This window comes from Battus philenor, unplaced genomic scaffold (genome assembly GCF_028537555.1).
Source record: "Battus philenor isolate CCGP_79_NKW_IND1 unplaced genomic scaffold, ilBatPhil1.0.hap1 SCAF_1, whole genome shotgun sequence".
Classification (NCBI taxonomy): domain Eukaryota; kingdom Metazoa; phylum Arthropoda; class Insecta; order Lepidoptera; family Papilionidae; genus Battus; species Battus philenor.
Window position 1 is genome coordinate 6,516,354 of NW_027181661.1, and position 144,179 is coordinate 6,660,532.

General features: G+C 32.3%; 1 protein-coding gene across 1 annotated transcript; it reads right to left on the bottom strand.

The window, feature by feature from the left end:
- Nucleotides 1-9,853: 9,853 nt before the first annotated feature.
- Nucleotides 9,854-73,192, bottom strand: Nep2 (Neprilysin 2). Its single transcript, XM_068768846.1, has 16 exons — nucleotides 73,074-73,192; nucleotides 52,307-52,351; nucleotides 30,535-30,662; nucleotides 20,601-20,708; nucleotides 20,006-20,251; nucleotides 17,218-17,429; nucleotides 16,654-16,830; nucleotides 15,406-15,491; nucleotides 14,931-15,036; nucleotides 14,541-14,725; nucleotides 14,090-14,330; nucleotides 13,392-13,560; nucleotides 12,501-12,619; nucleotides 11,356-11,487; nucleotides 10,729-10,869; nucleotides 9,854-10,610 (listed from the first exon to the last, which is right to left on the bottom strand). Exons 1-16 carry the CDS (start codon nucleotides 73,076-73,078, stop codon nucleotides 10,410-10,412), a joined length of 2,301 nt encoding a protein of 766 aa, XP_068624947.1. The 5' UTR covers nucleotides 73,079-73,192; the 3' UTR covers nucleotides 9,854-10,409.
- Between the last annotated feature and the right edge of the window lie 70,987 nt (nucleotides 73,193-144,179).

Consider the following 144,179-nt stretch of genomic DNA (forward strand, 5'->3'; position numbering starts at 1 on the left):
CAGACATTACAGTATATTAATAATTAACGATCTTAAATGTTCGGGAGGTGTGCAGAGTCTATATAATATCTTTAAAGTAGTTATTTAATCAAAAAACATACGATTCTTGTTAATGCATAATATTACACACTAATATATGTAATCGTTTGTAGTAGAAAAAACCAGCCCGATTTGAATACAAATATGAATTTAATACTAAGCTTGTGAGTAGCGAAAAGTCGGTGAAAGTTGTTGCCATGGTAACATAATATCAGATTAGTTGCTATGGTAACGTGGTAACAAAGCTGTTGTTGTGGTAACATAGCTGTTGTTGAGGTAACATAGCAACAGGTCTGTTGCTATGGTAACATGTTTCTTAGACACACTATCTCTTTCTTGGTCGTTTATGTTAATTGCTGAAGACTAAGCCCTTCCTTAAAAGCCTAGGTCGAGGATTCGACGAGTTGCCTCCGCTGATCTCCATGACCTGCTTTTCTGAGTGCTTCCGACCCTCTAGGTCGCGAATTATGTTGTGATGTAAATTAAAAATCTAGTCATGTTATACTTGATTCGTCTAACATTGGCAGCGTGGACTGTATACCAGGCAGAGTTGCTGGCAATAGCGGAAGGAATAAGGTATGCAACCGGAGGGTTGTCTCAGGCATATGCAGTGATGAGCGACTCGCAACCCTTCCAAACTGTTGCAAGACGCCCTCCATCCCCTAGCGTTGAGAGTTAAGGAGAAGAATTTGAAAGCGAGAGAGAAATGGAAGGTTATCAGTTTGTACTGGGTGAAAGCGAAAGCAAAGTTGGAGGACATGAGAGAGCGGACTAGCTGACCCATAACGCGGCCCTAAAGATAAAAAGAAGACCGAAATACGAGAAATACTCCATTTCATTCGTCAAATTTGTAACGAAATTACAACGAAACGAAATTTGTAACAAATTGATCTTTCCGCTTCACTTCTTTACTTCAAATGTAATTACAATAACTTACAATATACCGATATCATGATCACTTCTAAACACATCTTTTATACAGTAGTTTGTGTAATTAATTCAAAATCTCTAATAATCTTTCTTAATACTTCTAATCTCTGTTTAACTATCTTTTTAAATTTAATATATTCGAAGGCATTCGTCGTTTCCAGTCCATAGACTACCGCTGCAAAGCAAAGGCCTCCTCAAAAATGTCTATCGAAGATAAAAAATTAATCTTTGTATGTATCATAATGCAGTTGCCTGTTAAATAAGTTACTAATATCGTTGACCCTAAAGCAAAGTATAATATAATGTTTGTTGCTATTTTAGTTGAATAATTATTTAAACGCTGGAAGGAGAGATTAAACAAGATTAATCTGAAACAAGGTTAATTTACTTCAGGTTTTTTAGGTTGCTTATAATGGACAACGGTTTCCTAGCCAACAAGTTTAATGTAAATCGACACTTTCAGACCTATTAGCAAAATCGAATCAAATAGCCGTAACAGACTCAGAAATATTAGACAGAATTTCATCGCAAAGATAACCGCAAGGATCTTTTGGCTACGAACACGTTTCCGACCAGGTTGCAGCCCAGCGACTGCTAAAGTTACTTGAATAGGGGCCCAAAGAGCATAAGTTTGTACAACTTGTTAATTAAAGCTATCCAAGTGTATTTCACTTATAATGGATAGGTGGACAAGAAGTAAGTTTTCAGTAAATACTAGATTTCCAGATATATTTACACATATTGAACTTCATATAGGCCTTAAAAGTGTTATTAATTACTATGGTCGAGAGACACTTATCAACATATGGGTCTATTCAAAGTCCGATTCTTTTTCTCATTTATGTTGCTGATTTACCTTAGATGATCAAAATATATGATTTAGTATTGTTCACTGATAACACGTAGTTGATTTTTAAAATGAAACAATTGTCTAACAACGATGACGTATACAATACTCTATCAACGGGAGTTAATTAGGTTAAAGGTAATCATTTTCTTATAAAAATATATTAAATTTAAACCACCAAATTTTATTTAGAGTGATAAATATTATTTCTGGAACCGGTATAGCACACGAAGATCCTATGTATAAGAAAAGATTTAAATACCTGGGCTGGCTATGTTACGGGTTGCCGAACAGACTTAACTAGGGAGAAGTCGCGGTAAATAATAAAATCGGTTGCGGATGTTCAAACAAGACTACTTTCTTAGTATTGTCTTTATAGTGCTGTATGTTAATGCTGCAGCAATAGTCAGTTTTATTCTGCGTAAAAAGAACCATCCCTGCTACTTATGGTTTATGACATGGTTGCACAGACTTATTAAGACTAAGGGCCTCTCGGGCGGATGAACTGATGGCGGTCCGGCCGCCAGAAGTATAAGTAATTAAATTTTTTTGGTTTTATTCTGGAATAGAATTCAATATTTTTCAAATGTACGAGAGTATTATTTTTGCTATCGGCGGGCCACCAGTATTCGACAGGAGGGTCGCATACGGCCCGCGGGCCGCGGTCTGTGCATCCATGGTTTATGTCGTAAATTGTATTTAAGAGAAATAAATTTATTAGCTTCTGTGTTATTGAGTGTATGAAAAATTACTTATCATTGCGTACATTTCATTTCATTACTTACATTCCGTACATTTTATAGTTTACATAACTTATTAAAATAAGTTATTTCTATACACATACACCTTTAGTTAAATTGGTTGTCTTTCTCTTTATTAACACGTTTTTTATTGCTCAAACTGTAAAATATCGTTGACGCCTTAATGACAAAAAAAATGGATTGAGATTAATAAGCAGACATTAAAATTTTACATTATTTTAGATACAGTAAAACATAATATACATTTAGCATAATAAATATTTAGACATTTATCTTGAGATCGTAAACTTTTCACAGCATTCAAAAAATACACATGAAATATTTTCATTCTCTTCTTCTTGGATGTTTATCTTCACTGAAGATTGGATCTTTCCAGGTAAGCCTTGGACGAGGATTCGACAAGAAGCCTCTGAATGCTTCTGTTATTATGAAGCCCGTCACTACCCGCACAGAATCAACCCATCGGTAATGCTCTTCTTTTTTTTTATCTACTTTTCCTGCTACAACCAGCTTATAGAGACTGTCTAATTGCCTCCTTGCTATATAATGGAAGTAGTCCAATATCCGCTTGTAGCAGATGCGAAGTTGATCAAGAACAGACTTTGTATAAATCTTATTTAAAATTGGTAACAAAAAACAAAAGGAAACGATAACTTTACTCTGCTTTTACATCAATTAAATATTTAATTACACGTGAAAATTAAATATTTTTGCACCGGTGTCTGTTTATTTTTGTTGTTCATTTTATTACACAAGCTTTAAAAATAATTATTAAATTATTCATTTACGGCTCAACACACCGATGAATTCGAAGTGCAATCCAATGGCAAATGATTTTTTTATTTTTGACTGTACTTTTTATATGTCTATTATTATATTTAATAATTACTCAATATCTTTATAATTATGATATTTAATATATCTATTAATTTGATAATATGTTGATTTAATTGTGACTAAAACCGAAGCTATTCTTTAGCATGCACGGGCATAATCATATCAGTACTTGGTAATTAGCATGTACCCTCCGTCCATAACTTCGGATTAAGACTTTAAATCAGGCTATGGGCTATGGTTATGTTACAACTTTTAAAAGTAGATTTTTATCCATCATTTTATTCATCTAGCTAACACCATTGCTCGCGCAATCGGCGATCGTTGGACCCGAAAGGTTCTCTACTGGATTCCACAAGCCGGAAGACGCAGCTTAGGTGGGCCCTTCACCATGTGGAACGAAGAAATGGTCAAGGTCGCGGGAAGTTACTAGATGTGGGTAGCGAAAGAGCGTCCATCGTGGTGATATTTGGAAGAGGCCAGTATCGTGCAACAAGTGTCTATCTTTTTTAAATATCCTGTTTTTTTGGGGGCCTCTCGTTCCTCCACTATCATGTATGGACAAGGACAAGTATAACAAATTTTTTTCACATGTTATATGCATTCTCGCGCTCTTTATTATCATTCCTAATATCTTACTCATTACTCTGTTGTCCGTCACAATATTTTACACTCCTTTTCATACGTAACTTCCATCACCCTCTCTTCTGGATCTAATATTTATCTTTGATTTTGTAAAGTAATATATTTCTTTAACATTTTTTCCTTTTATTTATACTATCCTTTCCATTCGGTCTATATCACCTTTAAATTGTTCAAGTTGAAAACTTTCACACAGTATTTCTTATTATTTCTTCCTTTTCTGTTTTATTTACTCTCTTTTTTTCTTCTTTTGTGGGTTCTATCACATATCTACAATAATCTAGGAAGGTCTGGCGATTCTCTTTGCTGTTCAACAGCGAGGTGATGTTCCCCACCTCCTGCTATCGGAGCTGGTAATACGAACGTTCCGCTCCAAGTTACGAGACAGCCGGTGATTAGGTGCACCTCAACTCCCGGGGCACAGATACACGAGGGGTTCTATTAAGCTTGAAACCTATAAAAGTACTCGAAGAATACCCCATGATCCGTGGACTTCTGTAACAGAATCGTGTCCAGTTCAACCTGATGAGGCACGTGGTACATCGAGACAGTGTCCAGGAAAAATTTACGGGTTTGCGTTTACGCTTCCATATACCTCATATTCCATTGGCGAACTATGTCCAGCCTTACCTCTTCCTTGACAAGTGGATTAGTACATCACCCATCATTGGACAACTGGTCAATATTATTGCGATCTTTTATTTCATGGTAAGTATTAATATCGTTCCTGAAAATAGTTAACTAAAAATGATGACTTAATTAACGTAAAGATATATCAGTTCTAAATATAGAATCAGAAAGGCGTCGTCTACGTCTTAAAATTATACAAAAAATATTATATCAAATATGAATTATAAATATAGGTAAAATGTCCGTTAAAAACTACGTTGAATAATTTTGGAAGAAAAAATTACTTATTTATAACTTGAGGTTACCTCAAAAGGCAGTGACAGTTTGTACAAAGTTCTAGAAGACGGAGTGGCTATTAATGTGTATCAAAGTGTACTGGTCGTAATTAATATGCATAGGAAATATCACTTTGAAACTGGTTCATTTGGGCACAAAATTAATTGAAAGTTACCAGTCATTTATCAACTAATAATTAAATTTCTAGGAAATATCATCAAATTTGTTTTTATTGCAATAAACGTTAATGGTCCAATTATCGGTAGTTGTCATTATATGTATTAACGGCTAGAAGACTTAAATGTTGTATGAATAATAATCTTTGGTCTTTAGCTCTTTTACGCAGAAAAATTGATATTCATATCAATTATCATATTGGAATTGATGAAACGGCTGTTATTTTGAATTTTGAATTTTTACACTGAGCTTGTATTAAATTGTCAATTTTCTGTTTTAAACTACGAACTAAAGTTTTTTTGTTACTTTCTTTTATTCGATTGTTCATATTAACGATTAACTCTTGCTTAATATTAACGAGAAATGTATATATGTAACATCAATAATCTGTGTACGATTTTTAAAACTAGTTCTTTTGTATTACACTGCTTCGATAGTAGAAGCGCAAATGTTGCTAAATCAATACGCAATACTCTTTCAACTAACTTATCATTTTTAATTTTTAATCAACTTGACTCACCCTATTTATATAAAAAAGCTAAAATTTTAAACTGTGTCGATGTGGTGGAAATCGCGTATATATCGTAAAATAATCAGATTAGTCGAGTTGCGTTATTACAATAATTATAACACCAATTTTAGGGATAATTAATGTGGTAATCATTAAACCATTTTATTGCTGTTACACATATCAATGAGCAGTGGTGGTGTAGCGGTAGAGGACTGAGACTTGCGATTGTAGGCTACGGGTTCATTTCCTAAGATAAAGTGCTATATAATTCATACTTTATGTATTAATTATATAGTATTACCACTGCTCAAAATCAAGATTTAAGAGGATGAGCAGCAGCGTCCTCTGCGTTCCATAATACCACAATGCGATTATAATTAAATATAGTCATAGAAATATGTGGAGTGCAACATTGTCATAAAACGTAAGCAGACATGTAAAATGTGTTTATAGTAAAATTTGTGGGATTGAAGGTCATTCACTTACATCTGATGATACAACGACAATAAAACTGAAGTTGGTGATATTAACATGTCACAGCGTTGTCTGCAACCAACGTTTTTTTACCTATTTCTTATATAAAATTCCAATTATAAATACAATTTGGTAACTGTTGGCAATAGAAGATGATTAAGAAAATGAACAATATTTAGCCACTTCCGCACATGCAGTGGTAGTCGTGCAAAATATAGTGCACCGCCCGCCAGCCCGCTGATAAATGCGTATACGACAAACAATGCGAATCACACAAACGCCACCGCCAAATTACTCAACACGTGTTTTACCCCTCCACGGGGCATCTTCAGGAGTTATGTTACACCGATTAGTGCAGGTTGACTGTGTTTGGCACAGACACAGAGTCAACTACGCATTTTGGGCTGGCGGGCGGTGCATTTGTTGCACGACTACCACTGCATGTGCGGAAGTGGCTAAATATTGGTCATTTTCTTACTTAGGATGGACTTCCGCAAGGTAACGCCTGATTCCATTAAATAATGGAACATAAATTCAAAATACTATTTGACAAAACTTAAATGCAAAACCAAACTGCTATATCTATGGATATTATCACATAGAGTAGACAAAATATAATAAGAAGCTAATTCCCTTAGTTAAGGAAAACAAAAACCTTAAAATCAAAGAGGTAAAATTAGAAAAGAAATAGATTTCTTCAAAAGCGAGGAGAAGACAAATAATATTATATTTGGCCTGGAAGAAAAGAAAAGCTCGACTTTCTGAACAACCACCGGAACTGAAGGAAAACGTATAAAATAGTTTCAGGACATTAACAAAATTCAACGCTTAGAAATCAAATAAAGAGTACACAACAATGCGAAGCCAGTTCTACGTTCATTCATAAGTAATTAATAAATAAAATACTAAAAAATAAGATATGCGTATAGAAAATTGGTATTAGTGAACATTACTCAAAAGAATGTTAGAGAAAAGAGAGAAAAAATAGCTAGCAAAAGAGAAGAAAATAAGCTAAATACCATATGTGAAATATATGACTTATAGTTAGGGAAATAGGAAGCCAAAAATCATCGCCATCCCTCTTACTTAAAATCACCAGTCTTAATAACAAATTGTACCTTTAACTAGGTCAAACAGAATAAAATGCTTTAGTTAGGTGATACGATTCAGATCCAGCTCTCTTTTTATTATGAGTCTACTGCCGAAAAACATTAACAATTTCGAACCGTCGAATGGAAAAAAAACCTAACCGAAGAAAGTTTTAACGACGAGAAAAGTTATCATCAGTCTCCTAAGCCACGCCTAAGTGGATTGTCGTCGAAAGGGTAGGGGTGATGACCATAATCCTCCAACGGTAGCAACAAAAATCATAGCCAACGAAAATGTTAAATTTACATAGCAGTCCTCAATGTATTTACCTCAAGATCGGATAAAATCTTGCTGAACTTATGTATGCGTTAAAACAAATTAAGTGATTCATTGTCAGCCTTACTTAAATAAGAGTTGGAGAAGGCCTTCGCCGATTAGCAAACAGATATAGGAGAAGTAAATATAAACAACATTTTTTTTATTTATTATTTATTAATATACTATTAGGCAACGATGATCTGAATTAAGACTATATTTATAATTAAAATTTACAAGAGCGGTTCCAATACTTACATCACATTTGGTTGTGGACAACAAATGTGATCATCCTTAAAGAAACTCATTGCGCTTATATATTTACATTAAAGCATTTTTTTTTATTTTATAAGTCAGACTAGAACACTCGTTCGTATTATCGATTGAACGTTTGTCTCGCCTGCCACTTATATATAAAATGCTACGTCAGTTTATTCGTTAATATTTAAAATTGGAACATTAATCTAAGCTTTTATACCCCCGCCATCTTAACCATCCAAAGCCGTCCATTTGTCTATTCACTCACACAACTTCATCCATTCATTGGTTCATACGCTCCTCTCTCACTGTCCTTTTGTTCATCCACTCATCAATCATAAACTTACAAATAAGTTTTATTATTAATTCTTGATTTAGTAAAACGAGAAACTTCATTAACGGCTGTGACAGCCTAACTAAAGTTTTCGAAAAAAAGTTTTTCACCATCCATATATGTTTATCCATCTTATCTATTATTCTCCTGTTCATTCATCTTTCCATTCATTCAACCTTTCATCCACCCCCCCCACCCCATTCAATCATTTATCCATACCCACTTCTCTTACTTCCCTTATTTTCAGAAATTTATCTAAGATCAAATTACATACATATTTAGTCGTCACTTTTTCGTGTTTAGCTAAATCAAAACTCAAAACAAAAAAAAATTTGAGAGTGCGTGAAAGTCCTAAGTTCTTAAAAAGATTCTTTTTACCATTCGTATGTGTTTCTCCGTCTATTATTTCATTATTTATTCATCTATTCATTCAATCTTTCATCCTTAGCTATAACCATGAAGAATGCCAAAACTCATTAATTTATTTAATATTTTCCCATAGATACTACTACATTTGTACTCACCCACATAGCATTTTATACACTGAAGTATAGTTCTAATTCAAAATATAGTTTAGTAAGTATAGTTCTAAGTCAAAATATTCCTTGTATTAAAATTTGTAGTAAAAGCAAAGTCAAACGCAAAATATGCAAATAATTATAATCAATATCTCTAACGGCAGTGCCTGTCAGTTTAAAGTTTTAACAGACGGACGAGCAATTAAGTTGCATCAGATTGTACCGAAAGTAATGAATAACTCAAGAGAAATTTTCATAGCATTTGTGGTTGACTTTTTCTGCTTTACTACAAATTTACTTTAGTTTCTATATATTATTTCTTATTTTTGACATAATTTGACTCTTAGTAACAATTTAGTCGTCGCGTTCATCTAAAAATGGCAGTGTTAGTTATTACATACAGACTCTTTTTGGCAGTTTTATATTCCTTGAACACAAATAATATCATATGTTGTTTAAAACTAATGACGCGATTTTGATATACACATAGAATTTTGGTGTGTTGAATAGTTCTAAAAATTTTGTTATATCTTCACATTCCTTATACGGCTGATTCGACAGAGAGATTATAAAATAAAACGATATCGTGTAAAAGTAAATAAAGGTAAAAAAAAAACCAATTTGATCAAAAAAAGGAAAAAAGGAGAAAAAAAGAAGTCTATTTTTATACTTTTAGAAAATTTAATGCTTATACTAATACAATTTATAGAAAAATCATGTGAAATGAAAATTTAACAACAATTATAGCTCGGGCACAAAAAATATTCTCAAAGGAATTACAGGATTTTCTTTAAATTTTTTGAAACGTTACAGATTCTCGATACATTTTTAAATAAGACTTTAACAAAAAAAATAACTAACTGAAAAAATAATACAATAAAAAAACATGGAAAGGGATAATTGTTTCATACCGTACTATTCTATTTCTTAGAATTAAAAGTGGTTGCTAACCATAATTCTATTTTCTACTCGCTTATTCTTTAAGCATTATCCTGTCATGTATAACTATTTAATATGATTTTTAAAACTAGTTGTATCGTGCTAAGTGTTGCAGACAACAAACGCACTACTGTTATAACTAACTTACAACTATTACACATTTACATTTAAGCATTTTTTTAGGCAGACTGAACTCATGTCCTTCATGTTTTACAGCTAAAATATGTATATAGATACATATTTTAGCTGTAAAACATGAAGGACATGAGTTCATATTATACAATTTAGTAAAAGGGCGTCTTTTTATCTATTTTAACAAATTTTGTGGCGTTTTAACTAACTTTATATCTTACGTTAAACACTTAATCCGTCATTGTTCCGTGAAAATTGTAAAAGCACTAACATTACACTATTTCACGTGACGGCAATCGTAAAACACTATCTAACAAGTCTCAGAGTATGTAGATATAGAAACTGTGATTTAGATGAAGAATTAATGACGTTCCTAGGAAGGTCAGCAACCATGGACGGTCGAGGATGTCGTAGCTTCGGGTTCCGGGGTGCTGGATCATCTTTGTAACGTTCAAGTAATCTTTACGGGAGTCTTTCTGGTACCACCGGTTTTTTGGTCATTCGGGTAGTGAGAATGACAGTTGTTGACGCGAGAGTATTAATGACAGCTATTGAAGGGTGGGTGGTAACGCCTTTAGTTGATGGTGGTGGGGGGGTGTAGCTGAGATAATTCGAATAGTAGTTGGAGGACGGGTTGGAGCTTCAGCCTTCGGACAGTGAGGAGTTTGGGGGATGAGCCCTCAGAATGAGGGCGTAGTCGATCCTACCAAACCTTGCATTTATTTTTGGGGTTCATAGGGCTGCCGACGGGGCATTGGAAGTCACGCGCGAACTCTTCCATGTTGGAAAGTGGTCCTCGTACGCGGAAGCGGCCTGGTGCGTGGAATCCGGTCGTGATGCGGAGCTTGATGGCCTCATTACGGTACACCGAACACCACGTGCTTGCCGCGCTCAGCCAGAACAACTGTCACAATATATTTTACATTAACATACAAATTAATATATACATGTATTTTTTTAAAACAATATAGTATCCAGGTGCAACTCCTAGCATTTGTTTTTTGGAAAATGTAAAATCGAACCTGCTTAGGCGTGAACTTCTCGAGTCCGGGCAGACGGCCTTCGGTTCCGTGTCGTTCGGTCCAGGCCTCGTACGCGTAGTAGGCTTCTTTGATGCCTCCGTTGTCAGCGATGTTCTCGCCCTGCGTGTTTACGCCGTTCAACTGGAATGGGTAATCATTTTAATTGTTATTAATATGAAATACCAAACATAAGGATTTTCAATCAAGGAATACCGCAAAGTTGGTGTATTTTTAATATACTATTCAAGTATTAACGACTGACAAAAATGCAAAACTAATATAGTAAATCTACTATTTACAATATTTACACCTAATTCAAAAGTTCATATGTTATGTGATTAGAACAATAAACTAAATCACCTGATATGTGGTTAAATACTAAAATATCATTAAGCTAAGGAAGATATAACAATCGAGGCGACATAGGCCATAACTGCGAAGTAAAGTAATAACTCTGCACCAAAAGTCCTAATCTTCATAAATTAACATTGAATTTCCTCATTAATTTTGAGACACATTAAATAAAATATGGGTAATAATATCCTAGGCATACATTCTTTGATACAGTGAAAATAAATTTATCATTTGATTCCACTTATAGCAATCGAAATTTATCATACAGCTTACCTTCATGTTAACCTCCTTTACGGTGTAGTTGGAGTACTGGTCAATGATGCATTTGGCTTTCTCCAAATATTTTTGCTTTGTCTCCTCCTGCCACCAGTCCACCAGGTTGCCATTCTTGTCAAATTGACGACCCTGCCCATCAAATCGTTATTTTAAAATACGTGGTTTTGTGGTTACCCGTACGTTTTGTGTTGTCATACTGAAAGTACTGACTAGTAGAAGGGTATTTAACTAAGTTAATAAAATACTTTTACAAAAACAACTACTGCGTTTCATGTGATGGGTGAAAATAACCACACAGAAACAACATAATCTGGTTATCTTTTGATCTTTTTAGAGGTTTCATCTGATTCAGTGGGTGTTGGAGGAGGGAGAATAATAATGTTAGGGATGGGAACGACAGTGGTTGGATTAGATGTATGAATTGCAGGCGAGTTGGAGACTGCTCCTTTGGTTTTAGATGTTCAGTTTACATATTGTTTTCTCTCTTTTGTTAAATTAACTGAATATTTGCTTATCGTTTTTTTGTCCGCCGATTATTACGATTTGTTTCCAAATGAAAAAAAAAGTGAGGTTTAATCAGGCTTGTAAATTACTCAAAAAGATTACTTGGAATGTATATATCTCAATTTATGTGACTAAAGGCGGTATTACAATGATAGTGTTTCGTAATATACATATAAATGAAACCCTGTTTGGTTTCATTTATATGTACATTATGAAACACGGAAAAATTTTGTGGAATATAATTTAAATCATTAAAAACAAAAGAACAGAATTCGGAAAATAGCACAAAGGCAAAAAAGGAATTTCCGTTTAATTTATGGACTGACTATCTAGATACAATACCTCGTTACACGGAACTATTTCCGAAGATATGAATAATATTTTTAATTAAACAATTCCGTTGAAATCACGAATTAAAATTAATTAAGGTATTTTCACATCATGTAAAATGTAATCATTATAAAATTGTGTAATTGAAAATATGAGCTCCGATAACAACTTTTATCAGATATCGGTATAATAAAAGAGATGCAAAAAGAAAATTGTACAAACATAGGCAATACTAACGTTGTACCAATAAATTAAGAGAATTTAATCGACATTTAGTTAACATAATAAAGAATAGTGTGATGGGAGACCTGATCATCGAAGCCGTGGGTGATTTCGTGGCCAATGACGAAGCCGATGGCGCCATAGTTCATGTAGGCAGGACGGTCAGACGAGAAGAACGCTCCTTGGAGAATGCCAGCCGGGAACTCTGCGTGGACAATAACAAAAACTTCACAAAATGTTCTAGTCCTTTCTGCCTTAAATAATTACTGTAATGGCATCTATTATTGACTTTCTTCTTTAACAATTCGAACAGCTTCGTGAATATTAGTAATTTCTAAAACGCAATTATTTTCTAATCATATACACCAATCCCGCGCTTTGCTTCGTTACGTTATGCGTTTTTACGAAGTTGCGTCGCTGTATAATTATATACTAATTTTTACTGTTTTTCGTTAGATTTTCGTCGTCTCTCGTTGTCTTGGATTCGAGTCTTTAATTATTTTTTTAATTTTCTAATTGCGCCATTCCATTAAAACTCGGGGATTCTTAGAATTAAAAATCAACTCAATGTTAATGCAGGTTTATTTTCACTTTCTTTAGCTAATTTTTAAGTTGAGTTTCTACTAAGTAATATGCTGTATTTTTTTCAAAAGAGAATAATAAATTTATAATTTTTTTTTGTTTTTGTTTACAAAAAATGTAAATAAATTTCCAATTTATTTATTGGCAAAGTTATATTATGTTCGTTTTTTTATCGGTAACTTTGTTCAATTTTCTTTTTAAAAAGTAATATTTTCGTAACCCTGGAACCTATCTTTGATCTTTACATGGTTTGTTATAGAAAAACTTAATTCTGTTTGCGTCGCAACGTGAGGTATAGGTGTATAAGCAAAACGATATTATCGACAATACGAATTACATGTAAACTTTCCGAGTCAAAACATTAAAGTGTAAAAAGATGGAGTGAATGGACTTACGAATGCTGTTTTCTATGGAAGAGTAAAAAGCGTTGACGATTGCAGGACGGCCGTGTGTGACCCAGTCGGTCTTATTGACTGGCTCGCGTAGCTTCTTGAATAGGTAATCAGTTCCGAACAGAGTCAGGTTGAGGACCGACTCCATCAGCATGTCCGATGACATTTCCAACTGAATGAATAAACAACTGATTGATGAGTATGATGAAATATGAAAATATATTATAGGTCGATTTGTCATAGAGATGGAACTCTGTAATAGATTATTTCTTTTATAATTGATTGTCAAACCAACTTAAAATTAATATTTTACATTGACTCGTAGATAAGGCAATTATTGATTGTAATATTGAATTTTGAACTTAGGAATAATAAACTACGATTTCTTTGATTCACAATTCGTATTAATATTTTTTATATAACTAAAAAACTATAGAAATTATGATAGACTTACGTTGATGATAATCAAACAAGATATATTTAACATACATAAACGTTTTTAATAGGATGTAAATAAAGAAAAAGGAGGTTAAGGCAGCGCGATATACTCAAGTACACACTTATACCCAGAAAGCGTTATATGAAATTTCTTAAAATGGAAATTGTATCTTTTTTATAATATTATTTCATAAACTTTTATTTTTAAATACGGACCTTCAACTAAGCATTAAATATTAATGAAAAGAAGATTATTTACTCACCCCAGAATAAAATTTAGTGAGCGTGTCGTCGTTCAACATCTCATTTGGATAGGCAATGTGAGATGTCATGGCTTTTGCCTTATCAAGGGCAGCGGACCGAGTGATATCGTCCATCCATTCAACTTCCTCCAAAGTATGCTGGAATTGCTGTCGGATGTCGTTTACCATTTCCACTGCTTTGGCCTTTGAGGCCTCATTGAAATACTTTCGAATATACAGCGCCCCCACCGCTATCGAAAGGCTGTAATATGGGTTATGTTATGTGATTTATGCTTGTCCACTTGACTCTGACAATATTACTGCTTTAAAGCCTATGGTATATTCGTTATTAATTGCAAAACAATTTCAAACAAAAAACATATTAAGCAAAGGACCTTTAGATGTTTGGAAAACTAATATATTTTAAGAAATATAATGTATATTTTCGTAATGAAATAAAAGTGGGACGAACCTCATACTGGTGGTATCGACGCACTCCTTCCAGCGGCTCTCGCGTTCGGTTTTACCGGACAGAGCGGTCACGTAGGCAAGCTGCCGCCTCCTTAGCTCGTCAGTAAGATAAGATACTGAAGCACCAGCCACCCGCCACATCACGTAATTCGACTGAACCCGCTTCGGTGTTTTCTCCAACAACACCTACGGATTGACATGATTATAGATAGCTTAACATGACACGGAATCGAAATTCATACGCTAAGTGTTGTATTAGATGTGTATTTTTTACATTTTATAATTAAATAATTAAGCGGAGCGTAATAAATTTTTACATTCATTTTCGGAAATGTACAAAGAAGAAAGGTTGATTGAAGATTTGAATGAAGTTATTCGTAAACAAAGATACCTCGAGATCCGAAAGATAGCTAGGCACGTTGACGACGGTTATCTCTTCCAATCCAACGGTGATGTGGGGGGCAAGCAGACGATTGATGTACTTCAACCAGGGAATCCTGTTGATAAAGACGCTTATTCATTTCTAATAATAAATTGATTTAAGACTGATTGAATATTTTTTTGGACTGGGTAAGTACATATACTTATGATAAAGATATAATATTTTTTTATTGTTTTATTAAATACTTGTAAAACGTTTAAATAGCCTTCTCATTTTTAAGTCTCTTATTATTGGCTTTAAGCTTATATAAAACTGACATTATGTATTAAAATATAATAATAAGGATATGTGAAAAAATGAATGATTAAATGTATATATATTTTATAATATATACTACTGAAGGTTTTATAACCATGTTACGAAATAAATATGGGCCAAGATAATTTAAATAGCTTTCACTAGTTAGTCATTTCCACATGCTTACTTGGGGAAACGTTGTTGCAATTCACCGATCGTCATCGGGTTGTAGAGACTGGTCGCGTTGCGTCGTTTTTCCAGCGGCAAGGAAATCTGAAACGGATATCGGCTTAACAAAGTGTTCGAATTACTAAACTTAAAAATTACATTCGAATTCCTGTTACGGCCCTCTGTGTTTCGCATAATCTTTTTAATGCTGTAGAAAAAAAAAATGAAAAAATATATTATATATATTATAGTAATCTAAATATTATAATAAAATCTATTCAACAGCAATTCAAAGAAAATTGTCTAAGAATATTATTCATAATAAACTGTAACTCGTGGGAAACGACAATGTTGCACTCAAACGTATGGATAATGTAATCTTTGCCAATCATTACATAATTAGAATTATTCTTCAAGTACTTTTTTTTTTCAATTAGAACAAAATCTTTAAAATTTTCTTTAAAAAATAAAGCGTCTACTTCACTAAATTTTAACTATACATGTGGTACAATTGTACGATGATATATCATGGAAACTTCCCGGACCATTTATTCCGATAGCTTCATAATTTGTATAGTAATGTTTCTGGGATATACCATATATTTGATACCGCTGTTCTGCCAAATTTACAAGCAATGTATATATTTGTCAAAGTAACAAATATAGTTGGATCTCGCTGGGCCTCGTGATTTGTTGAACGACATGTAACATTGCTGACATATTTAATAGCGTTCAGTAGCAAAATTAAACGATACAAACTGAATGTTTACTAAATGTGAATACATATATACTATCCGTAGTACATTGCAAAGCATTAGTGATCGATATGTTATACAGTGTGTAGTTATCAGTGGGGTCTATGTCAATTTACGCGTTTGATAAACAGATCCGATGTTTGTAAGTTCGGGAGTATGTCGGTATTTATCGACGTCGTAAGCCAACAATTCAAAACACAATCCAATATAATTAGATCACTACTCCATGAGCGGGCTTTTACTGTCGCCTATGAGCGCCTTTTTTAATTGAAACCCGTCAAGAATCGTAGTGTAAATTGATTTAATAGATCCAGAAGTTCATTAAAATTTTTTGTCATCGTGTACTTCGTGAGGCGGCGCTTGTTTATTGCGCCAAATTACTTGATATTTATAACAGCGGCTACGTTAAAAATATTATTTATCACCATCATATGTGTGACTCTGACTTTTGATGTAATTTCATTTTTGGTTTGCTGAAAGGTAACATAACTTTTAGTTAAAACTATACTTACATTGGCAAGCTTCATTTCGAATTCAAGTGACTCCTTCAATTCGGTTGTGGCACGCTCTTTGTCGGCTCCGAGCAGAACAGATATGTCGACCATGTATTGATAGTATGCTTGAACAAGATGATCCTCGAAGCCACGGTTCAAGTACTCCCGACTGAGGCCTAGAGAAGCCTGGTCCAGCTGTTTACAACAACAATCATGATATTCTTGATTATTAAATTTGATAATAAATTACATTTAAATAAGCTTCCAATTACAATATTAAAAATATATAAAAATCACTCGTAAGATACAAAAATATGTCGCGACATACAGAAAACTTTCGCAAATTAGTAAAATACATTCGCAAAGAGAAATATGTTCATTGCACATTTAATAATTCATAAATATTTAATTAACACATCGGAGATTTATGAAATCCATCAATTTGATACGCAAATTCGCATAGCGTTATAAATAATATAGAGTTGTTACAGAGATCCGTTTTAAGGAAAACTTGCATCAATCAACATCATGATAAAACGATTAATCTTAAAAAAAAATTAAATCAAGAAAGACGTGTCTTACATCAATGATCCTTTTAGTAGAGTTCTTCACGTCGACACTGATAGAGAAATCGAAGAAATAGTCAACAGAGTAGCCAGCATCGCGAAATCGGTAAACAGATTCGTCCCAGGAGAAACTTTGAGGTATCCATGAATCTCCCTCGAGCACAGGCCAGCCGCCCAAACGTTTCAACATTTTAAGTAAAGGCTCAACTCCTCTCGCCTCTATTGCCTCTGTAAATATTTAAATTATGAACTTAAAACTATTTACTACTTTAATCCAAAACTTTTAGAACACATAACATAATTATTAAGGATACAGTTAACATTTCATAGTTTTTAATTGATTAAAGTGTCTATTAAAGCCGCGATTAGGAACGTTGTCGTATCTAATTATTTACGCTTAAATTCTGGCATTCTTTTCAATTTGTTAAAGCTAACAATGACGGGTTGTACGAAAGGTCGGCGCTAGACGTCATTGTACAAGAAAACATAATGATAAAGGCGAGAGAACGTTCAAAAGGCTATAAGATTTTATGTTCCATTGTTTCTATGGTTTTTAAACTTTGCAATAATCGCATACATGTGCATTCTGATATATTATTTCAGATTAAAAATAACACAGTACCGTTTCAAAATATATTTTAACTCTTATTAGTTGTAATTTTTTTATCTTATCAGGGTGTATAAAAATAACCATGTAATTATCATATAATGTAAAATATATATTGCGAAACGTAATATCTTATTTTACATGTTACGGAACGAGTGACCGCGGTTGCTTTAAGGTTATGGATTAGAAATACGGACCGGCAAGTGCAGTCTAACACCAAACACCACAAAATGGACAAATGCCTGTATTAAAGTCGTCGGAAAACGGATGCACGCGATTTCCGTTTTTTTCAACTTGAAATTCGTGGGAAAGGCCTGTTTCCAACAGTGGACATCCTGCGGCAAAAAAACGACGGTGATTCCTTAAAAAAAGTTGTAATTGATATTGTAGTTGTTTTAATATAGAGTATTGTAAGAATTACAACTTTTATACTAGTATTGCACAATGATAAATGAAATGTATCGTGATTGGGTTAAATAAAGTAAATAATACTATAAATTAGGTTAAAAGGAATTAATTATGGACTGCGCCGTGTCGGATTCAATTCCCGCGTGTCTAGTTTGCGTCGTGCACTTTAAACGGAGTTGTGCAAATAGCGGAAGCTACTACGCCGCTCACTTTCACCGGTAACTAGTTCGCGCAATAAATGTGTAATTGTAAACTAAATGCAAAGTGAACCTCATCTTACAAAACATTATATATATATATATATATATATATATATATATATATATATATATATATATATATATATATATAATATTAATACTTCAATGTATCATTGAATTGTCATTAACATTTAACAGAATCTGAAATTTTGGTGCTAAAATAATCCAGGCAGAAAAAAGAATCAGAACCAAGTGGTAAATGCCTAAACATTAACAGCCCATATCACTGAAACTAATAAAAGATTCGGATTACGACTACACACATTACATAAGTTACGAAAATGGATAATTTCATTATATGATTTCGGTCAAATCGGATTTTTTTTTACTCGTTACGTAATATTAAAATCCATTTATATCGTAACAAACATCAAAATCATATTATTTATCGAAGCACCGAACGAAGGTACGCCTCCAGTCAAATCGGTGTTATACAAAAGACCTTGTTTTGTTAACCGGCACTGATGTTGATTGACTTTTGGACATTGCGTATCCAATACAATTGATTTGCCATTTAAATGAATTTAACAAAAATGTTATGTACCTATTTTAAATTTTAACTTTGACGTCAATACATATATTTTTTTGTTTTTAGTCAATTATAATTTTATTTAAATGTACAAACTGTCACTTTATTGTTTAAATTTTACATTAGCTAAACTAAAATTTTTGATTATATGGATTATTACATTGAGAATAAATTTAGTTTTACATGCAAAGTTCATATAAACACTGTTTAGATAAAAGCCAGAAATATTTTCAATATTGTTAGGATAATGTGAAACGAGTCATGGTAAACATAGTCCAATGAGTTGCAAACTGATTTCATAAACATATAAGATGGAACTAGAAGAGATGATAGAGTTATATTGAAAAATAACGAATTGAAAACTCGTAATACTTGTGAAACGCTTCGAATGCCCGACTAGTACTGACACACGTTTTGCATCAATCATGGAAATCTCTACTCATCTCTTGCTGTTTAGGCAACATTTTAGATGCTGATATGAAGATATCCAGACCACGAAAGTATCAATGCATACGAAGACAACGTAATGCCATTTTCAGAACACCAATTTTCAATTTTCTTTTACTTAGATAATTACGTTGAACTTCTAGAATCAAAGTACTTTGATACGTATTTAAATATACCGTATCTCTGTAGTTTCTTCTTGATTATATAACTATAATCGTACCACGCGAACTACAATATCCGGAATAAATGAAATGAAATTTATAATCAGAACCCAGGATTGTAGAACGTACTAAAATTTAAAAGACTTTAGGGTGAAATTTTTACCACTGTTAACTACAGTGTAAGATTTACTGTTTAAATATATTACAATACTCGTCCTGTAACAGCTATTTGTTCGTCTACCCATGTTACTATCCATATAGTAACATTTAAGTGATCACTCATAAAAAGAATGCCAGAAGACCCTAATTTAATATAAACTGAAAGAGGTCTTGTAACATTAAGCAACAGCAATAATAAAAACAAACAGTTATTATAAAAAGCTTATACTTACTTCTGTTCATGCACGCCTGGTACAAGGTCTTAGCGAGAACAAATGGGCGTGCTTCGCCTTCTTTTATAGGATCGTCGAGAAGCGTTCGAATCTGCTCTTGTAGTTGATCAGTAATAATCGAGAATGTGTTCACTGATGTTTTATCATCAGGTATTCTAGTGGATTTGACAAAAGAACCACACGCGTAGTCGTAAAATTCATCGCATGGGTCTATTGTCAAATCCATATTTTTAAGAAGTTTAGAAGCTAAAACAAAACAAAGGTAACATATACTTTTTTGCTTTATAATACACGTAAATATTTTATTAATCCACTTGTCTGGTCAACCGAGCGTAAAATTAACCATTGTTATAGCTTAATCGAATGATATTTTACACGATAATTGTTTTTAAGCATGTTTAATTGTAGCTCGTAGAAAATATCATTAATAATACAAATATGTTTTAAATACAATGATAATTTTCATTGGAGAAACCATATAATTTAAACGTCCAAACTATTAACGGATTAGACTCTCCCTGATGAAAATTTTAATGAAAGTTAAAGTGAATATCATAGAATGGTTATTAAAGGCTTCAATGATAAGAATTCTTACCTGTATGAACACATCCAGGGGTATTGCAGATTTCGTTACTCTTGAGGGTTTTAGTCAGAACGGCTGGCGGCATCGATGATGTAATCTTCAGCTGACTACTCTCGGGGACTATTTTTAGAAAAGAAAAAAATAACAAAAAAAAAGAAAAAAAAATTCAAATAGTCAGTTGAAGCAATCGTAGAGTCAGCCATAAGAAGAGAATGAGATCTACACGACACAATAATGATGTAAATTATTTATGAACTGAATTCAGTACACAGTCATAATTAATTAATTAAATTTTTAATGTAAATTAATTAATCAATTTACATTAAAATGATAAGTGTTTTAAGGTATACATACTATGTTTCTATGATTAATCTTTTGCGTGGTTGGTCAATTTTGAGTATTGTAATAAAAGTTCATACTGGTTACGGTTTGTAGTAGTCCATTAAAATATAAAATTATACTATAAATTTAATAATGACTTACAACATAATTGACTAATGAAATTGTTGTTTAAATAACTTAGAATGCTTTAACGTATTATCAAGGTCTGCACATTATTGTTCATTCTAATTGAAAATATGCAAAATTGAGGTTGATTTTAAATTGTCGAAAATATCGCTTGTTCTTAGGTTTTGGTAACTATTCTTATTACCACCGTTATAAGTAGGCCTTTTACCACTTCTAAATAGTCCAAAATGTTTGTATCCCCTGCCTGCTTCTTTTCGATGTTTTTTAAGGATAAAATAGTTTTTTTTTTAAAAAACATGTTTTTCTAGTAATTAAGTTAAAAATAATTTGACCTGATTATATTCCATATACCAACAAACAAACTTTGTGTTACCTATTTTAAATAAATACGTTAACAATGAATAAAAATAAATAAAAATGGAACTAAATTTGTTTCAACCACTTAAATTTTTCTGTTTCCGTAGCAATTTTATAATTATCCAGTAACAAAAAAAGTATGTGAAATTTTAAAGGTAAATGAACTTGACATCGGTAATACGTTTTATTTCTTAATTAAATTTAAAATACAATAAATGACGCACTGTGACGAATCTAATTAGCTGTTATCGTATAAAGTCATTTTGTACTGTAAAATAAAAAAAATGCCTTTTTTCTTTAACTACAAAACAATATTCAAGTTGGTCGATTGAAAGTTTGAGCATTTGAAAGCCATTTGATATATTTACGTCCGTCCATCGATCGTGTTAAAAATTCGTATTCAAAGCTAGAACGCGGTGACGATGGGGACTTGTTATGGGACATGTGCCCTGGTTTAATAATGACAGCATCCTTCGGTGTATGTTCAACTATGCAAATTACGAGGCCCTCTCGAATAAATACGGTTTTGTTCTTTACAATGTTTATTTTTCCAAACGTTAAGATTTTATTATACATATATTCTATTAGCGAAGGGAAATTTCGTGTTCTTTTAAATATTAAACAAATTCAAATAATTATAGGTGTAAATTTTTTTTATTGGTATGGAACAGGCCCTTAACGTGACAATACACAATCTGCAGGGATAGATAATAAACAATAATTAATTTTAATATCTAGTACTCCTGTTAAAAAAACGCTTTATACAAATTAATTTATTTACCCTTTCTGAAATTATTCTTGGATAGAAAGTACGATAGATTAATTTGCATCAATAAGCTATGTATTCGCCCCTTTAAAGCATTTAGGAGTAAAGTAAGTAATACCAATCGCCCCGTATAAGACGAGATAAGATTTATTATATTATATGATAAATCAAAACGAAGGTCTAAATTATCAGTCTTCCGCGTCTGTTTACCAAATTCAATTTTGATTACCGTCTTCTTATATTTACAAAGTGATGACGTATGCCCTTGTCATAGAGACGTTTAGGTTTGTTATTGCTCCGGATGATATACAAATGCGTGACATAACGAACGGTTAGCGTGTTTAACACTTCCAGTGCAAACAAACGAAGACAATCTATCGTTTTATTATAAGGAGACAGAACAGAAAAAAATATCGCAAAAAAGTGTCAAGATCAGGACATGGAGGTCGAATATAAATAATGCTTTTATGAACTTTGAGTGGGCGAGTGATATTGAAAAAACCATATTGCAATTGTATCGCTGTATTAAACAATTAATATTAAAAGATCGAGAAGCAAAAGAATGACGTAAGAAATTATAAAGTTCTCCCATATATATAATATCTGCAAAATGATTTGAATTTCTTCGTCCTATGCATTTATGAGATATTGGAATAAAGTAATATTTCTTTTTAGTTGTACTATTTAGCGTTTGGAGACGATTTATTTTAATTTACATAAAAGTTTTTTCGTACCTATCGGAACATGTTTACTATTTTTTTCATTATTCACTTTCTAACTTTCATTTTAAATTTATTTTTTTATTTTCTATAGTTATGTTTTCAATCGGATGTTTCTCTACAGTATTTATATTCGTATATTGACCATACAATTGTTTAACATTATTATAAGCGTCATATTATTAAGATGTAACTAGACCTTGCTTTGTCCACCTATATAATTTATATTTGACATGTATTTGTGTGAAATATCTGTTTCGGCAAAAAATCAGAATTATTAAAATATACACAAAATGAATACATTTATCGTTATTTCTAATCATGCGCACACTTCGCAAGAGTAAGAAATATTTTTGATCAGAGTTATTTATTCAAGAATTTCTAATAATTTTATTATTTATTAAACAACATTTTTAAGCGTGTCATAAATCAACATAAAACTGAAACCAGAGGTTAAAACAGGAATCCCGAAAACTAATTTGAAAAATGTATTTTAATAATAATTGTCATTCCATTTCCTTTTCAATTTCATGTTAGAGTGAGTAAAATTTCAACAAACGACTGAAAAAAAAATAATAGTATGCATTAATCCAATCACCAGATTTGAAAATAAAATTCCTTCGTTTGTTAAATTACCTATTGAAAATTGTTAGTTATTACATCCAACACTAAGTGGTCGGCCATGTTAAAAAATGTATTGTGAAAAATATAGGCAAGAGACTTTGAAAACGTACAGTATTTTTGTTATATTATGGATCTATTTAATTAACCTACTCTAGCCACTCCTGCCAGCCTGCATTAATCGATTTCAGCTTGATGTTGATTTGTGAAACATTACGTACAATTTTGTTTGCTTGAAAGGATTCAGTAAGCGATTATGTATTTTTATAAAATCAATACAGACACTTTAACATTATCATTTTATCCCATAGACATTTACTGCAAGGCACAGACCTCCGTCAAAGACATCTATGGGGGAGGGGACGGGGGGAGATATACCATCATCGCCCCGATAAGCAGTGAACGCTGCTGTCCATCCTTTGGACTTTTTTTTCATTGTTTGTGAGCAGTGGTGTAATTAATGCACAGTGTTTTTTTTAAGAATTCCAGGAATCGAATCCGTGACTTACGATTGCAAGTCTCAGCCTTCTACCTCTGGGATACCATGTTCAATATTTTTACTTTTACAATTCAAACTATAAAATGATTGCATTTTGTTATATCGAGATATGATTACAAGTAAATAAATTGAAAGTGGAATTGAAGTTATTTTTCCAATATCAAATGTTTTCATAATAATTTCGTTATTAAACTAAAAAATATACTGTGTTATTTGAGAAGGTTTGCTTCAATGGAAAAAGCTTGAGTTATTGTTGAATAATTAAATTTCATCATTTTTTTTACATTGAACTTTCTGTGTTAACTCTAATAATTTTAGTGAAAAAAAAAATAAATAAAGCGATACAATTACAGTATAGGTATGACTTTTAATTTATTGATTGATTACATCTTTTTTTACGGTGCGGTCTGTTCTGAACGCAGTTTAGTAACAGAAAATTAGTTCGCATCTCGTAAAGTATTGAACGTGATCTGGCGAAATCATCCGGTAATTAATGATAGGTTTTGCAACCAATTATCACGAAAGGTATGATCTACTTCAAGTCAATTACGGTTCGCATTATTTTACGGCATTAGCGTTAGCTTGCAGTGATTATAGTTGCCTGAACGTGGCTTGTAATCTAAAGGCTGTATCGCTGCCGGCTCAGCAACCTAGTGATTATAAGAGCCATCAGAGTAACTGTATAACATAATCAAACTCAGATCAATGTTTTATCTACATATTTACTTCATGAAATTTGAATCAATCTATTTTTATCATACGACCCTAGTAGTTTTACAAAAATATTATATATTTTATAGACTCATTGCTATGTTGCAATAAACGACACTTTAATCGAGCTAACAACGAACAATGGCCAGTGGGATTGCAAAGAAAAACTCGTTCTGAAAAGATTGGCTATTTCATTCTCGATTTTTTAGCTCTATTTATTTCTCAATGTCTTACCTAATTGTAGTGAAACTGCGCGTTGCTCGCTATCATTCATACATGCCGTGGCCACCGACTGTGCCGATTTACTTTTTTATACACCGATTAACTATATTCAATATTTCCGTTTCATATTTAAATCCTCTTTTAATGTTAACATTTAAACTAATAAACGCGATTTCAAAGATTTCTACAAATTAACATCTGAGAATTTAGACAGAAGTTCCAAATTTCAATAAATATTTTAATGATATAATCATTAGACGCAGACTTAGATACGACGTACCATAAGTGATAGCATTTTACGATACTAATTCGCTTTTAAAGTAAATCGATGTAAAAAGTAATAAAGGAATATGAAATAAGGCTTCATCCGCAGAAGACGGCCATCCTATTGCGTGTACTTGATAATTAACCTACTATAAAAATTTAAGTAAAGTATTAAATGCACACTTAATACGAAAATGTTGTTATAATACATTAAATATTGGCTCGCAAATTTATAGACGTGTTTAAAATCAATATTTCCTTTTACGGCATTCATTTTGCACAAAAAAAATAATAACGATGCATAGCTGTTTATTTTTAAACATGTGCAAACTTTTATTTTTAATAATACGCAAGTATTCCTTAATGGTGTTTATTCCTACGAAAGATAGGTGCACATTCAACGGCCTTGAATAGAACATGTTTAATTTATTCCTACGCTCCCATGCCTCGACCAACCTTGCCAGAACGTGACTTAGCACAATGACCCAAGATGTTGAGCAAACGTGCATGGTTCGCAAAAATTTCAAAGGTTAGTTTTCTCAAAAATTTTGAAGAACTCTTGAAGTACGGTGGTGTTATATTCTTGCATTCCTAGACATCAATGCAGTCCGTTGATACTGACATAAAGAAATTAAAATGATTTTTGCACTTAAAAAATACTTTTAGTGACACATTTTTTAAAACCTGTAATCACTCGCCAACCCATGATTCAATGTTTTCCATACCGATATATTTGTTTTTTTATAATTTTTTTTCGAATTCTTTATATAAATAAGGTAGCAATAATATCCTGGTTCGTCACAGTGCAGTGGCATTTGAACAAGTCTATGGCTATTTAAAAATAATTTCCATGGTTAAAAATAAACTTGTATTGAATGACATTTTATTTGCGCAAAGTAACCAAACTCGAATCTGACATGGAGTTTAGATAGAATGACTGCAAAACGAAGTTGGTATAAACACATGCGTTCATATTCGCTGTGTATATGTTCCTTGTGCGGAAAGGTTGTGTTTGACTTACAAAGTCCGGTGGCTTTTTCATTTTGAACATGAAATGACAAGAAGTTGGAATAGTCATATTACATTAAGATATAGTACATATATGTAAAGGGACACTTACAGATATATTAAATCGCTAAAGTATATGTAGTTATTTTTATGATATATAGTTTTGCATTATCATGTTAAACAATGTGTAATGTATATGTACATCCATTTTCACTACAATAGTTGTCTGGAAGAATCAAAGTTTTGCGACAAGATCGCCTTTTGTATTTTATCTTTTTTTAAGCCAATTACTTTGTTAATTCATTTTGAATTTTCGTTGCTTGGTCAGAAAACATCGGCTTGCATAAACGCGTGTCTGAATTTTGTAATGAAGTAGATGAAAAAAATGTGTAATACAAATAATTATGTTTATTTGTATCGATGTGTGTAAATTAAATGCTACAGTTGCGTGAAAGTACCTGCATAATCTGTTTATATGTGGGCCGTGATGGCTCTAAATTAATTTTGTTTAGATTATGTGAGGTCAGTACAGGTTACTTCAGGACAACGACCGGTGTACTTAATAAATGATTTACTATGTTTTACCTTAGTTTAAGTTTACAGGAAAGTTAACAGAAAATGGGATGCATATTATCGGGCGAAAATCACTTTATCCGGTCGCTGTTTATTATCATTCATGTATTTAAATAAAATAATTACTAAAAAATAACATGTTTACACAACATGTTTGCCTAAAGACAAAATTATTTAATAAAATCAATTAATTTACTTGAGTCAAATAATTAAAAGACTATCAACTGTTAACATTTCTATACTAGTCATCGATTTTACACATTGGATTTTTTTTAATTCCTTAAAAATAGATTGGATAATCGTTAAAGCATTCCTGTATTGAAATCTAGATATTCCTAATTAAAAAGAAAAAAATTACAATGAAAATAATATGTCAAATAAAATGAAACGTTTCTGATCGAAATAGCGCCAGAAGCATTATATTTATTAATTCTAATTAAATTCTTTTACGTCATGTGAACCGTACCAGAATCTGTGAGGCAAATTTTTTAAATTTGTCCTTGTACTTTGATCAAGCATAGTATCATATAATTTGAAGGACGTTAATTTTTGTACGCAAATCTCAACACGTTTGGAGGAGGGCAGGCATATGTATGTCCCCTAAACATTCTCCTTTTGTCGTTCCGACACATGGATTGCGTGTTTTTTTAATTCACATCATGTCTTGGCACATGTTTTGGATTTACATAGTATGTTTACCTTATCCACTACTATAGCTATTATTATTTCGATAGGTCAATCTAAATCTACGTGAATGTGATATAGTACAAAAAAAAGAGTAAATGAATAAATTGTAATAATACATAATAAAAAATAAACAAATAAACTTAAGAAAAAAATAACATGCATAGATGTTTGCAGTTTGCGTTACATGCGTTTGAAATAAATAAGTTTTTATATGATATAAATATTTTTAAAGAAAGCATTACTGATGAAATCGACCCCGTACTTATGTTTGTCGCATATGTTGTGTATTCTCCATTTAAAAATAAATTGTAGTTCTTTATATATTTATTCGAACTCCTAGTATAAAGAACTACTAATTTGTACTAAGTAGATTTTAAAATTAATAAAATATTCAGAATAAAAGAATCGCTGACCTTCGACCGGAATGGACACTTTCAACTTAAACACAACAACTTAAGAAGTAAAGAATAAGTGGTCAATGTTTTTCATTTGCCATGACCTCCTTTACTTCGATCACAATGGATGAATCACGCCGAAATTTTCACTAATTGCGTATTCCGTTAACGAATTACGTTTAAGACTAGTAGACTAATATGTAATCAGCTTATGCTATTAGTTGCAATTATGTAAAGACGCATCTCGAAATCACCACAAAATATTGGCGATTTATTTTAAAAAAAATGTGACCGAACACAGGTAAGGGGTTTATACCTACTTTCTATATCTACTGCTATTTACAAGCGATATACCTTGAGGAAACCGGCTGAATTTAGAATGATGAGTGTCATCTATTACGACCGGTAACCTCTCTCTAAAGGACATCATTGATATAAGGAATCATAAATATTGGAACCGCAAATAAAATTTATTCAACATTATATACATTTATACAATAATGCATTTAATAAATATTTATAATTTTACATATAATGCATATAAATAATATATTTTAAACTTCAATCTTTTTAGTTTTTGATTTTCGAATAACTAATATTCCTTTACTATATAACTAAATTGGCACGGCATATTTATGTAAGTCACGTTGATTAAAGGTGCCACATTCAAATAGGATTTGAATTAAAAATACATAATTGTATGAAAAAATTATAAAGCGTTTTACTTAAAGGCTTATTACATAAACTAATGCATCTCAACTTATAGAAATGAATGAGAGAAGGCACAGGTAATACATAATTTTGAAGATTAAATAAGAATAAGAATCGCATCATTTTGTTTGCAAATAGAAGACACGTAGGCGACACAAAGCTTTCAGAATACCAAAAATAAAAATATGTATTAACATAAATTATTTAAAGCTTTTAAAATAGTCCCCTAACTTCCTAAAACTTCTTCCTAGGCCTCATTCCATGATTAATCTGAATGCGAAAGGCAGCCTCATTGTGTATGGACGTAAAGAATTAATTTTAGTTGACGGTTTTATGAACGCTGTGGAATTTTTGGCGTTTGAGGAACTATAGTCGGTTTTCAGAATTATTTTGTGGCACGAATTGATGTGCCGGCGTTTTTGAGCTTGGGTGTTAAATCCAAGATGAAGTTTTAATTTTTAGGTCGCCTCTAATTAGTTAAAATAAATGACAGAATTACGTAATGTACTTGTAAATAGAAACAATTCGGTTGTTGATATTAATTTTTTTATGATATCTTTTAATTGGCCAGTTCTAAAAACTTTCAATGTCACCAACGTATAGGCTTCATAAAAACTATTAATAAAGCAGACTTTCTTTGTGCAATATTTTCAATTGTATATTTATATCAAATCATTTTAAAATCACAGCGTTAATCTACATATTTTATTAAATTAAATAGTGATACTAATTAATGCAGGTAATTCTAACTTTAATTTTAAGTACTATTCATTTGCAACTAATAGTTTTGGGAAAAAGTTTCTTCGCGTTTTTTTTGATAATTTGAGACTCATTTTTTAAAAGTTTATTTACATATAACTACAGTTAAATGTAAATAAACTATGCTCTAATATATTGGCCATTTTGTTCAGTGACTTTTTGTCTGTAAAAATTTTTGGAGCTTCTGTTTAAAAAAAACCTAACAAGTGTTTTTGTCAATCCTTTCTTGATGTTAACCTGACGCGGCTTTAAGAATTTCTAAGAAGTGGATTCATCACCTCCCAGCCAACCTATCTTAATTTTTGCCATGTGCCAAAATAAGTGTAGTAAAGCGTTAATATGATGAAAAAAAAACACTCCTTCTGTTGATTAATTAGGGTCATTTTCTCATAACTTCCTGCTTTAATCACATTAGTTGATGACAATTGAAATCCGAATCTATGTTTCCGAAGCTAATAATATTCCTCTAAAAACATAGCATCACCTTTTCGCGAGCTAACCGAGGTTTGGCCACAATCTGCGAAGACTGACCAATATTCAACCATGACCTTTTTCGCACTTTTTATCGTACGTTATTTACTTTTTATATAAATTTATCAGTCTTCAAAAACGGTTTGGTTTCCTGAGTCTTTCAGAAAACCATGGACTCGGTTCATTAGATTTCTTTTAATGAGATCGTGTGGTGTCCAAATTTCTTTAAAAGTGTGTTTTGTAGTCAATTTTAATTGGCTCATTAGCTATATCGTTACTATTTATATACCGATTATGATATATTTTTTCTAAGAAGGCGTTCATTTTATCCATTATCTGGTGCATCTTTGTCATTAAAACTGTTTCTTACTCTGAAACTGTGTTAGGTCAATAACGTTTTTTATTTTGACATGTATTGCATTTATTTTCTGATGACGAATTTTAAAATGTAAAAAATTCCTTACTCAGTGTTACTAATTATAACACAGAAAAACTAATGAAAATAAATCGGAACAAACTTTACTAACTTGTTTCTTTTCCTTTAACATAAAAGATTGTGTTGTCATCAAAACCAGCCAGTGATAAATAGTAACCATAAATATTTAATTACAAGTATTTACATACTATTGACGAAAAGACTTTTTCCACTCCTTAATATGAGTATAATTCTTTTCGTTCGATTATTGAACTTATTATGCTCAACGGTTTTACTTACTTGTAGAAGGCACATTGTTTGTGGCCTTAGCAAATCCATAACCAATACCGATGATGATGATAATCAGTATAAAGCAAATCAGGAGCAGCATCCTCTCTAGTACGGTCCGTCGCGACCAGCATGATTGCCTGCGAAAACAAACTTATATTAATCACTTCTGTAAATTCTCTCAGTAATTTTATTTAAGTGAAAAAACTTGCATAACATTTAGTGAGTTACAATTTAGAGCAAAAACACATGCAGTTAATGAACTTTGACTGAATGAAACTATTCCTTTCGGCTAATAGAGCTACGAATAATAGTTTAGTTAAAAATATGCTTATTTTCAACTAAAACCTCTTCTATTCATAAAAAATTTTCAAAACATATTGTACGATATGTTAAGAATAATAAAGAATGGATTTTATGAAATAGCACCCACAAAAGGCAGTGAGGGCCACGCGAAGCGGGCGGGGATATTATACAATTACAAGTATATTATACAATTTTGCAAGCTCCAATCGCGTTTATTATCAGATAAAAAGTTTTATTAGCTGCCATTGTCTTGAAAATCGCAATTAAATATTATATTCGCCCCAATCGCGTTACTTTCGTGTTAACTTTAACTAATTATTATCAAAAAGTGATAACATAATCATTTAAAATGATTCACAGCGCCTCTGTTTACTTATGTATGAAAATTGTTTGTTACCTTGTTCTGAATTATTTGTTTCTTTAAGTTAGTATGGGTCTACTTTTAAAACACGCCTCGAACGTATAACAGGGTAACGTGTAATAATGAAACGTGGTTAATCGAATAGTTAGTAATATAAAACTATGTTACCAAACATATAGAAAAAACAGTAAACATTCATAGAATCAATCATGCATGTAGATATATTCTACGCCATTACAATATATGTCATACGAAACTACTTTACTAAAGTCATTTCTTAAAAAATCTACCAATATATACACTTATAACATGCAAAAAGACCTGTCGATGTAATGTGATAGAGTAAAAGGAAGAGTGATAAGACAAAATAAAACATTTAATATATAATTCTTTTTTAAAAGAAAATTTCCTGAATTTTTTTATTAAAAAAAATTAAACATTCTTAAAATAAACATAGTTAAGTTCATAGTGAGAAAACTCGTTAGGTGTTTTGTTTTACAAACATTTGTTTGAGGGAGATAGATTCCTAATATACTTTATACATATGTCTGTATAGGAATACTCTATATCTTAAATATTTCTTTAACATTTAATTTCTGCCTTTCACAAACAGTATTTTATTGTTATCAAAAATACAAATACACCATATTGTTACTATGTGTATCTAACGGAAGTTACTTAGAATATGAAAGAGTTCAGTGTTAAGTGTTGGTACTGAATTATGATGTGTGTGCATCGACGTCGTTGTTCAGCTCCTAGACGGCCGTGTATTGCATAGGCCCTCCCTCCCCCTAAAGATCTCCCTTTGCAGGCGGGTTGGCGACCGCAATGTGTTAATATGGTACACAGAGGACGCCGCTGCCCATTCCTCTGGAAACTTGTTTATGATTAGTGGTAACCCTTTATGATTTAGGCACAAAGTGTTAATTATACCAGATTGCATCCCGGGAATCGAATCCGCGACCAATAATCACAAATCACAGTTCTCTATGCTCACAGAATATTTGTTATTGTCAATGTAAAAGAAATCAATATTTTATAAAATAAATATATATTTTGATTACTTTTAAAAAGTTTGGAAATTACTTTCCAAAAATATTTTATCGTTATTCAATACGACGAATAAAAGTAAATTACATATTGAGGAATCACTCATATTCAACTGATACGCTCAAATTCAAAATTGACTTTTTTTTAAATATAATTTAATGTAAAATAAACTTTTCGAATATACCTTGTTTAAAATATATTACGCATAAACTACAAAGTAGCTATTGCCTAGATATTATAAATAATTGTTAATGAATTAAAAATTCAATGTAATTTTAATGACACGCTACTATAATAATGATAAATAATGGACTAGTGACAACTACTATCTTTCTAACGGTTTTTAGTGTTCATAAAGTTTTCAAACCTTACAAAGAAAAAGTACGGTTTTATTTTGTGTGATCAAATAATTTTATGTTTACATTTCATGAAAATAAATATCAACGTGAACGTACAAAATTGATCTAGTTTGTTTTACGTCACTGATACACATTTCCATGTTCTAGAGCCTTATTAACTATTTCTTAAACAGGAATGTAAGCATTTTTTTAAATAAAAAGATTTTTAGCAAATAATTAGTCCAAATTTATTTCGTTTACCCCATGTGACAAAAGTTTTAAATATTATTGAAAACAAACTATTTTTTGATTCGTAAATACTTTAAAAACTACTTTGAAATTTGGGGCTGTGTTAGCGCGAAGCGTTAGAAATAGCCCTTTGTGATATTTTTAATACACAAGGAGCACATTTCACTTTTCTTTACAATTTAAGTGAAAAAAAAATTTAGTCTATCCGTAAGCTGCTTGTACCTCCTAATTTCTTCTGGCGTACGTTGTAGAGAGCTGAGCTCCAATCCGGTGACGGAGTAACTTAGTGTACCATACTAGTTTGGTTCTCGTGTTCTTTCTCGAGTCCCGGTAGATCTATTTCTAGAGATTCCTTCAAGGGCGGCCATGCGGTGAAAACGTAATGCTGTATTAAGTCGATTTTTGATGAGATTTCTCCTAAAAGTTACGTCTCAAATATTGAAAGCATACAATAAAAACCGCATCCAAACTCCTCCGCAGCGATTTTCTTTCTGAGTTTGTATTGATAAACAAAAATCTTTCGCATTCAGCACTGTAACTCTTAACTTATATGCTTTACATTGCAACTAATTTACCATAACTAGTAATTAATGTTGTCGCATAGCGTTATTGTAATTACACTATTTTCTTCAGATTTTACTCTTAAAAATTGTTTGTACTTGTAGGTGAACAAATAAAAGTTAATGTACACAAATATTTAAAAAAAATTGATCTAAATTCCTTAATAAGATGAAATAAAAATAACACTTATATATATTATAATAAAAAATTGATGTAATTTTATTAAATAGCCAAAAACATACAATGTCGGAGTAAGTTTAATTCTTAGTTAGATTTTTTTCCACAAAAAGTATTTTGAAAGATATTAAATACTTATTTAATTATATTTCAAAATTTAACGCATATTTAAACAAATAATCTTGAAAATTTTTAATTTACGTAATTTTTTGTTAAGATTTTTTAGCGTGGTGAGGGTGTGGTTTGTAAGTGTTATAAATTTGTAAGAAGGGAAAGAAATCGTCCGATAGCTGTGTTAATTCGTTTTTGTTACTACGGTAATTTTCAAAACTGTCCTGAAATTATACATCGATGTACTGCAAGCCATCACGCATCGGGTCTAGTCTAGGTCTCTGTAACTTTAGGCAAAAAGGATTTTATAAAAAACCTTTTTTTAAGCCTTTAGTTGCATTTTTTAAAAATGTTTGCCATTTTGAAGTAGTTTTAATAACAAAATAATACGTCATAAAGCTTAAAAAGGTCTTCCTCAAAGTATTACGAACCTTCAAAACTGTAAGAAAATAAAAATAACCACAGTTGAAAGGAATAGTCATGGGCAGGCACTGCTTTAATTTGGATCTTAGACAGTTACGAAAACGGAAACTCCTTCGCACACTATCGCAAACAAATTACAAGTAATTTTACAACATTGAAGTTCTCGTTTTCGCTCAGCAAAAAATACATTACATCGAGACTTGTATGAACATACATCCATGAATAACAAGGATCATAAAAGCAAAAAACTTTCCAACCAAAGTAAAACTTAAATGTAAAGAAAAACTGAGCCTTTTAAATATTACCTCAACTTTACCAGACACAATACGAAGAAAATTTTACGGCAAAGTGACATGTTCAGGCAAGCACAAAAACAAACTGCATCGAAAATTTCACAAGTTTAATACAACTGTAAACGTTCACCAAAAGTGAAAACTGGAAAATTGCAAAAGAAAATCATATCGAGAAGATATGCATAGAAGAGATAGAAAATGAAAAATAAACTTCACAAACTAACGTACGACAACAATTATAAACATCAATTAATATATGATCTTATTAACCTTGTGTTTTTCTGCGTACCGTTGAGACCATTACCATTACGAAAACTGGGTAACACCCTTTTGACCAAATTTGTTGGTAAGCATGGGAAAATAAAAATGTACATTAAAAATATGTAATTATTGAATCAATAAAATATATGATGTAGGTAATATCAGAAGAAGGTCATGTCATCAGTTATTTATCTAACCAACCTTGACTGTGACTGTATTCTTATTACCTTAATTTTTGTAAAATAATAAAACGTGTCGCGGGCTTTCTTATCGACAAATCCAAGGATTTAAACAATTTATTCCAAAGCACCTCTTCCGTTATTAACTACACTCTTTACAGAATTTTATTTTTAATTTTGTTTTGTTATAATTTGTTTTTTTTTTTAATTTTGAATAACTTATGACCGTCCCATAAACCAACGCCAAGCCAAAACCCAATGATCACAAAATGATAAAAAAAAAACAGAAATCAGTATTTTGATTTATAGCCATTATGCACGCCGCATAATATTATTTTAAAACATTTACTGTTAGCCACTACTTACCCTTCCACCCGATTTTGGTTTGACGGTGATTCATAGAATATCTCGCATATTGCGAACGACAGTAGTAGACAGCCAATCGGTGTAGGAAAAATTCACATTATTAATTTTTTTAGTAATTTTTCTTGTTCAATACCTCGCATCTTCTACGCCCGTTGAGCTTTGCTCCCCAACAGAGTACCCATTTTTAGTTATATTTGTTGACGCTTTGGAGAGGTTCCGGCGGCTCCTTATGTAAGCGTGTAGTGAAACAGAAATTTTTATTCACACCCACACTTTACAAAATTTAAGTTAAATTATGCTTATAACATGTGATATGGTCGCTATTAAACTTTCGATCGCTTTACCAAAAGGATTAAGTTAATTTACTTAATAACTTTGATTTTCTTTCTTTTCTTGTTGTTACTTAATTCTAAAGATAGAAAGTAAAAGTAAGCACAAATGCTATAATAATTACAACAAGGAGTACAACAAAAGAATATTACATTATTTTTAGTGGTTCGTTTTCGCAGATAAACTTGTAGTGGTCATTCAATTTTTACAAATATTCGAACAAAGAAACAATGTACTCGAGTACAAAAATATTTTACAATTTCCCACCGTGCATTGGAGAATTATTTTATTAAATTTGAGTGGAAACAAAAATTCTAAATTTGATTGTGCTCATGTTTATAGGTTATATGAGTAAAAGCTTTAAAAGTGTAAATGTGTAGCTCATAAACCTTAATAAAATGATAATTATGATGAAACAAATTATTCTTAATGCGATGGGACAATAACTTCTGGCAGTACACTGAGACGGGGTAAACTACAATTTTATTTTGATATGTAATATTCCGAATTTTGAGAACTCTTTCTTTACTATATTATTATCACATTATTTATAAATGCTGTTACCATTGATTTTTGGATAGGATTCTACTGCGCATTAAATTAATGGCAAATGACCTGTATATACCCTTTCAAAGCTTTTACTCATATAACCAATAACGCTATGTAAAAAAAATAAAATAATGAGTAATACAATGAGTACACATAGATGAAGACATTGTGAAAAGACGTGACAAATGTATTATGGCGAAATTAAATAGTTTATCTAAAAATAGTAAACTTTATATATGTTTAGTACCTCCTGAGCTCTGGTCTAGGCACCGGTTTTTTTTCGGCGATTACTCTATTCAAGGTGTTGGCTCGTCGCAGTACAGATGGTTTATCGTTTTTGTGTACCTTACAAAACTTGTTCACCAGCTGTAGGCTACATAGACGAGAAGTAATGAAAAATAATATTTTAATTTACTTAAAATAATCGTCAAAAACAGCATCAGGTTAATTTAGCTAAAATTGCTTGCAATGAAAGTTTTGGCAATTGTGTACTTTTATACATTAAATTATTGTATTAACGATTGTATTAAATTATTACACTTCAACGCTGAGGAAAACTTTCATATATTATTCATCGACAAAGATCGTGAGAAATTTAATTTATACAAAATGCTTTCCTTCTATTGCAACGTAATCTTCATAACTATGTATTCTCATGTAAAGGAAAAGTACAAAATTTTAAGTGTAACTGAATATAGCATGCATGTACGCAATAGTTAATAACATCAAAATTTTCTTTTTATTAAAAATTTTCAATATAAAAAATTTAAAAATAAACGAAATCAATGAGATAAGACGAATCAAGGGCCTTACAAAAAAAAAACAGTAAGGTCCCGTGTCAATAGTGATTTGTTTTTACTTATATGCAATACCTGGTATTGCTTCTACGCAGGTTATCTCCGTCTTCGCTAGAGGTGGAATAGCTTGCTGCACTACGCCATTCAATTTCTGGATAATATAGTCCACGTTCGGCGTCATAACTCCTCTTACGGCTTCATAAGTGTGCGTTTTTAAAAAATAATAATATTTTAAGTAATTAGCTATTTGCATTAAGCGAAAGATAGTTTCATTCCTGAAAATTTTTCAAAAAGAGGCCACAACCAATGGGCGATTGTCTTCCAAATGTTTGCGATTAAAATAATAATTTAAATATCACATAAACATTTCTATATATATTAAAAAACTAGAAAACGAACTTTTGTAGCAAAACAAATTAAATTCTGCCATCTAAGATCACTTAACTTTTCAAGATGGTAAATTTAAAATGTTAATATAATTGTGCAAGGTACACTACATATAGACTGAAATTTAAAATAACGAAATGTAAATATGTGTACACCGATGCAGTTTTTCCATAATAATAATTATAGAAAAATTTCATTTTGAAAAACAAAACTCTATTTCTAAACAGTTACAATATTGATAGCTTTTAACATACAATTAAAAAGAAACCTTTAGCATATTACATAATTATAAGTAACTAATCAAAATAAGATAAGCAAAATAAAAAAGAATTAAGATCATTAGTAAATAAATTTTTGATAAAATATTTAATTTTCAACCAACACTGACGAAATGAAAAATCATAGTGACGGCCTTTACACGAATAGCGGTTTGTTATATTAAGCCGATCATTTTCAAATATATATACGAGTATGATGAGAAAAATGATACGGTTTAAAATAAAACATTCTGCTTGTAATTAATAACATAATAGATCTGCCGAGTCATTATAGCATTCAGTATTAAGAATAACTCAAGCAGTGCTGATTAAAAACAAATTGATATTAAACCGGAAAAATTCTTTAAACGGTTTATTTATATAACATATTTATTTACGTCACTTAATTAATTGCTGCCTTTTTATCCCACTATAAGTTACACCTAAATATATTTATAATATATAATAAAATAAGTTTTTAAATACTCTATACTAACAAGATAATCTCGCTTTTGGTCTAGCAGTCGATGTGTATGTTTTAGAAAGACACATTTTTGCGACATTCTCCACTATGAATGAATATAAAAGTTGTTAAGTTTCTTAAATAAAATATAACACCATATATCTTGAAGCAATCTTTCCCAAACTTTACCGAGCCTTTAAAAGCATATAAAAATAAAATACATACAGTTGATACCAATTATTAAGCATATTCATTCATATTGAGATTAATCATGGTCAGATATTGCTTAAATCCCAGACGAAGATGCAAAAGAAAATTTAAATCTTAGACATACAATGGCGTAACCAGAAACTCCTTCGCTTTGTAATTTAGATAAATTATATTATCTTATGACATTGAAGTTTTAATCTTCACCCGGCAACATATTCACATAAAAATACATAAGAGGCTTATTACAAAAAAAAAAGAATAAAGATCCCTGAAAGGAAAAGAAAACGCCTTACAACCAACCACTATATTTTTTGGGCATTTTCTAAGAAATCTTAAAAAATAAACTATAGTGGTTCAGTTTAAACAAAAACGAAAGCTCAAAAATAACAAATTACAAAGATTAATTCGGAAAAAAATAAATGTAATATCGTTACACAAAATTCCACTAAGTGAAATCAAGGGAACTACAAAAGTAATCAGATCGAAAATATATGCGTGGAACAGATAGAGGATACACAGTGAAATTAATGTGTAATTGCATTAAACTTTATACTTTCATATTTTGTTATTGCTAATTGCACATATATTTCAATGCATTATAAGCTGTACCGTACACCGTAAATACAGACTCATAAAAAAGGATAAGAGGAAGAAAACGTAATTCTCTTTAGGAGTAATAAACATTTAGTATAGTATTCATGCATGAATATTCACCTCAGATTATGGGTATAGCCAACAGCGCTATTTGTAGTATATATGGGGTAGTTCGGTCTACCTTCACGGAAGTACGGCGTTATGGTTTCAGGCAGATTTATTGGATCATCATATAAGTCGTCCCATGCACTTTGGGTTAGCATGTCAAACAACAATTTATGTATAAATAAAAGATAACTTCAATTATTAAATTAGCGAAAAATAAGTCATATCAGAAGCATGCTATTTCATCAGTTATGTGCTTAACCGAATTTGTATGAAAGAGTTTTATAATCATATTTTTTGTTAAACAAATATAAAAAAAAAATTGTAGTATTTCTTTCTACGCCATGAAAATTAGACATCAATTATTTTATAGACTTCATAAAAATATGATTTAATAACATTGAAACTTCTTAACTATTGACATTGAACTTCTTAAACGCGACAAAAACCAAAGAGCCGGTAAGCTAAGGATTGGTAAACCGTGACGGGTCCTTGACAACTCGGTTAACTCACACAAATGTGTAGAGGGTGATATAATTTTCTTAAGTTGACTTTAAAAGACAAATATATGTATTTTACCGACACGTCTATATTGAAATTTAAAGTGGTATGGGTCTATTGATATTTTTGTATAAAAATTGACTTTATATATTTTCATAAGATTTATGTGGTGGCCCTTCAATGAAAATGAGATATTCAAATCATTTCCTAAAAATCTCTTTTTTCCAAAAGCTTGAACATTCTGTAAAGTACAAATAAATGATTCTACAGAATATTTAATGTAAAATAATGCAGAATGTTGACAATTGAATATTGTTGCAGTTGAAGACAACACAATACCAATGATAGAAAGAAATATGTCACGAAGAAATTATAGTAAAAAAAACCAGCACAAATAAATAGATATGCCTGCTTTAAAAATTAATTTTAAAATGTTTTGATGATCACCTCGTATTCCATCCTCGCCTTGAGATTGCGGCTATTTCATCTCTCTTAGGCGAAAATCGGCTCTTCCTACATATGCTTTTTATCTCAGGACTCATTTCGACGATGGTATCAAAATCCTCCTGCTGGCTACATGGTGGAGCATTTAAAAAATAAAGTTCGTTAGTAATCTTTATAAATTTAAATGTCTACTAATAAAAGTGATATGAGATAAAACAATGAAATAGTAATGGAAATAATCCAACTGTATGATGCAAAGAAAATAATAAGCCTTTAGAAATTTATGCACAAAAAAGAAAAAAAGAACGTGTGCAACGCAGGTAATCCTTTGATATAATTAAGGACTTAAACTGTTTTGAACTTTCTTATAGTTTATAAAATGGAAAATGCAAAGTATCAATATGATAAAACCATTCAATGTAACAATCCAAAAAAAGATAAAATAATAATATCACACATTTTGCACTAGTTTAGCTATTATAGAAAAGAACGATGAGATGTCAAAAGTAAAACAAATAAGACTAAAAATGCTGTAAAGTAATGAAGAACAAACAATGTAAACTAATTTAAATCACCTTTAAGGAATCTCAGCAATTTTTTACAAAATAAAAAGAGAGAAGGCACTATAAAAATGCAAAAGACGGGTGGTACAAGGAATTTAAAAATACAAAATTAAGAGCGCATTCAACAGACATATGGAGGACCAAATCATAAATGAACATTTATATTTTCATGCTTATGATGCAATACCTCGATCCCGCCCTGCACGCGAAAGCTGTCTCAATTTCATCAATAGGTGACGGATAGTTCGATTTTTTGGACGGTACACGTCTGGGTGGATGTAGTTGATACGACACATCGACCTCTTCCGCATCGCTTCAGGGAGAGCATGGGATGAAAACAAATTTTATTGACATAAACAGACACTAATAATCAGAAAAATCGAATCTAAAATCCTTTAATTTCAATCGAGTGCTTTCAACTTTTCATGGCTTAGTAAAGTTAATAGTTTTGCTAAAGATATTAACGTTCGCTATTTTACTTATAATACAGCTTCAAATAACTTGTTGCTCGTTTATAATTCCAATAACGATAACAAGTAACGATCTATTGTTAAAATCGTTGCGTGTGATACGTCATACTTCACATATTTTCTTCATTAGCTTATGATATTAAAGACCACATGGTAATATAAAGAAGAAAAAGATAAGTAAAAGAAAGGTATTTTAAAACTATTTTACACCTTTGGATATGCTTCAAATCTTTAGAACACCAATTGATAAAGGTGCTTAGGACCAGGCTGTAATCAAAATCATTTTAAATTATCTTGCCCGTGTCAGATTTTCTAACCAGGTAAACAATTATTGCATAGAATAAACGAACTATTGATATTACAATTAACACGTCTAAAATAGTTATTAAGTAATTTTTAATCGTACGATTATTTAAAACATGTAAAACAAAATATTTATAAATCACGCCATCTGCCTACACTTTAAAAATTGCGACGCAAGTCGGAGTAAATGAGCGGAACAAAGCTATTGTGAAAACTATTAACAATCAGTTATTATGTCGAATGTATGTATTAGACTTCACAATGCACTTTACATTAATATAAACTAACTTATCTCAAGTATTGACATTATGTTGCAAAAAAAAATAATGAGGATGAGCGTAGGTTAGTGTAGTCATCAATTTTTTAAACTAATAAAAGACGAATAAGGTGTACATCTGATAATAAACAATACATCTATTCAGTCGCCCGTAACAATACGAAATGTAGTTTTGTCATGTAACCTACTGCGCACGATATCTACACTTACATAATGCATAAAACTAAAATGATTTTGTATTTCGTTTGTTATGGAAACATCAATATTTTTGAAAAATTCTGTAATATTAATCTTTATTGATTATAATTATTTATATTTAGAGATTTGGACACAATCCGTTGGTTATGCAACGGCTGGTATTTTTTCGGGCACATCGGACCGGTGTGACCCAAGTTCATTGTCTCCAAGGTCAATAAACTCCACCCGAGGCTAAGTAAGGAAGGGCTACCCTGGACGCTTGATAAACGAATGTCACTTTCTTCGATGCCACAAACTGACTGAACTTGCAATTATGCACAATTTAACTTCTTGCTCGATAAATCAATGCTGCGTTTAATAGACTATTGCAAGTGAATTAGATTTAGTATGTAAAATTAACAACGGTTTTTGAGCAATTTTTAATGCTTTACGCTAGTTATTGTTAAATAAATAACATTGAAGTCATTTCTCGTGTATAACATTTTTTAAACACAGCTAAAAGAAATGATATTTTAGGACGATAGGTTTTAAAAGTATTACATTATTTTTTATTTTCAATAATATTAGATTGTTACTTTAATCTCAAAGGGTAATTGCAAAGTTAAAAGTGTACGGCTTTATAACACCGTTTATGGACCCGCGGATACTGGAATGAACACTTTCGATGTGTCGTAACTAACAAATTGCCTGGAAACATTAAAACAAGATCGTGTACTTTTTAATGTCATTGTTGCGAAATACTTTTATTTATAATTTTTATTCGTTATTTATTTCGCTGCCGTTTTTTTTTTTGATTATCACATACTTCAAAATCGCTTTAGAGTTTTGCCTCAATTTAGTATTTTTTGTTATTGATGCATACATCGATAAAAAACGAAGTTTTTAGTTAGATCGATTGCGTAGGCAATTATAGTTAATTCAACCAAGTTAATATGTAAGAAATAAAAACATTACCGTTTTGAATATCAATCAACTTCAATGAACACAATTATTTTATTAAGTCAACCAGTCCAAAGACATCTCGCCAGGAAGGAATAGCTTAGTATTAGAACATTCAATATTTACAAATACAGCATGTTTCACACAGTACAACTTTAACAATGCATTGCTCATCGTCTTTCTTTCAATCTTTGCTTAACGTTTCCGCGCGAAACCTGGTCATATAACTTTCTCAGACGTTAAAACTTTATGATGGCAACACTGACCTGGACCAACGGAACTGGTACCGAGCGATGACCCTTAATCCGGAGCAGTAAACGGGCAGTGTTACAAATTATGATATAACTTTATTACCTCAGTTCATAAAAGTTTTCGGAGCAAATTACGTAATTCTCAACGTTACAAATGTTAAAGGTTTTTGTTCGAGAAGTGGTTACGTTGTTCTTAAAAAAATAACTTTACTTCGTTGTTAAGGCATCTGTGACGCTTTCTTTTATCTCTTGTGTATTCATTTATTTACTCATACAATTATTAAAATAGAATCATACTATATAATATATAGACCATTTGTGCACGACACGAGAAGAAGAAGGCCAGAAGAGTCCAATTTCCGCTTATTTTTTTAATTCAATTTAGTGAAAAATAAACGATACCCAAGAATAAATATATCGTCATCGTTTCCGTCAAGACATTTCAAGACGGACACGACCCTTAGTAATGAACAAACATTCAAGAAGAACCCAAGAGCAATATTTTAATAAATATTACAACGGCATTGTAATGGTCAGATTAGCCAATGAATTTAATTCGTCGACTTAAAGAGTGTTATAACTATTAAATGCATATGTTTATCAAGTTGCGAATATTTATAATTATTTTAGAATTTCATCTCTGTTTCTAATAAACACACTTAAATTGATTGTAATAGTTAAAGATAACAATGGCAAAAGATTTCTTTCTTACTAGACTGTAGTAATCTAATAGTATAAATAACGAAACAAAACGTACTTCTAGGTAATCATTTTAGGTATTTTAGTAATATACAACGATTACCTTAAATATTTTGTATTAATTGTTTTCTAATTCATATGCCGCAAAACTTAACATAGTAATTTGATCATTTATTTTAAATTTCTGGTTTGATTACATCTTTACAAGAGTTTTTTACATTACATTGACCTAAAATGTAAAATTTTATCATAGTATTCTTTGTGGTTTTTGCAGCGAAAACTGTGTTGTTTTTATTATTATGAAAGCGTATTATCATTACCCTTTTTTTCTTATAACCACAAACTTCCTTGTGTCTTAAGGAAAAAATTTAAAAAATTACACTATCGGCGAAACCGTCCAAGAGTTTCATATTTACAAACATATATTAAATACATACATTAAAGAAATTGCCATTGAAAATCTAAATCTACCCATGTATTTCAGATAATTACTGCAGTGAAATTAAATAGCATATTTAGCTGTTTGAATATGATTTGACGATATCACGTTTCCGTTTTCACTATTATAATACAAAAATAGGAGCATTTTTAATCACAGTTGAGAATTACATTTGGAAGCTGTCAAAGGGAGTTACAAAGGAGGCAAACAAAGTTGGTACTGAACATGATTTAAAAACTTAGTAATATCGCTACTCGAGGAAGTTGAGATGTTTGATGCCGAGAGTGCAGTCGTCACACTAACATATTATTTGTCCATATGTGTGTCTACGCCATGGCAGTTAACGGTATGTCAAGTGCGACTTGATTCAGGATGTTGCCACCATCACTGGGGTCAATGACATTTAGATGTTTGTTATCTCTTTATGATGCGTCCTGTTAAACTATTCTTTACGATTAAGAAAAACCGGTCAGACCCGTTAGATATTCCGGTCCTCATAAAATCAAAGATTATTTTAGAAAACTTTCACACCATAGTGGCTTTTTAAATACTATTTCTTCCGCCAGTGATACTAATAATACGTATTGCAGAACAATTTTATATATATTTTTTTTAATAACAAACAATCATTACGTAACATAAATATTATCTTGCTTACACTGCAAGACTTGTATAATTTCTTTATAATGCTTTTTTCTTTATAATTTTTTTTTGGGTTTAATTACCTCTAATATTTGACAGCTAGAAAGTTGTTTTAATTTACTCTTTGGATTGTATTTAAAAATAAAAATGTTCATTTTATTACTTTCTGCCCGTTTTTTCTCTTCCATTATCGTGTCTAGACGAAAAAAAAATAGCCGAATTAATCAAGCCATTCTCGAGCTTTTCAAAATTTTGTAATAATGTTTTTTATTTACATAAGTATGTATCGGATATTTAAAGTAAAAGTTGTAATCATTTTAAATTATACGGGATGATTGGTTATAGGAGCAAAAGCTTTAAAGCTTCTGAACTTATTTCCGTTCACCGTGTGATCATTGTGAAACTTTATTGGAATTTGACAAGCCTAACTTTTTTGTACAAAATATGCAGGAACAGATTATAAATAATATAACTAATGTGATATATGTAATAATCCGAATTTTAAAACGCTTTTTCTTATAGCATTCCGTTATTTATTCTATATCAAACCATTGCTTTCTGATAAGACCTTCCCTTTTTTAGTTCATAGTAAATGTGGTAAGTTATTTCTATTAAAGCTGTTACAACTATAAACAATCTATTTATAAAATACATTACAAAAAATTATAAAAAAAAATATAGTAGCGTATTGAACTGTAGAGTATGGATTATAAATAGCTCACATCTAATGAAAGTGTATGTAAATGTTAGAAGACAAAATAGTACCGTATGAGGCAACCTTTGTTTTTGCTCATTCGGTTGTTCTATTGCGGCCGCTATAGGCCACGGTTCTCGTCATCACTGTACGGTTATTTGTTCAAACCGTCTTGAATATAAAACGCGCCAAGACCGCAACCGGTTTCACTTTGTTCGTTAACTACATACGACTATTTGAAAGTCGATTGTTTTTGTCAATGGAGCCAGTTGAGTGGAGAATTCATTTGTTTATAGAAATAATTCAAAAATAGAACGAGCATAAAAGCGTGTTGTCAGTAAAACACTTTATCTCATTTCTTTAAGATGATATAGTTATTATTAATTTTCACTCCGTCGTATCCCTTTTAGAAAGATTGTCACGTACTATGTTACTCCAACCGTACCGATCTTCAGAAGAGAGTATTTACGCCGATCTTTTGGACTACTGTGACAGCGAGCGTGATTTGAATCTAATCGGACCAGCGCATGAGTTACAGCCCCGCCGTCGCCATACATCCACTTTTTCGATGCCCAAAAATTTAGTATTATTAATTACATATTAAATAATTACATTTTATTTACAATATAACTATGTGTATATGATTGATAATTTAATTTAATATGGACTGAAAAAAAATCCCGATCCCTATTTGCATTTTTACTGTGCTTCTTTTTCTTCTTTATATATTATATATACAATATTACCAGTATACATACATATATATACAGTATTACCTCTATATACTGTATATATTCTATATACAGTATATAGAGGCCACAACAAAAACACAACCTTAACCAAGTCGTCGGTGCAACTGGTAGGGTGCTTACCCACGCCAACGTCGCTGCTGAAGCGCTTTGCACCTACTGCCACCTCAGCTTAGAGCTATGTTGGTGAACTTGATTCTTCTGCAGATCTCTTAATTTCTAATTCTTTTGAAACTCCGAGCATTGCTCTCTGGGGTGACCTTGATCCTTCTTATAAGGCCCACCATAAGTGACAACTTTTCACGGTTATTTAAAAAAATAATCGTTTTAATTTAGTTCTTTGATAATTGTCTATTCACTTTATTTGTTTTTCATAAAAAGGTTGAATATCAAGAAAATTGAAGTCGCTAATGTTAGCTACCATATAAAAACGTACCTATGCGCGCATTGTCATTAAGATTGCACGTATTATTATTTATTTGTTATGATGAGGAATAATAAAGTGGTTATTGACAATCCCTCTGTTTAAACAAAGTGATACGGCTTGATGTTTATGATTGTATTGTGAAAAGAATTGGAAATTAAGAATTGTCTCTGCAATGTTAAAATATAAACAACAGCTGAAATAATCTCATCAAAGGGATCCCTGCTTCTGATTTTAATTAAAATTATGTTTATCCCGCTTATAATTAAATATATAGTCTCCAGTACCAAAAAAGACTTCTCCGTTGAAATAAATAATGTAAATATATGAATGCTTTAACTTACATTATTGTCATCCTAACCTCCTTCATCGCTCTGACTTAAACACGAAGGACATGTGAACGAACAAGCAAACATTGCCATGGAATGATTGAAAAAGTTAAAAACGCATTCTTGAACTTGAACCTAACCCTTTTAGCGGTTACTATTTAAAAATCCTATTTGGAATAATTTACGGATATTGGTACATGAAAATAGTTAAAATATATTCTAATAATCTGTTCGATGATATTAAATAACGTGAACATCAACATCAACATCATCATCTCGTCAATTTAGTCGCAGGTCGTCAATTGCCATACATGTCCGAAAGATTTTCAATTTATTTGAAGCGGCTTTTATTCAGCGTCTTCCGACGACCTTCATTGGGACGTCGTAAGTTACACTTGTATAAATAAATTGTAAAAATAAATAAACAAATAAAAACAGATGTATGTATAAACTATATACTATATATAACCGTTATAAACTGTTTCCAATGTAAAGTCTCGTGTCTTATTATTACAGTATTTACTCAGTTCTAATTTATTATTAATTCCTCTGATTTATTGAATAAGTTAATCACTTGAATTGTAAGTATAGAAGAAGAATAATATGGGGATTTCCTGCCGGCCGAGTGACGTAGTTAGATTTTTAATTAATTTAGGAAATTCTCGAGTGAGGAAAACTACGAATGTACGACCGCAGAACGTGACGCGATTTGTTTGCCTTAACAATAAGCCTTGTTAGGAATCTGTCTGCTCACCTGTACACACGCTCACATTCAATTATAATGAGTTGGTATGCAAATGTGGGTAAGTGCGGTGACATTGCCTGTATTTATCACCACTGGAACCTTTTAATAATGCTTTGAATTAAATGAAACAAAGTGTAAGGTAAAAATATAATAAACATATTTTATCCATCTATATACATATAAGAGATATATAGAGAGCCATAATATTAACTTGAAAATTGACGGGAATGTTCCCTTTGCCTAGTGAAAGTTTGAGAATGCCGTTCCGTGGCCTCTTTTAGCGTCTATCTCTTCTGCGCAACAGGTGGCTTGCCCCTTGCGCTTCAACTTGTTAATCTGTTGGGTTAAGTCGGTTACTTTAGTTCGGATACAGATCTCTTCACTTCTGATATTTATGTAAATGTCAAATAATATAATTAAAAATTCATTTACTAAAATTGTAATTATTATCATAATACAATTAACGTTATTTAAAACAAAATTGAAGATGTCAAATTCCTGTATAATATACTGAGGTTTTTTTTTAATTTATAATTATCTGATATCGCTGCTGAGAGTCATTTAGCCCCACAATATGTATATAATTTGTATAGGACCCCATGAATTCATCATTTGTTAGTCTTAATTTTCAAAATTACAGAGTCTTATTCTTTAATTTTATTCACTTGTGCAGTTTTATCTTTTATTTCTGATATTGTTCTAAATTTGAAAAAAATTGCCTAACTCTTCTGAACGCAGGTACCGCAAAATATTAAGTACATTAGTTTGTGTAGTAGTGTAATTAATTTATATGAATAATTATCTTCGTTACGTAAGTTTGTTAAAAACAATTATTTTATACACTACTGTATTTCATTGTTAGGTTATTTTGTACTGTCCGGTAGTTAAATTGAAAATGTACGTTGATTAAATAAAATTTATTGAACAAAATTATGAAATGCTGTTACTGAATAACAAAATAATTATGATACATACATTGTAATAAATATAATTTCATTGTTTGAATTTTTAATACTTAGTAATGGGTTCACTTTAAAATATATTGCCTTTGTTTGTGTGTTTTGTATATTTAAAAATTCTCCGGTTCGTGTGCCGATAATAAAAATTTGATTTCCGAAACAAAAGTTGTTACTTTTGTTTTTTTTTAATAATCTAACACATGGATGCACAGACCGGTCGAATACTGATGGCCCGTCGACAGCAAAAATTACACTCTTGTACATTCGAAAAATATTGAATTCTATTCCAGAATAAAAAAATTTAATTACCAATACTTCTGGCGGCCGACCCGCCATCAGTTCATGATTTGCCCTAGTGGCCTCTACTCTTAATAAGTCTGTGCAACCATTAACTAACACTTCACATTTAATAATATAAGAGAATCATAATCAACACGATAATGTGGTATAAACTGAGATCTACTACTTGATGATAATATATAGGCACTTATGCAAAAGAATGTCATTTATAAAACTTATTTCTCTTCGCTGTTTACTTGTACTATTAAAGATTTTAAAGCTTGAATAAATATAAAAATAGAAGATGTATTTATACTAGTGATTTTTATCTTTGTATGCACTGACTCATCAAGCTATATCTGGCACGATAAGGGTCAGAGACATGAAATTTGGTAGAGATATCCGTTTCAAAGTCTCCGGATGCAGGCAACGCAATATCGATTATTGTACCGATCTTTTGGTTTTAAAGTTTGGAAATACTGGTTAACCCAAAGAAGTTGGTTTTCACACAGAAAGGGGAGTCACACACTAACCGTTAGCGATAAGTAAAGGTATTAGTATAATACTAAAATTTCAATTGCAAAATAAGGATATTATACGGGCCACGCGAAGCGTATATAGAAACTTGTTTATTTATAATGAATAAGTAAACAAGTTACTATACACTATATAACTTTTTCATAAACAAGTTGCTACATACTCTTTTCTTGCTATGTCCATTTTAAACTTTCTAATAGATCTTCACGCCTCACCGGCGCAGTGAACCATGTGACTTGCACAACTTATTACAACGTATTACACAATCCATGAAAGCAAACTTACATTAAAATCATTAAACTCAGTTCATTTAACAATCGCAAGGTTCCAAGTTTCCATTGTTATATGTGAATTTATTTCTTAAAATAATATACCATAAATGACATTATATTACTTTATTTTATAAATTAATGTCCTGTATTTGATTTATGATCTGACAAGAAAAAAGTTTCATGAACACTCACTTTAAAATCAATTATTGTTCGGTATTTACATTGAAATTTTTTATATAAATATTATAAGAACATATTACAAATCTAAATATTTGCATGGGAAATATTTCAAAGCAATGCTTTAATAAATTTAAATACGCCTGTAAATGTATCAAAACTCTTTTTTTATTTCATTAATGAGTCAATAAACAGCGATTTCTATTAAGGCAATACTATAAAATCTATGTGAAGGAAGCAACCGTTCGTTTATAGTTTTGATTTGATTAGATTTAAATATTTTTTCTTTCAGTTCACTGGGTTTATATGACAAACTATGAAAGTAGAATGCAAAATGGTTAATTGAACTCAAGGTGTTAGCAAAGATTAGCTTGTAACATAAACTAGTATATTGTTAGCTTATATATATAGCCTTCCATAATGTTGTTTAATACGATTAGTTAGTTAATTAATTGCCGATTGTCCATGAAATGAGCGACGGCCCAGATAATAAGACAAGTCAATACCATGAACGTATACATAATCACTCTACAGTTACGGAATGATATATATTTATGTTTGGTATATGGTAAATGTATATGGTACATTTACAATTTGAGACCTTCCGGATAGTTTCATATTTTATCGTTTTTATGTTTGTCAATAGCCGGAATAGGATAGTGAGTATAAAAAAGATTGATATTCAGCAGTTAATATAATTTTATCAATGTGAAAAATTAACTTTATTGACTGTTAATCCAAACGAACTTGTCCGGATCAATTAGTGTATATTAACATATAAATTAATATGTCATTTATATAGAAAGTCCAATCGTGGGAATCACGTTTCTCAACTGTGATAAACTAAATTAAAAGAAGAAGAAATATATAATTTGTGTAACCAATAGATATAAATATATCAATCTGTCCAATTGTTTTTGAAAGACTGTATAGATTGGTTATAAATTAAAATCTTTCAAAAGAAAAGGATGTTTTGTCTTTTAATTATTATAATGAATGAGCGATAGTGTAGTAAGAGTCCGTGAGTTCTATTTTTTTTATTATTTTGACCTGCATCCCAAGAAAACAATCTACAAACACTCCATTCACCTGCTCTATATAAATAGTCGCGGTTAATACCTATCGTGTGGCATTCCGAATTTTCGTCAGTAATTTATAGTCTGGCACGATCTTGAAAATATAAAAATAACTCGATAATGTTACGTTATTTCAGAAATTAAACCCTACTTAAACAATTTCAAGTAGTACTGGTAATTTCAATAGTAATATTTTTGTATGTGAAATATTTTAGTTACTTCCAGACAAGCTTTCAAGTTATGCATCGGCAGTAGCTCAAGCTTTTGATCTTTTGATTTGAAATAAAATAAATTCTATCTCTGAATCGTGAGCATGTCACCGGTGCTCTAGGTATTGTTATTAAATATATTTTCAATATAAAATCAATTGAGAAGGATTAATGATATCTGAGATCAAAATATAAATAAAATTATATATTCAAATAGATGACGCGGTGGCTAGCAATAGCTCAGTTGAAACTCTGCCAGAGTTTTATTGTTGCGAGGGAAAAATTAAAAAAAAAACTGAAAACATGATACGCGTCAATTACTACATTTTAAGTGAGCGCCATTCAACGTTACTACTACATATTACATTTAATGTATTTGTTTCTAAATTTAAATTAATATACCTCGATCAAAATTACAACATTTTTTTTTACCACTAACTTTTAAGGTGGTTTTTACTTCTGCTCCGATTGTATACAAAATACTGACGCAGGCAAGTATCTTAAACTTCTAATAGTAAATGCATTAAATAATTATCATGTACATTGTAAGAACCGTCTTAGACGAGATTGATTCTCTGAACCCTTTACCTATTGGTGTGCACTAAAGCATATCTTATTATCTTTTGTTTCTAGGTTTGTATGCATTATTCGTAATATACAAAATACATTTGAAATAAAACTGCGCACTTTCCGTACGGTTCCGTATACTCTGTAGGTTTTATCTTAATTCCCATTACAAAGGATTAAAAATCAATCGATAATAATTATGGGATAATAAACGAATCGCGATGATATTGAGTTCATGTTGCAGTATTTTCGATTTGTTGCCGTATTCACTGAATCTGCTACTTTTTAATAATTCACATAATTGATGTTTTTTTTTATTTAAAACAAAGCAATGAATATTCTTTACTAATTTATTTTGTAAATGTTGGTTATTATCATTGGCTGTGCATCAAATTTTAAAAGATAAAACTTATAAAGAAATATTTATACTCTGTAACACATTCTAAAATAAAAGTCAGTCATATATAATTAAATACGATTATGTTACGATGTTGTGATTTTCCTTCAAGCTTATCTGAAAATAAAACAATGTTAGTAGTGTTAGATATAAGCATTATTTTTAGTTCGCTAACGAAATGAGCAAACGTCTGATGGCTATTGTCTACGCTCCTCCTAATACATCTTGTTATTTGTGAAATCGCATTGCAATTACATTGAAATAAAAATTCACTCACTTATCGCGCATGTTGTAATTCCTTGCTACGTATTCCGGATCCCCGCTGTAACAAAAATAAAAAAAAATATTCATCAAGTATTCAATCAAAAAAATGCGTTTAGTACTGTGATTTACAATAATTCAAAAATAGAAAGTTGCAAAATATTAAATCTTTTTATAAACGAAAACGTATATGTAGAATAAAACATATTTTCTCACTGTAATTTTCAATTGCACGCTTACAATCGCTCAACCACCTAAGGCAAAGGCTGTGCTCGGTACTGATATTTATGACAAACTCTCTCTCTCTCTCTTTTATGTGAAACCATCACTATTACTTTACGAAATATTCATTTAGTCATTCGCGATACGTTCTGATAATTTTGACAATTGGATATTGTCGGGAGATTTAATGAAAAAAAGCCATACTACAAACTCAGACAATGGTACTAATCCCACAAGGCAACAGTGATGAAATGATTTTAATTAAATTTTATTAAATTTGTTAATTTAATATTATATTTCGTCGAATAAAGTTTACAATGAGAAAAATTTTTCATTATGCTCTTTAAAAAGATAAATTATGGTTCCTCAGTCGACTGATATTTTCTCTGAGTATTTATGTATATTTTCAAGAGTTAATGCCACCAAATTAGGATACTGTCCGTATTAAGATGTCATAACAGTTCAATGAATCTCACTCAGCATTGCTATCAAATGTACATTTTGTGTTGAAAAAGAAGAAGCTAATAAAAACGTCGAGGAGATTAAATTTTCTAATGAAGCCTCTCAGAATAATACGGAGGCAATGGAAAATATTTATTTCAAGTACGAATAATTGAGAAAAACACAGCACGTTATAGAGTTTTTAGCAAGAAAATTAAATAAAACATTCTTAAGCAGTCATTACGGCTCCTCAACGTCTTCAAAAATACAAATTGAGATATAAATACTTTTTTACTAATGAATACTTTAGAGTATAATAATGAGAAAAATACATTATATATAAATAATGAGATATAAATACTTTCAAACTTTCCTACTCAAAATTTATAAACACAGAAATTAATTGTGTTCAAAAATCGAAGTTTCGCTTTAAAAATAATAATTAAAAGCATGTAATTGAAAATAATTTTAAAATAAATATTAAAGAATGTATTCGTAGTTTAATATAACTAAAACATTAAAATATCGAATAGAAACCCAAATGTTATTTACAATTTAAATTTCAGTACAAACAAATATAATCCTTAATTAATGCAAAACATCATATTAGCTTCAATAACATTAATTAAATTATACAGTTCAAGTATGAGTCTACTAAAATATATCATAATTAACCATTGTGCAACCGGCAACCAAATTCTGACTGCGTTAACGAGAGATTTATATGAAGTTACCCATTTCCCTCTAAAACAAAGAACATTTCCAACTTTCGACGTTTTTGCAACCAATATTGCTAACAGATACATTGAATTTTATTTATAATTACGTAATTTTTGTTTCTGTTTTAATTAAATTTTGTTGTAAATATAACTTTCCGAATTTTTAATGTTATTGTGTAGATCAGCAATTATTTTTCCTGAAGATATTGACGAGACTTGATATAAAAATCGACGGACTGAAAACCTATTATACTTATGGCTTACTACTCTGCCCGAGGAACTTGTTGAAAAGAGCGTTTGTATTAAGATTCGTTAAACTACCTCTGTCGGTCTTATTGTAAATCTAAGGTGAAGGCCTATTTTGAACAGCGGACATCCTACAGCTGAAATGTTGATGACGATGATGATGAAACATTGCTAATGAGTGGAAATAAATTCAAAGCTGCCATTGTTAGCACTCTATTGAAAGGTGTCCGACGTGGCGCCAGATAACGTCTCCGTGAATTATGAGGATTCAGAACGGTAACAAGGCGTTTCCTACTTTGGACGCATAATTCGTTTCCGTGATTAAAGTTAGTTAGTACGTGTACACGTAACTGTGCAACAACTTTTTTTTTTATTTTAATGCAAGTTTTTAACCCGGTTGTATAAAAGGCAAGCACAATTTAGATAGAGCCAGGTGCACGGAGGAGAATCACGCTAAACTAATCAGGTGAAACAGAAATATATCGACCTGGAGTCACAAAGCTTCTGCATCCAGTGCTCTGGTATCTCATACCTTATAAAGCGGTAAATACCAAAGGCCTAACAACACTAGCTAATGATAAAAAATAAGATTCAAAGTATCAAAGATAATCGCTATAAAATAGTAGCTAATCAATTGTCACTGCTCACAAACAAGTTTCCAGAGGATAGACAGCACTGATCTCTGCGTACTGCATTGTGATCCTCAACTCGCCTGCCAGGCGTGCGGATAACGGTATATCCCCCCAATTTATATCCCTGGAGTAGGCCTGTGCCTTGTAGTGAGTGTTTACGAAAATGACGATGACAGCGACAAAGCATCATCATTCATCTTCACATACATTTAATAGTCGTAGCACATCAACCGCTGGACAGAAGCCTCTTCATTAAATATCCAACAGGACTGGTTGAAAAAGGCCTGCCTCCAGGGTCTTGCGCGAAAGTTTAATTAAAAGAAATTTATAAAGTTAGTGTGTATGCATGTTAAACATATTTATAAATAGCTAAATTTCTTCAAATCATCATTTTCTTAAAATAATAATTCCTTGAGCCTCTTTGTTGAAGATTAAGTCTTAAGTTTCTAATTTCGAATCCCAATGATAAAATGTGTGTTTTATATAGCGAAGTATTTTCCCCGTCTAATAGCAAAAATCCAACGATTCACACCGGGGGGGGGCCAAGTGTGGGATTACGTCCCCTTTCCCTGTCTAAGAAGAGGATTATGAATCAATAGAGGGAACATTACAGGTAAAATAGTACGACAATATAAACTTACTTAATTCTTACAATTTTTTCCTTCTTCTTTTCAGAATTCTTCTTTCAAGAATTTTCCTTTTTTCATTCCATTCGTTTATATCGTAGAATAGATCTTACATAAGCAATGTGTAGACCACAATAATAACGGAGTTCAAATAATTATATAAATAAAATATGTTTTTAAAGTTATCACCTATTTATTCATCAAAGTAGCGGTGTAATTAAGAACGATTACTCCTAATACTTAATTTTCAATTTCACAGCAGCACTTTATTAATAACGTGATTATATTTTCATAGTAAAAGTGCTTAATATCAATAGTGCGCTATTTGTGTTTGAATACTGTTATATTATTGTTATAGTACTATTTTTTTTATTTTCTTCTCAATTTCTGTGATTTTTCTCACGATAAGAAATGTCTACTAGCGTTCACGAAATTTAAAAAAAAATGCAACCGTGGTCAAGTTCTTTTCGATTTACTCTTAACAACACCCTTGGTAACCCAGTTTTATTTATTTTAAAAAAATTTAGTCCATCAGTGGTTGTAAACATAAACTTTTATTATTGTAGTGATACAATCTAAAGAAATGTTTTATTAGTAACCCGTCATTTAAAGACGATTTGCTTTTCTTACAAGCGCTTGCCAAGTCGTGACCGGGTTCTCAAGTATGGGAGTTCTACTTTCTATGTAATTGTAGAGAAACAGCGGTAATGCCTATGTTGCCTACTTCTTTATATCTCCAACGAATCTGTATCACCCTTTTAGGAGAAAATGTTAAGTATGATTTTTAAAAATAATATTATTCAAAGCTTATAAAGTGGAAAATTGTGAAGTGAGAAAGCTCCATTCGAACATTTTACGAACATGTAATGTATATATAAAGAATTCTGTGATGTAATATTGTTTAAAAAAAATCGTACCCAACATTTTCCCTAAAAAGATTCAAGATGCGTATTTAAAACATATTGGGCTATGCAATATATTTAAGGTACAAAACATTTTAATAAAAGTGTAAAATAAGATTATTTTGTACAATAATCCAAAATCAATAATAATGCCGTCTGCCGTCCACGTATTTTACAAATTTAAAAAAAAATTATAGTTGTTATAAGTTAGCTTCATCTATGATGAACGCTCCAAGATTTCGATGCGCGCTTGCTATAAGTTATTTTCTCTGAGAAATTATCGAAGTGCCTCCAAAGAGTTATTAATAGGCAAGTAAACAAAAGCAACAATGTTGGAAGTCTATAGTTTCGCATGAGCTGGTGTAGAGTGTCGTCTAACTTTACCAGCTTGTATAGTTATCAGTCAAATAACTTTTAATACTTTACAGAAGTGTCTACTTCTTAACATAAACACGGCAAACTTTTATGAATTGCAAGATGAGAAGACTTACGTAATAATATAAAACCTACATTTTACGTCTGCTATTTTATCCAAATAGCAATTAAATATTTCTTACTTCAACTCGTTAAGAGTCTTGGCATCTTTTAACTGCCAAAATAAACCTTGACACAACCTTTAAATTATGCTATCGCTTGTACATCTATTAAAAGAATGGGCTGAGAAACTTTTAGTTTTTATTAAATAAAAAATGTCGACGTCTCATGTGATCTCAGGCCATTGCTACCGTCGTAATTCTAAAATAAAAAACAAAACAATGTTATCGCACATAAGTGAAAAATTAATAAAGCCCGCATAACAGTGTATCGATTTGCATTATTTTCTTCTAACAAAGCCGTTGAAAGCTTTTTTATTAAATTTTTTTAGTCTTCTAATGTGTAATAAAAATTGGAATTAAAATTATATGTCTTTATTAGTTGTCTCGGCGTGTTTCACTTGGTTTACGATCTTGTAACTTTTAAAATAATTCCTTTGGAGTGTTTTAACAAAGTACAATTGAGGTTCATCATAATTTCAGGCGCAAGACGCCCACAAATGGACACAAGTCACCTCTATGGGTATCTAATAAGACTGGTTGAATGCGGATTGCGTTCAGCGTTTCCAAGGTGATATTATGAGCTATTAAGATCAAAATCTCATTATTTGATTCAACATATTTTTTTCCTAGTCACATTACTGATAAACTTTATCCTTATTAGTACATAATTTGCCCGTAATTGTTATTGGTCTTGTAATATTTCCACTCGTGGAACATAAGTTTCTTCTGAGAATCAGAGAATCACGCAATGATTAACCCCGCGTTAGATATCATAAAAATTATTCCAAACTATCCGCCCCAACAAGCTTCGCTCCACCAAAAGCTATTGGCGTGTTAAAGTTTTATATAGAATATTACATAATTAGTAAGAATAACCAAAGAGTTATCATTTACTGATTACTATACAAATAAATAAAATTCTAGTGTCTGTTTATAACGTTTAAATAACAGATTTTTACGTAAATTTTATGTAATACCTAATACCAAGATTACATTTTTTTAAATTTTGTGTGTTTGTCTGTTTGTTCCGGCTAATCTTTGAAATATATCTGGACCGATTTTGGCGGGACTTATAATGGCAAGTAGCTGATGTACTGGAGCAACTTAGACTTCTTATATTTCAGAAAAATAGATAAACAAAAAAAAAACTAAATAGTTTAAATTTTTTTGTTAAATCCATCCATTAATGAACGACGTCGCGGGCATTACTAGTGTTTTAATAAAAACGACAACTTAACATATTAAAACTAATTTTTCTGCTTTGTGTGCTTGGTTAGTAATAATGTGATTATAAGTATTGACAATAAGGAAGTTCATATACACGATATTTCTTATGTCATTTAATCGTCCATTTTTTTTGTTTTGATTGAAGTCTAGCGTTTGGCAGTTAGAAATATGTTTTTAATTAACTCTTTGGTTTTTATGACAAAAGAAAAGTTTGGTTTTCGTTAATTTCCCAACTTCATTTATTCTTTCCGTAGATCTTCCCTTTAACCTAAAGGAAAATGTAAGAAAAGATAAATTGAACGAATATTCGATATTCTTTCGAGATTCTTTTAAATAATATAGCTTTTAAATTGTGCCTTTAAATATTATACCAAAAAGTCTTCAGGGGATTAAAGATTATGTATATAACATTATTTATATAAGATCATTTTTAAGCAATATGAAATAAAGTATATTTAAAATAAATTTCAAAAGTCTTAGTCGCCCTGTATGTATCACTTGTTGAGCTAAGTTGCGGCGGAATTATAGTACTAATCAAACATCAGGTCACCTGTGCTTATTTTTTATTATACTCGCATGAACAAGCATTTAAAGTACCCGAGGACTTTTATTTATATTATCTCGGTATCGACTTATAGTACGGAAAATTTGATAAAACGCATGAAAAAGTTATTTCTTGTTTCATGATCAAAATTACTCAAAATTAACTCTTGTCTTTTGTAATTTATTCTTTAAGGTATGAAGAAAGACGTTTACATGAATATATCGATACGCACCAGCTTCTTAACTATAAAATCTTGAATATAAAATCGTACTTTGCATTGGCCCAGTAATTACCCTAGTTACAAGTTATTCGTTTAAGATAAACACAGATATAAATTACATATGAAACGACTGGCCCGACACATTGTAAGCGAGTTGGAATAAGCACTGATTGAACAAGCAGATTTAATTAAAGTAATTGTTAACAGGAAAACATCTGGACTATAAGGTTACACGTGCCTGCTCTTAAGATGGATTTACACTGGGGATGTTTTGTTAATGTTTAAAAACGTTCAACAGGAAGCAATATAACATTTATGACAATCAACGTTTACAGTAACCATTTACATATTATCACTAAAAATTTTCTCCTGTAATGAAATGCAACTGTCGTACTATTGATAAAATTTAGATGTAGTATTTACATTTTTCCTTGCATTTATATTTATATCATTATTTATTTTTATTTCACAAAATAATTGTTTCATTTGGATGAGACCACCGCCCACAAGGTGGACAGATGACCTTGTAAAGGTCGTTAGATGACGCTCCATATAGGCCACATACAACTTGTCTCGTTACAAATCTATGGCAAGGTGTCAAGCAGTAGACAACCTATGGCTGAAATGATGCTCATGGCGATGATATACTCCTAACAACTTTTCGCATAATACAATTACAGAATCTTTTGCAATCGAATGTGAACATAACAATATAAAAACTATCACAACGTTTACTGTTAATTTAAATAAAATAAATTTTGTAAGTAGGTGAAACACTTCCTTACATTAAATGCAATAATATACATTACATAATTACGTTTACTTGTTCAGCGGAAAGAAAATATATATGCTGGAACGGCATATTAAAAAAATATTATTGAATAGTCTCGTATTAATAATATAAATAATTAATATAAAAGTCACGACTAATAAAATTTTACTTAATAGTAGTTTTTATCCATGGGATAGATATTATCCATAAAATGAATAATTTACTAAAATAATTAATTATGTTACGAGGGTATAAATGTTGGCTCGGCAATAATTTTTTCGTATTAAATAATGTCATATTTTTAATAGACAAATGAAGTTTAGTTCCGAATAAATTTAAAATAATATTTCCCATTGTTCTTTCAATGCAATAAGAAGATAAGTTATCAACAATGCAAACGAGTATTCTCTCTATTGTCGCACACAATAATTTGCAAATATTTTCATGCAAATGCAATACACGTGAACCTTACCTTACCTTTAAAAGAGAAACAGAGTGGAAAATCTGATAATATTATATTAAATGAAACAGAATACAAGCTCAGCATATTTTATGGGAGGATAATGCATATGTTGGAAATATTATTTGAACCGCTCTCTTCACTCATGCGGTACCATGGCTAATAGCTTGTAGTGGATTTAAACCACAGCAAAATGTTGATTTACAATTTGATAAATAAATATACACAAACGTGCATTTTGGTGTTGACGATGATAAGTTTTTTTTTTTCATTTTTTTAACGAAAATATTGCTTTAAATGGATTAAACACAATTTATTTTTTCATTATCGAAATATTTTATTTACATTTACAATCAATATTAACCATGTACCAATTCGAAATACGTATGAACTTTTTCCTACCGTAAATTTCTAAATATTAATATAAAAAAAAATCACAAGATAGTATTATGAAATTAATGTTTTGCTGCATTACTAATATTATATATTATACATAAACTTTAGATAACTCCATTGAAAAATCCATAAGTATTGAAAAATAATATATCTAACAGTAATATTTTGGTAAATAATATCAGTGCGGAAAAAATTCCAATCACAGAAATACCAGACCGCTAATCTTTCCTAAAGGATCCAACAAATAGTACTGGTGTTGTTGTGAAAGTGTTTTCGGAATGATCTAACTTTTAGAACGGATAGAATAAACAGCACAATTGGCCTACATAAAAAAAATCAGGATCATGATCGTAGGATAAAACAATTAGACCTTAGCATGAGTTTACGTCTACCTTACCTCAATAATCATCAGTACTTCCTTTTGGTAGGCACATGTATGCAAAGACATGTTAGAAAGAAAAATCTGATCGTTACGCTCACGTGATTTCAATTTTCCTTTATGATTCTAAAACATGGACACTAAAGATGGTAGATTCTTTTCCGCATTGCATTGATGCTTTTCAGATGTGCCAAACTAATGACTCTACGGGTAAGTTACTGCAGATCACTACTAAACTCTACCATTCGCCTCAGTTAGAGCTTGACAGTTTTGGACCTCTTGACAGTTAAACCAAGACGTTGTAACCGGCTCCAGCAAAATAAAAGGCAAAGGATTACATGGACGCAGCCTAATACGATGGTCTAACCAAATCGCATTTGATGCAACTGTATATCATCGCAACATTGATGGCTAACAGACAGGATGGTGACGTGATTTTCACTACTCCAACAGAATTGAGGAAAACAAAGCAAGGAGGAGTTATTTAACAACCGCAAATTCGGTCGCAAATTTAATAATACTACAAGGTATTATTGTGTGTTTAACAAAGTATACGTAAGATTTCTATCGTCATCATTATTTCAGTCGCAGGTCGCCTCTTGCAAGACATAAGTCTCCCCATAGATTTCCCATAACCACCGGTAACGATAGGTTTGCATTTAGAGTATTTGGACAACTTTAACAAAGCCCGTATGTCCATTTTGTGGATGTCCTGTGCTGCGTTAGTTGGTTTGTAGGTTCTACTCTAGAACCTTAGGTAGTCCCTATAATGGCGATCAGTTCTGCGTATAATGTGGCCCACCAACTACCATTTTAGCCCGCCATCCACTGAGTGATGTTGATCTGCCTCATACCTGATTTGATCTTGTAGAGTAATTACGAATATAGGCCACTGCTTGGCTCTAAGGTATGATTTTAATCATTCAAAGTATTTTCTACTTGTGTTTTTTATTATAAATTGTTACAGCCGATCTGTTAATTACATATATCAAAAGGAAACATTCAAAAAGTAAACCATATCTCTAATTAACAAGCTGGACTTTGCTTTCTATTCCACTATTCCATTAAACAACTTTCGATGTGGTCGCTTTTTAACGGGTAACTCCTACTAATGCAACCAACACCACCTCGATGTTTTGAGATAATCGTGATATATATATTGTAACTAGTAACACTAAACATTCTTACTTTAAAATTTCGTTCCCTTTTACTACATACAAAAAAGCTGACATGAATATCCTTAAATATTTAAATGTATATAATTATTAATCTACTACTAATATCTTTTTCGAATAATGCTAATAACTGGTTAAAAATTTAAAAAAAAATCAAAAACTCATAACTTGATTATGTTTACGAATATATCGTGTTAATATAAAGGAAGTAAATATAATTAAAGCTAGAAATATGCATTTTGATTAAAAATAAACAAGACATTGCAAATAAAATACAAGAGAAAATATAATAGATAACATTACTGGATATGTAAAACTCTTGTACTTTACTATCAAAGAAGTTAGGCAGAAAATTTTTGCAAAATTCATAATTGAGAAAGAAAAGGAATGAAAGGGCACTGGGTATTTAAAGCAATGGGAATTGATTAATAAAAACAATAACTGTTATTAATATATAACAAACTATCAAAGCGAGAGTGTACTGAGTGTTTTCAAAACCGAAATTAAAGTGCTTTGAAGAGCGTATAATTGAATTTTGAACATGTTTAAAGTAATATAGAATAATTTATCAAAGGTACAATTTACTGTAATCTTTTTTAACGGTGTTGTAGAAGAAATATCATAAAATGCCGGTTTTGCTTAAAAATTGAATTGAAAATGCGAGGAGAAATAAGTATTATAAAGAAAAATAAAATGTATTCGACTTTTTTGCCTCTTGATCAAGAAAAAACGAAGCTTTAAAAATCAATAGCTTTTCTTATTTTCATTCATTTAATGAAAAAACATTGAGTAAACAAACATTTTAATCATTGTTTTCTAAAATAAATAAAAACAAAGTAATTTTCTTTATAAATTCGTTATAGAAACAGGAGTGACGACGTAAAGACTAATGCGTTCTTAATTTAAGTTTATTTCAATTCGTATTACTAATAACATTCAACGCAAATTGCATCCACATACGTATCTCCTTTGCAAGCTCTACAAATATTTGATATAGAACTTTTAGCAACTGCGTACACATCTTTGTAATTATCCTACCCGCCACTTGATAACATAGGGGTTCAAGTCAATGACTGTTAAAAACGATTGAATAATTCGCAATATTTCACATGCGTGCAGTTGAGTCAACAGGGACCGGTTTCAAATGCGCTTAAACTCGGCCAGCGTAGACACGTGCGATATTATGGATAATTACATTGTACCCAGTCGTGTCATGGCACCGACTTATATAACTTATCAATTCGGTGTATCCATTAGAACTGCAAATTTAATAGTTTTTTTTTTCTAATCATTGTTAGTCTTGAGAATTTAATCAAAACTTGCGACATCGACTATACAATCTTCGTGATGATTATGAAAATGTAAACGTTATCAAGATCGAGATGAATCATGTGATATCTATAAAGTGTAACTCATTCATATTACAAACATTTACGCTTCAGTATTTACATATTTTTAACATCTTGCTTTATTTTTATTACATACAGGTGACTTAAGCTAATTGATGCCGCACTAAACTAGGTTTATACACTTAACAACAAATTGAAATCTACGTAGTAAAAGTACATAAGCGATCGGGGGCATGTAAAAGAATAAAAGTGAAATAAATTTTTATATATAAAGGAATAACAAATCATTCAAATAAACAAAACTGTCAAAAATTCTACTAACGTTATTTGGTTTCGTTCACTCGTTCAGTCGTTAATTCGTTGTTATTTGTTTTATAAAACTAGTATAAACTGTTGTGTATGTTTTACATGGACAAATAATTCGGTCGACTGCGCTTTTTTTACGCTCACTCATTTTATATTTAATCTGTGTAAATAGTTTGATCACTGGAAAATTAAATCTGAATATTATTTGTGGTTCGAGATTGATTTAATTAATCACAGTCATCGTTTCTGCTTATTGACGCACATTTCAAGGTATAAGCCTTCCCCAAATATATCTATGGGGGATGTAACACAATCCACACGCTTAGCAGGCGGCCTGGCGTTTGCAGTGTGGTATTACCTATGTTACTACACTGCGATTTGTGTACCAACGCAGAGGGTGCTGCTGCCCATCACCTGGAAACTAGTTCGTAAGCAGTTGCAATAAAGTGCATAATGTGTCAATCTACGCGACCTTCGATCTTTTTGGTTACATATTTAATTAATTAATTCAAAACATTACATTTTTAACCCCTTAACATGTTAATTTATAATTTTTAATAAAATATAATCCGGCTTGGGTCAGTTCTAACGGTTGGTTGTATTTGTCGAAAGAATAATGCCAAAATACTCCGATCGTATAAAAATTAGAAACGATTTTAGTTCCCCAGGAATGACCAAGAGTGTTACAAACGTCAGTCGGGTTCAGTTGGGTCATTTTTTGATCGCTTATAAAGAAAAAATAATAAAGGATTTAAACTGACTTTTGAAATTTATTATGAGATAATGCAGAAGCATTACACTAATGTTGATCCTAAAATAATTTAAATTTCTCTACAAATGAGTTATAACGCGGTACTCTGATATATTCGGAAATACTAAGTCCCGTGTTGCACGCGATTTGCACTAATAACCCTTAAATAATACGCTCTTATACTTTGTGGTTTTAATCACAGTTCAAACTTCAGTATGACTTTAGTATATATGCGTTCTGCAAATCTTGTATTCAATTCTTGCTCGTTCACTTAACTTCATCCTATTAGTGATACGCAGACAACTTTGTTCAGGTATGCATCACAAAAGAAGCCTGTGCTTTCTGTACAATAAACGTACAATGGAAATCGCGAATATAACTTCATTGTAGATACCTTGTGCTCGAGTTTTCTCTTAAAGCCTTTGCAATGCGATGTAACGTAGATAACATATTGTATTGTTGTTTAATATTGTTACCTTTTAATACTTAAGTGCGTACAAAGGTTGTGAGTATTATTATTACTCCGATACAATACGATATATCACAATGATCTTTTTACAGCTTTGTTAACATACTAACTTATAGATATCAAGAGATAAAAAGAATACTATTGTTTTTTTTTTTTTTATCGACTATGTTATTAATACGTTTAATAAATAGTGTATAAGAAATAAAACTTATTGTGTTGTAAAACTGGAGTAATAGATTCTGTTCTGGTGTATATATTCTAAGTCGCAATCAGAACTGGTAACTATGAACGCGTGGCGTCGTAAATGGACATGAGGGCTCATTACTGTCGCCACGGAGCGAACACTTAGGCGCTCCCCACAACGGATATGCGCGATATGTTACGGAATAATGTTCCAGAACACCAAAACGTTTTAAATGGACCGTTTTATTGTAACAAAATTTACGTGACTTTTTTCCCTAGGCGGCTGTGATACATCCTACTTATTACCATGCAACTATGCAATATTTTAAATTACCTTCATTAGTTTAAACAATTTATTATAAACATATTATTAAGTATCGACGGGAAAAGGTCAATGAACTCATAAATAAATAATTTTTAGTTAAAATATTCAAATGCAAATAGTCATTTCTGTGTAGTAATTATAGTGTAAAACGGACCAGTATATATATACATGTGTATACATACATTTTTTTTTTCACTAAGTCGTCGCGTTAGTACGCGGATAGGCTATTATTAAGACTCATTTCTTTTGTTTGCGATGACATACGTTATTCAATCTGTCCTTAAATATCTCGTGTGAGTCTCGTCAAGCGCGCTATCTCTCGTCTAACCTGCCCCGACATATCTTGGGTGATGGTTAGCAATTCCACATTATTTTAAACGTATCGAATGCAATGTTGAAGGATATTAAAATTTTACAAATTAAAACTAATATTGGTAAAACGAAAAATTCTTAACCACTGTACTCCACGTTTCAATAACCTTCATCGGTCATTCGTTTGAATCGGGCGCAAAAACGCATCGTTTCAAAGAAAACCTAACTAACAAAAACTAACTTAATCTCAACTAATAACAACATTCGCTAACAAAGTAATTAACTTGAAACCTGTCTGCGGTTGCGATTACAACGAGTTCAAGAATATATTTTTAATAAAAAAAATTTCCGTCCGTCTTTCGAAATAGTACTGGAAAATATCTTCCACTAAAAATTACATTTACGGCACAAATATGTACCGAGCTCGGAAGTTACTTAAGACGTGGTTTTCTATTTTATGATATTCTACAAAACATGTTAAAGCCAAATATTCAAAATATTAATATTTTACGTTATAGCAGCTATTTACAAGGAAAAATTTTTAAGACTGATATCATCTAACGAATAAAAAAATCCACACAAGCGGATACAGGTTTAGACAAAAATTCTTAAGCGCATATTAATGAATTTTCTTTTAAATAAATTTAAATAACTTGAAATATAAAATAACAATCTTTACAAAATTTAAATAACATTTATTACAGATTACCATTTTTGTATATTTATGCCATTTTAAAATTTATGGAAGATTGTTGTGTATTGTCTCATTTTTTTACTCTGTGGATAGTCCAAGACGTAGTTGGTAGACGTGAGATATGCGGGGCGTTCATCTTATTAACGTGCCGCGAAGAGAGTCAATACCGACGTTTAGCTATTGGGATCTACAATTGCTTTTGATACCCACGTTTTATCTGTTAAGGCTCAAACGCGACGCCTTTCAAACAATTGCGACGCATTAAATCGAATACAGAGCGGTGGTTGCCCAGCGGTAAATGTGTGAGACTTGCGAACGTAGATCGCAGGTCTGATTCTCGGAATACAAACTTACATAATATAGACTACCACTGCTCACAAAAAAGTTTCCATAAATTGAGCAGCAGCGTCCTTTGTGTACCATAATACCACACTACAATCGACAACTCGCCTGCCGCCGGCATTGCAGTGGGCATCTATGGGTTTAAACGTCGTACGACGAAATCCAATATTTTGTAAAATCCGGCAAGAAAAAAAACAATTCGGCTTTTCGTAAATTGAATGAAAACCATTCGACCGAGAACAAAGTCTGTTTGGAAGCAGTAGATGATCATACAACTATCCCTTTTTTTCCTACCTACGTGATGCTAAGTCAAATTTTTAAATTCAAAACTTTCGTTTTGATTTTAATTTGATGAACGACCGACTTAATCATTATTATCGTATCAAAATACTGGATATCTTTGAGCTCCAAAATACTGAAATAGGTATTCCTAAGTAGGTATACTGAAAGTATTTAAGAAAAAAAAAAAAAAACGACGGTATCGAACCAAAGTTACTGGGTGACTTTGTTTCTTCTTCTGTATACAAATATAAATACTCTATGTAAAATATTGAACGGCTAGCGTTCAATTGAATGTATATCTATAAAAATAGCTCATAAATTAGATGTAAATTGTTTTCTTACATTAGCGGCTGCCACATTACAGGTTAGTAAATTGCACGAACAATCAAAAGAGTGTATTCATAAAAGCTGTTTTAAAAATACACAAGAAATATTTTAGCGAAGATTTAAAAAATATCTACGTCTTATAAGATCAAATTTTAAAATTGACTTTGATAATAATGCTTTGAGTAAAATTACTTTAAGAGCGTTTTTAATTTGATTCTATAAAACCATTTTAAGTTTAGATATATAAGAACAATATTCAAAATGTTGATAGGGCATACTAATAACATTTATATGTATGTACGTTTACAATCCCGATATCGACCTTCTGTTAGCATTTTTTTGATAGCAAAAATCTATTCTATATAAATATCTATTTGAATCGTTGATTGATTTTTTTCCTTAAATCAACGCCTGCCACTTTTCAGGTAAAAAAAATATGATGTCGCTAACAAATCGAACGCTGTAATGCCACTTGATTTAAACCCATAATTTCTGATGCCTGAAGGTCAATTAAAGTCAAGAAGTTAGTTGAAGCTCACATGAAATTGATAAAAACTAAAATAAATATAGTAGATACTATTTTATTACCAGCCGCTATTTTATGGTGATGGAATGGATTGCTTTCAGATATACAATTCAATGTTCAAACGGGAGTCCTGTTGAGTTAACACTTGAATGCAAATAGAGAACATTTAGTTGAATACAAATGCAAACTATTGAACAATTTCTAGATTTGCAGATCTGAATGATGGTAGTTGAAAGCGTTGCTTTGATGTTTAGCAAAATTACTACCGAGCAGATGTATTACACAGCTGCAGCCTCCATTATTTCCAATATCAGTAAAACGTTTTAAATGTTATTAATTTCCAAATAATTTGATATCGATTTCATTTCTAATCTTCGTATTTACAAGTTTGGTTACAACGTTAAATTCTTTACTTTTTAAAGATGGTATATATGGTATATCAATCGATAAGTCATATCACATCGTCTCAAATATAAAAAAAAACCTAGCATTGAAATACATAAGTTATGGGTCAGTTAAACACATCTTTTATTCTATACATATTTATGGAAGAATTCAATGAAGGTAGATGTCTAAAGATATCAAATTACAATCTTTTGTCGTTTTTAAATAAAGTGCGCATGCGCATTTTACTTAGTTTTTTTTTTTAGAAACTAATATAGATATTAAAAAAGCATTTTTTATATCTTTAAGTACTATAATAAACAAATCGCGATGTCCGCCCAAATATTATTGCACGCACTTCGAACCCAGAAGTGAAACAATTGAGACATTGGACAACCTTGTGTTTATTGGTCATTGCTAAAAATGATACGGTCATTTTAACTCGGATTTATACTGTTGTAATATATGCTTAGTTAAATTTGATTATAGCCAAATTTTTAAAGAGTTGACGTAAAAATATATTTAAACTATATTTCCCTTAAAGATCAGAATATGACATTTCGTTAATTCAAACAAACCCGTTAACACATTAATGTGTGATATACTCGTATATTGTCGTATAAACAAGAAATAATAAACTGTAATAATTTTTGTGTTTTTTGATTGAAAAACTGATTTCGCGCTTTCCAAAAAACAAATCATTGTCTATATTTTTTATTTCCAACTAAAGAAATGAACATGAGAGACGCTGTGAGCTTCGTGACAAATTCTAACTAGAAATGTTGCAACCTATTCATAATCAACTACAGGCAACAAAGGCACGAAAGTAACTTTTTACATAGAGACAAAAAAAAAAACGGAAAACCAAAATAATAGCGGATTGGTCAATAAAAGTGACAGTGCGCAGGTCATATCCGGCGCAGAATTGATGGTCGCCAGAGCCTTAAAGACCTAAACTTCCAACCGCGAATCTACCTCATGACAAGTTGACCTGGTTAAGGTCGAAGAAGACGCTGGATCCTGGCCGCTTTCAAACCGTTTTATTAGAAATCTTTGAGGTGGCTACTGTCCTTATGTCCAGCTGTGGACCTCTTACGGTTGAATTGATGATGAAATATTATCAGTGCTTATTGGCTGTCATCGGTATATTTAATTAGACCGTCATCGTGTGGATAAATCCTTAGCCATATATATTTTTTTTTTTAATTAAAATATTTATATAGAAAAGATTCAAGGGAAAAGGTGAATGTTTTATTTCAAATCGAATATAGTAAACGGTATTTATTGTAGGAAAAATATACGTATATATATATTCAGGTACCCTGCTACCGTTATATTTGGATAGACGTAATACCGGTTCAGATTTTCACAATTCTACCGTATAGCGAGTGAATAATACATCGAAATACAAGACATTCGAGCGCGCTGCACATTGTATTGTTGTACAAAGCTCTTGGAGATATAGATGTATCACGATGTCTCGTTAACACTAATTGTTATTTGACCCTTTGATTATTATGACCCTTCGACGATGACAGTGTCCAAAATACGGGAAACTTAAATTAATATACTATAAAATTATAATCGATGAGACCATCTAGGTTATTTAGACATCCTATCATTGTCTATCTCAAATAAATTATATAACAGTACATACTTTTTTAAATCTTTTTTTGAGAAGTACTTTTTTTGTTAATTTAATATTTTATGCTCTCTTCCGTTGTATTTTTTAAAGAGCGTTTTTATGAAATAAAATGCATTAAAATGTACAATTTTTCGCGGTGCCATATTTGATAATAAAGAAATAACCGATTATATCTAGTCAGATTGCTGTTACGGTACCAATCATTGTTAAAATATATATAATAGATGATAAGAATACATATAAGGTTTCCTATTAAATAAAATAAGTTTCGTCTAAAATGTTGTCAATGATTAAAAAAGAATATGTACACATTTTGAGTTGGCATTGCAACTGTTTACAAAGCATATTATGTAGTATTTCAGAATTTGTTCCGAGTACTTTTATGGGCACAAACCTGCATATCAAAGAAGTGTCATGAGTTATGAATATATTAGTTCTTTACGCAAATGGTTAACAAATAGCTTTAGAATACCGTCGCTTGCGCATATTGTTTTATACAGTCTAAGCCTAAGTAATATTTATTACATTTTTTCTTAAAAATTATGTAGATGCATTTTAGTAATAAGGTGTCATTATAATCAATAAGTAAATACCCAAAGAATAGCAGCTTTGAAAATTCTAGTAGAATGAAACCGGTAAGGCAAGCTTGTTTTTATTGAAGTTCTTTCATTTATTAGCTAATATTAAATTCTTAAAGCTAGTTAAACGAGTAGAGAAGAAACTCAAGACTTCTCAAACATGCTATAAACTTATTAAAGGTTTTAGTTACCTAACTGCATTGTTAGTTGGCGTAAAAAGATTTTGATGTTAATTTTATTTTGAACAGGTGAAAATTAATCATTTTTTGTCAATAACGCACATATTATCAATAAAAAAAAATCAAAAAGACACAAAACATAATTTGTATAAGTTATTACAATTTACTGAATTGATTTAAAATATTTTTACCTAAAATTACCCTAACCTAACCAAATTACCCTAGTATAAAAAAGTTATCAATTGAAAAACCTCTTTCGAATTGCTTTCAATTATAATTAACAAGTGATGGATGAATAATTAATGAACCGTAAATAACGGCAATTAATTAATATATTTCATATTAATTCGTAATTGACAACTCCAACATTAAATCCGTATGATAGTGTACAGAATTTGAGACCCCCGACATTATTTTTGTTAAAACAAATTGCATTGTAATTTAAAGTAACTTTATCACATACAAATTATTAAATTATTCTATTATTTACAGAAATTTTTAACAATATGTTCTACATATCGAGATTGCGGATTATAAGATTTTATTATATAAAACAACTGATAAATTAAATCATGACCTAATCTTAAGATTTAAAAACGACTCAAAGATTATTAAAAGTCTACTGCCTACTTTAAAAGTCGATTAAAGAAAAAAAAAGTTTTTTTTGTCATATTAATGGTAATAAAACCAATCTTATTAGTTCAGGTCTGAATTGTATGAAGTTGGGCGCAACAAGTAGTATATTTATTTGTAAATGTGCATATTTATACATTTTCGTCAAAAAAAAACCACATATAATTTATGTAAGAAAACCATTGGTTTTAAATTAATAAATTTATACAAGGCCTAAAATAGTACATCACATTAAATTACAGGTCTTTTGTATTTGCTAACAATGAAATCATATATTGCCAGATTCCTAAAACAGCGTTGATTGAAAACGTGTTACATTACATTTCATAATAATTTTAACAGTGTTTAAGTGGAATCAACTATTAATTTCCTTTATTCATTTAAAATGTTTCGTTGCAACAAATTACAACACATCAATTTTAATATATATAACGCTACAATGAAGGAAATTGTTTATATTAAACAATGTTAATAATTTGTGCCGTGCGAAATAAACATATATATTTTCACTTTACAGTTTGCATTAACAATATTTGAATCAAGACCATGTCATTTTGTGATTGATAAACATGTATATTAAGTAAAGCATTAAAAACAATTTGATTTTATTTTAAACATTTTATCAAGTTTGAACCTTATCGATTTCGTTAACTGCGTTGAATGAAAAATTTGTTAGTATTTCTCAATAATCGACATAATTACGGTAATCATTTGCCGGAAAAATAATTTTAAAGAGAAGTGATCGGAGTAATTCTCCGATTAATATTATTGTCGTTCGTGCTCTCTTTAATATTTATTTCGTGGTATCTTTTATAAAATTAATGATCGGAGTAAATCTCTCTTTAATATTTAAGTCGTGATATCTTTTATAAAATTAGTAATCCGAGGTAATATTCAATTAATGTTTTTGTCGTGAATACTTTTATAAAATTAGTCGTCAGAGTAAATCTGTGATTGATATTTTTGTCGTGATATCTTTGATAAAATTAGTGATTGGATTAAATCTCCTTTTTTCGTGATATCTTTTACAAAATTAAGACAATTATTGTTCGAACATAATTCAATTTAACAAATCATCTTTTCATTCAAAACAGTTTTATTAAATGCGTGAGAAGCTCATTGAGCGAGTTATCGACACCTACGCTGACATAAAACAAACGGAAAATGTTATAATATAGATTCAAATTAAATATCGCTATGAAGATTTTTGGCAGCATATATTTCCTATTAGTATTTTACATGGAAGGCCAATCTTGTTTTATTTGTTATTTGAATTGTATTTTTAAAGTATAATTTGAGAGATTTTTTTTTAAAAAAATATTTAATTCTTCTTTATTTTTTTTTAATTCTTCGATAAATTTTTTTCCTAATAAAAGCAAACTCTTTTAATTTTATTAAAATCGCTATAAAAACTTAGTGCTTTAGTCACGTCAAAAAGTTTTTTAACATACAAGTTTTAGATAATATAAATACACATTTAAATTAACAACACTGCTCTGAAAAAAAGTAACGTGTAAATTAAAAAGAAAAATTAAACAGTAAGAAATTAATGTATTCAATTTAAAACTAGAATATTTATCAAAAATCATTAAAATTTAATATAATGTAAGATGTAAATGTTATACCGAAAAATTAACTAAAACATGGAAAATACTGCAAACTTCGCGCGGAGAAATTAAATAACGCGCGGGAAAAACTTTTTCAACACTTTTTGTAATCGGTACTAAATCTTGTGTGACTATGTGCAATTGAAAGTTGTAAAATGTACATAACAAAAGTTAAAAGCTTCTTATAAAAACTTTCACTTTCTGTACTTATTTCGTATAAACTATTAAAATTCTCTGTTATTTTATCTATTTATTATTAAAATCGCCTCAAAAGTTTAATAAAACTTGTAAAAGTTTAATAAATGCGTAAAAAAGAAAATTAAAAAAATATATGTATAAAATTAACATAAAATAATTAAAAACAATAATAAATCGCATCGCATTAGTGACTTACCTCATCTGGACGTCTGTCACCGCTGCTTGGCTACTTTTGAATTGGTCGTAGACACACGCGAGCGACCGGACCGTGCGGTGGTACAACAGACTATAAGGCAGATGTCGCCGTTCCGTCGGGCGCCGTTCAACTGAGTCTCGCGCCCTCCCTGCGGACTCTTTTATAGCCCGACCTGGGGCTGCTTTCCTTCTCCCCGTTAACCCAGGGCAACCTGCCTCGCTTCCACTGCGAGGTGAAAAATTGGAACAGCGCTTTACTACACACTATATGTACTATATATTAAGAAGTTTTCTCTTATTTTACATATATTTTAGCTAGTTAATTTTAAATACTATTTCTTAGTTTCATATTAACATTTTATGTATGTATATGAGTACGTTTTATTTCAATTGCATTATTGTAGAAACTATTTAATGGATTTGACGTCATATTGTTTTTATTTTAAATTTGGTAAGAAGAAATATCAAAAGCATTGTTTAATTTGTACGGTCATTTTTTAATAATTTTTTTTAATAATTTTCTTATAATTCTCTTTGTTTTGAAATCGTGAAATATATGTAATAATTGCATTGTAGTCAGTGTCATTTAGGGTAACATAAAGATTTTTTTGTGTTGATTATCTACCATAAGATGCCTTAATGGTTGTCATTGTGGCAAAACACTTTCCAAAGGATGTAATGATGGTTTATCGCTCTCATCTTAAGAGACTTCGTAGAAAGTAAAAAAAGTCACTAAACTTGAGACTATTAATTTTTTTCGATAACTGCATTATTTAAAATAATGTACAAATATTTTTATTGATCAAAAGTGTGATTTTTCCGGTTGTTGGTAATGTTATTGGGGCAGGTCTTAGTTTTTTGTGTCTGTAAGCTCTTTGTTTTTAGGGTGCGGCGAAGTTGCATTTCAAATTCGGAGTTTTACTGACCGATGCATGAACAAAACACTAGAGACTCATAGATATTAAATATGTTATAAAGGAATATAAATTTCCTTATTTATATTAGTTTGATAAATATTTCATTTTCTTTTTAGTTTTAACTAAATATGTATATCATTATTTAGAGGGTGTGCAGGTGCCAATATTAGCCACGTTTGGCATTCGGATTGAGGAGCGTAGTTTTTTCTGTTTCAAATTTGTAAAGATCGTCGGAAGATGCTGGGAAGCAGGCCGCTGTCAAAATTATTACTATAATATATCTAATATTATGTTTACTTAAAGTCTAAAATTTTTAAAAACAATGGTAAAATTTACACGAAGCTCAAATCATTGTTCTAACATAATGAAATAAATATTATTAAGGAAAAATGTTAGCTTAATTAAACATGCATTCGCATGTTGTTGTATTGTTTTTATAATAGTGAAAACTTCTTTTTTGATTCATTTTCGTATTTTAAAACAGCTTTAATCGCAATATTTAGGTCATTAAATGCAATTAATTAGCTACGTATGAGATACGATAGTTAAGTTGTTACATATAATGATTGAGCAATACTTTATAAATAATTGCACTGTTTATTAAATGTAATTGCGTCGAATAAATTCAATTTGATTTATTTTTGGTTCGAGTAAAGATGGTAATTTTAAGTTAACTGTCTCAGTGTTTAGTCATACCGACATATGTGTGACGACGTAGAAGAAAGGTGTAAACAGGACACATCGTATATTATAGTTATCTTTTCTGCTCCTGTAAATGCGTAGAACGCTTGAATATGCGTATTTCAGTTTCATCCAATACGCATTATATTTAATTTTAACTACGCATGTTAATTTACGCAGTCAAAATTAGAGTTACTATATATAGTTATATGTAAGTAAAAATATTCCTTAATTTTAAGATAGTAAACAGTATTAGCTAAATTGATAAGGATACAATAATTGTAGGTAGAGTTTCTTTTTCAGATTGGTAGAGTTGTTTTTAATTTAAATTATGTAGTATTGTCATAGTTAACAAACGGTTAACAATTCTTAAGAAAATCTGAATATTTATATAAATTTATATATTCAATCCGTACTAAAATTAGCTACGTCCGTATCCTCTCTTTGTTGGAAGTATCGTATCATATCGTATCACAACCATGTACGAGACTAACAAAGATTTTTTACGCGTAATACAATTACATCGCTGATATTTTATATTATATGTTATTTTTAGATTAATTCTATGATATTTCAATACAAAATGGCGACTAACTAGACGTTAGACTATAGATAAGGTTGTGTTATTCTGATCCAAGAAGTAGTAGTAGCTACTGCACTGTACAAAATGATAACAGTGGTCACGAGGGCATCGTGACTCGGAAAGAGGCTGCCGAGCAGGATCAGGGTGGGGGCAGATCTTGCGCCTGATGCCTGGGCACGTCAACTCATTAGTCCAGGTTCATTAGAATACAGCTAAGGCACCTCCTGCTTGTCGTTAAAGACAACTAAAACGGCATCGTATTCGCGGCCGTTAGCGGTGGTGGTCTTCATTATCTGCTTAATGCAAACCCGAGATTGGGAAACAAAGCGAAGTGGTTTCGAGTTGTTGCACTACAGTGAGATGCCGGTAGAGACTCGGCTTCTCCGAGGAAATGTCTTGGCACAGATTATTATACCAAGAATAGCTATCCTGTAGTCGTGAATACCCTCATAAGAGGGATACTGGAGCAAGTTTCGTAGGAGATTTCGGCAGTCTTTCAAAAGGTACGAAGGACGACCACCGAGGATTTAGAGAGTAGAAATCGCTTGTATACTTTTAAAAAATATTTCCCCTTAAAACAAAAAAATTTTTAGGTGATAGTAAATTGAACAAACACTTATAAAAAATCGTTTTCACTGTGAATATTTTTTCAAGCGGTAATAAAGCTTCTGAAAGAATTGCTATATTACTGACGCTTACTATTAAGAAAATTGTAAAAGAGAGCATAAAAATAACGGGTTTAAATGGGTTTGTTATGGGCTCTTCTGAGATCGGGGCAAATTTGAGACCCTCGTGCTGCCCAGCTTCAGTGCCAGTGTCTTGAACATGGGAGTCAGTCAGAAGCCAATTTTCTTTTTTGTTGTTTATTTATTTAAAAAGGCTTCAGTGTTAATTAAGTACCATCTGTATATATAAGGGAATTAATATTACAAAATAATAAATAAAAAATATTACGCACCGGCGCTGAATCGACACTGCGAAAGGAATTCTCTCTACTAGTGCCGGGTTTCGTTTTTTTGGCACGTGGCCGATCCTTTCTAGTACTCATATTGCAGGCGTAATAGAAATATTATAAAAGATAACTAAAAACCAATATTTCGCTAGGGATGTTAGAACGTAAAAGCGCAGTTCAGACACGTTGATATGCTACTTCGCGTACCGGCGTCGTACTCGTTGATAAAAGTTGGTTGTTAGGATCTCGCACTGGCGCGAGATCGGCTCCTCACCGTACATCCCACGTCACGCGCCGGCGCGAGACTGGCAGCAGAGTTGTTAAAAAATGTTTAATGCTGTTGTAGAGGAGCCCAATCTGATTTTGTTCCTATCAAATTAAGTTGTTCTGGTATTTTTATTAAAACGTGGAGGCTCAGTGGCCGAGACTTGGTTACCCTCAGTAAAGGTAAGACAAATCTAAACCGCCAGCCCAAGTTGTAGGGCAGAATCGAGGCGGCCTCTCAGAGCGGACTCAAAGAGTCCGCTTTAGGGGAAAGCGGTTTGGCTGCTTGACAGAGGTATCCACCTCTGCCGCGTTCATTGCCGAACTGTGGTTGACGGGGAATCCTAAAGCTCGATCTGTTGGTCACATTTGCTTTTGTCATTATCCAAGATGAATTGGCTAAGAAGCAAGACGAGCTAGCTTTTAGTCTACTTCCACCTTTTCCGGAAAGGAGAAGACGAGATTCTTACCTTCCCAAAAAGAGGCTTCATGAGTAGCTGTCGCTAGAAATGTTATGAAAACGTTCTTGAGGTGCAGCCATATATTAATGTAAGGTTTTTTGCACAGATCCAGTTCAATATATTCGATTTCCCTATCGAAACGAAAAACGAAAATTTCTTGCAATTCTGACATCTTACATCGTATTAATACAGAAATTATGCGTCTTAAATTAAATCACAATGTTTCTTCACTTACCTACAGAATAGAGACCTTTCACTAGTATCAGTATTTATTCATTTGTGACTTTAGCTGGCAGAATAATATTCGTTTGTGGTAAAGTAAATGAATAAAGTGTGTCTACATCTCTTACGTAACTTCATACATAATGAAATAACCCAGTCCAGCCTTTAGAGACCAAAAATTGTTAAAAAATTCATAAATCACTAACTATCCCTGCAAACTTTATAGAGCCAGAAATTATTTGCCTGGCAATTTCCAATAGAAAAAATATATTTATACAACTTAATTTAGAGCGGTCACTTGGTGTTTTTGAATTTCCAGTAACGCCTTTATATTCCTAACAAAGAGCGCATACGCGCGTTTTATGACTTTTTTGTTACGGTCAAATTCTCTTTTTCTTTGTTATTACTCGTCCCCTTCTCTGATCAATAAATAAAAAAAAACCGTACAGATAATCAATAAACACGATATATTCGAAATATCTACATTAGAAAAAATAAATCGCTATTAAATGAATATATAAAATAGTATTAAAAACTACGAGGTAATAATAAATTAAAAAAATTATCGAATTTTTAAATATCACGTGTTGTTTTTTATTGTTTTTTGTTGTTACTAATATTAATTTCGTGGCGCGCAAAATATAGGGTCATATACTACAAGTTTCGCGTTAATTTTTTTAAATAGCTCATAAAAGAAGAAAAAATACAAAACAACAAAAACGGGTTACCTCAATGTTATAAATATTTAAATATAACTACATTATATGATAACAATTAATAACGCTAACCTTTTTAAAAAAGCTGTTATTTTTTTTAGCTTTTTTATTTGGATAGCAGTGTTAAATTTTAGTTTAAACTTTTGTAGACGATAATTATTTTATGTAGAATCACTTTGGATTTTACATTGCTAAAAGTGTTAATTGTTGCAAATTGACATTTAGATGATGAAGCGTTAAGAGAATATACATTATCTTCTTTAACATTTTACATCTTGTTTATAACTTAAATGATTTCATTTTATATTTTATTATTATTTTACACTGTATGACAATAACTTTAATCAATAATAAATCTCTTGCAAAAAGAAAGTGCAAAAAAGCTCTTGATCAAAGATCGGTCAGGCCTAAAAAACTGTGACAAACCTTTGTTAACTTGCCATAAGGTGATGCTATGTGTACTGTTGGATAGGAAGGACGTTGTTTAGTATGATCTTTTACCACCAGACAGAACCTACAATTCTTATGAAAACAACTGATGAGATTAAAACAAGAAGCTGGAGAAATAAATCCCGAAAATAGTAAAAAGAATGGGTGAAGTGTTTCATCATGTAAACGGTAAACCATACATAACATTAGCTCCTCGGCAAAATTAAGAGATATTGACCAGGAGTGGCCATTTTATCTGCCATATAGCATTGCATATACAGAACTCCATCTGTTTCGTCTCCACAGAATTATTTACGCTGCCTCAGTTTAACACAGAGGGGACTGCAAAACTACTCACGTTGTATGATAGAAGTTCCAAAGTTTCCATAGCAACGGCATGTAATTACTTATTTGCTATATTAGATATACATGAGCTAAAATCATATCACGAATTTACATGTAAAATTCGAAGAAGTTTTTCCCCAAATTATTATTATATACTTATAACACACCAAATTTTAAAAGTAATAAAGACAAGGAAAATGAAAAATAAAACTCTACACTTTGACGAATAATGCAGCTTTACAAGCCTTTTAAAATTCCAAAGATATTTGTGTCTTCTATTCCTCACTGGTACATGTATCATAGAGGAACAGCAAATACAATAAACCACTTGACCATTATTTAAATATAAATATATCCTTTTTCTCAGCCCATAGGCACTCACTGCAAGACATAGGCATATATACATATATAATTTTTTATCCCATTTAGGTAAAAAGAATCAAAAATGTTCGTTTTATAAGGATGTTATAATAATTAAAACAAGGTAACAAGTGTATATAATACATCGTAACAACTTAATCATTATCGTATCAGCCGATAGACGCTCACCACAAGGTAAACGCCTACCTCAAAGATTGTCATGGTGATCAGTCTTGCGTTGGACGCATCTAGTGACTTCCCTTTCCCTATGTGGTCGATCAAATTAGTGGAGCGTCTACCTATGCCGCGTCTACTGGCTCGCCACTGAAGAACCTTTCGTCCCCAATGACCGTCGCGCATGAGTGATGCACGCCACTCACTGTCACTTCAGACGAACAATTCTTCGGGCTACGTCGGTGACCATGGTTCTTCTCCTTTGTTCTATTGTTGCATAAAAAATCGTAAACTGAAAATTTAACGCACCTCTGTAGTGTTTCGTATTCACATAGTTCGTATAAATAGTCTGTTTATGGATTTACTCCCTAAATAAATTGTTTTACCAAGCAAAATTTCACCATAAGCTCGGAGAATGTATTTATGAAGAGAAAAACAAAAAATTGCAAGTAATATATTAATTATTATATGTAAATTGTTTTCCGATACAAACCACAGAGTAAATTAAAAAAAAACTTGTCCTTGATTATCAAATATTTGAAGTTGATTGAAACCAAGAAGTCGTGTGAGTCCAAACCAAACGAAGAAATATTGTCTACTTAATAAACTTATGATCATTAAAATAACACATTATTAGTAAATTTTTACAGTGTAGATAATTAATTTTTGTAATAAATCTTTTATTTATTATCAAGATGATCATTCTGCAATGTCTATTATGTTTATTGTTCCACGGCGAAAGGTCGAAATTTTAGACAATACGTATTCGGTCGTGGAAAATAGTTTCAAATAAATTTAAACGCCGGAGGTAGGTATCATATTCAGGTGTCATGACATGAAAAAGTATCATCACAACGTATAAGACGGATTTTCAATTTAATTATTACTATTAAAATTTATTAAGTCATATTTGCTTATCTACCATCGGTTCGCATTCCTAAAAAATGGTTAACTGGTTAACATAGCCGCTTCAAACCTGTTTTAAAAGGAGGTCGATGGGGGAAGCCTATGTTCAGTAGTGGACACACTAAGGTTGAAATGATGATAGCAACTCGTAGATTGCTACTTATGTCCTGACACGCGATGATATCACTGGTAACATAAGGTTTTGGGACTTAAAATTTGATTGAAATTTCTTTCACCGAGGAGGAGAAGTTGAGGGCAGCAAAAATGTTTTACTAAACTCTTCCCTCGAGGTGGTTGAGAGCATCCATAAAATATGTATATCTTCAAACTAAAGCTCCTATATGTAATTAACTTGCCGGTTTTTTTTTTGGTATAATAAAATAATCCTGAAAATGGATTTTATAAAATTACACTCACAAAAGGCAGTTCGGACCGAGCGAAGCCAGTTCGGGACAGCTTATAATTAATAACCGATGACAGCACTTGCACTAGTAAATATTACAAGAGCAGGCGGGCTTTGTAAAGTAAAGGGACATACATTTTAATCGTTCGCTAGCTGATTGAAAAGCCACATTAATTTGACTACTCTCTTATCTTGTGCTTCGTAGACTACAGTAAAGCCTTTGACTACGTCAGCTTTTCTATTTTACAGCATGACAATAAACTTTGCTAGGGTTCTCTAGATATTGCATTTTAAAGTTGCGCATATTGCAAATTTTTAGGAAAACAAGTTTAAAATAGTTAAAAAAAAATATCGTGGTTAATTTTTATGTTCTCATCATTTCTTTACATATCTTTGAAGTTATCTTCTTCAAAGGCACATTTGAACTTTATTAACGTGCACACTAATTGCTAATTAATCCTTTACAAACAAATTATGATTAATATTCGAATAATTGTCCATTACATGATACATACACTCTTGTATGTATTTATTAAACATTTTGTACCTGCTCTTTCGTGATTGGTTAACGCACAGAGGTGTTATTGACCTAGTAAGCTAGATATAATGTTAAATCAGGTCTTGCCCTAAATAAATTTTCGATAAAGCCAATATGCTGGGTTTCAAACGCCGGAAATAAACTCTGTGTGCCTGGTAACCAATAATTGAGTTTTCCTGGTGGGGTTCATACATAGTAAAGAGCTACGCTAAACCTTCGTAACTCTCGCACGTGTTGTCCTGGTTTTTCACGTTTTCAGCTATTTTTTTCGAGAATATTTTTGTAACTTCGTTGTATATGACTCCGACTGAATACTGTCATATTTCCAATTTCAGTTCTATCTAAAATCAGAACTACATATTTATTTTGAATATTCTCACACATACCGGCTTTATTACGGTATGCAGTAATAAAGTGAGACCATTGATTGAGTTAAGTCAATGGATCTACTTATTATATTCTTGGATAGAGTTTACCATACACTAAATGACAACAAATGAGTTATACATTTACTTCTTAAAAGCTTTTACACGTATAACCATGATCTATCCGAACATTTCACGTTACAAAGATTTATTTAAAAAAAAAACAACTCTTATACTTTCATAATTATTTAATTTTGATTTTTTTATATTTACAATATGAGCATTTTATTGTTTTTATCATCATTATCATTTCAGATAGATCATATACAGCTGGACATAGACCACAGCTATAGATTACTAGCAGACAGAACCGGCTGGTAGCGGCTATTCAGCATCTTCCAATGTCCTTATGCAGCTTGTCTGGCCACATTGGCGAATCTCCTACGCCGAGTTTGCCAGTCCATAGTCTTCACTCAGCACCTTAAAGCCTCCTCGGCCGTCGGTTCAAAACGCCATACAGCCTATCTAGCGTCACTTTAACTTGTCGATTGTAAAATGTAAATATTTTTACCCAGGTGGCAAAACACTTTGTGTGAATTACATAATCATTGTAAAATCACAAATCTAAATCATACAAATACAAACAGAAAACAAGATGACTTAAAAATTTATCGCTGCAAAAATTTTTGTTACCGCATCTGATTAAACCGGCTTATATCTCATCTCAATACTATTGAACCAATTAAAAGTGACAGCGATAGTTTATATTCTTCATCATTATCATTATATCAGTAGTAATACTTTCCAAAGACTTTCATTAAGATCCGATGAAAGCAGCCTGCATTGTGCGCTTAGAATTATTTACAGTGAGCACTCGTGTGCGCTATGAAAATCGGATTAAATACTCCTGTAATGGCTTCGTTCAGTTTTAAACCATTAAAGTCTAAAACGCGCCCCTACCTATGAAGAGCCCACAAAAAAACTCCGACAGTTTTTTTGTGATCATATATTATACATTAATAATTTTAAATTATATCCTTAATAAAGTAGTGAAGAAAGACATTCCCAAGCTTAATTATCAATTAAAATCCTTCAGATTATTACAGGGTTTTTAGCAAGTTTTTGTTTAATGGTCTTCTTAAATTTATTACATGATAGTCAAGAGACATTATAAATACAAAATAGTATTTTTTATTATCCCTGTTATTGTGGACCTCTTGTTCATCCATACTTAGGCGGGGACAGGGATATAACATTTTCGGGGCTTATAATTTTTTATTCTTCCTCTCTTAACATTATATTTAGAGCTTTCTTCAATTCCTTTATTATCTCTATCATTCATTCACCATTCGCAAAAAATATTACAATTTAACTTAGTATTGCTTATCACTTTTGTTTATTTTCCATACTTTTATTATTTTATTTATAGTGTTTATTACTTTATATGGCTATTCTATGGTTTACATTGTTTAAATTATGTTTTTTATTTAACATTATTATGATCTACCCGATACATCCTTTCGTGAATGCTTTGCCCAACTCACTAGTGCCACGTGGGAAACTTAAAGGCTACCACAACTAACACCTAACTTCATGTTTTAGTGTTACATCCTAAAATAGAATCCTTATAAACTTTCTAGTGCCAAATCAAAACATCGAGCTAATTAGGTTAGCTAACATTTACATAAACAAATTTCCGATTCAATTTATTTTCTTTTAATTACGGAACTGACTTCTCTAAAAACTTTAAGTGAAATGCAAGTGCTTTTACATTCAAAGTTATGTTTTTCATTTTCTTCTATAAATAAATATCTTTTTAGTAATATCCGAATGTAGCAACGATAGTGACTACTCCATGCTTATAAGAATCAGATAGTTGATTATGAATTCATCCCTGAGATGCCCACTAAAGTCAAAGGCAGCTAATATTTCATACAAAGCAGGCAACCTGAGCTTAATTCTCCAAGATATCTCTATCTAAAAGCGGGCAAAGGGGAAGTTGGAGAAGCCATTTCTTACTTATTTATCTACTTTGCTCTTCGCCGTGACGGATCTACTTTCAGTATCGCTCTGAATTAGTGCATGAATTCCATTTTCATTGTAGTTTTTTTTTAATTTGTGCTATTTTCTTTAAAAAAATATTTAGAAATTAAATAGCGTGATACATACAATGTACATATCACGAGGTAGCATATACATAGTAGAGGATAAAAAAACGTGAGCGACGCCGCCGTGAGGGTTGATGGCGTACTGTCTAAAATAAGCGAAAAAAGAAGGGAGCATACCTAAAGGGCATTACGGCTGTTTCGGTAGCAATATAAATTATAGAATATTTTTACTGTCCGTTCAATGTTATAATATAAACGAGACGATTGGTTATACGTGTAAAAAATTTAAAGCGGTGAATGCATAGCTCATTTCTCTGTAAAAATCTTTAAAGTTTTTACATCTATTTCCAATCATTTTGTATAAATTGATGACTCTGAAATATGTAACATTAAATTATCTTTTTTTCTTCTGGCAGTACTAAGTCTGCCGGGACAGGTAGTAAACAATAATTAACTCTAATATTTAGTAATACGACTATTGAAAATTATTTTTCTTACCTAAATTATTTATTATTTCTGACAACACTGATTTTTCAATATGGTGTACCATAGATTAATTAAGAGGAAATGGGAGATACACTTACCACTGTAAAACTTTTATACTTACATATAAATAATTAACATTTATATGTACATATATCATAAATATTTTTACATATATTTTGAGTATGTAAATTATCTGCCTTCGCTGTAATACTGAGGGTTGAGGGAGCAAAGCAGCCTTACTATCCCTAAGTACATAGTTCAGGGCAGAGAAATTATTTTCTTTATATTTACCATACTCCGGGCAAGTTTCTTTGCTAAAACTGTTTTAAACATCATATTTTTCTGTGTTACAATTTTTCTTTCATTTCTCCTGCATGCACGTTTTCTGACGATGTTTGTTTTGATTTCAGGGAGTAAACCGGTTCAGTAAACAAAATTGCAATTAACATCGTATCTCTGTGCTGACACCAGATACAGTACTTCCTTCGCTTTTTGTTATTTATCCTGTACCTGAACTATTTTATCCGAGTAACCTAATTAATATCAGTTGCGTGCATTTCGTGGAACTCGAATATCGGAAATATTGCTTTCAGCGAATATCTGATATAATAAATAATAAGAACTGAAACAATGGACCCTTGAATATAAATTGAAAATAATTTGCAATATTCTATATTCCCGCATAGATTTCCAATAACCGTGTACACCGGTTGCCTCTACCTACCTCAACCGGTGTACACGTTTTTCGTCCTTGCCAGTTTGTGTCTTCACTCCATAACTTTAAGGACAAAGCGGCCATCTAGCTATATCTTTAGGCACCAAGGGTTATTGGATGAGACGTTGAGTAGTTCCTCGAATGCTGCCCAGACGAAACAAATTCGACGATTGAACTCTCTCCAAATGTTGGACTTATTTTCATTGACTGTTTGCCCCAGATATATTGATATTTTATTTTGTTGGAAATGGGAAGGCGAGACCAATGCCCAGTAGTAGAAATCCCACGGCTGATAGGAAGATAATGATTCTTCAATGTAATGTCTGTCACATTCACATGTTTTGTATAATTATTCACAATTTTGTAAATAGATTTTTTACTATTAGCATTCATCACCATCATCATAATTGTAATAAATCGATGTCCATTCTGGACATTGGCCATCCTCATAGATTTGCAAAAAAACAAATTTCAAATTAAATTATTTACAAAGCTTGTTATGAATTAAAAGTATAAAACGGTAAATAATCCTGGTAAATGAAAAGTATTGTTCGCTTGTGGAATTTGAATGAATAAAAATTGAATATCCTTAAGTTAATTTCTGGACTCCACGCGCATTATCTGATCTACACATGAGCATTTTACGTTCATAGTTAATTCAACAAAAAAGCTACTGTCCTTAACACTCATATACACGTTATTACATCTAAAACGGAACCCGCAGAGACCGCGACCTTAAATAAATCCGTTACCTCAGCTCTCAAACTTAAACTTGTGTGATGTACCGTGACAAGTTTTAAAATATTCTAATTTATGTAATTCTTTCTCTTGAGAAATGTATTCTGATCGAAAGAGAGAAAAAAAATCAAAACAAGAAAGGTAAACGAACTCAAAAGCCACTGTTACGTCGAATGGCCGAATAAATACAATGGAGGTCAAAAAACTTAGATGAGGACATGGCTCATCGAGTATACATAGATTATTGTTTATAATACCGTATGGTTAAGAGGCTTAATTTGAAGACAATTTTCAATGAATAAACCAGTACATTAAATTTATAGCTTTGTATACACAACCTCACTAAGGCACGTCTTTCCACGATAGCTTGAACCTAATCAGAAAACGACTAAAACAAAAATCTTGCTTTTCTATATATATATATAGTGAATTTCTATCCACCTTGGCCACGCCATTGCTTGAGAGAGACTGGTCTTGTTATTTTTTTTTTAAATTTCCTAGTACTAAAAAGAAGGTTTTTATAGAAAATAAATAGATACTTGCACTAAAAGTTGAAAATTTTAGATGTGATGACTATTAAAACTTTACGTATTTGACAGTTCACCGTGAACTTTGCACGCTTGACAATTAGGTTGGAACTTCGCATGCTTGGCTGCAAATTTATAATGCCATTTAACAGCTGCATCGTTAATTTTGTATTGATCATAAAATTTATTTATTTTATTTACATTTAACCTATAAATAAAGAGTCACTTTAAGACATTAATTAATTTTGTGTTAGAATGCCATAGGCTGATTTTTCCTAACAGCGGAAAATCGGGACGATAAGTTGATGATAGAAATGCTAAACAATAGAACAATTATTGTAACAAAAATATAATACATATATAATACATTTCGTCGCCGTTTTAGCCCATATATGTCTATTGCAAATTATTGGTGTTCCTGTAAAGATATTTATGGGGGACATTCCATAATCGCCACGTTTGGCAGGCGGGTTAGTGGTCTCAGTGTAGTATTATAATACCCAGAGGACGCTGCTGCCCATCAAATGCCCAGAAAACTTGTTTGTGATAAGTGGCAATTTCAAATAATAAATGCGCGCGTGAATTATACAAGAGTTGTATTCCGGGAATCTAGCCCACATTCTACGATGGCAAGTCCCAGTCCCATGCCGGTAGCCTGCTAAATAATACATTTACGATATCGAAAAAAAATATTTGTGATAAATATTCTTACAGTTAAGTATTAATATAAATATTGATTAACAACAAACGCGAAAAACGTCACGCCATTGCGAGCTCAGCGCTTGGACGTGTCTCCCGACTTTCCCGCCTCCCGTATTGCTGACTCGCAATTAGGTTCGCTGCCTCGCACCTCGGTGCAAGGAATTCCTGCGTACAGCTTTCGGAAGTGCGGAATTGTCTGCTGACTTTCCCGCCGCCCTCTCTGCTGTTGCTGCCCGCCAAATCCTGTGCCCCTGCGCATTCGCTACGCTCGGCGTTTGGAGTGTCGGAAGTGTCTTCGGACTTTCCCGCGTCCCGTAGTTGCCGACGTAGTGTCCGCCTTCTTGCACTTCAGTGCAAGAAAATCCTGCGATCAGTGTTTGGAGTGCCGGAAGTGTCTCCGGACTTTCCCGCCTCCCTTAGTAGCTGACGCAGATTATTGTTTCTAACTGTTAGAGAAGATCAAAGGTCGTCCATGAGAAACCGGCAGTGAACACACGTTCAGTTTGTGAACGGTCGCAAACTGCGCTGCTCCTGTCGCTTCGGTTCGGACGGCTCCTTCATCGTGCCAAGTCAGGAAGCACCCGAGCCACGTGTTCCGCGGTGGGGCCGCGATCCACGTGTAACTAGGCACTGTCCACCCCGCCAACGGCACCCTCGCGTGGGTTGATTAGGGAATTAGGTAGATAAGGCTAGGGCCGTTAGGTGCGTTTTACGGACGCCGGATGACTTCGCGTCCGTACGACCGTTTAGAGTTCAGTCTTCGCCGAGCTTAGTTTGATTTTCTGTCGCGTTGTGACGCTCAGTAACGCGGATTTTCCTCCTGCCGGACACCGCTGTCGGGCTAGGGGAGGTCACCTTATTAAGACTCCCGCGATCCCGCGCGTTCCATCGTTCCGTGTTCGCAGTGTCCTACCCTCCCTTCTGCCATTTGGCAGGGAGGTGCTGAGTAGTCCGACCCTACCCTTACCACTCCATCCAACAATGGCGCAATCCTGGCGTCACTACACAGGCCCTCCCTTCGGCGAAGATCCGGTCATTACATTCAGCCGTAAGATAGTCATGAAATACCCGGACGAGTACAAGGCAGATGCCAAGGATCGTCCCACCCGCTTCCTGAGTGAATCCTCGCAGTCATCAGACACCCCCGTCCGCTATGAAGAGCAAAAATCTTTCCCCGTCGGGGAACATCTGAGCGACGGCTCGTCGGACTACATCTCCGGGTGCAAGTATCTTGGCTCGGACTCGGGGATGGAGATCGACGGACCGAAATCTGTCTCTTAAACCGACGACTTTACCCTCGTCACCGGCAAGAGGAAGATCTCACTTCGTGCTGCTCTCTCCCCCACTCACCGCGACAGTACCTCCAAAACTGCCTCCCCATCGGCTAGCCCTGCCAAAAAAGCCGTACGCAAGCCCTCCCCAACGGTTGCTCCCAAACAACCGTCCGCCCAACCCCAACAAGTGGCCTCTCAAGGCCTTCCCGAAAACGGGACTAAACCTCCGCCGCCCGTCTTTCTCCACGACAAACAGGCGTGGAAATCCGTCCACTCGTGACTTCTCGCCAACGAGATGGGCAAAACCAAAGCTAAGAATATCACTCAAGGTATCATGATTAGCACGCTCACCGTCGACGGCTTCCGTCGCGTCACCCACCATCTGCGTGAGGAAGGTATCTCCTTCCACATATACGCCCTCCCTGAGGATAAGCGACTTCGAGTCGTTATCCGCGGCCTTCAGCTCGAAATAGAGATCTCCGACGTAATCGACGACCTAAAAAAAGCGGGCATCCCCGTCATCGGCGCGAAGCGCATGACATCTCTGCGCACCAAGCTCCCTATGCCACTCATAATGGCAACCTTAGAACTTTCCTCCGAGGGAAAGCGAATCTTTGTCCTTAAAGAGATCTGCTCTCTTTCAGGGGTCTCTTTCGTGGCCCCTCACCGCAGAGGCATCGTCGGCCAGTGCCATAGATGCCAGTTGTACGGCCACACAGCCCGTAACTGCTTTTCCCGCTCCCGCTACGTCACGTACCTAGGGGATCACGGGACTGCAGATTTTCCCCGTCACGCGGTCACAGAGACACCACCCACGTGTGTCCTCTGTGAGATCGAAGACCACCCTGCCAACTACAGGGGCTGTCTTAAGGCGCCTAAAAAACGCCGCGCAGGCCGCCCCTCGACCTCCCGTCCTCCGAAAGCAGCAACCAAAACCCTCCAAACCCCAAACCGGGTTCTCTTCGCCTGCCGCGGAACTCAAAGCCCTTGCACAATACCTAGCCAATGTAGACCTCGACGAGGTCTGCATTCTCGCCGCAAAACTCCGCAAAGCCTCCGGTTCCTCGGAGCGCTTTCTCGCCGCCTTTAAAGCCGAATTTAAATAATACCTGCTCCCCCGTATCAACGCCAGGACACACGCCTCACATCGAGCCCCGGCGGTCTCAATGCACATATCATGCACTACTCACCTACTCATGACACGACGGCCGCGTCCGCCTAACCCGTATTCAAACGAGGGCAGTCCAGAGAGGCCCGTGTTTCTCCCGACCGCCGAGTAGTCCTCGCTTCGTGCTACATACTCAACACCCCACTCACTGCACTATACATCTACACGGTTATAGTTCTCCGCGTGTAGACGTCTTCGTCGTAACTGAGGTACGATCCCCAGCGTATTTTTTTTTAGTCCGTGGACCTTTGTTTCCACGAACTCAATTTCGATGAAGCTGTACAAAGCCTAGACCGGCTAGCAGCACAACTCAGCAAATACTTCAAATGTCAAAAAAATGGAAAAAAATAAAAAAAAAATATTCGTCTTGTTCAATTTTTATTTTAAAGTATTTGTTTTTTTTGCGTATTAGCGGTATGAACTGAAAGCTTAATGATCACAAACCTTTGAAATACGTGTTCCGTTATTCCCCGCAAGACAATCGCACTATGTGTGCACGCAACCTAACATCTTGCATTCAAATGTCAGATCACAACGATTGGGAATAACGGACTTCCATTGATATATTTGGAGTCTTACCACGCGATTCATAAACAATGCCTGCAATTTCTTAAAGGCTGTATCGATTGAAAAAACTGATATAAATAACTTATTTTATGTTCTAATTTTAATACGTCACTGTATTCAACCTTTAATTTTTTTTTTAAATTTTGTTACGTTACCAATCAAGTAATATTATAATTTAAATAATTTATCTGTCGTTCACACCTTAAAACAAAACCGACTAAAACCATAATTTTTTTGTGTGGGTAAGAATTGCACAAGTAACGACACTTGCACTTTCACTCGCTTCACTGATTATCTCTTACATTTTAAAGTGATGAACGCTTGCAAATCATTCTATTTCAAAAAATATTTTGCATTGGTTTGATTTAGACGTCATGTACCGTGACAAGCTTTTGAGATAATGTTTTTTAATTTTTTATTAGCACAGCGTTGATTTATATGTTACTAGGTGAACCCATACGCACATTACTGTTCATCTTATTAAAAATCTGAACGTAAAAGTAGCTTTGATACCTCGAACAAATTGACAAAAACTATAAATTAAAAAGTTTTTCAAAAAACTTCCTGGGGATATACTATAAAATTTTCAAAATTTTTATAGCGTTTGGATGTATGGTTTTTGAATCTATGGGGTACAAGCAGACACAATCATTTTTAAATATACATGTAGACTTACCATGTCAAGCTATTGTCATAATTTTCGTGTCTATATATTGTAAATGACTGAGAGCAAAATATAAGATTGCAAAAGCGAATATCACACAAAGTGCCTCCTTCCTACCGGGGAAGGCGGTCGATTGCAGTATTACGACTGCTCTAACAATCAACTCTTCTACAACAGCTGATATGTAAGAACCCTTCCAAGAACCGTAACCCAGAAAATTAATTTTGCTGTGCTAAGTTTATTCAATTTCTAAAAGGAAAAAATTTTATCAGATCTTTTAAAGATTAAAACATCTTTTCGAAACTTTCAACTCTTTACCTAACGTATTAAACAAATCATTATTTTTTACAATAAAAAGTGATATGTAAATAAAAAAGTCATATTTTAATCCATACACCATAGTTTTCCGAGAGAGACAAATTTTAAAAAAGTATTAGAAGACTTAAAATTTACGAATCATTACTAACTCAACCATACAGAATACTTCTACAAAACGATACGTTTTTTGATACCGTTATCTGTTTATTCAAGCCAGTATGAAGCCGTTATCGATATATTTGAATACCGGCATTGATTTATAGAGTAGTAATAAAATTTTTGAGTGAAAGATAGAGTGTGCTACTAGTCAAATATTTATTAAAAATTATGGAAGGAAATAAACATAAAAATCTTTTGAATCAGATATGACTGTCAGAATTGAAGTATGGTATCTCACTCTGAGCCTCATTGGTTAATTCACTATCGCACAAGGAGCCATTGAGAAGGTGATCCTCGATAAGTTGAATCGGCTGTGGGCAGGCTACATTGTGTGAAGAACAGATGGCCTGAGGCCTTAAAATTCTAGATTCAAGCACCGGTAAGCGGAGCGTAGGACGTCCGGTCACGATAGAGGCTCTTGTCATGGTCGTCAGAAAACGCTGTACAAGGGCCGCATCTAACCAGTTCTACAGGGATTCTCCGAGTAACTTCATAGGTTTAAGCTCAAGGAGAGCCCCTCATGCTTCTGTGAACCGTGTGTGGACTAGACCATGGTCGGCGTCCAGAGAAGTAACTGCGAAACCACGTGATTGCCATTGGAGATATATTAAAAAAACTCAATATGCCGAGCAAAATATCAAAATCGACGGTGTTGAAGGCATTACTGAAATCAAGGAGAGCAAGAACTATTAACTTACCCTACTCCATACCTTATCTGATGTCATCTGTAATATGAACTAGAGTAGTGGTAGTGCTGTGACCTGGTCGAAAGCCGGATTGAATGGGATCAAGGAGATTATTTTTGGACAGGGATTTACAAAGTCGACTATGGACATTGTTCGAAACTACTGTGAAAATTTAATTAAATTTATATTTAATTGAAATAAAAGCGTGGCACCGCATACTCCTTTTGATACGTTCAGTGGTTAAAATAATTAACTAAATATTCTTTTGTATTGCGATTCGCTGCATCGATTCGTGGAATCCATTAGGTACGAGCGACATATTCTGTTAGCAATGTTCTCTCGTATGGTAAAGGAAGTAAGGTTTATGCTAATAAGAACTTTATAGTGTTGCTCATAGCGGACATGCGGCACTTTCTGTTAGGATCAAATGGACGTGTTACACCTCCACACGCATACTTCAACATTTCCTCGTTATTAGCACTGAGTATGCATTTATTTGTTTACGTCACCTAATACTCCGCTCGAAGACGGTAATCTGCATAGGTACCATTTGAGGTGTTGAACACTGTTACTAATGTTTTTTTGATTTTATTTAAATTGATATTTCGCCATACTTAAATGTTCAATTTGTGCGGGGAATTTGCTAGTGGTATATTCATAATATAAGTAATTATGTAACCATATACGTGCCAAGATGTGAAGCGATGGATATGAAAGAAAGTCTTAGTTTGGTACTAAAACAGACAGTTGAATAAGTGTTAGAAAAAAGCTTTCTGTACAATTTTTTGACGACATCTGTACCCGATGTAAGCCTTTGCATGGATAATAAAATTTATCAAATAAAGGTTTAACCAGACATTTTCGGTTAGAAATACAAGGTTTTATATCCGATCAACAATTTTTTAAAAGAATTATTTATTTAAATTTAAAACGTAAACTTTATCTAAATCAGTCTTATATCTCTTAAGTAATTATTAGGTGAATATTATGTATTTAGAGTACATGAGCCAAATTAAATCACCTAGGCCGGACTAGCTTATCCTAAGATTCCTGGACCTACGATTCACACAATTACAATTTTTCTTTTAATATCAATGGTGTAATGATATCATGACCTATGAAAATCATTACACCATTTCCCCAAGTTTGGCGTTGCTAACGTCCTGGGAGTCGAACTCGCGACTTACTTTCATAGTCACAATCCCCAACCACTATTGTCATTTTTACGTTAAAAAATTAAAAAGTTCCTTCTGTTTTAAATTCAAAATATATTTTATTAGTAGATCGCATCCAGGAAGCTCACGCAGGAATAAAAGAAAAAGAGAGTGCGGAGGAGTCAACTAAAATAAACAGCCTTAAAATTAAATCAAAACATAACTACAACAAATGTTCGATTTCGTCCGTAGGACGAAAAATTCCTTTGGGGTCGCTTAACAAATATAGAAATGTAGTAGTAAATCCAGTACAAGGAGGGACACTAATGTGTATTTCCCGGATGTGACAGTCACATCCGGGAATGCTACAATTAGACACAGTGCTCACTCAGGTGTTCGCGGGACACGCCGGATGGGAACAACGCTAAATGTCAAATAACACGTAATAACTAACTGTCCTGTGTACCGTAGCAAAGCGCAAAGGTTAGGTAATGATTAAATTTGAAACCGTATTAAATCTGTGTATATATATATGTATGTATAATATGTGTGTGTGTGTATATATATACCCCAAACTGTCCTCTCCTTCATGTCTCTCATACCCATACCATATACCATATAAATTGTTGCTTTTTTCTCTATTTATTGTCGTCTATGATGTACAAAAAATGTTAATAAATAATTAAACAATTACTACAAGTAAAATTCATTACATTTTTTAATGAAATATGAAACATATTAATTGATACCGTAGATAAACACAAGGAGTACGATTATCCCTACACCTTGGTTCATAAGCGAGCCCTTCGCAAGAGTGACGTCACCGGTGAACAATAAGCAACACTCCAACAATGGGTGTTGTGTTGCCATTCGCTACGATGACGAAGGAATGTCGGTTCGATTCCGTCGCCGCTACAAACAGCAACAACAATGACCCCATTGCAGCTCCACAATACTATACTTGTTAATTTATCGCATAAAAAAAACAAAGAACAAAAATCGGATTGTTCAAAAATGTAAATAATCGAAGTCATGACAGCTTAATACTGAATGGGTTTTGTCTTCTGTATACTTTATAAATGTTGATAAATAATTAGCTTCTCATAATATTTAATGAAGTATTTTTTCACATTGAAAATATAATATAAATATCGGCTGTAAACTCCAGATAATCAGACGGAAATGATTATTATTCGTTCTGGAACAGTGATGTACCGGATAGTGAAATATAACCGATGATTCTATTTCTATGAGAGCTACAAGATCGCTAAAGTGAAAACAATTCACGCTCAGCAGTGACTGACTTAATTAAAAACCGGTGCTTTTATCAAAGTATGTGTCAAAAGCAGTTACAACTTTAATTACAACGTGAATACTGCACCGGTAATGTTATGTACAAGCGGTCCGTAAATTTAGCATATTCTATTTTAAAGCGAACGGCTATTTCGCATTATTATTTATTAAACTATATTTTATTACGATGTTAATGACAAATGCCAAAAAACATTCCAAAAGCATTTAATTATCATCATTTCAGCCAGAAGCCTGTTTCATACATTTTTAATAAGAACAGTAGTAAGTGAATGCATGCCTATTGATGATCGTTAGAAAGTTGTCTTTCCAAATTGGTAGTGCACTTACCGTGCACCGTGGTCTCCCTTCCAAAACTTTAAGACGACAGCGGCCATATGTCCTGCGTTTATATGGCCTGCCACTACGTCTTACAAATTTACTGAATTATATTTGTTCCTTTCTATCGTCTACGAATCGCGTCATTTGGAAAGATTTTTCGAACGCTACCCAGCCAAATTAGATTCTATTGTTGTCCTCTTTTTTAAAGTTGCTTTAAATACACCTCTTTAACTTCTTTATGTATATGTATTGATAAAAACCAGTTATATGAGAAAGTCTAAGTCTCAATGTTGCGTCAATTTTTTTTTATTAAATGAATATTTAAGAAATGTAACATTTAAAATTCTATTAAATCCGCCTTACGCGCGATCACAAGGAACAGCATTGTGTGATATTTATAGGTGTATAGAGAACCTATACGTAATAAAACAATAATGAGAAAACCATCCAGCATGCAGACTCTTACTTTGTTGTATCAGTTGTTAGTGAAGCGTGACGCTGTTGTAATATGAACTCTATCAGATTGTTACAAGATTTAAATGGTGACGTAATAAACCTATTTTCGATATAAGCACTGCCTTGTAATTTTTATGATAAGTGACGAACGAATATACAGTCGAAGTATTTTAACAGACACGTAGTGATTAATATTACGCCGCTATTAACACTGAAATAGAGCTTATTACCAGTTATTATCACACGAATGGCGCTGCTCTGGTATAAAACTTCTTCTTTCGTTCAGGTCTACAAAGTTTCGAGTTATAAACAAACCTTAGGTGTGTATTTCACACTTTAATAATACGATATGCGAAATCGCATTGAACCAGATAAAAATTCCATGACCTGCAATTGAGTTCCTTGCACTGACCACAACAAGCATATAAACTTCACATTATATATTTTTAATACAATGTACTGAGTTTTAGAGTGGTATTCTGATAATATTATTATGGTGTACTTGATATCAAAGGCCATGTCTAAATGAGAACATCTATTTCACCCCAGTTATTGTAAAATTTATATTAAGATATAACATTTTTGAAAATACCTTTACCATCATTTGAATTAATTTTCGTAATTAGTACAAACTAAAGTAATATACTAAAATGTCGGCAGAGTTTGCGATATCTTTTAGGAAATGTTTAATTAAATTGTGACATTCGCAGAACTTTCAAAATGAATTGACGACCTAAAAAGAGCAGTCAGAAGCTGGTGAATAAATATAGTCACACAATGATGAGAGAGAAAAATAGAGCGAGAAAAATACAACAAAGAAATTCGTCGTTTTAGCCCATAGACCTTCCCAAAGATTTTTATGAGTAATTATGCCATAATTGCCACTATTGAAAGGCGGATTGGCGATCGCAGTGTGGTATTATGGTACGCAAAGGTCGCTCCTGCCCATCTTCTAAAAACTTGTTAATAAACAGTGGCAATATATAATTATTACATAAAGTATGAATTATTTAAGACTGTATTCCAGGAATGATGTGGAAATGTGGTCTCTGTGGCTAGCCGCACTGTTGAATAAAAAAACGAAGAGATAAGAAGAGAAAGAAAATTTATGGTTGGATAAGCTTAAAATTAATAAAGGCAAGATTAACTAATAATGGAAACCTTTGCGCAGTATAGTATTTTTGAAGTATAGCTTAACCGCTAAAGTGCAGGTTTTCAGTAAGGTAATCAGTTATTTGATTTTTATGTTTTCATGTCCGTAATTAGCCGTTTGCATGCAAGCGTAATCAAATATTCGTTATGGGAATAAAATACATAAAAACAAAAAAGAAAAATAATTTAATATAAATAGAGTTGTTAATGCAAGTATATAATTTTGGCCAATTTCGTTGAAGAATTAGAAACATTGATTTTTTTATTATTCTTAATTTAAAACGCTAGGAGGTTTCGTTTACAATGTGTTTATTTTTTCAACTTTACTGAGCACAGACAGTTGGGAGAAGGATTGCCGCTTGCTTTGATACGGATTTTTCTTCTTTCAGCTGCGAGTCACGACAGTGTTTAAAATTATTATTTACGATTTTTATTACAGGTAAATACAGCTACTATTTATAAATATATATATATATATATATATATATGTAATTTTACTCAATTATTCATTATTTTATTTCAAGACGCTAACCAAGCGCTAAAAACCGTTAAATGCCTTGAGGTTTAGGACAATATGCCAAGCGGTAAGTTGAAGTAGAAGATTATATTGTTACTTTTGTTGTTGTAACAAATACACGAATTTTTGTTTTCCTTCTTCGCTTTAGATGCACCAGGTTTTTGGTGTTTGTCTTTCTCTAGTCATGTTTAAATTGCAGCGTGGTGCATTGTCGGAAGTTGGAGAGGCGTTACGGAAATGTGCAACAGGGCCATTAGTATTCCGCGATCACTGCTAGCGACCTTCACCGCGCAATGCCATCGCCATCGAGGAATGCCCTCGTCAATAATTTTCTCCATTTAATTACTACATACACTCTGTAATAACATACACAAAGGGTTTTTACGGTAATTTTAAATGCTCTTTTAACATGTTAAAATGTAGATAACAAGTTATTAAAAATTAATTTACAATTAAAAAATAACTTGTCGATAACGTTTGCTCTAATTACTGTAAATTATTTATTAAATACAACGCGTAGTTAATTAAATTATTTTTTAGCCAATGAATTTATGTTAAATATTACTCGTATAGTAATATAACGGTTGAAGTACAGATAATAATACAAAATTCAAGCCAACTGCTAATTATCATTCTGATTTTGAAATTCTAGTTTGATTTTGGAATGCATTCAATCATGAAATTACAAATGAACACGCAAACAGATGCACCAAACGATTCCTCTCGAAGTTATTAGTGTAATTAGTTAACCGGTGTACTGCTCGGTGCACAAAGCACAGAATTTCAGATTCCAACAACGTACAGACAGGCAATTTGTATTTATGAAATGATCGGATTAACCGATCAAACATGAAACTTGAATTCTTTCAAATCATCGACGCTTGCAATACTTGAAGCAAATTATCGATTCGTTTTTGTCCTTATTTTAAAGTTGGAATATTTTCCCGTACCACTGGATCACGGAGAAGCTACATAAAAATTATTTTTTAAAAAAAATATGTTAATAACTTGTATTGGTCCCAGACAAACTGTTTTTATCTTCAAGTTTCCCTAAATAGTTTTTGTATTATTTATTAGTTATAAAATTATATAAATTAGTAACATTACCCCATATATATAAACCATAGAAGACATTATTACAATAAATAGTTGTTTGCGACGCTATGACAAATATTAACTTATTATTATCAATGGCGTCTCTACACATTCAGAGAAGATTCACTACACGTTAAATTTTGAAATTTATTCATGTTTTAATTAAATCAATCACATTTAGAAAAAAATTAATTCCCTATGAAATCGGTAGACAAATCGTTCAAATCAAGGTATAACAGTTCTATTAATTTTAACAGTTCTATTTCTTCTATTAATAAATAAATACTGTAGAAAACTTGTGAAATCTCTCGTTTCTCCCTTTTTTTCCAAAGTGAGGATTCAGTTGCTGCTTATTGTCACCATCATGTCATACTTCTATCGCATCTACGGCCTTTCTCGTAGTCTTTTATGGTCCCATTGACTCCATTCGAGCAAGCGCCTGCACCATGAATCTGGCTATGTTGTTTACATTTCATACTCAACATATAGATCTTTTATTTTATCATTTAAGCAATCAATATACGAATGGGAAAGTAATAAGTGTTTTACAAAATTTCCCCGTTTTAATGTCTCGGGTGATAAAGAAAGGAAATTACCATATCATTATATCCTGTTTTACGTATAATTAAATATGTAATTAACTTTAGATTTCCCTTAAGAATAATCATTCGATTTCTTAGAACTTTCGTTATCATTTGAAACCATTAGTTAATATGGAAACGTTATCTGCACTTTGTCATATTAGTCGTGTGAATTAACCGGTTTTAATCAACTCAGACAGACACAAAGTGTAAATCCTAGTGTCAATAATAATACTTTAATTTCAACGCCATGCAAAAGTTATTTCTTTAATTAATAAAATGACTTTGTCTACGTATTCTTTATCTCTAAATTTCATTGTTTACTCTAAAAAGGTTTCTTCTTATTGAGGCATTCTTGCAGAGTGGTTGTGGACATGCCCCGTTCGGTTCTGGTGCCCCCGTTGAAATTAAGCACGGTGGATTTGATGCACAACAAAGTGGAAATACCGGCGGCTCACGAGCGCCATTCATTGATAAAATATTTGTAGCTCTCAGTAAACATACCCGAGTTCCCTTTGCATTTTTGTTTTGTTATATTTAAAAAAAAAACGTTATCCTTTTAAAATAAACACTGATCAGCTTGCAGATCCATTTAATTCATAAATTCAAATCGCATATTATTTGTGTAATTTTTAGTAAAACCTCGGTAATAATTACAAAAATTTAAATATGACTCGAAATATCAAGGAGCTTGGTCATCTCTGGCATAGAACGTAAGCTCTTGCAAGTTGACTCTTTATGGAAATTTTAATTTCACTTAATAAAAAATGCTAAAGAAAAATCCATTCAAGTTCAGAAACCGATAAGTGATGAAGCTGAAAAATTGATAAATCGACGTCTTTTGCCAAAGCTTACTCGGGCTACCTAATTGATAATTTAAAAATAATTTAAATTAAAAAGGATTTTTTTATTAAATAGCAAAAATATAAAAGCACCATACGGTTATCATTCTGGTAGAGACGTTAATGCTTTATTAATTAAATTGATACTTATAAAAGAAATTTACACTGACTGCATTACAATTTGGAAGTTATATTTACATATTTAAGCAGCCTAATACAGCAGTAATTCCAATAGTTTCTTTTACGATAGCAGTTGACTCGCTTCTGTGAAACTATTGCGAAAGCATGCGACTGCCTTTCATTAAATACTCGGGTTACAATAATAAAGATAGGATTTTATATACAGGTAACAAAAAACATTTTTTTTTAAATACGGTGCTTGGGTTGCTTTCCTCTAACATTAACTTATTATACTTTACAGTATAATATAATATTAATAAAATATACTGCAGTAAGGATAAAGGATGTATGTATAAAGGATTACGTATCCAAATTGGAAACATCATCATCATTTTAGCCATATGCCTCCTCGATGGATATGTAACGGTTGGAAGCAAAGAAGGCTGTGTTCAAGATTAACGAGGTCCACTGTCTGCTTGCCCGTACATGACCTTAAATCCGAAGCCTTAAGGACATAGTGGTTACTAGTTTTAATTATAAAATTAAATATAGAGAAATACGTACATGCCAAAAAAAATTCTCTAGCCAAGTTTTATACCTACAAGAGCTATAGCTTTAAATCTGCATTTTTTTTAATTAGTGCTCACTCTAACACCGTACAGGTGGAATTTCGTAAAATCCGTCAAACTCTACTCGGCGAAAGGAATATTCATACTAAATTACAAGTCTCCGAGCTTTACAATTCCCCAATTATAATTATGAGTAAATACACAGGTAGAAATCTCTTATTTTTGTATATTTAGTTACGAAGTGTTGCACAATTAAACAGATCATTCAATGTAGAGAAAAAATATTGCTGGGTAGAGATAAGCCCCAATTAGTCAGTAACAGACATACCATCAATGGTATGGCAAAAATAATTTTATGAGGCTGGAAAATATTCACAGATCTTTCAGGATGCGCGTTCCAATTTTAAACGCCCGCATATACATATCTCTTATTGTATATAGCTAACTTATCAAGTGGCATTCGCACAACTTAAACGTATTGACATAAATACTACTAACGATTGCTACAGGTTATGAATATTCATTAAACTTATGGTATTCCTTGCAAAATGAAAATATAAGACGGATAAAGACAATGGATTATATTAAAATCAGATTAATTACATCAAATCACAAGCGCTAAGTTTATGCGTGATGCATGCATGCAGAACAAATAGCTGCCGACGTAAAGACCCTGGAGTAAAGACCTAGGACCTTTAAGCTTAGAGCGTACGCTTATACACAGGGTGGATACACAACCTTTTCAAGGTCGTCGGAAGACGCTCTATGGAAGCCGCTTCCTACCACCTTAGTACTAGCCTTACTTGTGAACGACTTTTTGACCTTTCGTTTTTTTTTTTCAATTCTTTTTGACCGTTTGCTTTGGACCCCGCATGTTTGTGCACCGGACACATTTATCAATACAAAAATTATTTTTTTATTCTACATTTAATCAATAAAAAATATCATCAATTGAAAATTTTTTCTATTAGAATGCGTCGGGTCAACAGTTTTGCGTGTTCCACGGGACAGATAACAGGCAGTAGTATGATTAAGGATAATTGACGGAATATATTTTTTGTTTGAACATAAGTTGTGGATGCATGATCATGTCAAAATATTGGAATGCAAATTTCGGAATTTTTCCTTGGTCTGTATTAAAAGTCATCTTAAAGTCGTTTATTTTAAAAATTTTACTAAAACCTTTGCTACTCTGCAGGCGTTCCATTCCGGTAATAGTAGATGTAATGCGTGATGTTTCCCGAGAAAGCATTCCACAAGCATTAAACGAGGCTTAGACTAAGCGCCTTTCGTGCTGCACCTTCAATACCGCGGAATCTCTAGAAGCTATAAGGCTAAATCTAGACTAGTTTAAAAAATGATCAAACTCGTCACAATATTTAAATAAGTAAAGACTCTTGCGAAAGACATAGATAAATACTTTTGACACCTTTTGAATATTACTGGGTAGAGATAATCAAAACAAAATTAATTACTTTCTAAAACAAAATTATAATCACACAGTAAATTTACGATGTTTATAATATAATTGTAATTTATTACACTTCTTTGTAATGCTTCATATTACATAAATCATATTTGTTTATTCTATAAGTAGAGAAACGCTGTAAGCTTATATCCTAATACTGCAGTATTCTCTATTGTAAAGTCTAACAATAAAAATTGATAACATTTTTGAAAATAATCATAAAGAAAATAATGACGGGCTATTGCTATTTCAATAAGTTAGAGGCATCCGAAGGAATTTTTCGAATAATACTCTGAACTTTGAAGATAAATCATGGTTATGTGGGATTCTTATCAATGAACCTGCTGCATGGTCGTTCGAGGTACTTCAACAATGCTTCCGCCTTAATACATTACTAACTCTGTTTAAATTAAAACTAAATATTACTAAAAACACCACAACAGTAAGACGAGATAAAACAAAAAATGCACACTAACCAATCCAACACCCGTCGCTTACGAACTTGGGGCATTGTGACCGGATGGAAGCATGTTTTCAATTCATATAATATATTTGTATGTATGTGTGTATATTTTATATAAAGAATACATCACTCACAAAAATACACACGCAAACCTACATGGATACCATTCCATTTCAATTAACTATGAATTGTTTACATGTTTGTGTCTATTTAATTTTTTTTTATTGTACCATATACTTTCATAAGTTTAACTACTGCAATTATTGTTTTCGAAAAATATATAACAATCATAACAATTATTATAGCTGAACTACATAGTAAACGATAATAATTTTATTTATGAAACTAAATATTTGTTTCACGTATATAAGGACATTACACTTATAAAAAACCGGTACAAAAAAACAAAGTTCGTTCATTTTAACATAACATAAAAAAAAATCTCTGGTCAGTAATGGCCACGTTTTCATTATCTTGGTGTACATTTTTATATTTTGAGGAAACTTAGTAAACAAAAAACTAACTTTTAACTTACTCGTTTGTGGAATGAATTGCCTCGAATAGAAGAACTATTATTTAATCGAAATATAACAACAACTTTATGTATGTACATAAAAAGCCCAGTATATTTAAGGCAAATAGTGATTCTCATCAACGTGATCCAAGGAATAAAAATGAACTTGCTGTTGTGTGTCTTGTGCTTTTAGACTCCATAAATTGTCTTATCTATTTGTAGGTCAACATATATTATTATAGCGATGCGGTTAGTTTGTCTTTTAGTGAATTCAAGAAGTTTGTTAAGCACAGACTCTACCAAAAGACATATTACTCTATTTTAGACAATGTTCAGGACAAAGATGTTTGGAAATGAAATGTTATAATTTTCGAGACATTTTTTTTTCTTTTAATATAATCATCAAAAAAAAATACAATCCCGCTATGTTTCTTGATAGTTCTTCTCAGTAAGCTAATGGTTATAGATGATAGTCATGATCTAATATTATAAGACTATTTTGAAATTGACTGACAATAAAATTATATTAACATTTTTCCTTGGTTGTTATACTTTTGGATGCTTATTTTTATTAATTTAATACATTTATAATAATTGTGTAGTGGTCGGTCTTATCAATCTAAGGAATTTCTAACAGGCAGCCATAGTTTGGAATAAGGATGGCGGGTCAAACATACATATATATGCATACATTTATTAATATGTACAAATAAAAAATATGTATTTCAGAAAAAAATATTCTCCAAGGTATTTCTTGCTACATTGGTTGTGTCAAAACTTAATAAATTTATTCCAAAAAGCAGGTGGACACGGGAACAAAAAAATAAAATAACCAAATGAAAATATAGTCAAAGTGAACACGAAACACAACAAAGGTAGTTTTTAACACGCTACGTTCAGTTTTTACGCCCATATTTGATTAGAAAACTGTTGTACCACAGTTTTTTAGAGAATTTTGAATATACGCTGTACCGACACATGGAAAAAAATAGTTTCTATTATTGATAATAACACCTTTATAAAACAAATATTTATAATTTTACTTTTCTAAAGGAAATAAAATAAATGAATTCTGTTTAAGTACTCAAGTTAAAATAAAAGTCAAATCATTTGCTGCTCATTTATGGAATGATTTACCTGTACCTATAAGACGAGTCAAATCACTTTGGATTTGGTACAAGCTTTGTAAAGCTGATTTTTTGTTAATATATTAGAATTTCGTTTTTCCTTTTTCCTCGTCTGTAAAGTCTAGATTTTTTTCCTTTTTTTGTATTATAATAGTGTGTATGTTATTATGTGGGCGGGGTGTATTAGGTGAGCGGGGCATATCGTTCGTGTAACCGAAAGCCGTTGAGGCCGAAAGGTCCTCGATTTGTGAACACGAGCGCTTAGATGAAACGTGGATAGGCCTCCTAATAGATGCACTAAAGTTATAGATGATGACGTGGCTGGATGTAGGCAACGCAAGACCGGTGATAGTGGCAATCTTTGGGAGAGTTCTGTGTCTTCAGTGGGCGTCTATCAGCTGAAATGAAGATATTATTATATATATAAAACATGTATTTGTTTTTACGAATTATTATTAATATTAAACAATAATCATCATTTGTCATATTACACTTTATCGGTTTACTTTAAATTATTAAGTACATAGCAACATATTTGAATTATTTATTTCTACGTATTCTTTATACGTCAAATATTTTTTTTCGTACCAGCAATCCATTAAAATGTTGTCTGTATGAATTCGCGGGATTCTATAATACCATACGCAAACTGTGTTTCTATTTTGTTATTGTAATGTTTCTATGTAATATTTTAGGATGTACATTAAATTAATAATAAAATTACTTGTACCAGAAACTTTGTATTCTATCCCCATTATATATTTAAACTTATGTTCTGCTCTCTCTGCTCTTAAATTTAAGAGGATAATAATAATATAACTTCCTTGCCTTCCTATTTATGATAGGTTATTTTAGACAAAATAAATACAAATCTTTATAAATTTCTCAAATAAAACACTCACAACAATGACTTATGTTTTTTTGGCAGCAGTTGACTGTTGTCTTACTATCCTTTATGGATTCCTGGGGATTAAGGAGGCAGAGCGTTAAGAGCTCTAAGCTTTAATCTTATTTTAGGTGCCAAGAACCAGAAGTTAGGAGGTGAAGCCACGGCTCGGGCCGCTACATCTTGGATTGGGATGCAGCCAAGCCCTTAATTAGCTTGAAGTCACTCCATGGAGTGACGTATCGCGTGTTCGCCTAAGTCGAGGACCCACTCTTGGGCCTTTGCCCCAGAGTGGGTCCTCGACTTAGGCGATCACGCGTTACTCGTTTAGGATTCCGACTCAAGGATGCCCGAGAGGGTTGAACTTCTACTTGTTAAATTTCAACTGCATGGCTAAGATATAAAATAAATTGCAAAAACTAAATGTATTTAACTTTGAATAATTATCTTCATAATTTTAATCGTACGCTAATATTACCAGTGCTGGATCTTGTTCTTCCCCGTGAAATACCAATAGGATAGGTAAGAAGTGACCTGGATTCTGCTTCTTCATACTTCACTATCAATGTTGTCTGTCCACCTCGTGGTTGGAAGTCTTATGACGTTGTAATGTAGAACTTTTTTGATTAATTATGCTCCTGACCTAAAATTATTCAATAGCTTTACTGTTTCAATATATCTGAATCATCTATATTTAACCTTTATGTCACAGTGAATACAATTTTAATTAGAATTTCAGTTCTTCGAAAACGGCAATGCGTATTTCATACGTTACCTGAAATTAATAAAACTTCAATTTATCGTACGACGAATCGGTTCATAAAACTCATTTTTAAAAGCGAATACCGGAATTTAACTGATTTTTTAAATCACTATTTGCTTTCGGTCTCTTCATTTGGTTATTGCTCACGTTTCGTCTTATTTATATAGTGCAAAACGGTATGGAAAGGGTTTATACAATATGTATTTCTTTTGTTTAATTTTTTTTACTATACGCGAGTTTTTATTTGACTTGGCACTAGACTTGGCACACACAAGTAAGTTTTGGGAAATTTGTGAGGCTGTTAGTACACACTTTCGATTCCTCTGACTTGTGTTAAAAACGCGACCCTGCAAACCGTCGGTTGCATATTTCGCCCACTGGGTGATTCTATTCACTGGTGTTTCCAACTACTACGATATACATTAATTATACCGGATATACTTTAATTGATAATTACTACTTATTTTGCCATGTTTTGTTTTAACGTAACTTTTTTGAGTTTCCTTTCTTTTTTATCGGTGTGTCAATGTAATTGTGGTGTAAAATAAATGTTTATTTTTTGGTTTTAAATGTTCATTGTACAATTAATGAACATAAAAAATAAATAATCTTGTGATTTGTGTTTTTGTCTGATTGAGACGTATAAAATTAATACAAATAACTATTTCGTTAAAGGTGGCGTTGATATTTCTTTACATATATATATATTTTAAATGATACACGAGTAATAATTGAAATCACAACATTACTTATACGACATATATTCGGGCATATACTCGGTGATTCTATTGTTATACGAACGCGCCGCTGCAAGACGAAACAGGATAAACTTTGCGTTTCAGTTTAAATAATTTTTATTTTCGATTTATAAGTGTTCATTATCGTCAACTATATCATTTCAGCTTCAGTACGTGCATAGCTGGCCATAGGCTAACTCTAGATTTATAATAGAATTGGTTAAAAGCGGTTTGGCTCCACGGTCTTCGACCTTAAAAAGTTCAACTGTCCACCTTGTGAATGGACATCCTACGCCTGCTGATCTGCGATCTCTACTCTAACAGTCACAGCGGATATCTATTATTTGCTATTTTTTTTATCAGGATCTATGTTCTCAGACATTTGCGTTTGTGCCTTCGTTTTAAATTCACGTTCAATATCTCCGATATCTTTATGCTCACTTTTTTGCATTTTATAGTGTTTAAGTAAAAAAAGTATGTAAGATAGGGACTAATATTTAGCCACTTCCGCTATGCAGCAATAGTCGTGCAATGAAGAGCACCGCCCGCAAAGCAAACAATGCGAAACACAACTACCATCGTTAATTCACACTTGTTTCACTCCTCCACGGGGCACCTGTCGCAGTTAAATGAGAAACATAGATTACTGTAAATATAAAGATTAATTGATAATAGGTGTAAAAATTTTAAAGATTTAATTGACAAATTAGACTATACATTTACACCTTAAAAAATTAGAATTAATTCTCCCGGCATGTTTTAAACAAGGCGCTTTTACTCTAGCTCTAAAACGAAGGTGGTGTCTAATTAATGTGTTAAGCAAAACCTCTTCTAAAACTATACACTGTTATGATATCATAGAGTATAATTTAAAATTTTCAATTGTTTCCTATAATTAAATGTACGTCATTTATTTTTAATTCACATACATTTCTCTTCAGTTTGCCGTCTTTAATTTAATTAAGATTTTTTTACACAAGCAGATGATTTCGAAAAGTAGATCGTTTCACCTATGAAGTATAATAAAACAGTGCTTTAAATATTTTATTTGAACATTGAATGTAATATCTATCACTTGTGAGAATATATTTTGTATTTCAAAGATGCATGGTTTTTCAGGTGGCATATTCAACCTTACAAGGTTTGTGATCACAGAGCTCTCTGATAAATGTACTTAGCCTCTTCTATAATAAATAGGCTTAAGAGCTTCCTCGATAATCTTGGCACGGTCTGTTACGCCGACCTGCAAGTAATTACATTTAATTAATTCGTCACCATCATCACTTCAACCGTAGGACATCCACTGATAAATTGAGGCTTACACGTAGATTTTTAATAGGATCGATTGAAAATGGCATGCATCCAGTGGCATTTTACGATCTTGACTATGTCCTTTGTATCACCTTGTGGGTCGAACGGTACGGTCGCCGGAACATGGTCATCATTCCAGAACTTTAAGGCACCCTACGGCTCTATGTATCAGTAATTATTTTCTACTGTTAAACACTAATACGTCGCTACATCAATTCAGACTCACAGTGAAGTATATGGTTAAATAATGACGATGATAATTGTTTATAATGAAATTTACAATACGATCTTTGTTTATCAACAGTAAACAAAAGAAAAATCATAAGGTATTTATTTAATTTTCATTGTAGAGACTAGTGTAAATTTTAATAATTTTGGCGATGCATATAAATGCGTGGTCACAAAAATAGTTAATAAAATAAAAACCAACCGACAATTATTTGTTGGTTGGTTTTTTGAACTGTATTTCTCTAGATCTCATACTTCTGTGTGTCTCAAAGAAAATGTATATAATATAAGATATCTATTAACTTATTTGAGTACGTTATTTTCATAAAAAAATGTTTTCTTTGTCATTAAAAGTTTTAAAACTACTATTTTAGTGCAAAAAAAGATTAACTCTCTATTTTTATCTCGAATTATTTATTTATTAGATACATAAACACTGCTTGAAATTCAAGTCAGATGTAAAATATTATTATTATTAAAAGCAGGTGCTTAGTAAGATTGTAGGCACCCCAGGGTCGAAGCGTCAGTTGAAGAGCTGCCAAAATATTTTGGCCCAACGCCAAAAAAAACCTTTCGTGCAGACAGCTTTAAATCATCAATACTACAAAACTACAAACTTTGATGTTTACACATGCACAAAAATCTCAAATTAGCTTGCCATTAGAATGTTTTAAAACATCGCATAAACCACGGATCGGTAAAAATCAATTGAACGTTTTAATTTATCTCATCCTGCCATCTAGTGATACAATGTGTCACATAAGCTAATAACGGACTTTTTTTCATAATTCAAGCTGTGTTGTCTGATTGAAACGACAGATGGCGTTAATACGAAACCTCCAACTAAGTTTCAACTTTGGTTTAAACGTTTATATCAACAGTTAAAAGGTTTTTTCGACACTCTTATTAAATTAAAGATTATGTACGACATATATCACGAATATTAAATTTCACAAAACCAAACAGTACAATGATGGTCATTGTTTGAAACTTTTGAAACTTCACCAATGGATGGCGTAAGAGTTCTAAATCTGCGCAAATCCTCAAAAGTATTACCCCGTATACTTCGGCCTACACCACACAAGTTAGTCTAGCTTCTCCGTACGCCGTTCTTGACGTGGGGAATTAACCAACTGAACCGTGGGACTCCTTGCTCCGAAATTTCGTAAAATTGACACAATGTTAACAGAAGTTTTTTACCGTAAAGATATATACGTCGAGTGAATCGCCGCGTAGTGTAAACGAACAGTTGTTTGTTTGGGTATAGCTTCGCGTCGCAAAGTACCAAGATTCGAGGTTGCCGGCGAGTGTAAGTGATTTAATTGTTTCTCATAAAGCTAGAGACACTCCAACGGGATAACGCATATTACTGTGCCGTACTGCAAATTATTTTGGTGCATACCAGTTTTATTTTTTATACATATATATATAAATTATTTTTTTGTTACGTTCCATGACTTATAATATGATTATTTAACGATAACCGTGGTAATAGAAAAAATTAGGTAATTTTTTTTAAATGATAATTAAATGCTACATTATTTTATACAGTGATATAATGACCATGATTATAACCTAATAGCATTTATCGGATGAAATCTATATTTGTTTGCGAATAGGCCTCGTTGTAATCCATTGTTTTTTTTATCTGTAAGATATTATAAAGAATCCGTGTTTATTATATTTATAAAGATCTTATACACTAGAAACGTACTGACACAAATGAAATTGATTGAACAGATATTTTCAAGCTTTATTTTTCGAGGAAGTGTTAGTTAGCCTGAGGTATGTACGCAGCGAGGCGGGGGAAGGCTATATTTACAAAACGCACACGGTATTTTTGGGGGCACTACTTAACATTCGTCTATCTTCCCCGTCATGGTCCACATACGTCATAAGGTGACTAACACTTGCACGCTACATCAGCAGTTAAAAGCTACTGCGTTACCTAGGTCTCTCGCGCAGGTCTCTGGAGCCTGGAACGAATGCATACATGCATCTCGCTTTACTACAGATCGATGTTAAACCTATAGGTTACAGAAGGCAACGAACATTGAAAGAAGCTAAAGTCGGCATCCGAATCTAGAAAAATATAATCAATTTTTAAGTTTATTTATTTTTAATATTGTTGTTAACATTATAAGGTACCTAACACTATTACTAAGTTATCGTATTTAAAAAAAAATTAAAAAGTTAAAATTTAAAAAAAACATCGGTTTAATTATTTATGTACTTTTATTTTACGATACATCAACAAAGAGATTCATAATTAAATATATCAATATATTTTAAAAAGACCAAAGATAAAATACAAAATGCAATCTTTTTTATTTCAAATTTCGAAATTTCAATTTCGAACAAAACAGGATTATGAGTAAATTTAAAGAAAAAATATTTCATGTACAGAATTATTGATTTAATGCACTGAACGTATTGCTCATTAGTAAACATAAAGATTTGTATTTTTTAAACCTATTGATAATCACTCCGTATAAAGTTATCCCTCGGAAACATTAAAATATTTTTTTTTATTGGAATGCGTCAGGCCAATGACTTCTAGCAGTACAAAATGTGCAGGGATAGTAATCAATAATTAACTTTAATATATAGCAATTATTAACGACTTTATTTATTAGTCTTTCATTAGATTAACAATTATTTCTGAAATCATTGACTTTTGGATAGGGTGTATCAATATCAAATGACAGCAAGTGAGCTATAAATTTACCCCCATAAACTTTTTACACCTATAAACAATCACCCAGTACAAAAAAGGCTAGAAAAAAAAGACGAATATTATAAATTGTTAATATCAAGTTAAATTTTGGACATATTAATCCGGACGAAAATCCAGGCTTATATATCGGACGCAAATTGCATTGTGGCCGATAGCACGGAAAAGCTAGTCATACGATTGGGTTGCAGTAAATGCAGTTAATTATATTAAATCTCTACAAATTTTAAAGCTGCGTCTGCTATCTACTCAAGCTAATTGAGAATGTTTATTATCTCTTGTACATAAAGACGTGCATGATAGTTTTTGTTTGACAACAAGAAGCTTTATTATAGAAGACAACATTATGACAAAATATATTGCTCAAACCGTAACAAACGTAGGTACGTAACGATCATTAAATGCTGGATCGCGTGTCCCAAGCCACAAAGCAAGCACTGGGCTGTTAAATTAATAGTACCTAGGTTACTCACGATAGCACTAATTCCCGGTCGTTTATTATACCAACTGGCAGGTTACAAATACTGATTTGAAGAAAATCCTCTAAGAATTTACATTAAAAACAAATAAATGTAAACACAATTTTATTTCTCGATTTGTTTCACTCCTACTGTATATTGGAAACAAAATACATGTCTGAATTCAAAAAGTTCAGTCATATCAAATTTAAAAAGTTTGTCATTCAACATAAAATAGAATTTGATTAATAAATGCATCAGATCTGAGAAGAGCAGGCTAAAGAATTGCAGAGCGCTATATATTTTGAAACGAAATAGTGGCGAACGCAGTGTTTAAATATAACAATAGAAGCTTTTTGTTGCATTATCCTATTATTAAAGCGTATTGATTGCTAAAAATATAGTAAACAATAAATAGTTTATATCACAAATCATAATTTTAAAAACAAACACCGAGAGTTTTTGCTCAGGTTTTGCATACTATTCTTGTTTGAAGCAAGACCTCACACACACTAACGATAACAGAACACAGCTGTTATTTACTTTAATGGAATAACGACGTATAATTTCTTTTAAATCGTTAAAATCAACGATCGAAGATGTGCCCGAAATTATAACTTGACTTTAATAGGGGCCTTAACCCCTTGACGCACGTCAAAGTTCCTTCCCGGAGTATTCTTTACGCCCTCTTATTGAAAGGGCTTGCTACCCTCACAACCAAGCTCAGGTTTGCGTACTCGATATTGATTAGTTATTGTAAAAGCACTAGGTTTAAGACGAGGGCTACTTAACACTTTTCAAGACATCGTATGTTTTTTTTTCCGAATACTGTCTAAGGTTACAGAAATGAACAGACTTACATCCAAACTTAATTTCCTTATTCTGTTCTCTACAGAATTTATGAAAATCACATAAATAAATTGTGTGCACTTTACACAATTTTGTGAAACAGTGAATACTTAGAAGCCAGGACATCATTAATTTTGTACTGATATCAATAAAATTACTATTAAAATTATTACTATTATTAAACTTACATAATTATAAAAGGAGAGCCATAATAAAGTTTACTTTTTATTAAATATCTTCTTGCTACCTCAAAAAGAATCAAGAGCCCAATGAGTAACGCTGTGACTCCATTTCAATAGAACAACACCACTCGCTATACATCTAATGCCACAAGAGATGCCGTCCAAGAAATGTTCCAAAAAAGTAACATGGTTGAAAAATTGTTTGACTTGAAGTCCAGATTTGGCACCTTGTGATTTGCGTAGGCGACAAATCACCTCAAGTTGTTTACGGAAGACTCGGATCAAAATATTTAAGAAGAAATAGCAGCTGATCTTTTAGCTTATAGGCATATTTGAAAAAAAAACCTTTGGTATTACGTTTTTATTAATACTATAATTACGTAATTATTTAAAAAAAAGATTACCTTTTTTATTATAATCTTTATAAGGGATCACTCTTTACGTATATTAAAAAATGAAAGGAAGTTCCTTAATGAAAAAAAATAATAAAAGTTAAGCCGTGCACCAATACACTACCATTCAGCGAATTATAACGTGATAAAAGATCAAAAGGTTTAAATACTATGAAATAATGTATTAATACTGTATGTTTAAATGACTTTGGTCGCTGTATTTGTAAAGGAAATATGAATATATTACTTGAATATTTAATCTAATTCGGTCTACGTTGATCATCTAGTGACATTTTGGGAACGTAAGGCGTCGCCGCAATTCGGTAAGGGTCATCGACCGTTTGCACGATAAATCAATTGAGACAGGCTCATTCTCACGCATCTGCCTAAAACGCGGCGAGATGCATGAAATAACCTTACATGTGGCTATCCCTTATGGAGCATTTGACTTGTATTTCTTAAAAGCGTTACAAATACTACACGGATCATAGCAATAGAAACATGCTAATGGACATCATGATGTCATTACTACAACAAACCTACTGACTTTAAAATAGAACTACAATCGTACATCGTATAATAAATACAGAAAACAGAAAGTAGAAAACGTGTAATCATTTAAAAGTGAAATATTAAAGAACAGACACGAAAAATAAAGTGTACATTCAATCTAAATAAAGAAAATAAAAAGTATCGTTTAAAATCTTTAAACATTTTAATAAAAAAGACCTCTACGGTATATCATTTAAGATAGCTTCTACAAAATTATTTATGTATTTTATTTGAAATAAACTGGTTTTATTTTAAATCTAAGTATGCATAGGTTTTTCTTATGACATAATCGAGGAAGTAGTTGGATGCAATGCAAGAGCGATCATTGTAGCAATCTTGCAGGGAAGACTTACATCGGAAGACATGGTGAATTTGGACTCTTAGCATAGTTTTTCTTAATATTTATATTGAATCCTACTTAAAAAGTTAATCTTCTCTGCGTTTGTTTATTTATTTAAAGTTTCCACAAAAACAGTTGTACGAGGAGGAGTAGGCTGAGTTAATACATAGTGGCATCTTCTCCCAGGCAACTATAAAAAGACTTAATATACGTAATAATAATCTACGCTCTATGCTCTTACGTTATAGTAATACTCGTACAATGCATTTTTCTATAACGCGTTACAAACCTTTCATGTCCATTACTGTGTTTTTAAATCTGAATCACTGAGAAGGTAAAACAAAATAATATTTTTAAAAGCTCTCTAAATTTTGCGTTCGTCAAACGAAAATAAAGTTAATGAAACTTCTATGTCAGAGGTTCTCTCTCTTATTTTTTTTCGTTCAAAACTGTCTCTTTATCGATACAACGATAAACCGACGTCATAATAAAGTATGACACTGTCATTTAAACCTTTTTGACCTGCAATATACAGTTTTACCGAATCACATAGATTTGCATAAATTTACCGAGGTAACGAGTCGTAACTGAAGTCGATCGTGACGTCATACCCACTGCAGTCAGACTGACAAACTAGGGGAGGGGTGGTGAGAGGCCCTCGAACCCTCTTCGATATAAATTGTTTGCTGAATCTTAACCTGAGGTCTGTGTTAAAGTATTTATTTCGTAAATTAAAGCCAAGTTTAGCCGGGGTTAACATATACTTTCTAAATCGCAATGTCCGCCAGCGTGTGTTTCAGCAATTTAATCTCTTTCTAATCGAAAGTTGATAAAAGTAACTAATATCGAAATGGATGCCAGTGGAACTAATAAGGATGAATGAAACTTTAAAAATACTGATGGTCGTAAATACACAGAAAACATGTGTTGACCCCATTTCGACGTCTATTATTAAAATTTAACTGAAATGAGATTTTTTGTATCATATTCTGTGAATTCATCGAATTGGCCGCCATTTAAAAATATGATATGATATCCTGTTTTAGCTAATGACCGGCAGATCAGTTCATGTTGACTAGTCATATTTTTGTTTTCTGTAGAAAATTTTCTTCTTTGATTTTCAAGAACCCGGAGATCTCATACATACAAGAACTTCGTATTTCTTTCTTTCCAGGGTTCGCTTTAGTGGAAAAAGGCATAATTGTTATACCATATGATCATATAATGCAATATTCTGAGGTTGCATTCGTCATCTAACTGCTTCAAGATAGCTGACCTTCTTTCATCATCATAATTTCTGCAGCAGGTCATCCTCACCTAAACAAAGGCCTCCTCCATAGATCTCCCAGAGGACTTTATCTTATCGCCTTTACCTATTTCTTTTTTTTATTATTGCACCTTTCATCTGAAAACAGTATAATTACATGGACGGATTAGGTCCTAACAGTATTTCTTCTGAGTCCTGCGTGAAGTGTCTCAGAGGAGAAAAGGTGGCTGGGAGCTTTCCGGAGTTCCCAAAGTCGTTAGACAGTTTATCGCAGTTGCGAGAAAAGGCTTCTATAAGTACAACAGGTATGCTGCACAATGAACTTATTTTCTGAATCGAAACATTTGCGCAAAATTAGACCTCAGAACTTCGTTCAAGAGAAAACGGTACAAAGCACAGTTGGCCTTTGTAAATAGGTTTCTATTCGTAATGGATTATTTTACGGACGACTCTATGACAAAGTTCAGTAGCCATTATTCCCTTCCTATTCATCATTGAGCTGTTAATAAATGAAATTTTAAAGCAACAAGTTGCACGCTGCTCAAAACCTAAAGCCGTAAAAAGAAACTACTTCCAGTTGCTCTGAAGTGACTACAGCGACTTCTATTCGTGATTTTAATCTCCAACAGGTTTCATCGCAGCTTTTAAATTAAAAATATCTTTTACGAACACCTAACATTGAAAAAAAAAACTGAAACATTTTATTTGTCAATAATTAAGTTATATTTTTACGAAATATTAAATATCGTCGTCGTAGTAATTTCAGCCTATAGACTCCCACTGCAAGACATAGGACTCTCCAAAAATATCTATTTTGGGATATGCCATAATCGCCACGCTTGTCAGGCGGGTTGGCGATTGCAATGTGAGCCTTATGATACGGATAAGGTGCTGCTTCCCATCCTCTGAAAAAATGTTTCTGGGTAGTGGCAATACCATATACACAAAATGTGAATTATTTGAGATTATATCAGAGAATTCCAGTCATTTCTCTACCGCTTAGCGAGCACCAATTATTTTTATTAGCACTAATTATTTAATTAAGTACATAACTGTTAAGATGTACATCTTTTAACAGTGTATAGTCATAATGAAAACATAATCAATGTTGCGGGATGCCGTCAGAGCAAGACCGATCATTGTGATGATCTTTGGGAGAAGCCCACGTCTTGCAGTGGGCATCTAAGAGCTGTCGAGATTGAATATATAGTGGTTAATTATAGGTGTTAAGACTTTACAAAAGGGAATGTTTTTACTATTAAATAGTGTATGGTAAAACCTATCCGTAAATCAATTATTTCAGAAATAATAAGTATTTCAGAATTTAGAATGAAAATTTCAGAATAATAAATAACGTAATGATAGAGAAAGTAAAAGCGATTTTAAAACACGAAATAATACATATTCAAATCAATTAAAGTTAACGATCTGCCCCTGCAGATTTTGTACTGCCAGAATTTGTTACCCCGTCTTATTCCAATAGAAAATATAAATTAATATATTTCTGTGTGATCACAAAATAGAAAGTCATTGAAGTGACCCCTTTAAAGATTTTATATCTATAACCATTCATTATGTATCAAGATATGTAAATGTTATTTAACGTAAATTATAAATTTTAAGCGAATTTATGGTTGTAGAGGATTTTTTTTGTTTCAATAGCATGGTTATTTTAAAGAGAATTACATAGAAATCGAACGCAACTAAGAAAAATCAATACATTGTTAGTGTGTTATCTTTACGGTATATTATTATTTTTTGTTAAATGTAAACTTTCTGCGAAATAAGTAAAATTACCACATAATCTTTTTTCAAAGTTGAAGTTAATTAGTCGCTACAGTATCATTAAGGCGAGTCAAGTTGTTGTGAAATAAGAGGCTGCGTTTTAAGACCTAGACTTTAAACAGCAAGTTAATTAAGGTTAAATAAACATAGTGAATGAAATGTTTTATTAGCTCCCACTGTTTCGAAACGAGACAAGAAAATTATTTTATTCGAATGCTAAATGGATTATTTTTTTCAAAAATTTGTGACTAGTTCACTAAAAACATAGTGGTATAATAACTAAGCAGCCTACCTACCAAGTGTCTATAGTCTTAGTAATTTTGTTATGTATATATAAAATAATATATATATAAATATAAAGTGCCCTTTTTTGGGATTGTGCCATTCTTCACCCCCTTAACAAAGCCTAGGTGCTGGATTCAGAATGATCCACCTCACGTATATCCTGGTCTAACAGTTCTTCCCTATGACATTGAGGCACTACGCAACTGATGTTAATGTTAATAACTCGGTAATATACCAAGACAGCAGTGGTATCCCAGAGGTAGAAGACTGAGATTAGCGATCATAGATCGTGGGTTCCATTACTGGGATACAGTCTTAAATAATTCATATTTTTAATTATCCAGGATTATCACTGTTCACAAAAAGTTTCCAGAGGTTGGTCAGCAGCGTCCTCTGCATACCATAAAACGGCATCGTGTTCGCCAACCCTGCCAAAGTCTGCGATTATTATATATCTGCATAATGACTTCCAGTAGGCGTCTATGAGGTAAAACGAAGGGCGATTACAAGGCTTTATACCTGACCGTGGTGTTTTAGTCCGTAGGGCTCCATCATCGCCATTTCACCTGCAACGGAAGATGGGATAGTATACCCATAAAAGATTTTCCCATGATAAAAAAAAATCTTAAAATAAAATTTTAAAACATACCTTATTAGTGTTCACCTACTCCTGTTTTTATTCGAATGTGATTACATCGTGCAAAATGACTTCTATTTATAAAAAAAGCATGTGTTTTAAAATGAAGATAAGAGTGAAACATTTCTTCCGCTGTTCTTGCAGTCTCTGCTTAAGTAGTCTGTGATAGTTGTGGCACCGTATACAGATTCAGATGATATATTTTTCGTTGTTAAATGTTGCGCAACAATAGGAGAATATACTAAATAATCCTTCTTTGAAGTGGAACTACAATGCATGGCTTACACATATTTTTCATTTATTATGCGTGCAGGATTTTAGGATTTTAGGATTTCAGGTGGAAGTGGGTTATTGGTTGTTCGCATTCAGTAGCATTCACGTGTATGACCTCTTTGATTAAAACAATTTTCATGCCGGACTTAAATTTCAATAATCGCACAATGAAATTACAGTTAGCACGTGCGTGTATTCTGTTACCTTTGTATTAGTACTGACAATCTATGTTAAACAATGAATGTTATACTGAATTTCATTTTGATTTAAAATTTGAAGAGTCAATATTCAAACATTGCTTTTAAAATTTAAAATATCTTAATAAAAATGGGCATATATACGTACTTTTGAATCGATATTTATTTACATAAAAAAGGTTAGAAAAAAGCAAGTTCCGAGCATTTTGATGAACTAATAATTCAGGAATGCTATAATAATATTAATTAGACAATATAATTTTAAATTAAGATTTGATAATTTGGTAATGAAGTTCTTAGATGTTTTGTGAAACTTTATTATTAAGTACTCACTGCGTATGACCGATATTGATTTTTATTGATTAGTAACGTATTTCACGTCAAACATTTATCAGTTTGTTGGGAATGTAAATCGAATCGAATGAATCGGGCCGAAGGGTGGGTTCACCTACCTCCTCTTCAGTTGTATTCCGGGGGTGCAACGCGAGGTCTGTTAAAGAGATTAAAAAATAGCACTGTAATTTTATGTCTCTGTATCAATTAAAAACCTTTTCCGTTAGTGAAGTTTAATTGACGCAGTCTAGTCCTTTCAATCGCTTTGGCGAGTCGGCACAATCATTTTGAAATATTCGATTCCGATATACGACTCGTGTGTTTTTTTTTATTCCAAAAAGATATGGTATACGAGCAGACGTTTATAGTACGGTACTAAGGATTGTTATACAAAGATTAACTCTCTTCTTTAGATATACATGTCATTGTTTGTAGCAAAAATATTATTATAGCGCTCTTCAAGTCGTAACATAGTAATCCTTCTGAACCTGTCATCTATATGACTTTTCAAAAGTATGTTTTGAGTCTTTCATTCATTTTCACCTCACATTCCAATAGTGAGCCATGTCTTAAAAATATTTTAAGTGGACTTGGCGGACACTGTCCTTATCCAACCGATAACCTTTGTAAACGATATTTTTAAGTAATAAATTGTTTCTTTTTTGTAATAAATGCTCTTTTAATTTTTAATATAATTAGTGGAAACATTTTTTGCCAAAAAGAAAAAAAAATAATAAAAGCTATTTAAGCAGTAATTTGTCATTTGGCAGTTAATACGTGTCAATATTTCTGCAATCTTAATGTAGAAACTATTCTCTCTTGTATTATGATATAATTTATAAATTTAAAATATTTTTGAAATAAATTTTCATCTCAAAAATTACATTAAATAAAAAATTAAGCAGTTACATTTAGTCTCTCAAAGTTAAATAAATTATGTAGTTAATTTTATTTCCCTTCAAATATATTTTCCTTTCTTCAAGAACTCTGTTCTAATATCTGAGACAATATTAAATTCCGGCCGGTCTATGTATGCGTCCAGACAAATTTGCTGCAGAAACATATACCTTGGCTATATTATGAAAGCGATTGCCTACTACAAGATGGGCCTTAAAAACAATTGACTTTTGTTCTAAGTATGTTCTTGCAAGCAAAGTTATAGACCTCAATTATTACAACTCCTTAACATGGTTCCAGCAAAACTGCGCCACTAGACACATGTCTAATGCCAACATAGAGGTCATACGTGAAATACTAAGCAAAGACGTGTCGAAGAGGTGTAACATTGAGTGGTCATCGCGAAGCGCAAACTTTTCGCTTTTTGACAAATTAAGAGCAGTTTCTTTAAATCTGAAAAACAATTACTGAACTAAAGCAAAATATTCCTGAAAATGTGGCGGTAGTTTCAAAAGCTTAAATTTGCCGGCATGTTTTCGTAATGTTTAAAAAGAATTCTCAAAGATATGAAGGACACTTTGACAATATAATTTCTAAAAAAAAATATTTACATTTCCCCACTTATTCAAAAAAAAATATATTTGTCAAAGCGCCAAATACATTTTTAATTTTTAAAAGTGACCTTATATTTCCTTTTACGGTACACAAAATGTAATTGTTTTAATAAAACCTTCATCATAATTTCTACTTTAATAAGTTTTTTTCCTCTTTCTTTGGATTAAAATACTCACTAAAGTTTGTTCTACATAAATGTTTATTCATTTTACTGCAATTGAATCATTCATTTCTATATTCCAATAGCGATAATAAAATAAAATTTGAGTATTCCATACTTTTCGAACACGAACACACTTTTTAAAATATTGAAATCCACATATGCTTCTAGTCTTAGAGAGACGAGAGACCAATAGGTTTATTAAATACTTCGGTGTCAGTCTATACGGAAACTTCAAATATTTTAAAAAGTCACGAATGAAAATTACAACGCAATAAATGGGAAAGCAAAAGTTATTTTTTAGTACGATAGTTTTTCTTTCGAAAAAAAAAATCATTCAAAACGGTCAGTTGGCAAATAATTTTGAACAAAATGACCGAATTTGAATTTGTTTTTTTTTTAATTCTATTATTAACGCTGTTCAAGCATTTCTTTAGAAAGACAATACTGATAAAATCCACTTTTCAAAATTGCTATTGCAAAACAGTGACTTGGAGTTGGGTCAGAAAAATAATATGCCATGTACAAAAGTATGATAAAGTTATTTGTTAAATACACTGCACAAAATATAATGACATATTTAAATTTACTGAGAAACTCAGAGAGCCGTTTTAATGAACAATGTAGAGTTTATTTTAAACCTGAAAGTGCTCGCTCATCTCCACTGAATTTAGTGTCAAAACTTTATGTAAATTTAAAGTCAGCTCTGCTGTGAACTTTATACTCCACTACCTGTTTCTAATATCTTGCTAAGTCGATTTTAAACTGTTTCAAAGACTTAAAACACTTGAAGATCTTTCTAGAGCTTACAGGTTAAAGATACTATATCTCGTATTACGTCGCATTTTCTGCAAAAAACATACATTTTGCTTTGTAATATTAAGTCTTTTACAATCCTATAATGCGATTATATTTGTGCTGAAGGCAGATCAAACTCTATTCATTTGGGTTCGGAATACATAGCCTGATAACAATACAGAGATTTTATATCAGAAGATTTGTAGAAAATGTTTATTATAAATAGAAAATTGTTTGATACCCTTTCACAAGTAATACTCATAAGCTTCATAACATTATATTTTATGTTTTATCGTGTTATATATTAAAATATATTAAGAATGACTCGGTGAAAAAAAAAAATGTCAGCTTACAATATAAAATCTCCAGATAGTCTTCTAAGATAATCGTGTATAATTAATAATTAATTCATATAATGTACTATTTTTTCCTTGTTTTTGGGGAGCACTCGATATTTTAAAAATAATATTTTTTTATTATTTATTTGAGATTTTTTTTTATTTTATGTATATCATCCTTCTTTCAGCTTAATGTTAATTATTCTTTCTTTATTTATTCCTCACATATTGTTCCTTCGATTTTATTCTTTATTCCGTTCATACCTCATCTCACTTTCGTCGCCTTACCTCGCCGAATTTTACAGGTGTTACATTTCTATATTACTTTTTTTTTTCTGTTTATTTACTTTCCTATACATTATGCACTTATTTTGAATTTTATGTCTTTTTTATTTTCTTAGCTTCATATTTGAGTTTTTTCTTTCCTTCATATTTGAGTTATAAACATAGATAAGGTATATTTTTATTGGTGAGATTTTTTTAGGTTAGTTTCTCATCCAAAAAGAACCCTTAAATATTTGACGTATTTAGTAGCAGCGACGTTGCTACAGGAGCAATCGAGGAAAATGAAGTTTCATTATGATATGGTATGCATCCAATTTCCCGAATTTTTTTATTTCCGTTGAAAACCAAACCCTTGATAGCGTGATATATAATTTACACTGATACGTGAATTGAAGTACAATTCTTGCCTTATACATAATTAAAAACATAAGAAATGGATCGCGTCAGCGTTTCGTACCAGAGCGCAATAATGAAATATATAAAATTACCTATCAACCAAAATGCACAATCAACCTAGCTATCTATATAAAATCATGACTATTATAAATATTAAAATCTCCTTTGTGTAATTCATCGAAAGATTGTACTTAATTTGAAGTACGTTCTGAACCAGCCAGTGTACGGTTTTTTATTGTTAAATTTCATGAATTTTTCAAATTGAAAATCTATTAAAACGAGCCCGTATATGTGTCGTATTACCAGTACGGTTCGTGAAACACGTACTGGAAAAAGCAACTGTGCATGGAAACCAAATTAATTTCCTCTGAAATTAGGGATGCATCGAATTTTGTAACATATGTGAAAGTTTCCGTATCGAGGCACGCCGGTTTCCAACGCTTCCAATATGTTAGGCATGCAGACGCAAGACGATACAGTCATCTTGAAATTGGATAGAATGTCGTACTCGATGCAATACCCTGTTTGCGGTTCTCACGTTAAAGATAATTCAGAAAGCAAACATATTTTCAAGTTTATGGCGATTATCTGGTTAATTTGATTTATTTTATTTTGCTAGAAACAATAAACAATTGTGTTACAATTAAGCTAATTAGATTAGTGTAGGAACTAAATAATTACACTTCCAGTACCATCATCCACGAAATATTATTCAAAGAAAAGAAAAAAGCTATAAAATCTATAAAAATAAACAGAGCGATTACAAAATATTTTTTCTTAATATCATACAAATATGCTATTGCGTTATGACCTATACATGACTTAAAGGCAACATTTTTAGATGGCGTGGCTCCCCAATAATAATAATAAGAATATTTATGATTATGTCATAAAAAAGTTAATACTGAGAAGGTAACTTATTGAAAAAATATTATTTATTTTAAGGCAATTAACTAATAGATCCATATTAGAGAGATTGCCATTACAGGCTTTCAGTACACCGCAAAGGAGCTCCTTCTCTCGCATTGATTCAGCATTGTTTGAGAGCGTGTGTTCTGTATAGATACGTATCACGAATGGATTTCGAGCTACCTGGAATACGTAATTCTGAGTAGTTGATTACTGTTGACATATAGGTCTTAGACCACAGATCTTATTCAGAAATACAGTATCTAATACTCGTAGTAAACGGTATCGTTAATAGAAGTAAATGGACCTATTGTCATCGTATTGATGATAATGAACTGAATAGAATACATTTTCTTCACACTTTTTTATGAAATTAATTTGATAATGTTTCTTCGTTACGAATTAGGTAACTAACACCCTTTCAAAATCTACCGCAGCAACAGTTTTTCGCTTGTGTGCGTAATTAACACAATAAGGATATTGTAAATTAAACTACCTATAACTTCGGATATCGGAGTCGCAAAAAATCTCTTCCAGAATACATAAAATATTTCAAACTATTAACAATTTTATATCAAGTATCAATTATATGTAAGCAGACATTTTTTTATTACGAATCTATAAGGAACACGTTATCAGGAGCCAAAATATATAGATATTGTATAAGCGGCGCTCATCTGATAACATGTGCACGAGACTCGGTACCCACACCGGAACCGCTTCCGGCGGCGCGAGAGATAAAACCAGCTCGTTGCGAGGTGGCGCTTTGATAGTTCGGCGTCGACTGTACTTACCGCGCGAGTACTACCAGACTGTGAAGACGCGGCTTAAAGCTAAAAGCTATTACAACGCGTATGAATTTATATCAAAGAACCATATGTAAAGTATGAGGTTTTAATTATTAATCAAGTACGAAAAAATCGCTTTGTGTTTATGTAGTCATAATACTGTATTTATTTTTACAGCGTTAATATAATATTGTGTAATTATAAATGTGTAAATAAAAAAATAGTAGCTCAATTATGATTTGCGAAATAAATCTTTTGAATAAAGGCCTCGTTTACTGCTTACACATTTCTTTGTTGTTACTTTGGTCCAATTTTTTCCTGCAGTTTGGTCTATGTACTTAGTCCGCATGTCTTCGTTTATATGGCCTTCTAATATTCCTTATGTCCAATATTGAACCCCTTCATTGTTTAGTTTTTTTTTTGTCCATTTAATGTCTTGGTAACGTGTGATGTGCCTTTTATTGTTATAAAATCCAAATGCAATAATGGAGCTAGTGAGAGTGACTTAAATTAATTGTTTTAATTTTATAATAATCAGACTGTATGTAAAAAGTATGTTATTAACTACAACAAATATTTGCAAAGAATAATAGTCCAATTATATTTGCAAGTAAATTATTGGGTTCACATTTTAACACACAGAATTGTATGTAGAACGTCAATATACCAAAATTACTCAGAGATTGATTATATATTTCAGGAACTCATTTTAATTCGTATCAATTTTGTCAAAATTATTCATATTCGGGACTACGAATTACATTACTCAAATTGAATATACTAGGTTCATACACATTGAGTAAAATTAATAATGTATTGTATTGTTTCTGAATGGTTTTCCGGACACGTGATTGTTTTTAGAAAAAGTGTATCAGTATAAATGTTAATTTTAATGTTAATATTACACACAGTACGTAATATTAATATCCTTAATCAATGATTATCATATTAGTAATTTACATAAATCATTATTATCATCTTTCCAGGTGTGATGTGTTCACTGCTGAACATTGGCTTGTCTCATAGATTTCAATAAGACAGTTTGGAAACAGCTTTCACTCAGCTTCTTCCAACGACATTAACAACACCGTTTGCTCTCCTTATGGATGAATGTCTTACACTAATCTTGCTGAACTCCAGAACCTTGATGCAATGGGGCCATCTTCTATGAGCTCTGATATGTCGGTTAATTGTGTATGTCTACGGATTTTTTATTCCTGATTCGATGTCGTGGATTAATTTGAAGCATAATTCCAATCCATCACTTGCTGTAAGCTTGCCAACGGGGTTCAAAGTCAGAGCCCATTTTCAGTGACGTGCATTTATTATATACTTATATAATTTGTATACTTCCTGGATAAAAGATGAATTATATGATACATAAAAAATATAAGAGTTTAGGTGGGAGCATTGTACATGCAACACAACGTGTCTCAATAATGGCCTATGTAGAAGTTGATATTGAGCAATGTTGTATTGATGTGAGTACGAAATATCAGCGAGGAAACTTCCTATACCGGGACGTATTTCACGCGCCGGCTTATTTTTAAACTTACTCGGGTGCCGAACAAGTCACATGGAGAACGGACTGAATTAACTCCCGCTTTCGGCCGACACACAGAAGGGCAATATGCGCGACGTGGGAATAGATTGCCTATTTTTAGAATTCACTTTAAAGGTTTCGATGTAACGTTAGTTCGCCTTAGTGGGATACTGTTCCTTTTACTTTTTTAAATTTTGCCACTAGTACATTCACAATCTTTATCAATTTTGTATCTCAGCGATTAAAATGTTGTATATTTTAATAATCTTTTCAGCTAAAGCTATTGGAAAATTAATCAGGTTGCAAAATTTATTAAATGAAAACAAATTGCTTAATATGTTGCTAGGCGGAACACTCGGAAATAGCTTGTCGAATAAGATATTTTTAGTTGCAGTAGAAAGGTTCTTTGCGGTTCGAGTTGTGTTTATGAGGTTTTTTGTTAATAAATATACAAGACGTTACATTAAAACAAGATAATCAACGAATTGTTAAATTTACTTACGATTTTCTATTTTAGTTTATTTTGTGTATATGTTAGGAAAATATTTAAATTATTGATCTACATAGTACAATAATAATCGCAGTGATCTTTTCCGAGTATCGTGTCATCAACAAAAATTGATTATGTATTGTTTGATAAATGTTGAATACAGGATATATCACTATTTACAGAGCCAGCAGTCAATGTAAAAAAATCGGCGGTAGATGTTGTTCTAACCAGTATTTCTCCCCAATTTTATTTTATTGATTTTTTTTTTATTTATAACACGTAGTTGATTGGTATCGAAAGGTTTTCGAATGGCGACCACGAGGCGGTAAATGCACCGTGTGTGTGACCACCACTAGGTGGACCAACGACATACTTCAAGTCGTGGAAAAACGCTGACTGGTCATCGTGGCGATCTTTGAGGGAGACCTTTGTCACGCAGCAAGCCTCCATCGGCTGAAAAGAAGAAAAAGTTGATTAATGATCTCTGATTTTCTTAAGTTATTTAAGTAATTAAGAAAAGGACCAATATTTAGTCACTTCCGCACATGCAGTGGTAGTCGTTCAAACACAAAGTCTAGGCACTAATCGGTGTGACATAACTCCTGAAGATGCCCCGTGGAGGAGTGAAACACGTGTTGAGTAATTTGGCGGTGGCGGTTGTATGATTCGCATTGTTTGCCGCATACGCATTTATCAGCGGGCTGGCGGGCGGTGCATTTGTTGCACGACTACCACTGCATTTGCGGAAGTGGCTAAATATTGGTCCTTTTCTTAGTTAGGATGGCTTCCGCAAGGTAACGCCTGATTCCATTAAATATTTAAGTAATTCATTAAAGTTATTTATGTTTTGCGAGTAGCATTATTTAACTATTTTTGTCACGTATTGCGAATGGTCAATAACCTTTGGCAAAATTAAGTCGGACGGCTGGAAAGAATAAAAAAACTTTTAATTATTATAATATAAACACAACTCTTCTCTCGTGCAGGCTTTACTTCGCTTCTTGCATGAAATGCATTCTGGTGTTTGTTTTAGATTGATGGTCATTGAAAAATTTGGTTTTATAGTATAATATAATTAACCAACTATGTAGTATAATTTAGCGATTACGTTATGGAATGTTCATGTAATTTAATTATTATAATTCTTAACCGATTGATCGCTGCTCTTTTTGTGTATTATCAATATTTGAGTCGCTTATGTCCCCTTTTTTCTTACATATTTCTCGTCTGATGACAGTACACGCTTTCATACTTTTCTTCCACTCAGTCCTAGATGTCATAGACTGAGAAACCATAGCTTTTCATGACTTCACGAAACTCCTCAACCGCAGGTTCAGTCTACCAGTTACATTTCTAGTACAGTACTTATGAGGTGCTATAACGAATTTAAATTTTAAAATATTGTTAAGAAATTGCTAAAGGATTAATTAAAAAAAATTAATCGTTTGCCTTAATAAATTTAATATACGATATTGTTACTTGTTACAATTCTATTAAAAGATTATGCTTTTATAAAATTAATGAAGCAGCAATGAAAGTATATGGAGTGTAATAAGGAAAGATTCGTTTTAATAAAGTTTAAGAAATAAATAGTAGGAATTGTCTCGAGCGTCGAATTGCACAGGCTTGTTTACTCCGTTCACGGTGAAAAGCGCCCTTTAATTAAATCGGGTTCCATTTTCATTGACAGAATTCGATTTCAACGAGAACTACGTTTATTACACCTTATACGTACTCGATATTACGTTATCTATTAAATACTATTCAGATTAAAAATAAGCAAATGGAATAAGGTTTTAGTTTAAGAGACTAGATGAGGTACAATGGCAAAAGATACATTTTATCTTTTCAATCTTTTACTCATGAGCGAGGATGTGACGAGTAGTAATGAAAATACGTATATATACAAAAAAAATTGTTACTGTTCATAGTAATAAATTAAAAAAAAAGATTACCAATAGATATTATGATTACCTTGTTATACCTTTCTACCTTTGCAATATCACAAAATTGTCTTACAATAAAAAAGTAGAAAATATTACGGTGTAAAGGGGTTTTAAAAGGCTTAACAATGAATTGTTTTAATAAAGAGAACAAGAGATAAACCCGTCTGAGTTTGCTGTGGGTTTTTCTCAGATCAGGATGCATTCGAAACTTTCAGTGCTTTGTTTTGTTTCTCTGGAAAATGTCATTAGTAATAGAAGTAGTCACTTGTTATCGGTTACTAGTCCGCCTTCGACGACCAACTCGTTATAAATTAAATAAAAATATATAAAACGGTTCTCATACTTTACGAGTTGATCGTTACCTGCTTCTGAAAGCTACTATTTCCCCTTCTTCAAGGTATTTTCCGTCGTTTATTTTTCAAGTTAGGTTATTTAATAAGAACCCCAAAATGTTTGTGAAGATTTAAAATGATTTATACGTAGATAAATTCTATTACTACTTCAATCGAGCGATATTTCACGAAGTTGGTTAAGAAGAGTATACTGATTGTAAAAATTATTTATTAACGATTTAAATTGTTTTATAGTGATCGGGTTCAGTCTGCAAAGGCTCTCTTCATCATCATTAACATATTTGCCGATAGACGTCTTCTGCAAGGCCTTTTAAATGATAACCTTGTGCTGCTCGCGTGGCACTCCTATATCGAAGTAAATTGTACTTTGCGTTAAAAAAATTTAACCTCTCTCATCTTCCTCCAAAATCGATAACATAGAACGCTAATGGGTTTAGACCGCTTATATTCGTAAGAGAAGCGCAACAGATAGACCACACCACCTATAGTGAATGATACAAGATAACCCCTTTCTAAAAAGCAGTTAAGTAAACTTTAAGCAATCATCACTGCCTTTTTTTCTTAAAGAGTAATTAAGTATTTTTACCTAGTATTCCTTAACTTACTTACTGCATTGTTTAACAAACAAATGAATACCCATCTTTTAAACTGCTCGAAAGTATAATTACGATTACAGGAACGTAAGATAAAACAAATTGAGCTGATAAAGTACTCGATGATAGTAATTAAAACGATGTACACGAACCAGGAACACATATTATATCAGAGCAATAACTGGCAAATCTAGTCTTCCGTTCCTCCGCGAACGAATTTCCGGTTATTTAGTAACTGAATTTCCAAACCGAAGCCTATTACTGAACGTGACATTAAAACCACAGAAATTCACGCCGCTCCCGGCCGGTAAATGCGACGTAGTCGAAAACACGACGTGTTACAAACCCCGGATGTGACGCCGACTCCAGGTGAGGTGAGAATTTCACATATGCTCGAAATGTTGGTTGGGATTTATTCCCTCGTGGTAATTAATGAAATGTGACATAACACTAAATGATTGTTATAATTATCAAGTACATTTTAATACAGATCGAAGATTTTACTGCTAAGGATTAAAAAAAATTATAGCACGAATTAAAAGAGAGGAATATTTGATTAAGCAAACCCTCTTTAAAATGTTGATAAGCCCGTCTTGCGGTTATTAATCCGGATTATGTCAAGACGGCTTTCCCACAAATCTATTGCCTTTCCCGTGCTGAAAGTAGAATTTCCCCTTGTAATTAAAACGATCGATTGACTGAATTACAGCGGTTTTCCAATAATTTAAGAAATCTAGCCAACATAATTTTGGAACGTGAAAGCTATACAGAAAAGTCATAGCGAAAATATGAAATAAAATTCCACACTAATCTCTCGCCGTGAAGCTATTCGAATAGTAACTTTGAATACATAACGAATACATAGCGGAAGCTTCAGCTGCAGCTTAGGAGACGAAAATAGTGTAACCATATTTCAGCCGATATTCTTTAATTCGTCTTCCATAAGCATTTTTCGTTGAGCGCAAGGCTTCTTGGAATTAGTTCTATTTAATGAGACATGTAACGTTGAAAACACTTTTACACACCTCTGGGCAAGAATAGTTAATGATCATCATCATTATATAAGGGGGCCACACGAAGTGCACTTTGGGAGTCCAGTCAGCCAAAGATCAAAGGAAATCAGTAAATGTTTTTCTCAGGTCCCGTCCTTTGATACGGTTTTTGTCTCTACCGCCAACTTTAATTAACTTTCTATAATATACAACTTCCCCAGATGAGGCAATGATGAGGACTATTGCTGCATCTGGGAAGTGACTCCGTTCAGCGAAGATAGACAGAGCAGCGTAACGCAATACTGATACTCTTCTGATTCCGCGACTTCGCCTAGGCTGTGGAAGTAGACTCCAAATAAGTATCGTATCTACTCAAAGCGATTGTCTCGAGCTAGCCCCACGCCTCGGATCTGCTTTAAAGGTTCGTCTCAGTTTCACCACTGGAGACCAGACCATGGTTACTAAGCTTCCCCAATGCGAGAAGATAGTGTGTGTTCGGAAAATACCATCGGCAACTACTAGTCATACTAATATCCTCGCCGCCCAGAAAATGCCGATAGAAGGGCGAGAAAGGTTTAGGTTGGATTTACTACTACTAAAATTCTCACGATGTTCTTCCTTCACCCTAGTAAGGTAGAGTGCCAAGAACGCAAACATGCTGTTACGCCAGTGCCATTAAAGCATCCCATTATCGGAATAAATAAATATCTCTTTTTCTTTTGGGAAAAAAGTATAAAGTGTTTACCAATGTGTAGCAACTCTTTTCCGGACCGAAATCAAAGAGCAAGTAAGCAATCTGGAGTCAACACTGCTACTTATGTCAATTACATAGGTTTCTCCAAGTGTGCCTATGCCATGGCGTCTGAACTCTTCTATCATGGCAAGAAGAAAAGGAATTCGGGGAGTAAGAGTAAAATTAAACTAACCCACCATTGTTATTTCGATACTACGTCTAAGATATTTTAACATAGTGTACATCTTGATAAATATTTTAAACTTAATTAAATACCAACCCGCGTTTTGTTTCCTGGATACTAACTATTGTAAATAGCAAGACATAAAGAAACTTTTAATAAAATTGGTTTTGTAAACTAATATCTAGTTTAGTTTGCAATTTTTTCTTTATTTTCTCATTACAGAGGCGGAATAAAAAAGTCAAATGGAATCGCGTTGCTTTCTACTTCCCGAGTTACTCGATTCCTCGTTATAATTATCTGACATTCCTGAACGAAAATTTTCTTCAAAACCTCTTTGCCGAACCAAATCAATCAAAGCGTTCACCTTGTTTTACTTTCAATGGGAAAGATTTCTAGAATATAATTACAGACAGAACTGTAAAGCAAAGCCGGAACTTGAATTTATTTCGAACTTTGATTACTTATAAATAAGTTCAGAACTTGTATGCTGCGTTTTTCTTTGAAGGCGCTTCCGGTTTTTAATAAAGTTTTTTTTTTAAATTAGACGCTGCAGTTACTTTAAACTGAAATAATTTTCTGTTCATATAAAAATAACCACTTATATGGTAAACATACTGATATAATCGGTTCCAAATTGAAGCAATAACCAAAAGTAGGCTCCCATTCTCTGTACAAAAAAATTAAAACAATTTCGAAGTAACAACGTGAAAATGGTTTAAAACCCAAGACAGCTTTATCCTCAAATTTACACTACAGATGTTGGGCGCTATTTGATTTTCCGTCTTTTGCAGTATCCGCCTAGTCTTTTAAGAGATCACATATACCGCGATAAAAATGACTTACTTCATCCTCCTGTTTTCGTGGTTTTACACAAACAAGACGCAATGGTCTATCCGAGACGCTTACACTTACATTAGGCCTCGAGGCTCAAGATCACTCGGAGAGTAATCGAGACCGCTTTGCTAGAAGCTTCCCTGCACGATCGAAACAGAAATGAGGAGATCCACGGTAGAACCATGGTCACAGACGTAGCTTGTATATATATAGGTAGTAGGCGGAACACGTCGCTTGTGTAACTTAGAGTGACGATTAGCTGGTAGATGCAACGTGAGCAGGCGCCCCACGAGGACAAACAACATAGTTAAGGTAGGTGGGAATCCCTGGATGGGGCAGCGAAAGATCAGTCATCATCTTTGGGGAAGCCCTAAGCCTTGCAGTTTGTGTCTCGGTTCAAGAACAGATTATGTCTAATACTCCAACTATGTTTCACTATCGCTATATTACGACGACCGGGAATGCTTTAATGACGGCTTCCCATGCAGCGTCATCTCTGGCAAAAAGAGTCATGTCAGCGCACTTTATTTCTCTATTCTTCTACAAAAGCCGAAAACATTGACCCCTAATATGGACTAAGGGCAACGAGTAATATTAAAACAAAATCTATTTAACCTCCTGCGGCGGATGTGGTCTTTGTCTACGTCGTCAGCCATAAATCGGCAGACGAGGATGTTTAATTTATTACGATTAAATGCATCAAATAGACAAAATATTACAAATAGAGTCATTTTATTAATCCTCAATGAAAAACATTGTTTCAAATCCCATTTCATAAATGATAAATTTAAACTGCAGATTTAATTTAAATTAATTAAATAAATCTGCTTAATGGAAATTGGCAGTTAGTAAATACATTTATTTGCTCTAAACATTTTGCATTTATTAACTCTGAATATTTTACTTACATGTAAACTATTCAAATTCGTACTGCTTTTATATTAAATTTCCTGTAATGATTTATTTTTACAATCGTCTATTCAGAGGCAAAATTTCATCGTTTTATTTTACGTGACTCCCTTAAAAAAATTGTATTAGCAAAGGGCTCAGTAATCACTATTAAATTGATTGAAAAAATGGAAAAAAAAAATCTTATTTCCGTTTATAACGGCAACCGTGATCCGAGCATTCCTAGGATACGTTATCTTTGTTGACTTGTGCTCCACATAAAGTGTAACCGAATTCTCAAATGTAAATTTAGACAAGAAAACCATTATTCTTTAATTCTCCGTGGTATTCATATATTAACATTTATTTAATTCAAAATATTCCGCATAATCATCATCATCTTTTTTATAGTATTATTAAGCTTGATGTAATGTTTTAAATTTAAATCTGCTGTATCTAATAACGAATGAAGTGCATTTGAAATATTGTTGTTCGAAAGGTTTAATTACCCCCAGGCTAAACAAAGATTTGCCTTTAGTAGCTTGTACACATCCAATGATTGATTTGAAGTTACGTAAGTAAATATTTGTTATTGCTCGCGTGTGGTAATCAACGGCTAGCAAATTATGAACATACATCAAAGCCTGTGTTATTAAAAAAAAAACTTTTGAGATTGTTCGAAGCGCACTTTCTCTTTGTCAATTATATTTTACATGGTCCTGGATAGTGATAATGTATATTTTGACTTATTTTACTCGTCGTTTAAATTGTTATGAAAATTAGGAACTAACTGTTCGATGTAAAGTTTTCTATTAGACTATTAGGAACTAGAGATAAATGGGACATAAAAGTAAAAATTAATTAACAAACAGGTACTTCCCAAGTAAATTTTCTATTTCGTACACCAAAAGGCTTGTTATAATGTGATTACTTTTTCATAGAATAGCTTTATGATACACCATATATTTTATTTAATTAAAAAGGTTTTTATTTAACGTCGAAGGTTTGTCAAAACTTTAACAGCAAATGATTCTTGTGTGAATAGTAATATCTAAGATAAGTGATGCTTTCACTAATTTCCTCAGAGCTACTCAATTTTTGAACTTTCTTCGTGCCTTAACGAAAATATGAAAAAAGTACCGATATTGGTCCAGGTAGTATCGAGTTTTCTGCCTAGCAACTCATGTGTCTCAACTCAAAATTAAAACATTGTATTTTAATGTCGAACGGAAGGGCGAATCCAAATGATGGACAAATCCGTAATGTAATTCTTCTAGAAATCTACTACTGAAGATATGCTTAATGTATGTATAATATTTTATTGTAATACGTAATTTTATATTCTTTGTGTGTGTCGTAGATGCTTACAAGTTAGATACAGTTCGCAATGACACTGAGAACTCTAGCATTGGTTCAATCACATATAAATATATTTTTATGTGTGCGTAACATGATAAATTATTCCTATACAAATTTATTTCTCTAACAAAGGAGTCTACTAAACGTATTATGTAAGGCAAGTTCACTGATTACACACAAAATGGTTGCTTCAAACCTAACAATAGAAGGAAATTTATCATAACGACTAATAGAGTAGTCGCATTCAGTCGAACGTGCCGTAGCGGTGGACTTTCTCTTTTTAATACGTAAGCCTATCTAAGTACGGACTCAGGGTCGTAGGACGCCACCGCTCGATTTTTTTTTTCAAAAACAAGTTTCTGTCTAGACTGCAATTATAGCCTATACCTATAGAATAAGTACTTTATAAGTTGTGAATCATCTCATCGTCATCAATTCAGCCGTAGATTTTCTTTAGGATCAGTTGAAAGCAGTTTGGAGTTAGCGTCTTCCGACGACCAGAACATTATTAAACGATCAGTGCTGTTCTGATCTGAACTATCTTACGGGAAGATGTAGTGACACCTCTTGAGAACCATAAGGCCCTAACAGACATCTAGTCTACGTATGTGGCCTGACTACTGCCATTTCAACCCTTCAATCTACTGGGCTGTGACGGAAACTTTTTTTCGGCTATAGATCTTTATTCCCGATTCGATGTCGTAGAGAAATCCCGAGCACAGCCCCCTCCATTTCTAATTTAGCGACATCACGCCTTTAAATATAAATAATTTTTATTAATACATATCTTTATATTTATTGTATTCCTCGACTCAATCTATGAATATTTTATAATCTATAAACGTAATAAGAAGATTCCTTGTATTAAAAAAGAGGGCAATAAAATATATACAACTGAATTTGTGACAAATTCGACCAATATACGCAGTTGATAATATTTGCTAGTTTATCTTACATTTACCGACTTTGATATCAAGTATTTAAAACATGAAGGACATTGCTTCCTATTTACTTAGTTCAAGAAATAAACTTTTTTATTTTAGATCGAGTTAAAAAATTATGAAGACGTTTTTTTATGATGACGACATCCATATTAATCATTTGGGTTTTTAAGGTGAATTAAAATTTATTTTACTTCTTGGTTTTACTTTTATTGAATTTATGTTAATATTGTTTATGGTACGAAATTGTTGCATAGCTATATCCACTTTTGATCATGGCACCTACTCCCTGGTTATATCTTGTGCTTAGATAACAATATTCTTATTATTCTTGCTTGTGACTCACATTGTATAAAACTATGTATATATAAATAGTTATATAATGTATGTCCGTCTGTTTTTTTACACTCATGTATCTATTTGCCTAGAATATTTAGTAAATTATTAGATACACCCACGGGAAAATTTTGAGAAAAAAAATGTTTGTGCTATAAAAACTGCCTTGTTGTCGACAATTTAATTAGATGCATAATATAAGAATGAAAGGTTTCACTTAGTAATAAATAAACAGATGAATTAACAAAAATAACTAGTTAATAGAAGTTTTTAACTCCAAATACCTCCAAGTATTTTTCGAAAAAGTATTTTTAATATTACACCACTACAGGAACTTGAACTAAATATGCATCTCTTCGGTCATACATTAGATAATGTAACAACAACAAATAAAGGTGGGCCATAATAAATTCCTTTTGTTTTTGTTATATTTTTTGCTACCAAGCTTCTTTAACTCAATGGCTACAACAATATCAAGTGATATTATGTGGCTACCACGAAGATCACATTTGTTGGGATTTTTTTAAATGGAAATCTAAAGAGCCGAGTCTTTTGTAACGGTTTGAATTAATTTTTTCTGTTTTCTTACTTTCTGTAAAGTCAGTTATTGCAGAAGATATAGCGTCGGTTAGCATAGACTTGTAAGGATTGTTTTAAAATCCATCAGTGTCGTTTTTAAGAACGTTCTCGAAGATTTAGAAGACATCTATATGTCATACTTAAAAATATTTTATAAAATAAATTACATTTACCTTTGTTTAATTAAAATTTATATTCATCAAAGCATAACATGTCTTTGCGTATTATTTTCAAAAGAGCACTTTACTATAGCTAACTCTTTGTAAGAGATATACTTATAGTAGGTTTTTATTTAAATGTAATTAAGGCATAGACGTATGCACTGTTAAATTCTAAGGTTTGAAGACGTGATCCAATTAGCTCCTTATCTCCTTAAGAGCCAATTAGAACTACGATCACTTTCGTACGTCATGCGAATCCTGCTAGTTGCTTTGTTTAATCCAACTGACACGTATTTCCTTATCTGCTACTACGGTTGAACCTCTGTTAACGTGATTGCAATTATAGGTAGCGTAATTACACGTCGATAACAGACTTATAGGGATCTTGAATTCAAAGACTACTGCTATGCTGCTATGACTACTACACACTTATCAAGTAATGTAGTTATGACTTAATAAAACGCACTTATTAATTTACATTTGAATTTTAAATTGTTGTATTAATTAATACCATGTAGAAGCTAATTTATACACAGTTTCTACAGGTTCAATACTACTGACAGAGTAAAACCGAAAATATAACAGTCATAGGGCGCGGGTTCGATTCCCGGGAAACAGTCTTGTAAAATTCACACTTTGTGCATTAATCATATAGGAATATTGATGTTCACAAACAAGTTTCTAGACGATGGGCACCATTATTATTTGCTTACCTTAATTCAACACTGCTTTTGACTACGATAATGGTGTATCCCCCGTAGATATCTTTAAGGGAGGCTAATGCCTTATAGTGGACTTCTATGGGTCCAAACGACGTCATCATACGATTGTGGTACATTTATGTTAAAACACATAGAAATAAAAAAAAAACGTCTTTTTATTCCCATAGTTTACAACAAGTTTACAACAATAATAAACAGTAATATACTAGACGTGCAAAATAAAATACCAGCTTTATGATAGTCTATTTTCTCATCTCCTACGCCATATTTTGTAGAAAACACTGTCGTAGTCAAACATCCAAATCCTTTGCAGTTCGTATTATAAACGGCGAAGCGAAACGATTTGCTCGCATGTGGGGAACGTCCACAACAAAGGGATGGATACCCGCCGTGCGTCTCCACGTCCGGTGATAAAAAGGGGTCCGCGGAACTGTATCGTGTAATCGTACAGCCATAAATGATCTCATCCTTTTCCGCTTAAGAAACGAGATGAAGTACTGTCCTGCTTCAGGTATCGGATCTCATATCTCGTAATGAGAACTTGAACGGAAGAACTTAAGACGGAAGCAAGCAATTGGCTCCTTTGTAGATTTTACGTAAAATTCATACCACTCCTTGTTTTTGATAATATGCTATTTATACTTTAAGGCCCATAAATCAACGTCACATTGCCGAAAAACAGTCACAAAATTTATACAATTATTGCCGTTCATAGAGTGCCTATAGGCTTAGCCTATTGCCTTAAGGTGCTATTTTTAACACTATTACTACAAATCGTAATTTTACTTTTTCTTTCATTACCTTCCTTCCTGCCCTAGCACCCGAATTCGACTTGTCGTTGATTTATGAGATAACCTATATGTACCTGAGTACATTAGGCACTGTGATTCTGCGATTAAGACGCAATCTTTTTAATGAAAAATTCATGTTTATAGCACTTTACTTAGTCAGTTTATTTATTTTTTGTTTTTCCTATCGCCATAAATTAAAATTAAAAAGATATAGTGTACAAAGAGCTATATTCGAATGTACATTCTACTTATACATGTATGTATGCACACAACAATCAAGAATCATATGAGCAGATGATTCATAAAAATTTTGTACTATAATTATATTAAGCAAATCTAAACCTAAAACTATACTAAGCTTAATTTGATTCAAACTCCCTAAACTTCAGTCAAAAGACTTTGTTTTTAATTTTACTAAATGAGTTAAAAGTAACATAAAATTAGATTTAAATATACTTGAGTAGTTAAATTATCGTAAAAACAAGAAACCATTTTCAATCGAACTGCATCTCGTGCCATCGACTCCTATAGCCATAAGAAGGTTTAACGTGCCGACATCACGTAAGTGCATGGGTCATTGTGTTCCGGCGATGAGCGTGTGGGCGAACTTGATCGTACTTGTACCTGTATAGGGTCACCGACATATCCCATATGCCACAGAGTAAAATAATTACAAAATCAAAACCTTTTTTTATAGTTCGTTAAAATTATATTTTTAAAACAAATGTCAAGCTGCTATATTTCCATCCGAATGATTCCTCCTATTCCATTTTTGAATTTATTGTCAGTTAATTTTTGATTTTCTTTTTAATGTGACATATTTAGATTTCTCATTATATATCCGTCTGCAAAATTCAATTCAATATTCTCTGTTATTTAGAAAACAAATTTTAGGTATAATATTAAACATAATTAAATAAAGTTTTTACATTTGTTATAATTAATTTTTCATATTCCGTTTTAATATGACACAAGACAATAATATTACAACTGTGGCCCTATAAACAACAGGAACAAAGTTTTTACCTTTATCATAGAAAGTACTAAAACATTATCACCTTTACTCAATTCTTTCAACAATTTTATAGACGTAAACCGTCTCAGTGGAATGACCACATTAAACATTTGTTTAAATTTAAGTATGAACATCTTAATGTTCACACTATCAAGGCATAGGTCTCTCACATAGTTGATTTTATTTACGTCTTTTTCTTTATATATGTGTTTATAATAACATACTTTTTAAATTATAAACTATATGATATTCTATTTGTTTACAGGATACATCAACTTTGCTTCAAAATTCAAGCAAGGAGTTCAATGGCGCACTGATTGAGGTACATTTATATTAAATTCTTATAATTCGCAAAATATTATTTCCAAAGATTGACTATAATTCGATATCTTCGTTCAAAATTCAAATCCTTAACATATAACCTTTAAACATGCATCTTTAAGAAATAATCTTGGAATCGATATTGAAAAAGTGAATCGAAATATACAGAAAAGAGGTATAAAATAAAAAAGAAGCATGAAACTAAATAAACCTCCGGACTAACGTTATTGAGCAGCGAAATAAAAAGCCTTAAGTAACGTAGATAAAACTTATTATTTTTTAAATATGTCATTCGCATGGCTTCCTCGAATGACATAAAAGAAAAAGTAACGCTACTCGTTGTTAACATTTAACTAAGAACCAAAAATTATTTATTTAAACAATTTTAAAACAGATACTACTAAACAAATCGTTTTATAGAACAGTAAAGAAATTTTAGATGATTTATTAACCATCGTTTTGATCATTTTATACATTTTTATAACAATTTTGATAATCAATCAAACTAAATCTTTGATGGTCTCTGAAATTATTGTTTTTTTTTAATCAGGTGAACCATAAATTAACTGATAGGAAATTAGTTTTACATTCACCCCTTTAAAGCTTTTACATCTTTATCCAATCATCCTGTCTTTAAAAACATAGGTAACTATTAATGTATCCCAATCGCCGTGTATTTGTACCCAATCGTATACGTTTGATATTTGCATGTAAATTCAAAATCAATTTCCTCTTTTACGCTTCCAGAACATATCATACCTGACACAGATGCGAAATAATCCGCTACTCGATTTGATACATTTACACCCTTGGATTAACTCGTGTTTTGCTTTTGTGTGTTCAATAATAATCAACAGAATCATCCGGCACTTAACAATCTAGCATTTAACAATCCGGGATGTTTTCAGGCTTTTTGTGATTTTGATTCTCAGATTAATTTTTTTTCTGGAACGTTTTTTTTTTTTTTTTCTGGAACTGGAGAAAATGATTAGTTATACCCAATGTAAATGTATTTTAGTTGTAATTTTATATTAATTATTATAAAGAAAACAAGCAATATAAAATATAGGAACATCTGCGGTAATCCTTATTTAGACAATTTTAAAATAAAACGAATAAAAACTTATGATTAAAGTTCCAGAAAATATACTACTCAAAACAAAATAGGGCCCACCATCATTTTGCCCCTTAATTTATGGGCATACATGATTATTAAATTTTTACAATTAGTCGATGTTGAATTAGGGTTTTACACATTAAGTAAACACAAAATAACGTTTGAATTGTTTAATTTTATCGCAATACACTCAAATACACATTTTTAGAGAAAATGAGCACTAAGTAGACTGTCAATAAAAACTTTTATAGTCACTGTTTGTTATTAATAAACTTGCCGGGAGCTTTCCTTTAGTATCGAGTAGGACCTCCTTTGCTCCGTATGCACTCTCTGAGCCTATCTGGAACACTCTCAATCAGATGAGTGATGTTTTGGTCGGGTATTCGTTCCCAACAGAGTTTCAGCGCGTTTATGAGGTCCTGTTGGCTGTTAACGTGGCTATGGGTCTCTTTAAGACTTCTTTTCAATTGATCCCATAAATGCTCAATCGGGTTGAGATCGGGACTCATTGCTGGCCAAAGTAAAACCGAGATATTGGCATCAGAAAGTGCCCTCTGAGTGACCCTAGCTGTATGCGCACGAGCGTTGTCTTGCATAAACACAAAATTATCACCTACTCTTTGTGAATATGGGATGACATAAGGTCGGATTACTTGCTCGACGTAACTGGCTGCAGTGACCGTCCCTTCGTTCAAGATCACCAGCTCTGTTTTGCCTAACAAGCTTATACCGCCCCATATCATCACACTCGGGCCCCCAAAACGATCAGTACCGTGCATGCATGGTTCAGTAAAACGTTCTCCTTCTCTTCTCCACACACGTACACGTCTGTCATCGCTAAAAAACTTAACTTTACACTCGTCTGAAAAGAGTACTGTCCTCCAATTGTCCATGGTCCAGTCCAAATGCTCACGCGCAAACCTCAAACGTGTTGCCCGGTGAGCCCTTGTTAATTTTAAACGAATAACACGCATCCTAGAATGTTGCCCGTCCTCGTGGAGTCGATTCCGAATGGTTTGACCACTAACGCGTGTGCCAGTAGATTGCCTTAGCCGGGATTGCAAGGTCCGGGCGGTAGTCGTGCGGTCCCGGCGCGCAGTCAATCGAATGTACCGGTCTTCTTGAGCAGTTGTGGCTCGAATCCTTCCTGATCCAGGTCTTCTAGCTACACTACCTGTCTCCTGGAACTGCTCCCATACGTTTCGAATAGCTCGCCGTGACACACCAAGGCGAGATGCAACCGATCTTTGCGATTCTCCCTCTTGAAGCAAAAGAACTGCCCTTGTCGAAGTTTCCACATCCATATGACGACGAGAACCTGGCATTGTAATCGGGAATAATGCCGAAACGAAAAAAACACAGCTAAACAAAGTGTGATCAAAGTATTTCGCTTAAAGCAAGACTGAGAACACAAACGATTGAAAATTTAAGAAATGGATAAATTTTGAGCACTTTACTTTTTTGTCTACCCACTTGAAATCAACAAAAAAGTTAACTTTTAAAACATCATTATGAACTAATAAACATGTGTGCTAGAAGTGGTAGTGCTTCATTCTGTCAATGATTAGTATATGAGTTATTTATAAACACGATTAGAGACAAAGTTGCGGTGGGCCCTATTTTGTTTTGAGTAGTTTATATTCATTTTATAAAGAAAAGAGAAAGACGAGAGTCACGTTTACCTTGTTTTAATTAATTACAGTGATTAGCGTTTTCGTCTATTATCAGTTAAGCAAGATTCGGATAAGCTGTCATCGTTAAATAATATGGCGTAAAGTCTCGTTAACGGGAGTTATAAAGTTCAGCTGCCATTAAAAACTGGTTATATTTCGAATCAATTACTTTTAACACAATCAAAGCAATGGCTATTTACTATCAAATGAAATAAGCTCATGTTTGAGAGTAGGTTTAGAGAGTCAAAAACAATCTTTAATAGATAGTGCAGATTGTGCACCTTTATTTCCTCATTGAGGTTTTAAAAGTGGCACAAGGAAGTTTTGCAATAAATGTAATTAAGTTTCATTTAATAAATGATTTACTTTTTTCTAAAATGATTTCCTTAAGAATCTGTATTATTGTATACTGTAAAAACATTATGGGACGTCTAAACCTCCTTGCAGATATAATACCCCACCTGCCATTGCTCAATACTCAATAGTTTATCTGTATCCATTGACGCGTTATCTTAATCAAAGAAGACTGCGTAGATATTCTCGAACCATATATAAAACAATAGCTAATAGCAACAGAAGTCTGAAACTTGTGATCTTAGGTCGCGTATTCGATTTCCTTTCCCCAGTCCTTTTTCTTTCCCTCTTTTCCTTTTTTTCCCCTTTCGTTTTCCCCAATCCACCAAGATTTCCCCAATCTTATATAATTCATACTTTGTACATTGATTATATAAGATTGCAACAGCTCACAAACAAGTTTCCAGAGAACAGGCAGCTGCGTCCTCTGCGTACCACAATACTACACTGCAGTCGCCAGTCGCGTGTGGGTACACGCCAATAGTGGCGATTATGGTATATCCTCCCATGTCGTTAGCACCGCATGACAAACTACAGACCGAGAGTGTCTGTTGTTCGACGGACGACGATGACCGCCTCGCTCTTCAGCCCCCAGAGCCTTGAGAAACATTCTAATACTTTGACACCTAATTTATTTCACTACTTCGTGTCTGTATTTTTTTAATGGTCCCCGCTATTGGGGACCTTTCGTTCCCCTATCTCGTGTGGGACAGGGATTTTTTATTTCTATTAATTTATTCATATTTTTTATTAACATCATTCTTCTCTTTCATGTATCATATTATCTGTCGTACTGTTTCTTTCATTCTACAATTTTCCCAGTCTTTCTCTTTCATTCCATTAGCCATACATCCATCCTCAACCACTACATTCTAGGTTTCCTTACTATTTTAATTTGCAACATTACATTGATTGTTTAAATATTTTACACATATTTTCTTTATAATTATCATCTTATATTTTCGTGTCCGTATTGTTATGATCACGATCCTCAGTATTGGGGTGAAATAGTGAGGAAGTTATTATTTTATTTTTACGTGTATTGCATCTATTGGCCAGCATCACAGTAACAACGGTTGACGTGTAAGAAATCATAAGAAGCTGCAATCTTACTGCGTTTTTTTTTTCGGACCAAAATTTTGTTAATTTATTTTAAAGACAAATGTAAAAGTATATTCCAATGACCGACCAGCATAACGAAAAAAGAATGTGTTTTATCAAAATCAAAAGGTGAAATTAATCCTGAAGTCTTTAGCTCGCGGATGCTGACGATTGAAACCGTTTTTTTTTTAGAAAAATTAGTAAGTCATCGCTTTCTTCCGAATGAAGCTTCGAACGCTTGCTTAAAAACAACTTAAAATAACTCCCATTACCTATACACGATGCCTCCCCTTGTCCCCCTTCCAACCCGTCACCCCCTGTACCTGCAAACCGCCGCATCACATTAATTAATTTACTACGTAATGGATATCATGAACGAAGACACTTCAGTTTTGTTTCTACTTGTTTTATGAAAACATCTGTGGCTGTTTCCAATTTAAGAGGTTACGGAATTAAGTATTTTCGGACACTGCGTACCATCACAACAGGACTAAAAACTCTGAATCGATTGCACAAAAAAAGTACCGACTCTTTGACAATCTTATTATATACAGGTTGATTGGTTATAAGTGTAAAAGTTTTTAAGGAGTGAATGCATAGCCTATTTGACAACAAAAAGCTTTAACATATACTTTCAATCATCCTAGATAAATTAAAAACTTTATTTTAAATCGGCCCTTGTTTTTGACCTCTGGTTCCACCACTATTTATGTGGGAACAGGGATTTTATTTTTATTATTAATTTTTTCACTCTCTTTTATTATTCACTTTCTTTTTTTCCATTCCTCACAATAACTATCGCGCTACTCTTTCATTTCACAATTTGTTCTCTTTTTCACTTCCACTCTTATTACCTTTCATCCATCCTCGATCACTGCAGTTAGGTCTTTTTACAATTTGCAATATCACAGGTTTTTTTAATTAATTTTCCTTTTATATATGTATAAATACATACATACATAAATACATTTATTCTGTATCAGTTTCTTTTATTTATCACAATTACAACATTATTATTATTTGCATCTAGTTTGTTCCCTACTATATTTTAATTTTTAACTTCGAAATATGTTATATTTTTTCTATTGGAATATGACAATCCTATAATTTCTGGCAGTACTAAATCTAGCGGGGAGAGGTAGTATGTGTGTGTATATATATATAAATATATATATATTTAAATCACTGTAAGTCATATTACATAAAGATAAGTTTAAAAAAAACCTACTGAAATTCTAATTTTGAACTATCCTTTTGCATATTTAATTACAAATAGTACAAAATACATGATCAATACCCTAGCAAGCGGCATGTTTTGCGAGCCACAGGGCAGTAATTCATCGTTGACCGCAGGTCAGTTTTCAGTTAATAGCACATTACCGATTCCTTTTTACTCTCGATTCCATATGCCGTTGGAGTGAGAGAGACGAAATTTTATATAGTTATATATAGCGCGGTTGGACCACACGCGGTCTGTCCTACGTAATAGTAATGGACATGTCCAATGCTTGCGTCTTAGTGAAAGGAGAAGCGGTTCCCGGCCCACAAAAGAGTTTTTTTTTTTATTATGATCAAATATTATTTGTCCTATGACATTAACAACTTAATGGTGTTTGTGGTAGCATTGCGACAAAGGCGCTAAAACTGTTTACAGTAACTAAGCTCGGGATCGCTTTTTGGAACCTGGGTACGGACTGTCAAAACCTTTATTTCACTGGAAGAGACTCAAATTTTGAGGTCGGTCAGGTGTATGTTTAGAGTGACAAGGCGCAAAGGTGAGGGTCTCAATAAAAGAACATGTTTTTACCCGAATGCTAATATTTACTTTTGTTACAATGTACATACCCATCCCTATTCTAATTAAAAGTTTTTAAAATAGATTTGGGCAGTTTTTAATTCAAAAATAAATATATATCCAATCGATTCATGATGTACGACTAAAATAGCCAGGTTTCACTTCGTTATCCTTCTTGTAATAAAAACAACGAATTGAAAAGTATATATGCTCTTTGCGCACATACTTACAAGTTACTGATATGAATGCACAAACATAATATTAAACAACTGCGGCCTGCAAATGAGATTAGGCTGTTCACAAGCGGATAATCATTTAAGCCCATCCTGCGAAATCCACGAATATTGACTAATTTGTAAATGACTGAAATGGTCAATAAAACGTGTAACGACGAATAAATATATTGGCAAACCAAAATTTTATTCGATTACTAATTTCCCTCATTTTCCTAATGGAGGGTCAAAATAAGGTTATCAATTGAATAAAAATAAAAAAAATTATTCACGTAATATTTCAAATAATATGTATTTTAAAAGTAAATAATATCATTAATTCTCTGAATGTATATTTTTAATAAGTCTATTAAATCTTCGGTAGAGTTCTTCCAAACAACATTAAAGGTTTTCAAAAACACGCTTACAAAGTTTAAGCTATTCGAACCGCCGTTATTTCTTCTTTGCGACACCGAAGGATTTCAAAAACACGCCTGCAAGTTAATTCTATTTAATCGCCGCTATTTCTTCTCGAATGATTTGCTTTAATTCAACGAGTAT

Coding starts and splice junctions, on each gene's coding strand:
- Nep2 (XM_068768846.1), bottom strand. Junction 20,709..30,534: donor AAACAATGTGCCTTCTACAA/GTAAGTAAAACC, acceptor TTCTAAAAATAG/TCCCCGAGAGTAGTCAGCTG. Junction 13,561..14,089: donor TCACTAAATTTTATTCTGGG/GTGAGTAAATAA, acceptor TTATTCATTCAG/TTGGAAATGTCATCGGACAT.